The sequence below is a fragment of the Daphnia pulicaria genome, chromosome 4 (genome assembly GCF_021234035.1).
Source record: "Daphnia pulicaria isolate SC F1-1A chromosome 4, SC_F0-13Bv2, whole genome shotgun sequence".
In the NCBI taxonomy this organism is placed as follows: domain Eukaryota; kingdom Metazoa; phylum Arthropoda; class Branchiopoda; order Diplostraca; family Daphniidae; genus Daphnia; species Daphnia pulicaria.
The window spans coordinates 3,334,941-3,468,614 of NC_060916.1; the positions used below are offsets into that span (position 1 = coordinate 3,334,941).

The following is a 133,674-nucleotide window of genomic DNA, read 5'->3' on the forward strand; positions in this document are numbered from 1 at the left end:
TCTACTGATGCCTTCCAATTCGTTAAAAAGGTATTACGGGCAGCAATTATTTCGGGGCTTGATAGGAGTGTAGTTTGTGAAGGTGAAGGGTTGGCGGTCTCTAATCTTGGGTGTGTGGAAGGTGAGTTGTCGTCGGATAGAACAGGATAGAGGGTGGTAAAGAAGGAGTTGAGAGTAGTCTCAGTAGTACTCAGAGTATCAGGCATCCGCTTACCTCCAATAGGGTGGTGCGTTTCGACTTTTCCAAATATACTTTCTATTATCGTAACACCGGTATACGTCAGTACCGAGAAGAACACAGATAGCAAGAAGTCTCCACTTTTTAAAGTCTACCAACAATGACTGACTTAATCTAATTTCTTAACTAAAGCGTTCAGTCTCGTTGGGACCTCCAATTGTAGAGTCCTTCAATTGCTAGTATTGTATTCAACTTAGGTACAATGCATATGGTTTACAAATAAGAAGAGTCTAAGAGGTTGGTCTTACGGTTCCGGAGCTGGAGCTGGAGCTTGAAGGAGAGCTGAGAGAACTCTGACTTCAAGTACCAAAACCACGAGTATTTATACTCGAATAGGGGAAGGGAAACATACGTGAACATCCCAATTAAATCTGGGCGTGGATGGTTCCGGTCTCTCGTTTAAAGGAGGGCAGACAAGAAGGAGTTAGAACCTGTTCTTGTCTTTCCATTTTATTCGTCAATTTACATGTATGAGCTGTGTATGCTCATTACACCATGAAGACTATCGATAATTAATTGGATGTTGGGTATAGGATATCTGTCCTTCACGGTTACATTGTTCAATGGTCGGTAATCGTCACAAAATCTCATTTGTCCTTTCTCCTTCTTCGCTACTAATAAAATAGGCGAAGCATAAGGGATAGTACTGGGTCTGCTGGTTGGTCTTTTGCTTGGTATGCTGGTTCGTCGCGACGTTTTCTTTTTCCGAATCTTCGTCGGCTTCTGGAAAGTCATCCAATTTTAGGACGGGCTCGTCGTCTTCCATCTCCTCTCCCAGTTCTTCTTCACTGTCAGTGGGCTCTTTCTTTATTGGTTCAATCACAAACCCTACTGAATCTTCGATGCCCAGTAGATAACGGGGGACTGTTGTGATTTCTACTTGTGCTTCGTTGTCGGAAATTATTCTTGCTGGAATTCGTCTGATTTTCGCTTGAACGTCTAGAACTAAAATTGTACCTTTTCGGCGTTGAGCCGTAAGGGCAAAAGTCAATGGAAGTAGCAAATTTGTTGTACATGTAAATAGGATTAAGTCAGTAACAGAAAATCCAAATGAAGTAGTGATTTCAGATACCACCCCCATAGTAGCTAAACGCAGGGGCAGACCTCCGAAAAAAGATATACCTAGTACAGGTGTAATCCCAAAGCGTAGAGGCCGCCCTTCTAAAAACCCAAAACCTTCTCCAAATAGCAACCCTCAACCAGAACCTTCTGTTAACACTAGACAAGACCAAAATGTAATCCATCATGGATATAACTTAAGAAATAGATATTAAAACCATTAAATATGTAATAAACACATGTTTCCCATATTGGATTTTCCAGATGGAAACATCAACTTTTGTAATTCTTTGCTACTTGTCGATTCTCTTCGCAACGTCGAATCCAATTAAGATATCGATATGTGACTGTACAAAACCGGTCACAAGAGGTCTCCTCGACCTAACTGACCCTGAGTATTGTTTTAAATTACACCGCAATAAAGATGACGTGCAAAAGGCCATGAGCAAGCCTATTAGCTACAAAGTTATTACTACTATGAATGCCGTTTTGAAAATGGAAGGATTAGTTTGCTCACAGTGGATAGAGACCAAAAAGGTCACAGGCTCCTTTTGGATAGGATCCTATGACACCGAACATTTTCGTACCACAAAAGAGGTAAGCGCTAAAGAGTGCTGGGATATGAAAATTCAGCTGGCTTGTGCAGGAAACCGTAACGTGATTAACGGAAAGACGTATAGTTATACGCACAAACCAGTGGGAAGTGGAAAGTGGATGTCGATTACCGAATACACTGTAGTGAACTGTTTAGCTCAAGAAATTGAATTGCGACAAGAAGAAAGTGACGGACCGATACTTTTACCGTTTGGAACACACAATGTGTCAATAACCAGTGAAAAGATTATAAACAGGTACAAATTCATACAAGACATCTTTAAATAAGGTGTTCATTCCCCTCTGGAAAGTACTCGGAGCATTGCACAAACCAAAAGGCATGCAGTTGAACTCGTAAAGTCCATACTCGCAAAACTTAATTCTTTTTTTTGTATATGGTTTTTCTTCTTTTTGTGATGAATTAATTCTTGGGTTACTTAATAAAAAATAGTTATGTCTATATTTTACTACGATTTGTTATTATTATTATTTGTTCTCTTTTTTTCTGCTGTTTTTTTCTGATTTTACTTCTTCGACGCGAGGTTTAAGGCTGCGGGTAACGTAAAACATAACGTAACGCTATTATTCTGTAATTCCGTAATTGTGACAATTTCTTCTCCGATCTTTTGTGATCTGTCTGCCGTTTGGGCTGCGTAGGCTGTTAGCATACAGTTTAAGCAAGATTTCTGAGTGGGTTCGGTACATACATTAGTAGTAGTCTTGGCTGCTGCTTTCTTTGGGAAATTTACGGTGAAGGATGGTTGATTTTTGGCTGTCCTAGGGGTTTCGAGGGGGTCAACGCTATCTTTAGCTAGGGCATGTTGTCATCTCTCTCGGTTTCATCGATTATGACGGCTCTGCTTCCATACTCGTCTGGTGAACCAATTTCTTCCGGGTCTATTTGAACAAAGAATTCTTCTGTCGTAGCACTACTTGTTTCCGATAAATCGGGATTTGAATTTGGTGGAGTTGTTACTGGGTCCATCGTGCACTTTTGAGATATGTGTCTGATGAATTGTAATACTGGACTGGTTGTTTGTAGTAATTTGTGTTGGCTTTTATTGCCAAGGGAAAGTTGTTACTCGATCATGCTACGTCGTTTTGTTGAGTTGATTTTTGACATTTGCTGTCTACTTGACGTAGATTTTTTTTAATTCATTATTATTATATATATTTTATAGCTTCGAGAAATATGATGAATTGGTAGATAAAATGAAATTGGGTTTTTCTTTAAGTGCGTTTTTATTTTAAGTGGGGTTTTTTGTTTTTAAGTTGTTTTTTTAAGTGTTTTTTTAAGTGGGTTATTCTTTTTAAGTGGGTTTATTTATTTTAAGTGGGTTTATTTTTAGGTGGGTTTTTCTTTTTAAGTGTTTTTTTTTAAGTGGGTTTTTTTCTAAGTGGGTATTTCTTTTCAAGTGGGTCGTTTTTTTTAAATTAGTTTTAGAAAGTTAGTAAAATTATTTCTTTCCGCTAGTATACATGTGTTTTTTTTTGTTTGATTTTTCGTTAATTGTTTTCCCAAATGTAATGTTTTTTTTAAAATTATTATTATTATTTGTTGTGTTATTTTAATACTTTGCGGCCATTGTTCCGTGTTCTTCTTTTAATTTACATTTACATAAATCCTCCCATACCATGATATAGCCAGCTACGTAGCTACATGTGGTGTGGGATCCAGTGTTTCTGTCTTGTCATCGCTTTTTATTTCGTGATGAGAACTTTGATTAAATTTCAGATGAGGGATGAAATTGCTAACTTGGTGGCTAGTGAGGGATAGATTTTCTCGCTATGACTTTTGTTGTTGTTGGGTAATTGCTTTCTGTCGGTAGTTCGTGATGATGTATAACGGGTGCGCTTGGTTGGATATTCGGTATTGCCCTTGTTTCCAATGGCAGTGGGGCGTATTCCCGTACCGCCGTGGGCACCAATATTGGCTTTGGGTTTTAAATGGGCTCTTGGGTGTTAGGTGTGTGATGTTTATCACAACAGTTTAAATGATAACAAATAAGGACTTTCAATGTGGTGTATTTACCAGAGCCGATGTGGAGGGCTACAGAAGCCGGTGACGATCTCCTGGGACTAGGCAGACGTCGGGCTTTTATAGTAGGTGAAGACAAAGAGAAACTTGGGGAAACATATTGCACCATAACCAGTGGTTATGGTCCAATAGAGAAATACAATGGAAGGGAAAGGAGGTGACTTGGTCCAATGATCAGTCACGGTCAATAAAGAGAAAGGACAACAGGTGTTGATATATAATGTCTAATAATAGAGCGTCAAGCAGGTGCGAGTTGCTTGGCCTCTATCAGAAGTGTGAAGTGGGTGGGGGAAGTTGCTACAGGTGGAGGTATTATTGGAGCTAATATTTTCTCCATTTCTTCTTCTATCTGGGAATCCCGTTTTTATTTTTCGCCTTGCACATTCTACGTCACATTCGATTTTTAATGCGCGGTGCTATTTGGCATGCCATGAGTAATCGTAAAGCAATAAGAAAAATGATAATTCCTGCAGTGCAAAATCCCATTATTTTTTAAAAAGTATCGATGTATCGTCTCTTGATTTTTGGCTAATCTTTTTGGCTATACCTAAATGTCCTGCTAACATGTGATCGTAGTTTCCTTTAAAACTTCCTTCACTTTAACAAGTGGTACTATTAATCTGTTATTTATGTCAATTATTTCTCCGTTTTCGTTATAACTGTATCGCTTAATATTCGTGTGATCCCCTCTGATCGTGTCGGCCTCCTTTTTCAAATTTTCTCTGTTATCATTTTCGTTTTCAACGCCATTGCGGGTCCTGGCTCTATTGTCGGTTAATATTTACTGGTTATCAGCCCTTTGGCTTGCTTCTTTTTCTTTTACGTCCCTATTTTCTGTTGAAATAGAAATTAACACGTGAGCCTGTTTGCAGCAAAGAACGCTTTTTATTGCTACTAGCTTAGTCACAATCGTCGACAGCAATGAGTCTCTCTCCCATTCCTTTTGTCTGGGTAGGTCCTTCCCCCCCCTTCCTTCGTTACTGGCTATCCTGCGTTGCCGCACTGTCCAGTTTGTTCATCTTTTACACTCAACACCTCCCCTCAAACTGGACCCCCAAAAATAAACATGATCACAGGATACACAACATATTTGAATCAGACATCAATACTAGGTTCTGTGTCACAAGACAAACAATAAAAATAAGAAAAAACTAATAGCCTCCTTTAACTCTTCAGTTATACCTCCCCTATATCCCGAACGCCAATATTGTCACGGGGATACTTGAAGTGAGTGGCAGCCTAGTGGTTGTAGCGGTCGATTCCCACAAGAGCAGTACTAGGTTCAAGTCTGTGCAGGTCATCATCTCTTGTGTTATGTCGATCGTAACGCTTCCTTTTTCTGTCCGCTTCTTCTTCTTCTCTCTCACGCCGGCGTTTGTATTGACGGCATTTAGCTCTAACATGCGTAGTGGAGTTGCACTCCCAGCATGTTCTCGGTATACCAGCGTTGTTGACTGGAAGGGTGGCTTCTTCCTTTCTTCTGACCATACTGGGCAGGAAGTGCTTGCTCTTTGTGCTCTTCATGCTGTGATTCATCTCTGTTCGGCTTACTGAGAAAGGCAGTATCAGATGTCGATTTTGCTTCTTCATCGTTGCGCAGGCTCTTGTCCAATGCTATAAGGCGAGTAGTCAGTTTCTTGAGAGTTTTCTCTGCAACAGGCGTGCTGTCCCATGCAAAGGCAAAAACACGGAACTCTGGAGGAAGTGACATGAGTATCTTTGCCATTATTTGATTATCATCAATAGCTATGTTGAGGCTCTTCAGACGGAATGCTATCTGTTCCAACTCAGTCAGGAAGCTTGATACACTTTGGCTTGGCCGAAAGGTGCATCCATAGAACTTTGTCCACAATAGGGTTGCATTGTCTGCGGCAGCTTCTTCATATTCAGTCTCCAATTTCATCCACATCTCTTGGGCTGTGCTACAAGACATCAGGATCCTTGATTGTTCTTCTTTGATGGCACCAAAAATGTTCTGCATTGCCCTGGTATTTCTCTTGTTCCAGTTGGTTATATCAGCTGCATTTTCAATCACCTGGTCAGCATTGCGTCTCTGATTGTGGTAATAAAACGAGAAGATGGTTAGGTTTGTGATATCCATGGCAGCCGCACATTATCTCAATGTGGAATCTCCCTCACATCATCTCGATGTGGAATAACTCTCACATTATCTCAATGTGGAACCTCTCTCACATCATCTCGATGTGGAATACCTCTCACATTATCACAATGTGGAATCTCCCTCACATCATCTCGATGTGGAATACCTCTCACATTATCTCAATGTGGAACCTCTCACATCATCTCGATGTGGAAAAGCACTCAGATGCTTGCCACTCTAGCACACACTTGTCCACAATCCTATGATGGAATTTAGCCAGAGTGACCAAACAGATTGAGAAAGAAACACAAAAAAGAGAAATGTCCAGCAAACACAAACACACCAAAAACAAAATCAAGTGGCAGAGATTAAGCACTCACGCCGGGATCTAAGGTTGTCAATTTAATAGTTGGTACCACGCCACAGATAGGCATCTCATATCGCGTTGTTGTCAGGCACGGATCACACACATAAAGAAAATAATAAATCATCAATAAACTCACTTCAGCAGGTTGCCGTTGAGTCCCGTTCACGACCTCCCAAAGCTCAACACTTTGTAATGCCAGCTTCATTCCAAATTTCCAAGACGCGTAGTTTTTCCCATCCAGACACCATACAACATGGCGGCCGCCATCTTTCTCCATCACTCCAGAAAAGAATTTCTAATTTCTTGGGAACAGTTAGCCGGGGACACACACACAAAAAAATAATTGATCAAACAGAGTAGCTGTTAGCTGTGCGTACAGCTGGGCCCATAACCTGTTGAAATAGAAATTAACACGTGAGCCTGTTTGCAGCAAAGAACGCTTTTTATTGCTACTAGCTTAGTCACAATCGTCGACAGCAATGAGTCTCTCTCCCATTCCTTTTGTCTGGGTAGGTCCTTCCCCCCCCCTTCCTTCGTTACTGGCTATCCTGCGTTGCCGCACTGTCCAGTTTGTTCATCTTTTACACTCAACATTTTCGGGTCTTTCTTTAACTTTTTGTTCTGTTTCAACTTCGTCCTCAGCCCTTTGGCTGGTTTCTATACGTATTCTTTCTATTAATGTCTTGCAATATTTATCTGTTCGTTGGACACTCTCTTTCAGTTGTCGATCGTTCTGCTTCTTTTTTCTCGAGGTATACGCTATTACGACTTCCTCTTGCCTATCTCGTGGGTACTTGCTTCGTCGGTCCCATTTGTATGTTCTGAGGGAGGAAAAGGTTGCATTTGTTCCAACACCGCCCCTATGCCATATCCTGATGCATCAGTATACATGATAAATTCGCGCGTGAAATCTGGATAGCTCAGGACAGGCTTAGACACTAAGCGTTGTTCAATACAAACAAAGGGGCCCCTTTTCTCTTCCTCCCATTTCCATTTTGCTGTCTTTTTCTGGAGTGCCGTTAGGGGTGTGCTATTTCTGCAAATGTACGGACGAATTTTCGGTAGTAGCCTGCAAAGCCTAAAATGATCGTAATTCTTTTGGGTTAGTCGGTTCCGGATAATTTTTACGCAGTCGATTTTCTTATTATTTCGGGTTATGCCCCCTCTTGAGCAATTGTATCCTAAATACTCGATTTATTTTTTTTTTGTTTACTGGGGGTTTTCATTGTTAAGGAAATTTTTTTTTAAATGTTTTTATCTCGGAATCGAAATAAGACTTCCGAAGAAAATAGACTGGCGGCAGCACCGGTGTCTATCAATCCTTTTGCTTGAATATCAAAGATTAAAATGGGGATTTTAAGGAGTGGGGTTATAATGGCTGGGACAGGCGGGGTCAGATTATGGAGGGCTAGGAGAGAGTTTATTGCTACATTTTCCATATCTAATTGCGACGTGACGGGTCGTTGATACGAGCCATGTCTGTCCAACATTCTCTAGCGATGTGTCCTCTCTTATTGCAATTGAGCATACAATATCTCTCGGGGCTAATTGCTGGTTGGTGGGTGCTGATCTTTTACTATATGCGTTATTGTTTTGTACTGTGGGCCACGCTTGTGGTGCGCCGTTGTACCCGTTGCGTTGGTTGCCGTAATTATGGTTTGTGTTATTATTATTAAATCTCGGATTATAATTATTAGGTCTGCGGGGGTCTCTGTAGCTGTTATTTTGGTATCTCTGTTCGTTTCTTCCCGAGTATGAACGTCTGTTTTCGCTTGGGTAGTTATCCCTATAGCCGGCTGGACTTTGTTCCCTCCTACGGGAGTAGCTGTTATCTCTCTCACGGTTATATCCTTGATTTCAATTTTCCTGGTTTCGGGTGTGTGTTTGTCCCTGTGGGGGTCTGTTGAAGTGTACTCGAGAGTCGTCCTGTCTCGGTCGTTGGTCTGCGGATTCTGCTCGTCTAGAACCGTAGTGGTCCACTGCGCCAATAGTGGCAATATTTTCTTGTGGGGATTGTTGTCTTTTAGTTACGTTTCCTAACTCTGTTAATTCTTTTTTAATTATTTTAATTTCTGATTTTTGTTGAGTTATTTCTTCATCCTGTTGTTTGTCGTGATGTGGAATACCAGCGATGACTGCCGTTATTTCTTTATCCTCGTTAGTTTCTTTATTTTGTAAAATTTGTTCCGAAATAAATAGTTGTTTACATAACTGATCGAAATCGTTAAAATCTTCTGGCATTCACAAATATATTTCGGCTTTTACTTTAGGTAATATTCCTTGGAGTAAGGTTTTGATTTTAATATCGTCTCGCATTTTCTTAACTGTACTGAGGAGTGCATCTTCTGCGTCGAATTTGTTTTTCTCGTCCAATTTTTCTAATTTCCATTCTAGGCTATCGTAAAGGCTAGTTAGCCTGGAATGTTCTACAATTTTCCTCTGGTTTTTGTTTTAGTTTGACAAATTTCTTTCTAAGGGCTGCTAAGTCGTATGAATCCTGAAATCTTTCAATTATTTCGTATTTCCAGTCTGTATAATTAATAAAGTCGCCTTGTTCTTCCGCATAATTATCGTGCCATTCTAAAGCTTCTCCTTTAAGACGATCTGAAAAGAAACCTATCTTTTGGTCATCGTCCCAGTCATTATTTCTTGCTACGTGTTCTGCTGTTTTTAACCATTCGGTGATTAATTTGTCGGCACTTTTCTCCTTTAAAAGTTGGAATTGATTTTTTGTCTTCCCGTGAAAAGAGTTCGCCTAATACTTTTACTATAGGTTTTGAGACATTATCTAATATAGTGGTATCCTGTGGGGGTGTCAACGTGGTTGTAAGTCGTGTTGTTGTTGCATCATCGTCTCCATTTTGACTTGCTCCGGCACCTGCTCCCATGTTTAAAATACTGTCTCTGCGGTTCTTTTTAAGTGTCGTATTACGTTTTTGTAGTTTAAAGATTGTTGTCGCCTGGCTATTATTTTGTGCTGTTAGGTTATCTATGATTTCTTGTAGGTTTTTAATAATATTTGCCTTTTCTGTATCGAGTTCGGTGAATAAAGATTTATCTACTGAGTCTCGTCCTGTCAAATTTTGGAGTTCGTCTATAAATTGTGGTCTCGAAAGTTTTTTCTGCGATCTCCTGAAAATTCCTTTCGTACTGATCTTCGGTCTCGTGATAAGCTTTTTCCCTGTCTTTTAAATCCTGTATGCGAACTTCGAGATTGGATATCCTACTTTCTAGGTGTTCCTTATCGTTTTTTAGGTCTATTATTTCTGTTTCGTATTTTTTAATTTGTAATGTGGCGGTAACGTAATTATTTTGGGTTTTGTCTTTTGTTTGGCTAATCTGAGTAATTAATTGTTTTCCTAATTCGTTTTCAAGTTTAAGTGCAGTGATTTGACTGTTGAGGGTTTCAATGTGTTTTTGACCTGCGGTTAAATGGGTTATTTCTAATTGTTTTTTTTCGGACTCGAGGGTATTATTGGCTTCTAAGATATTTGCTTCTACTACGAAAATGTGTATCTCTTTTATATCTAATGCTTTCTTAAGTTGATATTCGTTACCTTTTGCAGTTATGTGTTCAGATTCAAGGATTTTAATCTTTTCTTCAAGGTCTTTTACTGTTTGGATGCCGTTGGCGTTATAGTTTTCTGCTTCTCTAAGTTGCTCTTGTAATGTTTCTACGTGATTTTGGGAATCGTCTAAAAGTTTTAAATTAGTGGCGTTATCTTTCTTAAGTTGGTCTAATTTATCGATATCCTCTCGTTGCTCTTTAAGTTTTTCCTCAGCGGCTTTCCACTTTTTGTCTACTTTCTCTTTTTCTTTAATTAATTCAGTATGGGTTTTTCGGAGTCCTGCGTGTTGTAAAAGGGTTTCTCGTGTTAGTAAAGTAATTAATTCGTTGTTGAATTCGCGCTGTTTACCGTGAACGATCTGTAACTGTTGTACCAGGGGGTATACACTGTTTCCGTCTCCTTTAAGCAATATAATGTAACTTTTTAGGGTTGTAGTTGTTTCCCTTATGGTTTCTGGAGTTACTGAGGACTCGAGTTTGTCCTTGACGATAAGATAGACGTATTGATTTAAATTGTTATTAGTAGCTTTATGTGTTTTCTTTTTTTCGTCTTCCAACTGTAAAATTAGTTTGCGTACGGATGAGGTTTGGTGGGGTCTACTTATTTCAGTTAAGTAGGAAGATTCGATTTCTACTGATGCTTTCCAATTTGATAGGAAATTATTTCGGGCTGTATTAACTGCGGGGTCTGATATTGGAGTAAGTGGGGAATGTTCGAAAGTTTCTAATGGGGAATATGTGGAAGCTAGGTTTTCGTCTGATAGGTTAGGGTAAAGGGTGGTAAGAAAAGAGTTGAGAGAAGTCTCTGGATTGCTCAAAGAATCAGGCATCCGCTTACCTCCAAAAGATGTTAGAGAGTTCCACTTTTGTTGAATACAATTTCTATGTTCACGAGCACAAGTAAACGCATGCACTGTAAAAATACTGGCAGAAAGAAAGTCTCCACTGTTAGTCTACCATTGCTGGACTGACTTAAATCTAAAAGCGCTCAATCTTTTCAGAATGACTTAAATCTAAAAGCGTTCAGTCTTTTTGTTGGGACCTCCAATTGTAGAGTACTTAATTGCTTACCATGTATTTTAGTCTACAGTACATAACATGCATACAAGTATACAATCGAAAAGTATATGAAAGGGTGATCTTACTCTGGAGCTGGAGCTTGAAGGAGAGCTGAGAGAACTCTACCTTATTGCTACAGATATGGGAGTATTTATACGGATTAGACACGGGTATGATGAGTGACAAGCGCGGGTGTGTAAACATCATTAGCGTGAATAACGGTAAAGAGATGAGAAATGGCTTGGCTCTCGCTGTCACTCTTCCCGCTGTCATTTTTGCATATCGCGTTCCGTCTCCGGGCTGTTTTGGCTCATTACAATAGTGAAAAATACGACATTAAAAGGTTATTTAAATTTCCTCATTGTTCCTCTGGTACTCCTAATGTTCCGAATTGTGGTGGAGTTGTTATACTAATCGAACATATAGGCAAAGGCGGTATGATGAAGTTCCTTAATTCGTTGTCATGCTTGTAACTTATACTGCGTTCACTGCATTAATGATAATTCCATTTGTTGCTAGAAAATCGTAACCTTAGATGCAACCTTCATCTAAATTTGATAGTAGCCTACGTAAAATGGATGATTAAATGTATGTCTTCGAGCCAATTTAATACATAATTCATAACGGCCAATTGATTTTACGAGTTCTCCTGAAACTGTCCGAAACAGTTGTGTGTTAGGGTCGGAAACTTGTACTTCTTTAACATAATTATATGAAATACATACTAAAAAACGGTGTGCTAAGAAACTTGCAGCTGCACCGGTATCTACTAATGGTTGTGTCTTGAGGTTATTAAATGTTACTGGTATTCTCATTAATTGAGCTACACTAGCTATAATGGGTAATGTTTGTACATTGGGAGTGGTTAGTAAGCCTATTGTTGCTGTTGGGGTGCTTCTGGTGGATATGTGCGACATTCTCTGGCGTAATGTCCTCGTTTACCACATGCATAGCATTCTATATTACGTCTAGTCCTAACGTAACGTTGCGTATTATAATATCCTTCGTTAGATCTTGGTCTAGTACCGGTATAGGGAGCGGGGCGATATTGAGATTGGTTGTTTTGATTTCCTTGAAAATTCCTATTTCGTTGGAAATTGTTATTATCAGAAGGGCGCCTACGAAATGAATCTTTATTTGGGCGTTGAAACTGATCTCTATTGGTTTTATGATTAGAGTAATGTGGACGCGGTGGTGTTTGTTCTCTACGTTGGCGATTATCAAAAGACGTATTGTATCTATTTCCGCTTTGGCTACGTGAGCTGTAATATGGGTTTGCCCTACCTCTATTGTCGGAATAACGTGTCTCCGTACTACGTTGACGATTTGAGGGTTGCTGAAAGCGTATACGACTTTCTTATCTTGATCGCCCTCTATCGTCTGAAGGGGACCGGTGTCTATTATAGGCGTCACTAACGGCTACGGTAGGAAGTTCAATTGCGGTTGTTTCCTGCTGGACGGTTGGATTAATATTTAGTTCCTCTAGTTGTTTTTCAATATTAGAAAGCTTTTTCTTCTGTCTCTGAAGCTTGAAGTCTTGCTCATCTTCGTGAGCCGAAATACCTGCAATTGCTGCTTTTAAACTTTTGTCCTCATTCTGTTCCATTCTGTTTACTATAGTTTCTGCTGCATAAACTATTTCGCAAACATCTTCATATGAGCTATTTACGTCGATTCTGGTCCACACAACCTGTACTATTTTTGGTAACAAACCTTTAAGAAGTATCTTTGGTTTCGCTTCTCCTCTCATTTTCCCTAGGGACCTAGCCCGGACTACGGCTTCAGGGGGTGCAATTGTCTCATCAAGAACGATTTATTTTCCATGAATAATTTCATATAAATATAAATGATTAAGTCTTGAAAAATATGTCTGGGTACTTTGATCAGGCGTGGGTCATTCCATGACAAGTCGAATTTTTCCGTCACAAAAAAAATAGATTTACACAATTTTTTTACTGTGGGTTCTTATTGTTATTAAGATTACTTTTGCCAAAGGAAAAAAATTTCCGGTCAGCAGGAGCTGAGGAATAAATCCCCGAAATTTTCCCTTTTTTAATTTTTTAGATGCGTGTTTTTACGATTTATTTAACATTTGGCCTATTCATTTTTTTTAATAAAAAAGAAAAAATAGCGAAAAGAAAAAAAAAATTCTCTTTCTTTTGGTCTGTGCCTGGTAAAAAAAAATGTCTCCCGTCTATCCCAAAAATTGATCCCAAGATTAAAATTTTGATTGAATTTTGACAAAATCTGGCCGCTCGAACGGCCTTCATTTTTTTTTAAATAGAAATGTTTGTAATGAACGACGATAAAAAAAAATTCACGCTTAACCCGCTATCAGTTTAAAAGTAACAAATTTTTGAAAACCGTATTTTATTGTGTGTTTTCACCGCGGGCGGAGTGCGCGTGGGGGGCGCGCGCACCCTTTCAACCGGCGGATAAGGCGCAACCATGGGAGCTACTATGTGGAGAGCTACTGTTCTTAAAAAAAACAAACAAATATTATTCTAAATTTGCCAATTGGCAAGTATATCTGGCGGAAATATTGTCATGTTCATTTTTTGGAAGCTTAAAAATTCGATTTCTTAATGTGGTGGGTTTCAGAGTTTGAAGAAAAAAGAGAATTTAATGTCATTGTTTTGACCCCCGGCGGAGAATTGTGTTTTATTCGAGGATGTAAACCAACCAAAAATCAAAAAATTATTCCCTTATCACATGTTATCATAAAAATCCAATCTCTGAAGCCTCCCGCGCGCACCCCTTCAACTCCGCGCGCGGTGAAAACACGCAAAAAAATACGGTTTAAAAAAATTGTTAACTTTTAACAAGCGATCCACGATTCAAGTAGACCGAAATCATGGAGGGGCTTTCCTGACTAAATCCGGAAAAGGCCTCAAAAGTAAAAAAAAAAAATAGGCATGTTTGTCTTCGCACTCCGGATTTACCTGCGTTTGCAGAATTACAAAATTCTCACCCGTTTAGGAGTTATTTAGCTCTAAAGTTTGGGTTTTTTGAATTTTGTCAGAAAGTGGTGGGGCTTTGACATCCATTTTCGGAAAAGCGGGGGAGCTAGGGAAAAAACTAATTTTTTAAAAAGGTTTATTGCATACTCAACCACCGAAATCCAAAAGGAATTTCCTTTCCGGATTTTATTGGTTGAGATATGACTGATTTAGTGAAAGGATAATTTAGCTGGTTTCCCTCCCTGGCTTGCAGCCATTTTTTCGTACGGTCCGCTGCGCTCCTGGTGGAAGCCAGCTGAAGGTCTTATACATCGGCCAATAAGAAATCTGGGTTCACTATATATGAAGGCCTGTATAAATGCTATGGGTCTAATGTGAAGGCCGATATATAAGACCTTCTGCTGGCTTCCGCCAGGAGCGTCACCAGTTATATATTGAGATCCCCCTAATTCTTTTTTATAAAATTCGTAAGTAAATTGTTTTAACGAATTGTAGACTTGACTTTTTATGTCTTTCTGTTTCGTGAGAAAATCGCTTATCGTTATTCGTCAGGTAGATGTCCTATCTGCGACGTCTTTTGTAAGTTTAATTAACTCGTTCCACTGTGATAAAAAAATTTCTCTAATGGGCAAAATATTTTGTGGAAGGGATCTAATGTAACTTTCCTCTTCTAAGTCTATCTCCCCTATCAGGGACTCGTTCAAAGCAGCATAAGATGTATCTTTAGAAGGCAAAGTGGGAGTCGCCATTCACTTACCACTTTGGTGTCTCTCCTCTCGGTGCTTGAAGAATTAAAGGAGCAGGTGTTCGAAGACCAACTGGCGCGTTCACCAATTTGTGATGATCACAATATCACTAACACTTAAGTTACACTTATACTGAACTAACACTAACACATAAACACTGAGTAGATTATAAGGAAACTTGTATGTAATTTCAAAAAATTGTGGATTTCAATCATAAAATAAACATATAAAAAATTGCCTTAACGGTATATATATACGGTCTGAAAATTTTCTAAGTCCGATTGCACATTGCTTGCGTACTTATAAAGCTATAAAATCGAAAAAAAAGAGTTAATCACAGTTATTAAGTATTATTTTTCCAGCTTTAATAATTTTAAAATTAATAGAAAAAAATATGAAAAAAAAATAAGTAATGAATATGCGAACCGAATACCAGGACTCTAACCACTGTGACAACTAGTTGATGTCATTTATCGTAAATTTTAAAAAAAATATACTATTTTTCAGACGAATTTACAAAAGAAATTAGTATCTTGGTTCATAGAGGGCACCAAAGAAGTGCGACCAGCCCTGCAATTGGCTGTTAAGAATTGTGACTTTTGCACTAAGCTCCACCTCCTGTCCGGGAACTGGCTTCATTCGAGATAGCCGATTCCAACCATAAGTTCCCTCACCATACTAATACACCATGCTTAGTGACTCACCTTCCCCTTCCCCTCACCCTTCTCCGACTAAGCCTCCCCAGTTCTACCTCTCTTAGACTCTGAATCTAAGAACGTGATTTAACATTGAGATTGAGTCCAGTAACCATACTGATAGGTGGCCGCGGGTGCGTAGCACTATGACGGAATCGCAGTAGTAAAAAGGCGCTTAAGTATCGTACTATAGTAATTTGTATCACTAGTAAAATTGAAAATGGCTACAGTGTATCACTAGTAAAACCATGGTGTATTAGTATGGTGGGGGAACTTATGGTTGGAATCGGCTATCTCGGCTGAAGCCAGTGGTCGGCTATGATCAGCGCTGCCTGGTGGACAATTAGGTGAACTATGAGCTATGAACGGTTTGAAAATTTTCTAAGTCCGATTGCACTTTGCTTATTGTACTTATAAAGCTATAAAATCGTAAAAAATGAGTCAATAACAGTAATTAAGTATTATTTTTCCAGCTTTAATTATTTTAAAATTAATAGAAAAAAAATATGAAAAAAAATAAGTGATGAATATAGGAAACGAACCTTATCCCTCTAGTGTCGTAGCTTCGTAGCTCATTACTTTAACCACTGCTACAACCGGTTGATGTCTGTACTCAAAAAAGTTAAATTTCTATACTACGAGTAAACTGAGCCCCGGTCAAATCCGGGGAACTTTGGTCTAGCGTAAAGCCGTACTTTTTTGCTATTCGCTTTTCTGTAGCTTAATTATTTTGCAGACGAATTATTTTACAAAAGATATGTATTTTGGTTCATAGAGGGCACTGACAATAGCCGACCAGCCCTGCAATTGGCTGTTGAGAATTTTTACTTTTGCACTAAGCTCCGCCTCTTGTCCGGAAACTGGCTTCATTCGAGATAGCCGATTCCAACCAAAGTTCCCCCACCATACTAATACACCATGGTAAAACGTATCTCAAATAATACCGTTCGGTAGAAAATCAAAATTTTCTAAATAATTTATTTATTTCATACCAACAAATGGTCAAAAGTAAATTGTTTCATAATTCTTTTTCAAAATTTCGTGTGAAAAGGGAAAGTGATACAGTAGTATTTTGTAGTATAACGACAACGTCTCGTTAGTAACAGGCATCAACAGAAACACCCCCTATGATCCAGTATGATATTCACGGCTTCGCCGTGATGATCCCGAATGTAAATTTCACGGCTTCGCCATGGATGATACCGAATTTAATTTCACGGCTTCGCCGTGGATAATAATAAAATTATGTTCACGGCTTCGCCGTGATTGATAATAACTTGACGTTCACGGCTTCGCCGTGGATGATAATAATATGATGTTCACGGCTTCGCCGTGATTGTGATTCGGGAATTACCAATTTTATAACCTAACCTAACCTAAGCAAACCTAACCTAACCTAACCTAACCTAACCTAACCTAACCTAACCTAACCTGATGTTACTTGTGAACAGAAATACTAGTGAGACAATTTATCAATGCAACGAAGTTCTTATGATACAAGAACCACAAGAACTTCGTTCTTATGAGACATTTTACTTAAAGAACTAGTTATTAATGGGTACTGTTTCGAGTTACTAAACAATCAAATTATTAGCGATATATTTGACTTATGAAACACTTTACTTTCAACACTATATATTTATGAGCAAAAAAAAAAAGCTGTTATTTATGGCCACCTTTACTAGTGCGATTCCGTCACTGTGAGATGCACCCATACAAATTATATTAATATACTCTAAATTATTCGTAAAATTTAACTAATCTATCAAAACTAAAATGAAATGAATATTGGAAATTCGTTAAAAAAAACAGTTGAACTTTATTCAAAAAAGACAAATTTTTTCAACACAAAATTGCTTTTTTCACTCGACAGACAGAAAACCGGCTTTCGTAAAATAATTTACAATCATAGACTGCTCGTCAGCAGCCAGGCCGGGTAGGAGCGGAGTCTTGTCGGTCCCACTCTGAGAAAAAGATTTGTATTTTATTTCAAGTGAATAAATCAAGAGTGAATGATTCGACTTACCAATATGAGATTGGCCTTCAATGACGTATAGTACAATGGTCTCAAACGTAGATTTTGGCAAATCTGAGATTTAAAGGAAAACATTTATTGGATAAAACTTTAAAAATAATAATTAGAATAATCGTTTCACTGACTTGCTTTTCAGCAGGACTGAGCAGTTCTGAACCGGGACATAAAGTGAGATCGTCGCTCTTGGCGAGGAAATTAGCAACTGCCTCCTGCCATTCTGACTGTGAAAGTCGGGTATTAGCGGAGAGTACGGGCCCGAGTCGAGGCAGACTGCTTGAAACGCTGAGGACGCTGCTGTTGTTGTTGCTGCCGAAGGACGTGACTTTTGCGTCTCGAAAGCTTGAAAGTAGCACTTCTTCCCTTGCGTTGCTGCGAAAAAAAAAAAAAAAAAAAAAAAAGTTACATACATAAGCCACGAATTCACTTAACAATGCTAAGAACTAAGAAATATAGTTGAGATTTCGTAATATAATGCAAAGCTATCACAGGTAACTGATGAGTTAAACTGCACATAGTATGTAAAAAAGGGGAAATAATAAAGCTTACTCTGACTTGTGTAGTGTCCCAGGGTTTTGTACAATCGGCCCCGGTCCACTGCTTCCCTACGTTAAAGTCTATTGTTCAATTTCCAGTCTTTTATGGGTTCTAATTTAACTAGCTTGTAAGATACTTAAAATAAAGACACATAAGTAAAAAAATAAAATCGAATATTCAACCAATGGACACCACCAATAATGATTCATTTCAACGAAGTATTAACAGGTAAATAAACCAGTCGCACACTCTTACTATCGCTTGACGAAAACTATGCAAGCAATAGTACAGACTGGGAAAATTGCTTACGGATTTCCGGCGCTGGCGCTCCAACCGGGCTTCTTTCTTTCTTTCACGGAAGTATCGCAGTCGTTCATATTCAGTACATTCCTCGTGTCGAGTTAATCCATTCCTACGGTATTTGATTAGTTCTCGAATCCGCAATCGCAAAGCTCTCTCTTTAGTTAGATTGCGTAAGAATTGCTCATGCTCAGGTGCCGTGTGGAATTGGGAAAACGAACGAAATTTTTCTTGCGTTTCTCTGTACAAGGGAAAAAATGTAACTGTTTGTAATGAAAATAGTTAACTAATTGAAACATGAATTACTTTTCCTTTTGGGACTCCCTTTTTTTTGCGGCAGTCGTAGGTTTTTCCTTCTCTTTCTTGATAGCGTTAAAAAATTGGGATACCAGTTGAAAATCCCGAGCAACCCGCTTCCTTCGGGCTCTTTCCCTCAGGCGGCGAGTATACATATCGACTTGAGCCAGTTTTAGAGCCAAATCAATATCCTCGTCGTCATGATTAATGGCTAGATGAGAAACAATTGCCTCAGCTTCATTGTCATGTTCCTACAAAAAATAAAAATGATGTTGAAGTTTTTAAGACAAGTTTGTTTTATGACAAATTAAGACCCACCCTTTCAAAATCATCTCTTTGAGGCATGTATCCAAGTTCTAATGTTTCTTCAGGTTGAATAGCTAAAGGTGGTAGTCGTGATGTGATGGATGGAGATAGAGGTGCATTATCTGGACAAGTGTGATCAATTGCTGCCAAGCGAGACTCTCCACTTGCCAGAAGTCCATTTGGAAGCCCTTGCCATGTTAGTTTACCTATTGTTCCTGTGACAAATCTATCACAGTAGTGTTCTTTGCATTCTATAAAAACATAGTTAGTGAGTAACTGATGATAAAATTCTGATAAAAATCAACAATTACTTTCTGAATCCCGTGTTTCTACATGTTTCGCAACATCTTCCCAATTTCCATAACCAAACTGTTCTATTGCATCAAGTAACTGATAGTCTTCCCTTGCAATCCAGCCACCTTCATCCTCCCTTTGTTGGTCAGGAAAAATACTAAAAGTACCAGGATCCTAGAAATTAAAAATAAAGTATTTATTCTGAGTTTGATAGAAAAACTGAAATACTCACTATTAATCTATATCCATGACTACTTTTATGTGGTCCAATTTCACAGCCAAGAGAGAAACACTAGAAAGACACATTGCAAAACTGTGTTATTAAAATAATTCAAATTCGCCGCCGACCAACCGGCAATACTACTCCGGTGGGCGTCATAACAAACAACAAAGAAGGAAGGGGAGGGATTCATTCAACGAAGATTTTATACCACACCTGTAAACAAAGTTCGTAATCGACACAAACGTTACATCGGATTCGAATGCCAAGGATGTCGTCCTGACAGTAGCCACATCGATGCTTCATAAATAAATCTGAGGAATGGATACAGAAAGAAAGATTTTCAATTTTCGAAAATAAGGATTCAACGAGAGCATTTTTTTTTACCCGCCATCTTTAGCCTTCCCTTCCCATCAAGAACAACTAAGCTATGCCAACGCTAGCGAAAGCATTTGGTCGCGCCCTCTGGTGACTGAGAAGTGAGAAGTCTTTAAAAAATAATTAAAATGACGTGTAAAATTTATAAACAATGTACAACATACATTTTATTAAAGTTAATTTTTTAAAATGTATAACGAGACGTGTTTGGTAAATATAAATAATTCAACATATTATATATCACCAATTGGCAACTAGTTCGTGTCGGCTTTTTCAGCTCAATGCGGTAGTGGTCTGCAAAAAAAGTCACGCAAAATGGCTCTCAATCTGACTGTCAAGTTGCATCCTGTTGTATTATTTCAGATTATTGACTCTTATGAGCGTCGTAATCCTGATGCACAGAGAGTAATTGGAACGTTGCTTGGTAACATACAATTTAGATCATCTGTTTGCTTTCACGTTTTATTGTTTTTTCGACTGTTGACACGTGTATCGGTATCGAGTACCTGACAAAATCTTTGGATTATATACCTAAATTCCTATAATATGCGAAATCGAAGTTGTGATAACTCATTTTTCATATTGATTTTTTCCAGGCACATCAGATAAAAATGGTGTAGAAGTGACCAACTGCTTTTGTGTGCCTCACAATGAATCAGAAGAAGAAGTGGCTGTGGAATTGGACTTTGCCAAGGATATGTATGACCTGCATCGTAAAGTTAATCCCCAAGAAAGCATTGTAGGTTGGTGGGCAACTGGTACTGGAGTCACATCTCACTCTGCTCTTATTCATGAGTACTACTCCAGAGAGTCCTCCAATCCTGTTCACATTACAGTGGACACCACATTGCAAGATACCCGTATGGGAATCAAAGCTTATGTCAGGTACATGCTATTAATTCAGTATGATACAATTGCTTTGAAAAATAATTATCTTTAAATTATCATCTAGTGTCCCAATGGGTATCACAGGCAAAACTATGGGATGCATGTTTGCTCCTGTTTCTGTTGAGATAGCATGCTATGACCCAGAAACTATTGGATGTAATTATAATAGAAAATGTGTATGTATACTGGGAATTAATCTTTGATTGTTTTACAGTAAATGCCTGCCAGAAAACCAAAACCTCGGTTAAACGTCAAGCGGGCATCGCTTCGGATCTTACTCAGATTGTTGAAGCCTCGCAGCAGATGGAAAACATGCTGGACACTATCTTGGCTTATGTTGACGACGTAATGAGTGGCTCCAAAACGGCTGACAACACGTTTGGTCGTTCTCTATTAGATATGGTTCATTCGGTACCTAAAATGACACCCGACGAATTTGAAGAGATGCTTAATTCAAACCGAAAGGTAGAAAACATTACCCAATATTTACTTATTTAATCTAATTTTTGTAAAACTTTTTTAATTTAGGATTTATTGATGGTATTATATCTATCACAACTTACCAAGACTCAACTGTCGCTGAACGAAAAACTCACATTGTTGACAATTTAATTCAGAACGTTGATATAAAAAATAAAAATGAACATCTCCCAATTAAAAAACAATTTTCTCTGATGTAGTCCTCGTGAGCATATTTATTAGGAAACTATAGTATACAGTCACACGTACACAAGGGGGAAGAAAATTTCTTCGCTACCAAGGAAAAGAATCACACCCATCTTCTCTCAGAGAGCAAAAAAAATGATGATTAGGAAAAGCGAAAAACAGAATTTCAAGAAACGACCATCAGGAAGTTGGCCAGGTTTAGTAGCTATCGTTTACATGAGGAATGCTTAATTAAGCAGGCACATTGGTGGGTAAGATAGATTTATCCAGATCGGTAAACCAAGCATGATCTAAAGCATCCTGAGCCGTGATACGAAGGGCTGGATCGTAAATGAGAGTTTTTTGAAGCAGATCAAATCCAATCGAGTCAAGTTGCTTCACGGAATTTTGAAGGTGGTAAGTATTCCAATTAGGGAAAGTAGGTTTATAGTCGGGCATTTTTGAAACGCCTGGCCACATTTCCTCCGTGGGCGTCTTCATTACTCTGTGTTTCAAATAAAATAGGAACAAATGTAATTTTAAAAATTAAAAAAAAAGGACAAGTAACACTACCGGAAAATACGGTAAAGCTGATCAATTTCCGAATCTCCTTGGAACAATGGCTTTTTCGTTATCATTTCAGCCATAATACAGCCAACCGACCACACGTCTATGGGGCACGAATATCTTGAGGACCCAAGCAATACTTCAGGAGCACGGTACCATAGAGTAACAACCTTCGTGAGTTCAAAAGAATTTATAGTATACGTCCATGCATTGGGAACCTTCTTTCCTTTACCTCGTGAGTGTAGACACGAACAGGAACTCCAAATACGCGCCCAAGACCGAAATCAGCAATCTTAATAATTCCGTTTTTATCGATGAGTAAGTTCTGGGGCTTCAAATCTCTATGCAAAACTCGACGTCTATGACAATATAAAATGCCTTCCAAAATCTAGAGGGAAAATATAAATCAGGCCAATATATAAATGAGTCCTAAATCTTCTAAGCAAACCTGGTGGCAATAAGACTTAACAAGAGTTTTATCCATCAACTGCCCAGTTGGAATGCTGTCCATGTACTTTTTAAGGTCCATTGACAGGAACTCAAAAATTAAATACAGCTTTCCTTCTTGCATCAAAACATCCTCCAGACAGACGATATTGGGATGTAGCAGCTCTTTCAAAAGTGATATCTCCCTGATGGCTGTCGAAGGAACACCATCATCTTCATTTTCAAGCCTGATTTTCTTCATGGCAACAAATTGTTGAGTCTTACGGTTTTTAGCCTTGTAGACAACACCATAAGTACCTTTGCGAAACAAAAGTTTTAAAATCAGTTCAAGTTACACAGCTTAGTGTACCAGGGATCATTACCTTCACCGATCTTTTCTATTTTGGTAAAGTCTTCCATTGCAGAAGGCATCACTATTGTTTGTTAAGAAACAAGAACAAAAACCAAAAAGTGTGAAGAATTGAAATCTCGGGAAAGTAACGGAAATTTGAAGTCGAATGGCAGCAAACAAAAACTGGAGTGACGTATTCTTCGTATTCCACCTGCAAATCAGATTGTCATCAATTGATTCGTAAGACTCTTGCATAAAATATTTCGTTACACGATAAACAGAGAATAATCTAACAAAGTAAAGAAAGTTCGTACCCAACGTGTTTCCACAGACTCGACTTTAAAGGAAAATGTGAGCACACTTGGATGTCAAAGAGACGGTGGCGGCCGTTGGACTAAGGAATGTAACCGCCAAATTTTGAAACGACTTCATCACTTCACAGAATCACGGCCCTCTATGGGTGATAATCAGAAACCCATTGGACAAAATGGATGTATTTGACGAACCTACTATACGATTTCGAATTTGTTATAGTTCTTTTAAACTTTTTTAAGGTTTTGAATTAAAACTCAAATTAAAATAACAAATTCCCGCTGGTGATTTCAAGTTATAATTGTCTATTAGTTCGAATGACGCTAGTATTATGAATGAATAAAACCCATACAAGTTTGAAAAACTCATTAACATATTATCGATATTATTTTTAAATATCATTATATTTTAAATGAACTGTTTATTACCACTATAATCGAAACATTTTTACCGGTAGACTAGAAAATATTTCAGCTCAAAATTTCAGCACAAAATAATTTCTAAAAACATTGTTACCCGCAAGGCAAGCCGTAATGCAGGAATGGTCAAGTATTATTTTTAAGAAAGCCGTGCAAGCAGGTAAAAAAATCTATAATTTCCGACATGTAATTTTCGAAAATATCTTACTAAAATTTTGAAAACTCTTAAAAATTTAGAAAAGAACACTTAAAACAGATCAAACAATTTAATTTACTTTTCCTCCGAATTTCAGTGAGGTAGCAGAACATGTGACAAATATTTTTAGTTACAAACTTTAGAAATGATGGAATTGTTTTACAAACGAATCTGTAATGGCATTAAAAGACACAAAGAACAAAAGAGCCGGCTGCCTTGGTCTTTCTATTCTACTATAAACGGATGATCCTGGTGGAATTTTTCATGAATGAATAGTTCTTCGTACGGCACCCATACTTGTCCAAATATAGCCAGCTTCTTTTTCACTGGACACTCGAACATTTTCATCCAGTTTGTAATATTCATTCGGCGCATGCATTACGAAATCAAGATAATCCAGCTTACGTGGCAATTCTTCTTCAGGACCTAAACCAAGACTGTTTTAATGCTGAACAGAAAAAAATATATAAAATTCACATACCTAAAATATATGTCTGTGGATCAAATCCCACATCTGGAGGTGGTGAACTTTGAGTTGGGATGAGCCAAGTTAATACAGCACTTTTTTCACAAAATTGGTCTTGCAGAAGCCCACGAATTTGTGCATAATAAACTCCATCATCTTCATCTGTGACTGAAACTATGTCCCCCACTTGATAATAAATATCATGATGAAACAAATGCCCACTTGTAAAAGAGGTAGAAGCAACAGTGGGGGCTTTAGATGGTAGCTAAAATTAAAAAAGGAAGAATTTATAAAAAGTTTTTGGAAAAATCTATTTAATTTTTCTATCAAATTTATGGATTTGTTTAACCTGTTTCTTGAAAACAGCTCTTCTTCCACGTCCTTTGCCAACTGTTGCTTTATTGGCAGTTCCTAGTTTCTTGCTTCTTCCACGTGTCTTTTTTGTTCCTGTGCGTCCACCTCTACTGTTTAAAGTTGTGTTTCCTGACCTTGTCCCTGGGCCAAATTCATTACGTGGCTTTATATCATCCACAAGTTCATCCACAACAACATCATCCACTTCAATAGTTTCATTATAAGCATCTTCTTCTTGAAATTTTATTTCTGGTGAAGGCGCCTTTTCTATAACAATAGATTCTGTTTTCACGGTGGTTGTCAGTTTCCCTTGAAAGCATTCGCTGCAAACTGTATTTCCTTCGTTGTTTTTTTGCCATATCTCTGATATGTTGATATCGCATTTAAAACAAACAGGTTTTATTCCAAATGGCATGGTTAAGGTTAATAACAAAATCTATTACTTGAAATAGCACTAGCACCGAAAACGAGTCTCCAAAAATTGTTTCACTTTTTATTTACAAAGCAGAAGACTTTTACTTAGGTTGTGGACAACAATCTACAACATTGCAATTTCTAACTTGTATAATTTTATATAAAAATAGTTTAAACATTGAATGTAAAATTAAATTTTTAAATAAAAATTGGGTGTGATGAATCAAAGTCTTAGTAAAATTTAAATTTACCATCGATTGGATGGTAAATGACTACTAGAGAACTAGACGCTAGCTGGCGCTCAAAATGAATTTTCCGTTTGTAAACAAAACCATTCTTCTGCTAGATATTTGTATTTTGGACTCCCCGAATCATATTTTGTAATCCCCCAAATTTGATCTGTGATAGACATTTTGAACGATTCATGTTGGGTGAGAATGAAATGTGTTAACATTTTTTTTCCTACATTTAAATCAATTTTATATGATTTTATTAGGAAATAGTGAAGGCCTCATTTTCATAGAGCAGTATGCCAGCAAGGTGACATACTACACTTCACAGTATGGAAGTATAAATGGAGTGTCTTACACAGCCAACAATTTAATCGGTCCTCCTTCTCGATATCCGGCATATGGAGATTTTCCTGAAACCTACGTTCCGGTACTTTTTTATTAAAATTATTAGTGCAAGTGTGAAATAAAAAGCATACAAAGACTATATGTAGAGGAAGGTATATTTAAAAAAAAAAAAAAAAAACATTTGTTCTTCAGAGAACATATGGGCCATGGTGGAAAGAAACATTAGTAATTTCACCTTCTAAAGGAAAAACTGAAGTTCTCATAACAGGACAGGATTTTGTTGGTAATTCATTCATTTTACAATTAGGGACTTTTTTTTACATACTTTAAATGTAGATATCCTGTTTCAAAAACCTGTCTATCCATACTGTGTAAATGTATATGAAACATATAACTCTGGTTGTGTGAGGCGACTGTGGGCTGGTGATGGCCAAGGAAATTGGAAATTGTTTCATGAAAATCATATGAAAAAGTCTCTGAAGCATTCACAGATATTTTCTTCTGAACCTCATCATCTACAGTTTCTGACTAGGTAGAACTGAGTGTTTAGCCTCACTTTTTCAGCACAATTCCTATTAAATATTTCTTTAGCATTATTAGAGTTGAAATAGACAGCAGTTTGGCCGATTATTATCCAGAGATCGATGCTGTTCTTCTGGTTGGAACAGAAACCTATCCTCCGTTTGAAGAATCGCTTAAACTTTGTGTCACAGGATTATCTACGAAAATTATTGGATTGGGGCTCCATCGTTTAGTGCCAGGCTTCAATGCAATCGAAAGTATACAACGGCTCTGTTTTAAGTACCAAGTCCCAGCGCAATCCTCAACTATTTGCCATCTCAGTAAATTACCCGTGAGGACCGAATTTCATCAAGTTGATCTTGTTTCTTTTTACTGCTTTATTTAGTTTTTTTTTTTTTTTTTTTTTGTAACAGGAAGAAATTTTACGCATAATACTCTCATTTTTGGATCTTCACAGCTTGTGCTCTTTAGCATGCGTCTCGACCTCATTCAATAAAATATGCAAGGATTCGGTGCTCTTCACTTCAGTGAATTTAAAAGTATTAAACATCCACTTTCAGTTAGCCCAATTTTTCTTCTAATGGGTTGATTATTTTAGCCATATTGGTATTGTGTCAATCTTTCATCATTAGAATGGCTGACTGTTCGATGCCAGTGTCTGCAGTATTTGGACATGTCATGGTGTGGAAACTACGGAAAATTGAGTTCAACTGATTTTTCATGGTCTGGTTTTATCTACTTTAACTTTACATAAAAATGATTAAACTTTTCATTCTCCATAGGTTCATCAAGCAATTTGGAAAGCGTTTGCGAATTTTGCGCTTAGAGAATTGCACTTTTCTAAATAATGAAGTTCTTTACTGGATTTCAACCTGCTGCCCTTGTTTACAAGGTAAATTCGTAAAGGTAAAACAAATTGAATTATCGGACTTTCATGATAAAATCATTTTTATTTTCAGAGTTGAATTTACGGGGATGCCGTGATTTAGAGTCAAATGCGTTTTGGCATTTGGGAAAATTACACATGATGGAACGATTAATATTGGATAATACGCAGATTGAGTTGCCTACTCTTCTAGTCAGTTTGCAATCGATGACGTCGCTTTCTCACCTTTCACTTGGTACTTCTTTCGTCGTTCGTACCAATGTTTTTTACTTTTTCGTTTCAATGTCTTACCTTCTTTGTTGTTCTTGAATAGGCGCTTGTCAAAATCTTGCCCTTTCCGGATCACTAGATGAGATTGTTCGCTGGCTAAATCGACATAGGCCGGGTATTATTTCCCTTGATTTATGGAGAAATGGTCATCTGTCAAATCACGGAATGGAAGTTCTAGTTGGACTTGGAAATTTAAGGGAACTTGACATTGGCTGGTGGTAATTTGGATTTAGTGCATCACTCGTTTGAATATGTATGTATATTTTTTAAATATTTTTTGATCATGTGTTAATTATACAGTGGTCTACCACCGAATGGTAACTGGATATCCCTACTAGCCAATCGCTGTCGATCTTTGGAAAAATTGTTCCTGACCGCCGCTAGAACAGCCAAAGACACTGATTTGATAGCTATTGCGCAATTTTGCCCTAATTTAAGACAACTCGATTTGCTGGGCAACAGCTACATAACATCGGAAGGATGTTGCAGGCAAGTTTAACGTTTATAATTTATATAGTAGGAAATTACGTATATTACAATCGCATTTTTAATTTTTTTTTTAAATAGAATACTAGATCAATGCCGAAAGCTGCAGTTACTGGATGTTAGCTACTGTTGTCAGATCGACGCGGGGCATGTATCAAATTGGAGACGAACATATCCTCATGTTAGTATCAAGCGTATATTTATCAACGAAGAAGATTAATTATAAAATTTTTTTATTTGAAAAATCTCGAATGGTTTTACAATAATTGCCAATAGTTTTGTGTGTGCCCGAATAGCCATATCACCTAAAAGTGCCCAATTTAATAATTTACAGAATATTATTCTGCAACTCGCGTGTCTAAACAATGGAAGTAAAAGCAAACAATCTTGAATCATGAACTCAACTCCATACTTATTTGAAAATTCTTAATCAAACAAATCTTTTCATAAAGAATACGTGTCCCTCCTCAATTGTTTTATACTTGAAAGTTAACCTGCAGTTGTCAATTCGTTTATCATAAGGATAAAGCAAGAAAGTGCATCCGGTTCCTTGTCAGTCATGAATATTTTTGCTATCGGCTATCGGGGAAGAAACACGAGTAAAATGTTTTTGTGTTTTTCCACTTGACGTGCTTAGGGAAGAGTGGTGGTGAAGCAAGTTTCTTTGAATAGTTGTCCACATGTAAGTTTATTACGAATAGTGATTTACGTCAACCGCGATTGTTTTATAGCCAGGAAGGAGAAAAACCACACGAATTTTTCTTGATAACGACTATACCCAAATTTCTCGTCAGTATTTTCTCCGTAGTCGTTTCTCCGTAGTTCGACAGAAGTTGTCCTTCATTTTACAGTAGAAAAGACCTCATTCTTACTTCTATCATTCCCGTTTTTTTGTTAAAATGAGCATTATTAGCAATTTATTCTCTGAGAAGACGAGGCCCATTTGGACCGTGGGTCTTCCTGTATTCACATTCGTTTTCTTTCTGCCGTACTGGTTTATTTTGTGCCCTTTTCTCTGGCGAAAGTATCCAGCCGTCGGGATTAACAATCGTGCCTGGAACAGTCCTTGGCTTTATGGCTACTGGTTGACTGCAGCCGGAGTGTGGATCTCTGTCTATATAGCAGATAAGTATTGTTGCAAGAGGGAAAAAAATCTAGAGAACGATGAAGATTCTTTGAGGTCAACTGAAAAACTGTTATTGCCGAGTCAAAGCTTTAAAACTTCAACACCGTTCCGCGTCACCCCGTTGGCTGTGCAGCCCAAAAGAGAAGAAAGCGAAATTCCGGGATCTATTGAGCAACACATTAGAGGGATCGATATTACTTATGCTTACGTCCAACCGAAATCCTCTTTGAAAACTATGCCTCCGAGTCGACCCTCGGAAAACGAATTTACTTGGGATAACGAGGACATTCCGTGGTCGAGTGGTGAAGGTGAAAGTGTCGACAGTTTTTATTCTCTGGATGTTTCAACTTCAAACTTCGATTTTACAATTAACAATACCATCGAAGAAGAGAAAAGTGTTGAAACTGCTGCAGAAGATCTCTATCCTGCTGAACTTGAAAGTACCGATGATATTACTCTGTGCGCTGGAATTAGCTCAAACTCTGAGGAAGAAACGCTGATTGAAAGTACGCTGCTGGGCGCAGTCGCTTTGAAGGAGAAAGAAAACTTGGACGAACTGACTGCTGGGATGCCTGTTCAGATCAATAGCACGCCTATTACTCTCCCATCTGGTGCGGATGCAGTCGACCCGACATCAAACGAAGACCATTCGTCATTAGAAAATGACTCTTGTGTAAAGAGACGCTTCAAAGACCGGGAGGATAGACCTTGTTGGAACGCTGCCGATAACCGAAACTCTTTAATTAAAAGAAATTTAACTCCCAGCAGTGATGCAAGACGAAAATCCAAAAGATTGACCTTCAGTTAATGCGTCGAGAGTTTCACGTATCTTTTTACTTCTCAACCAGCTTCCTTGTTGACATTAAGCAACACTGATATATAAAACGGAAATGTTTTTTTCTTATTTCTTTCCTGTTTTCGTAATATCTGTTATCTTACATCAATTCATATTTAGTCTTTTGTTTAATAGAAAAAATTAAAAGCGCCCACCAGTGATGGCATTATTTTCACTTTATTTAGGTTTAATTTCAGAAGCATACAACAGTCTATACCAACATGACGGCAATAAATTACCCGTCTTTATCATTTTGATGCAGCGCAAATTTAGCTTGTCATGAGCATTTATCTTGTTGCGGCCAACCAAGCAAGTGAATAGAGAGCGTTTAGATGGAAAAAGTGTTCAAGCCTAATAATAATTCTTCTACTTATTGTTTATATATCCTCTTTTGCCACGGAAGGCTGGAACAGTGCGCACCTGCATGATACTACGAATGAGTTTCTTCCTGTTAACAAAGTGGAGAAAGAGACTTTCTCCAATCGACAAGAAAGTAACGTTTATTTTCTCCCAACATGGATGAACGCAGCCACTGTCCATGTGTACTGTAGATGTTCTCTCCCGAAAAGTTTAATCGGTTTTTAACGCCTCAGCAGCTCTGCCAATAGGTTTCTGTAATAATACAAAGTCGTAAAATGGAGGTTTCAACAGCAGGAAACAAAGCAGTGATTAAATGAAGAGAGAAAAAGTGTTGAAGAAAGTAGGCATTTTTTTCTGTGCGCGCATCAAATTAAAAAGCAATGCTTCTTTCTCTACATCACAACAATTAGAGAGCAGCAAATTCTAATGTAATGTGAAAACAATAGAGATGCACATATCTCCTAACTATTATACGATCTGAGACTGGGAACTGAACCCTGAACATAATTACAAGCCGATACACACGCGTCATCCACTGCATTAACAATTTCAACATTTTTGTTTTCCTTTTACAGTGAAAGTTACGTGTTGATATAGCCCGCACTCAATATTATCATCTTTCTTTACAGCCGCTTTTTTTTATTGAGAGCCTTGTTATCATATCATATGGTTCACTTTTATCACAGATGGTTATGTCTCTCTGATCATGTTTTTTTTTACGCACACGCTGCGTATAGTGTACCGGCTATCCTGTTCGAGATTCACGACTACTTTTCCCCTTAGCCCAGGGTGTCTTCAATCCATGGCCGCAGTGAAGTTCTGGTTTTCCCCCATGAAAATCTGTTACGCCGCATGATAGGGTTTATATCACCAAAACACCAAATTGCCAAAAGTTAATAACGAAAAGCATTATCAAACCCCTACACATGATAAAAGCTTTAGCCTAAATTTCCTCCAAAAATATTAAATTAGCCTACTTTGCAAAAAAAACAGACAATTTCGCGGATAACTAGGCCGCAACTGTAGCAAAATATAAGAACAACGCTTTGGTGGCGTTAAAAATGCAATCGGTTATACTTCAGCCGACTTCAGCGAGCTGTAAATTGTCTGTACCCTGCTGTGATCTAAAATGCTCCCTGCGGCTCGATGACAAAAAAGACCCCAATGTGGAGCGATTGAAATATAACAGAAAGTGCACAACAAGCTGTGACACAGCGCCGCGCAGAGAAAATACAAGGAAACTGAAATACCATTTTTTATTTTTAAATCCCAATTCCAATCTGTCTACTAACCCCAATTTCAACGCCTTTGATCTATATCATTCTCTCCCGTGGGATTATGGGCCATCACAAATCCTTCCTCCTCAGTTTGAGGAAAGGAAAAAACAAGATACATATTGCACGGTTGGTTGAACAGCAGTTATATTAGCGGAACTACCATACCGCGACTGGAATGAATTTATTGTCACTTTAAGTACAATACAGTTTTGCAAAATATATGGTTAGAAAGGATAATAGATGAGTATACAGGCAATTATTGGCGCGATCTGCGGATCTGCACATATCGCGTTATTGCTTTGGTAAATGACATAATTGAGGACCACTGGACATTTAGGTTAATTGAAAAATTCTAACGCGCGTGCAGTGTACTATAGAGGAGACGGCAGTTTTCTCCAGGAGCAAACATATAATACATGGTGTTTGATAAAGAGCCGAGACGAGCTGGACAGAAACAAAGTGAGAGAGTATATCAGCACACACGCGGCTGCGAAGTAAAACTATAACAGGAGAAATTTACAAACTTTTTGTTTGTTTTTTTCCTTACTGATTCTCCTATATGTAGTCGCGTGAAAGCGAAAAACTTCCTAAAAAAAAAAAAGAGCCAGAAAAAAAAAGAGAAAAATTCCGGAACAAATACTAGAACACAAGGATGATGTTTAGTTCTCTCTCCCACTGACCAGTTTTTAGCTTTACCCACCGGCGGCGGCTATTTGGAGAACATATAAGGCTCCGTGTTCTTCCTGTCTTTCGCAACATTTCTGTCTCGTTTGTCGATACAGTTACAGTGAAATTAAGGTGGTAGCGGATTCGAACCTACTACCCCAAAATCCAATAGAATAAAATGAAGGTATTTTTTAAAATTTGAATAGTGAATTCCTTATCATTGTTTCAAAGCAGAATACAATTAAAACGGCGCCGCATATTTCTCTACTATTGTAGTTATTACAGGTGTTTTGCATATTGGCGACCATCATAGTGTTGAGTGATGCTGCCGCTCAAAGAGAGAGCAAAAGAGAGCTCAAAAGAGTTGCACCCCGACAAGCGCCCTATGACCCAGAATACTATCCCGAATCAACGGGTTACGTGAGTACCAATACATTTTCGAAAAATTTGTATTTTTACTTTAAGATAAAATTTTGATTGAAAACACGCTGTGATTTGCAGGGAATGCCATATCAGTTCGGCTACTCAGTCTACCATCCGCAGTCGTACAATGACTACGGCCATCAAGAGAAAAGTGATGGAAAGCGCGTAGATGGCGAGTACCGTGTCGCACTTCCGGATGGTCGCACCCAAATTGTGACTTATTACGTCGAGGGCAACAGCGGTTTCCAAGCCAAAGTTCGCTACGAACCCACAGTCGCCAATCCGCCACCAATCACGCCATCCAGCAGACCATATGAGGGACCCGAGCCTCCATATGTACCCAAAAAGCCTGTCTACGCTCCTGAGCCAGTGTACGAGCCAAGGAAGCCTGTGTACGCTCCTGAACCTTCGTACGAATCAAGAAAGCCCGAGTACACTCGTGAACCCACATACGAGCCTAGAAAACCATTCTATCCTCCACCCCAAGAACCTGCTTATGTGCCCAAAGAACCAGTCTATGAGCCCAGACCAGTCTACCGTCCCAGAGAACCAGAGTATCCATCTGGGCATTTGATCAAGAAGCCTTTGTACGAACCGAATCCGTTTTACTCGAGCACCGACAAGCCATCAATCGAACAGCACCAAGAACCATTCATCTCGACAATTTCTCCTCCAGTTACAGACGAACCGAAATCGTCTCCGCCGCCGTCACCAGCGAGTGAAGTGCGCAAACCTCACGATGGCTACTCTCCCAACCCGTATACTAAACCTTATCCTCCCAACGACTATCCCACCACGCAGACACCATACCCTCAGACTTACGTTCCTTACGCGCCCCGTGAATACCCCAAACCTCACGACGGCTACTCCGACAGGCTTTACAAACAGTTCCAAGGTGACTATGGTAGAAAAGTCCAGCCTCATGATGGCTATACCCCAAAGCAGTACAACGAGCCTAAAGAGGAGCATGTTCCAGTTCCTCCAACGTCCTTACCTCACGATATTTATTCCCACAAGAAGTACAACGAGCGCAAAGAGGAATACACTCCCAACTTGCCTCATGATGGCTATTCTCCTAGGCTTTACAACCAGCCCAAGGAAGAGTATGCTCCTAAGCCTTACACCAGGCCTCACGAAGGATATGCTCCCAAGCAGTACCCACAAGAAGAGAATCCGGCTCAGGAAGTCTACACTCCGAGACCGTATCAGCCTGAAGAACATTCTTCCGGCCGTCCGGTGCCTCACAGCGGCTACGGAGAATCGAATTATCGCGCCAGTGAACCTCGTTACTTGGAAAAATACCGACCCAGGCCCAACTACCCACGCCCCCACGACGGCTACAGCACCGAGTCATATCCCCGTCGTGAATTGAATAAGCAAGGTGTTGAATCCGGAGAGAGGAAACCACACAGCGGGTATTCCGACAACGAAGTGGTCGAACTCCGCCGTCCCGCCAGCGAGAAGCGAAGACGTAGCCCACCGAAACGGGTGGTGAGACAACGTTACGTGCCCATCACTAGGCGCAACTCACGCAAGATTACGAAGGAAGTGAAAGGGAGTCAAGCGAGTCCGTCTCAGGTGTCTGTTACCACTGTCCAGCCGAGTCAGTTGACAACCAATAGGCAATAGATAAAATGTTGTATTTCCTTTTTCAATTGTTTAATATTTGAAAACTTGAAAATTCCGGGCGATGGTGCAGGTCATCAACTCCGGTCCCTATCTCGTATAGTTTTTTAAATGTTTCACATCTATTCGAGTCCTCTATTTTTCTATGTTGCAATTCATTTTCTGTTGAGGCGAGCGTTATCAATGTTGAATGAATTAATCGTTGATTCGCTTATTTTTCTTGGTTATCGTTTGATGAATTTCCCACGCACGTGTATCACTCAATCAATATACATTTTCTCACACTAAAAATTTTAATTGTTATCGGCACCATAAACCATTCGTCGAATAATCTAGACTAAAAATTTCAAAATTTCAAAACGACAAAACCTTGACCGAAAAGCAGATTGAACGCAACCGACAAGGATGACGGTTAGCGTTAATTAGTGTTGCAAAAAAAAGACTCCTTTGTTTAAATTATTTTTACATTATTGTAAACAATGGCGTGCGGCCGTATTGTGTGTGTTGGCCATTATTTGTCCAGTACAAGGAGAAAGCCACACGCGTTTACGTGGGATTGTTCTTTTTCTCCCTGCTGCTTTGATAACAGCCCACGTATCATTCATGGGAGAGACAATATGTTTGCAGGTTAGGTTTAATGGCCGGAAAACGCTCCAGTGATCTTAATGGATGGGATGTGGGAAAGAATATAGATAACTAGCTTTCTATATAACGCCGGACATTTCCCCAAAACAAGTTGCATGCAATGTTACAGCTGTGCTTGCGCCAGAAGCAGATGCTGTTTTGCGATTATTAGAGAAAATCACTTTAGCATTATTTCTTTTAGACCTTTTTTTCCCCCAGTAAGACGAGGGCTACTTTAGCCCCCGCTGGTTTATGAACCATCAAACTTCAGAAAATGGAACATTGAAAAACGCAAAAAAAAAATAAAATCTTGTTGATACGGAAACAATCTGGTCTAAGAGAAAGCTAAATTGTTTTGCGTCATCGTGTCTTGTTCTCACATGTATACAGGAACAGTCCAAAGACCATCAATAACAGATTAACAAGCAATCCGCCGTAAAGATAGAACTGTGGAAATCGAAAAGTCCTTTTTATTCTGTATCCTTTTTGTAATAAATAACCTTTCTATTAATACAAATTGACAAGGCGTTATGGTTGGATATAACTTTTTTTTTTTTTTTTTTAAATTCACAAACCGAAGAATGGACCGGAAAATATAGAGGGAAAGGCGAAAAGCCGACATAGTCACCAGGCCCACATTTCTTAACGTTGCGTGTTTACTTTTCTTGTCGCTTATTGACTGGCAGCCAAGAATAGTGGAGCATTTGCATTCATCTTCACATCAATTTTTTTAGTAGCGGAGACGACGTGGAATGCGACTTTCACTCTATTCATCACGAACAACAAATTTTGCATATTTCATTGAAATTGTAAGTGCTACTTTTTTCGTGAAAACTTGGACACAAGGAGCCAAATCAATATGTCCCGCGTAAAGAAAAGAGCGGAAAGAGATTTGAGAAAACTGCCGAATTCAACATAAGAAATGTTGAATATTAGAAATCGAATCACGATATCGAACGATAGAGACGATATGTACGGCATCCTGTAGCTAGTTGCATAAGATTTATCGGTCTGTTCATTGATCGCACACATTTACGTGCCATCACCTTATTTCCGGTTTCGAGCAATATGGCCTCAAGGAAAGTACAAACTTGTATATAAACGAAACAGGCAATGGAATCAAATCAGTTGACAAGGTTCTCCAAGCCATTCGATAACCCGCAAACATGAAAGTAAACAATTTTTTTTTTAATGGATTTACAACTCAAATAGCTAATTGTATATACATATTTATTTACAGGTATTCATCTTAATTGTGTTGTGCTTGACGGCAACAGCAGTGACTGGTCAAGACGAAGTCCCATCGCCGCAAGAATCTGTTCCATCTGTTCCTGAACGCAGTGAGGATGCAGATGGCTACGGTCCTGAACGCGTCAAGAATCCTCCTTCCGCTCCTGTCACCATTCCGACTGCTGCTGCCGCTGCTAACGCTTACTCGGCTGCTTATGCTCAACCGGCAGCACCAGCAGTAGCACCAGCAGTAGCACCAGCGGCAGCACCAGCGGCAGCACCGGCCCGCGTACCAGGACAATCAGCAGCAGCTCAGCCTGTGAGTTGATCTTCATTCTTTATAAAGTGTTATAGATATGGATATGGACGAAATAATCTAATTGAATTTTGGTTTGAACATCCAAGCCGATGATGTTGATGCCTTACAGCTTCCAGTACGGAGTGAACGACGATGCCATTGGTCTGGATTTCGGCCATAAAGAGAGCAGCGACGGCCTAGTCGTCACGGGAACTTATTACGTTCTACTCCCCGACGGTCGCATGGAGACGGTCAATTACAAAGCTGACGACAATGGATATGTGGCTGAAGTTATTTATGATGGAGAGGCCAAATATGACAATGTCAAACCTCAGAAAGGAGCCGGTAGTTCACCAGCAGGCACCTCCGCGCAGTTGCAAGCTCCATCAAAACCAGCATCCGCACCTGCCCCACCTACAAGAGCTCCACAATCGTTGCCCGTCTCTAATGCTACACCAAAAGCGCCAGCAACGCTGCCAACTGCTACACTAAAAGCGCCAACAAAAGCGCCAACAAAAGCGCCACCAACTGCTTCAGCCCCCGTCTGGCCAGCTGTCAAAGTACCAGTAGTACCTGTCGCTCCTGCTGTAGACCGAACTCCTTCGGTCATTCCTGCTACTTCTGCCCCTGTCGCCGCTCCGGCTCCTGCTCCGAGCGCTGTTCCAGCTCCGACTGCAGTTTGGACTCAAGCTGTTGCGCCTCCGCCACCACAGTTATCTCAAGTCACAACAGCACAGGCTAACACACCTCCAGCGGGATTGGTTCGTCCGGTTGTCCAACCAGGAGTACAGGCCATATCTTATGGCCAACCTTCTCCTCCTGTTCCAGCTCCTGCCCCAGCTTATCCGGTTGCTCCAATTCCGCTTAACCAGAGAAACACACCCAAGCCACTTGTCAATCCGTATTAAATTTGAGCGGGATCGCATAATGATTAACGAAAAATTGCTTCCTCGACAAATCCTTATATAAAATGGTGATATAGCTAGAATATATACAATTATACATAGAACATAATCGAATTAAATATAAGTGCATTGGCGAAGTATGATATAAATTTATAACTCTAATCTTAAAAGTCAATGTATATCGATTCTCTAAATGATGACAGACTATCATACTGTATGGCTGCTTTTATTTAAAAAATGTACCATTTATGAGAAATGTAAAATACACCATTGAATCATATTTAACAGTGCAATTTAAAAATTAAAACAAATAGCGCAATAATCCGACTGTTAGTTGGGGATACGTTCGTGGTAAGGTAAATTCAAATATATAAGGCCATGAAATAAAGTTAAAATTTCGCCATTGACTCGACGAAATATACTGGACCTATTGAATGGATGTAGTTCGATGGAGTTATTACAAACGTACAATAAATATACTGATAAACTGAAAGGTAAACCAACTGAGTGTAAATTGGCGTGTATTCATAAGTGAATATCAGTGCTTTTCGTTTCTATTAGCCTTTACCTATTCATCAATGAAACTGGAGAGTTATTATTCATATTTATAATGCGGAAACCAAAAAATGGAAACAAACGCGCTGGCGCGCTATAAAATATTTTTTTTTTTTTTTGCCGGCGGTGCATGTCGTATCGTATCGTTGATTGATCGACAATCAAATGGATAGAACATTCCATATACACCCATTCATGGTGCATCTTCGAGGCTGGTTGGAAAGACGACTTTCTATTTCACGTTCCAATCCAACGACATTGAATCTACTATATGGAATTGGACACAGCAAAAGGAGGGCATCGCATTTTGTATGGCCGGGAAAATAATTTTGTTTAGAAAAACTGCCAACTGGAAACAGTATGAGAAGGTCACTGCGAATAATACCTCGAGTATGTTTTTTTAACGTAGCTATCCTTCACAGACACAGAGCCTGAAGGAAACTGTGTCATCATTCATCGATTTTGCGCTTTTCTCATATCCGGCCAAATACCCAGTCGCAATTGCAGCATATATATAAACCTATGGGACACATGAAGAGCAAACCATTTCAGGAGCGATTTCTAACTAGCAAACATGAATGTAAGAATTTGTTCATATTTTTTCCCGGTTAATCTTTAAAGTTAAAAAAAAAAATTATACGGTTAACAGTTGATTACCATTCCATTTATAGGTGGGCGTCCTCGTACTCGTAGTGTGTTGCTTGTTAGCTACATCTGTGACTGGTAATGAAGACGAACGAGAAGAATTTGATTTTGATCTTGAAATGTCCTTTGAGGCTGACGAAATAATCGGCCCCGTCGACACTCTTGCCGCTGTTACCACCACCACTGTTACTACTAAACCTGGTGCTCTCAAGTCTCCCAAAGCAGAATCCGAACCAGTTCCAGAGCCAGTTCCAGAGCCGTCCCCAAAGCTGACTAATAAAGCAAACCAATCCGTAAGTCTATATTTCTTTAAATAACTTGAAACAATTGTGACGAGAAATTATATTTTCGTGCAGACCAACGCTAAGTTGGATATCAAGCGCAAAACACCTTACAGCTTTGAGTATGCCGTGGAAGACAGTAAAAGCGGTTTAGATTACGGGCATAAAGAGAGCAGTGACGGCGAAGTCGTTACTGGAACGTATTACGTTCTACTACCTGATGGACGAAAAGAAACAGTCAAATACAAAGCTGATGGCAATGGTTATGTTGCTGACGTTTCCTATGAAGGTGAGGCCAAGAATAACGACAATTCCCAGTCTCAGACTGCGTCCGGAACTTTCGCATCTTCAGGTACATCCGCGCAACTGCAAGCTTATTCCAACAGCTCAAGCCCTGTTTCAATGATTTCCACATTGAACACATCCACTCGACCTCCGCAAATATCATCTTCGATGTCTAGCGTTACAACCAAAGGCCCATCCCTTGTCCCTTCATCTCCTGCTGCAGGGGACCCATCAGCTGGTAAAGCATCCGTAGTCTCCACTGCGTCTGCTGTTAGTTCCACTTCCTCGATCGTTTCTGCCACAGCCACTATCACCACCCCAAATGCATTTTCTTCTTCCACTCTCACTCTCATTCCTTCCTCCATTCTTAACTCTACAACTCCAACTACTACTGTAGCTGCCACAACTACTACACCGAGTACCGCAACTATTGCACCAACCAACACAACTGCTACCCGAACTACTACTTCAGCTAACGCAACTTATGCTACTCCAATTAATAATGGAACTACTACCCCAACTATTAACATTCCGACTAACGGAACTACTACTTCAACTACCGCAACTACTACTCCAGTTAACGGAACTACCGCCCCATCTACTACTGTAACTTCCGCAACTACTACTACAACTTCCGCAGCTAACTCTACTTCAATTAACGGAGCTACTAACCCAACTAACGTAACTAATAATACAACTACTACTCCAACTACCCTAACTAACGTAACTAAAAATGCAACTACCACTCCAACTAGCCCTAATAAAACCACTTCATCTACTTCTAACCCTGCCGTTATTGCCACCAGCACCGCTAGATCCCTTTCTTCTACCACTACTTCTTCATCTGTACCTAAATCTACGCTCAACTCAACTTTCTCCCCAGCAGTTTCTGTTACAGTTTCAGCTTCACTCTCACTCTCAAATCAGAATTCAACTTCTGTGTCTTTGCCTCAACTTTCCAAAACTAATAAAACCCAAGTCACTTCAACACCAGCCTCACCATCTAGTACTCGCTCTCCAGATATCTCTCTAACCCTCAATATGGTATCTCAAGCTCCTGGAACCCCACCTTCTGAAAATCAGTCGTTTTTTCAAGCTTTAGCAGGATTTATTCGTTCTGCTGGTCCAACTTTTATATATTGCCGTAAATTACTGCCAAGCTGTTCTGATTCAACTGGATTCCCACAAGCGTCTTTTTGTAGCAACTGCAATAGCCTTCAGAAAATCTGCTCCAAATCAGAATCCATCGGAGAAACTCCTCCCGTTTATAATGATACATTGAAGGCTTTTCAGACCCTTGTTCCTGCAGCTCCCGTTTGGCCAGCTAATAAATCACCAGTAGCAGAGTTAGTGCAAAAAACCGTTGATTCAAGTTCTTCTGAAAAACCATCGAATTCAAACAGTACGCTTCCCCCCACAACTCCTTTTCCATCCACTGAAGTTCCTCAATCACCCTCCTTACCTAAAAAAATTGTTTCCCTTGAAGTCCCTGAAGGTCTAGCCGATATTGTCCAATCTGCCGATACGTATTTCAGTTATTGCCAGAAAATTCGGTCGTTTTGTCCTCGATTAGAGTCCACTCGACCTTACTGGGAGAGTTCCTCTGAAACTCCTTCTAAGCAAAAAGAGTTTTTGCTTTCAACCATCCAAGCTTGCAGTTATTGTCGTAGTCTATGGCCAATCTGCTCTGAAATTGTCGAATCATCTGAATTTCTTCTAGATCCCTCCCAATTGTTCACTCTTCACGGCTTAAAAGAAGATGTCCGCAATGCTATGTTTACTATAAGTTACTGCCGTAACTCTACCCAAGATTGCAACCAATTATTAAAGTCTAATCAATCAATAACAGCGTCTCCGATTCACAGTATAGCGCCTGAAACTTCTAACGGTACTTCTCCAGCCCTTTTTTCTAGTAAAACTTCAAAGGTTAAAGTTGATGAAAAACCAATTCCTGGATCTTCAGTTCCCTCTCAGATACCAGAACCCCAAAGTGAGGATCTCGGTAATTTAAAATTTTTAAATTATTGTAGTCGTATGGCGCCAGTTTGCTCACAACTGCTGTCCGTCTGAATGTTAAGCCTCTCGAATTATTCTGAAAACTGTATTCCCCAATTAAGAAAAAGAAACGCACTAATATATAGCTTGTTTATTCTCCATTAGAATAAAGCGGATTTTGAAAAATGTGTTTAATTAATTTTCTGGTAGCTACCGTTAAAGTAACAATTAATTAATTAAATAAATGAGTATATTGCTGACAAAGCGCAAAATGATGTTGTATGAATCATTCGTAACTTTATATCATTCATCAGATATTACCCTACATATATGGTTTCAGAAATTTATTGTTTAAAATGATAAAACATAGTCCTACTCAGTTCGTTCGCACTCCCCCTTCTCCTACCCTTAGGATGATCTCACTTTCAAAAACTAGAAAAGAAGTTGTGACAAGGCCTTGAGGCCGAATCCAACAGAGTGGCTGTACCTTCTTGACCATGATAAAAGTAAGCATGGAAACGTAATAAAAGCAGTAATATACGTCGAATATCCGTCTCAGCGTTAAAGTCTTCCATAAGCTTTTGTCATTGTCTCTCCCAATAAATCCTGCCACCTGGTGGGTTTGTAGCAGCAGTAGGGGAGACCGGGGCTATGTGGGACACGGGGCTAAAATGTACAGGGCAGTTTTTTTATGTGCACAATTTGTTTAAAAATTCTGAAATAAATTCAGCGTATTTTAAATGATGTTTTATTTATCCTATAAACTTTTTTTTCTGAATTTCTGATTAATTTGACCAGTTTTATAAGAAAAACAAAAAAATGAAAATAATAATAAAAAAATTTTACGTTTAGTTTTCAATTTGTATTACTTCTATAAATATTTTTATAAAACCCAGATCACTATTTGATAGGTTTTCTTTGTAGTTTAAGATTTTATAATATTTTTATTTTATAAAAAATGTGTTTCTAAGTATTTTATAATTTTGTTTATTTGATGTTGTTTGGGTCCGGAATCCAGATTAAATGGTGCAGTGCAACCATCTGTTGCCAGGTAAACGACCAAATATGATCGAAAAAAAACATCTTTACTTTTTTTATTGTATCTCTACTTATAGGGCTCTTTCGGATCTGTTTTCTTTAACCGTTTTATCTGGCAACGCAGCATGGCGCCGTTTTTTCGTAGCGCGAGAACGGGGAGAAGAGGGAGAATGGGAGGGAGGAGGGCGTACGAAAAAAGGGGACCCACGTTTCCTCTTCTCTCCCATTCTTCCCATTCTCCCTCTTCTCCCCGTTCTCGCGCTACCAAGAAACGGCGCCATGCTGTGTTCCAGAGAAAAAGAAGGCTTAATTTAAATGTATATTTTAATTCATGTCCCCATCTTATTTTTATTCTGAAGTATCGATTAATTTAAGTAAGCCGCCAGGTGGGCCACTTGTCGTGCAGTAGAAAACAGCTGATGTCTCAATTAAGTGTCTTGGCCGAAACAGAAAGTCGCCATTGTTCATTTTCATGGCGTGTATAGCCACTGATAACTCGTTTCTTACTGTGCTTTATTGATGGGAATTCTCATCTTGTGACTCCCTATTTCTTATCTGATTCTCTGAGGTAAATTTGTGTATACATTTTTATGTGTTCCATTAGCTAACATTATTCTCGTGTACATAGATTAGGCTGGATTAGGCCCTAGATTTGATTTCGTGTCATTTGTGTCTACGATTGCCTTATTAACCGGCTCCTAATTGTGGATGCTAGGTGAGAGCTAGGTTTTATTTCAATTGTAGTCTGTGTTTGCTAATTCTGTCTTAATTTAGGCAATTTGTGCTCTGTCCAATTTATTGACGAATAAACCCGTGATTATCTGAGAAGCAATCGATAGGCCTACGCCTCCCTCTTCGACCGTCTCACTCTCTCGCTGAAACATTGGTGATCGTAGCAGGACTTTCTTGGCCTGCAAGTTTGGAGAATTGAAATGGCAAGAGGCAGGAAGTCAAAGGCAGCCACGGCTTCTCAAAACGACAACACGGTTGCGTCCAGACTTCGTTCTCGAACAGTACCAGTAAATGGTGAAGATGAATCGACACCCCCTGCTGATCCCACTCAACAAGTCAAGAACATTTCACGAGTTCCTCAACCTGAGGCGTTTGAACGTGATGCCACACGTATGCAGATCCAGATGACATGTAGCTATATTGACAAGCTCATCAAGGAAAGAGGATCAAGAAGAGCCTGTCTAGGCCTACTCAACAAACTCGACGACATGTTGGCCACTGTCGAAAGACTCAATTTATTGGTGGTAGACCCGTCCGACGCCGATGAATTCGCGAAGCAAGCTCAAATTCAAATCGATCTGTTCACACTTATCGAGTCGAAGAAAGAAGACGTTGACGCTTATGTCACTCTAAGAGCTGATGACGAATCTTCTGTCGGGTCCTGCATGCAGTCAATCAAAGGCGTACCACTGGTGACTCACCCCTCTGCCTCGACAGTTGGAGAGTGGATGTGCAAGAGAGCTGCAGCATATCAAAATGCTTATAGCCTGGCAGCGGAGAAAATTTTGCCGTCTGGTGAGAACAAGTTTCCTCGTGGCCCCTCTGCACCCGACAAAAATGAAGTGACTCAGTCGGAGAAATTGCTTGCTGAAGCGCAGAAAAGAGCAGCGGAGGCCCAACAGGAAGCTGCCCAGCTGAAAAAAACGACTCGAAGAAGTAAATAAGAAAGCTGATTTGGCAAATAAGGAAGCAAGCAAACTATCCGATGCTGCCATGCGACGCGGTTCAGCACCAACCATCATCAGCAACCCATTCCACGGTTGGGGAGACGGAGCGTTCGACGATTGGCACCGCCGTTCTACTCACGAACCGACCAAAGAGGATGGAGACGAAGAAGCACCAGACGACTGGATCGACCGGTACTACAACGGCCTAGAAGAAGCCAATTGGTCATATTCTAGCAAATCGGCAGCACGCGGGGAGCTTCCCATCTACTCTGGAAGGGCAACCGATTGGTTTTGGTGGTCGGATTTGCTACGTTCGATGGTTCATGATCAACGAATCGCACCTGGAGAAAAGCTTGCTGTCTTGAAGAGCCGACTACGGGGAGATCAATTCGAAATCGTGCAGGGCCTTGGCGGAGGAGAATCTGCTTATAAGGCCGCTTTATTCCGACTGAAGCAGTCGGCTGGACGTCGCGACGTAATGCGTATAGCACTACTCGGTGAACTCGACCGTATGGAGCTGGGCAGAGAAAACTCATCATTCCGTCGCTTTGCCGAAAGAGCTCGAACCATCTTCTTTGATTTAACCCGAATTGGGGAGAAATTTAATGCCGACCTCATTGAACGACTGAGCCGTAAATTGCATCCGGCGGATCGACTCGAATGGAATTCCGGACGACGTACTGGATTAGAACGGCGCCCTCTGAAGGAATTTGGAGAGTGGATGTGCGAGAGAGCTGCAGCATACCAAAATGCTTACAGTCTGGCAGCGGAGCAAATTTTGCCGTCTGGTGAAAACAAGTTTCCTCGTCGCCAACAATTGCCAACATCAGGACGCGCCAATCACGTTAGCTTGGAGCCCGGCACTACCGACAAACCGAAGAGTCGCTGCTTTTGTTGTGAGGGGGAGCACCGGTTGATGGCTTGCCCAACATTCAAAGAAATGCCTACGAAAGAGAAGGTACGATTTTGCGTCAAGCGCCGCTTATGCATGAAATGTTTCGGGACGAGACACTCTGCAGCCGATTGCAAATTCGGAAAAGGTTGTGGATTCAGCGGATGCCCTTTTATTCATCACCCATTGCTTCATGATGCCGAAGAGAAGCACGACAAAGGTAGCAGCCATCACACATCACTCTCAGCCCAGGTGGATCGCGTCAAGGTGGCGCTAGGCGTTATCCGGATGGAAGCTTACACAGCCGAAGGCCAGCTCATCCCAGTATCGGTGCTGATAGACGAGGGCAGCGACACGACGTTGTTTCGAGAGGATTTTCTTCAACGGCTTAAGATCATCGGGAAAGGTACTACTCTAGATCTTGTAGGAGTTACCGGCGCCGAATGCTACAAATCGCAGAAGGCCCCAGTTCGATTTCTTTTACCGGACGGGAAGGAAGCCGTCATAAAAGGAACTACGATCCCGCAGATATCTAGGCCGGACAAAGAAAAAATCATCCAGAGCGATCTTCTAACCTTTGGAGATGCATCTGAAGAGGCCTAGTAGCAGCCGTATATCTACGCAGTGTCTACCAAGATGGCACATCAATATGCAGATTGGTGATGGCCAAAACCAAATTGGCCCCTCGGCAGACACAGTCGATTCCAAAATTGGAGCTGAACGCAGCAGTGCTAGGCGCTCGACTGGCCACATACGTTGCAGACGCGCTACAAATCTCTGGACTCAACAGGATTTTCTTCACTGATTCCAGTACTACCAGGAACTGGATACGAGCCGTCGCTTCACATTACATGCCGTTCGTCAGCCACAGAATCGGAGAGATTCAATCTCTCACCAACGCTAACGAGTGGCGCTTCATTCCCGGGAAAATGAACATAGCAGATGCTGCGACGCGGTCCCTATTGACAGACGGAGAGCCAATCCCACCGAGATGGCTGGAAGGACCATCTTTCATCGCCTTACCAATGGAGCAATGGCCGAAGGATTTGCCTTGGGTGGCAGTAGCAGCAGAGAAAAGAACTGCCCACATCCACCACGCAATTTCTGAGCCCCCTCTTCAAGATTGGACAAAGGTGATCATCGATTCGAAGAACATCTCAACATTCCTGAAGGTGGAAGGAGATGCCAAGGAGATTATTTTAAAGTGCCAAAAGGAAGGATTCCGTGAAGAAATCAGTTTATTGTCAAAGGGCAAGCAAATCTCAAAGAAGTCAAGCCTCATTCAATTAACTCCTTTCTTAGACAAAAATGGAATTCTCCGACTGGGTGGACGGATCCACCGCGCAAAGCTACCATATGAGATTCTACACCCTCCAATTCTGCCCGGAAAGCACCCACTTGCAGAAAAGATAGTGACAGCAGTGCATCAAGAGTCGCATCACGCAGGCACTGACTTTCTCCATGCCAAAATTCGGCAACATTTTTGGATCCTGCAAGGACGAGAGCTGGCAAAGAAGATCCGCTTCAACTGTGCCGTCTGTGTGAAATCGCGTGCCAAACTCGCCACGCAAAAGATGGGTGATTTGCCATCTGCTCGTCTCGATTCTTACACGGCACCATTCACGCACATAGCTCTGGATTATTTCGGACCGATCGAAACGTCAGCTTACAGGAACCGAGTAATCAAACGGTATGGCCTGTTAATCACCTGTCTCGTCACCCGCAATGTTTATGTAGAAATGGTGCAGTCAATGTCAACACCAGATTTTCTCTACGGTCTACGGCGTTTCATCGGAGAATTCACGAAGCCAACTGAAATCTTCTGTGATAACGGGACAAACTTTGTGGGAGCTGAGAAGGAGCTGGCCACAGCATTTCGTGAGTTGCAAAAGGAAAAGTTAAGGAAAAGTCATTTATAATATTTTTATTTTATAAAAAATGTGTTTCTAAGTATTTTATAATTTTGTTTATTTGATGTTGTTTGGGTCCGGAATCCAGATTAAATGGTGCAGTGCAACCATCTGTTGCCAGGTAAACGACCAAATATGATCGAAAAAAAACATCTTTACTTTTTTTATTGTATCTCTACTTATAGGGCTCTTTCGGATCTGTTTTCTTTAACCGTTTTATCTGGCAACGCAGCATGGCGCCGTTTTTTCGTAGCGCGAGAACGGGGAGAAGAGGGAGAATGGGAGGGAGGAGGGCGTACGAAAAAAGGGGACCCACGTTTCCTCTTCTCTCCCATTCTTCCCATTCTCCCTCTTCTCCCCGTTCTCGCGCTACCAAGAAACGGCGCCATGCTGTGTTCCAGAGAAAAAGAAGGCTTAATTTAAATGTATATTTTAATTCATGTCCCCATCTTATTTTTATTCTGAAGTATCGATTAATTTAAGTAAGCCGCCAGGTGGGCCACTTGTCGTGCAGTAGAAAACAGCTGATGTCTCAATTAAGTGTCTTGGCCGAAACAGAAAGTCGCCATTGTTCATTTTCATGGCGTGTATAGCCACTGATAACTCGTTTCTTACTGTGCTTTATTGATGGGAATTCTCATCTTGTGACTCCCTATTTCTTATCTGATTCTCTGAGGTAAATTTGTGTATACATTTTTATGTGTTCCATTAGCTAACATTATTCTCGTGTACATAGATTAGGCTGGATTAGGCCCTAGATTTGATTTCGTGTCATTTGTGTCTACGATTGCCTTATTAACCGGCTCCTAATTGTGGATGCTAGGTGAGAGCTAGGTTTTATTTCAATTGTAGTCTGTGTTTGCTAATTCTGTCTTAATTTAGGCAATTTGTGCTCTGTCCAATTTATTGACGAATAAACCCGTGATTATCTGAGAAGCAATCGATAGGCCTACGCCTCCCTCTTCGACCGTCTCACTCTCTCGCTGAAACATTGGTGATCGTAGCAGGACTTTCTTGGCCTGCAAGTTTGGAGAATTGAAATGGCAAGAGGCAGGAAGTCAAAGGCAGCCACGGCTTCTCAAAACGACAACACGGTTGCGTCCAGACTTCGTTCTCGAACAGTACCAGTAAATGGTGAAGATGAATCGACACCCCCTGCTGATCCCACTCAACAAGTCAAGAACATTTCACGAGTTCCTCAACCTGAGGCGTTTGAACGTGATGCCACACGTATGCAGATCCAGATGACATGTAGCTATATTGACAAGCTCATCAAGGAAAGAGGATCAAGAAGAGCCTGTCTAGGCCTACTCAACAAACTCGACGACATGTTGGCCACTGTCGAAAGACTCAATTTATTGGTGGTAGACCCGTCCGACGCCGATGAATTCGCGAAGCAAGCTCAAATTCAAATCGATCTGTTCACACTTATCGAGTCGAAGAAAGAAGACGTTGACGCTTATGTCACTCTAAGAGCTGATGACGAATCTTCTGTCGGGTCCTGCATGCAGTCAATCAAAGGCGTACCACTGGTGACTCACCCCTCTGCCTCGACAGTTGGAGAGTGGATGTGCAAGAGAGCTGCAGCATATCAAAATGCTTATAGCCTGGCAGCGGAGAAAATTTTGCCGTCTGGTGAGAACAAGTTTCCTCGTGGCCTCTCTGCACCCGACAAAAATGAAGTGACTCAGTCGGAGAAATTGCTTGCTGAAGCGCAGAAAAGAGCAGCGGAGGCCCAACAGGAAGCTGCCCAGCTGAAAAAAACGACTCGAAGAAGTAAATAAGAAAGCTGATTTGGCAAATAAGGAAGCAAGCAAACTATCCGATGCTGCCATGCGACGCGGTTCAGCACCAACCATCATCAGCAACCCATTCCACGGTTGGGGAGACGGAGCGTTCGACGATTGGCACCGCCGTTCTACTCACGAACCGACCAAAGAGGATGGAGACGAAGAAGCACCAGACGACTGGATCGACCGGTACTGCAACGGCCTAGAAGAAGCCAATTGGTCATATTCTAGCAAATCGGCAGCACGCGGGGAGCTTCCCATCTACTCTGGAAGGGCAACCGATTGGTTTTGGTGGTCGGATTTGCTACGTTCGATGGTTCATGATCAACGAATCGCACCTGGAGAAAAGCTTGCTGTCTTGAAGAGCCGACTACGGGGAGATCAATTCGAAATCGTGCAGGGCCTTGGCGGAGGAGAATCTGCTTATAAGGCCGCTTTATTCCGACTGAAGCAGTCGGCTGGACGTCGCGACGTAATGCGTATAGCACTACTCGGTGAACTCGACCGTATGGAGCTGGGCAGAGAAAACTCATCATTCCGTCGCTTTGCCGAAAGAGCTCGAACCATCTTCTTTGATTTAACCCGAATTGGGGAGAAATTTAATGCCGACCTCATTGAACGACTGAGCCGTAAATTGCATCCGGCGGATCGACTCGAATGGAATTCCGGACGACGTACTGGATTAGAACGGCGCCCTCTGAAGGAATTTGGAGAGTGGATGTGCGAGAGAGCTGCAGCATACCAAAATGCTTACAGTCTGGCAGCGGAGCAAATTTTGCCGTCTGGTGAAAACAAGTTTCCTCGTCGCCAACAATTGCCAACATCAGGACGCGCCAATCACGTTAGCTTGGAGCCCGGCACTACCGACAAACCGAAGAGTCGCTGCTTTTGTTGTGAGGGGGAGCACCGGTTGATGGCTTGCCCAACATTCAAAGAAATGCCTACGAAAGAGAAGGTACGATTTTGCGTCAAGCGCCGCTTATGCATGAAATGTTTCGGGACGAGACACTCTGCAGCCGATTGCAAATTCGGAAAAGGTTGTGGATTCAGCGGATGCCCTTTTATTCATCACCCATTGCTTCATGATGCCGAAGAGAAGCACGACAAAGGTAGCAGCCATCACACATCACTCTCAGCCCAGGTGGATCGCGTCAAGGTGGCGCTAGGCGTTATCCGGATGGAAGCTTACACAGCCGAAGGCCAGCTCATCCCAGTATCGGTGCTGATAGACGAGGGCAGCGACACGACGTTGTTTCGAGAGGATTTTCTTCAACGGCTTAAGATCATCGGGAAAGGTACTACTCTAGATCTTGTAGGAGTTACCGGCGCCGAATGCTACAAATCGCAGAAGGCCCCAGTTCGATTTCTTTTACCGGACGGGAAGGAAGCCGTCATAAAAGGAACTACGATCCCGCAGATATCTAGGCCGGACAAAGAAAAAATCATCCAGAGCGATCTTCTAACCTTTGGAGATGCATCTGAAGAGGCCTATGCAGCAGCCGTATATCTACGCAGTGTCTACCAAGATGGCACATCAATATGCAGATTGGTGATGGCCAAAACCAAATTGGCCCCTCGGCAGACACAGTCGATTCCAAAATTGGAGCTGAACGCAGCAGTGCTAGGCGCTCGACTGGCCACATACGTTGCAGACGCGCTACAAATCTCTGGACTCAACAGGATTTTCTTCACTGATTCCAGTACTACCAGGAACTGGATACGAGCCGTCGCTTCACATTACATGCCGTTCGTCAGCCACAGAATCGGAGAGATTCAATCTCTCACCAACGCTAACGAGTGGCGCTTCATTCCCGGGAAAATGAACATAGCAGATGCTGCGACGCGGTCCCTATTGACAGACGGAGAGCCAATCCCACCGAGATGGCTGGAAGGACCATCTTTCATCGCCTTACCAATGGAGCAATGGCCGAAGGATTTGCCTTGGGTGGCAGTAGCAGCAGAGAAAAGAACTGCCCACATCCACCACGCAATTTCTGAGCCCCCTCTTCAAGATTGGACAAAGGTGATCATCGATTCGAAGAACATCTCAACATTCCTGAAGGTGGAAGGAGATGCCAAGGAGATTATTTTAAAGTGCCAAAAGGAAGGATTCCGTGAAGAAATCAGTTTATTGTCAAAGGGCAAGCAAATCTCAAAGAAGTCAAGCCTCATTCAATTAACTCCTTTCTTAGACAAAAATGGAATTCTCCGACTGGGTGGACGGATCCACCGCGCAAAGCTACCATATGAGATTCTACACCCTCCAATTCTGCCCGGAAAGCACCCACTTGCAGAAAAGATAGTGACAGCAGTGCATCAAGAGTCGCATCACGCAGGCACTGACTTTCTCCATGCCAAAATTCGGCAACATTTTTGGATCCTGCAAGGACGAGAGCTGGCAAAGAAGATCCGCTTCAACTGTGCCGTCTGTGTGAAATCGCGTGCCAAACTCGCCACGCAAAAGATGGGTGATTTGCCATCTGCTCGTCTCGATTCTTACACGGCACCATTCACGCACATAGCTCTGGATTATTTCGGACCGATCGAAACGTCAGCTTACAGGAACCGAGTAATCAAACGGTATGGCCTGTTAATCACCTGTCTCGTCACCCGCAATGTTTATGTAGAAATGGTGCAGTCAATGTCAACACCAGATTTTCTCTACGGTCTACGGCGTTTCATCGGAGAATTCACGAAGCCAACTGAAATCTTCTGTGATAACGGGACAAACTTTGTGGGAGCTGAGAAGGAGCTGGCCACAGCATTTCGTGAGTTGCAAAAGGACGAAAAGTTGAAGGAGTTTGCGCGAGAGCGCTCAATCATCTGGAAATTCCAGCCACCTAGTGCTCCGCATTTCGGCGGATCACACGAATCAATGGTCAAATCAACAAAGAGGGCGCTCTACCGGGCGCTGGATACGGAAAAAGCCGGATTGCGCTACCCGACGGACGAAATGCTCAGAACGCTACTGAAGGAAGTGGCGGGCATGCTGAACGGGAGACCTCTGACGCTGGCCAGCAACGACCCAGAAGACTTCAGACCGATCACACCAAAGGATTTCTTGAATCTGCCACCAACGTCGGATCTTCCGGCCGGAGACATCCGTCGCGCTCTGCCCCGCGACCATATTCGTTACGTGAAGAAGATGGCCAATTTATTTTGGGACCTGTGGACCAAGATTTTCCTCCCGACGCTGGTTCCAAGAAGGAAGTGGGTCGCGGAAGAAAGAAATTTTGAAGTTGGAGATTCGATCATGCTATCGGACAACAATTTGCTGCCAAATCAGTGGAAGACGGGCCGAATCATCGAAGTTTATCCCGGTTCCGACGGCTTTGTTCGAGTCGTAAAAGTGAAAACGGACTGCGGAGAATATTTGAGACCAATCCATCGTCTAGTTCTACTGGAACCTTACTCGGCCGTCCTTCCGTCGGCCTCGGGGGAGAATGTTCCAGAGAAAAAGAAGGCTTAATTTAAATGTATATTTTAATTCATGTCCCCATCTTATTTTTATTCTGAAGTATCGATTAATTTAAGTAAGCCGCCAGGTGGGCCACTTGTCGTGCAGTAGAAAACAGCTGATGTCTCAATTAAGTGTCTTGGCCGAAACAGAAAGTCGCCATTGTTCATTTTCATGGCGTGTATAGCCACTGATAACTCGTTTCTTACTGTGCTTTATTGATGGGAATTCTCATCTTGTGACTCCCTATTTCTTATCTGATTCTCTGAGGTAAATTTGTGTATACATTTTTATGTGTTCCATTAGCTAACATTATTCTCGTGTACATAGATTAGGCTGGATTAGGCCCTAGATTTGATTTCGTGTCATTTGTGTCTACGATTGCCTTATTAACCGACTCCTAATTGTGGATGCTAGGTGAGAGCTAGGTTTTATTTCAATTGTAGTCTGTGTTTGCTAATTCTGTCTTAATTTAGGCAATTTGTGCTCTGTCCAATTTATTGACGAATAAACCCGTGATTATCTGAGAAGCAATCGATAGGCCTACGCCTCCCTCTTTGACCGTCTCACTCTCTCGCTGAAACATGCTGCGTTGCCAAATAAAACGGCTAAAGAAAACAGATTCGAAAGAGCCCTAAACTGCCCTATAGGGCTCTTTGGGATCTCCTTTATTTAGCCGATTTATCTGGCAACGCAGCATGGCTCTAGACTTATTTGAGGGAAGAACGGGGAGAAGAGGGAGAATGGGACGAGTGGGAGGAGGGAGGGCGTACGAAAAAAACGGGGACCCACGTTTCCTCTTCTCCCCCATTCGTCCCATTCTCCCTCTTCTCCCCGTTCTTCCCTCAAATAAGTCTAGAGCCATGCTGCGTTGCCTTACCCGACTGGTGCACTACAGCAATGTTTTCTAGCAGCGGGATAAAGTTATTAAGATAGGAAGGAACTTGAAAGTGAGGAAAATACAATCGGATATCCTGCTTAATATTTTCCCTCCTATTTAAAATTTTGCAAACTATCTGAGGAGTCTACAAGAAAAAACTTCTGCCTCATGAGCGGAAGCTCAAGCTTGCGGTGCCACCCATCGGTCAAGATATACAGTTTTTTAAAATGATCAAACATTCTCCTTTGGAGACTTTTTTGTGTATTTTTTTATTAACCATTGTTATGAAGTCTTAAGTTCAGATTTGTCTAACATTAATTCCATGTTTAACTCTGGTCCCTGAGAGATTTTCAACTTGATTGAAAATATTGAAGGCTTTTAGCGGCATAAATGGGCGGGGAGGAACACAGGGCCAAAAACTATTATTTAAACCCAAGGGAATCAATGGCTCTCTGTGATTGGCTGAATACCAGTTTACAGATTGTGGAACAGGTGTGGCTCACATGTATTGACGTGAGCCCTTGGGGTTAACTTTATTCGATTCCTTAGACGTTTGTCCAACTAACGCGCAAAAGTTTATAACGATAAGACAAGTTGTTAATTAGTTACGAATTGTTGTACGTGCAAAAGGGGCGGGAAAAAACGTTTTTTATAACTGCGACTCATATTCCAAGTTTGTTTGTTGTTGCGTGAATTCCTTCCGATTCCCCATCAAATTCTTCAAATAATGTGCTAGATTTTATCTCAACATCTGATTTGGTTTATTTTACAAGAATATTTATATGTGTGAAATGGGAGGAGTTTCATTGACAGAGTGTGATACGGACTATTTCGTGATCTGGCAATGCAGGATATTACATCACAAAAAAGGAACAGGACAATTACGCCTGCTAGTTTCGCAGTACCTACGAATCATTTAGTCGATGTATAGATAATATTTCCTCGTGCCTATTGACCCCCGGATTTCGGGGGCCAATAGCCAAAATAGCTATTAGCCCCAGCCGCCAGGATCCAGGTAAAAGGCCGCGCCTCGCAGCAGTCTTTTGTTTCTGATGTCGCTGGCTGTCCAGCTATTTTAAATTAAGCAAAACTTCGCCTTTTTTTTATTTATGACGTTTTCGTTGTTCGATGGAAGACGTAACAGGTCGGTATATTCAGCGCCATTCCAAGAAAACGTTGCAGCCAAAGTGGACACCATTTTACAGTGCAGAGACATGGCGTGTGAATTCCGTTATTGCTAATTCGATTTAAAAGACATGCATCCACTTGGTCTGTGGTTGTGAACAAATAATGTGCGGAGATGAATATAAGTTTATAGCTGATTAGCTGTTGAGTATAACTTCGATATCGAATTAACAACAATTCAATGGATATCACACGCAATGTCTGTGCACTGTAAAATGGTGTCGCTTTAGTTGCAACGTTTTCTGTGGATGAGCCTGCATACCGAACTTACATCGAACAAGGTAAATGTCATTAAATTTCTCATTATTATTATTAAATTATAAATCAAAACAAGATTTGACTTTAATTTTAAAAAGCTTGACAGTCAGCGACAACAGAAACAAAAGACTGCTTTGATGCTGAATCCTTTCCCCGAGTCCCCCCGGCGGCAGCAATAGCTATTTTGGTTATTGGCCCCCCGGACCAATAGATTTTTCCTATTTCTTATCGCTATTATGGAAAAATCAATAGACGAGGAGTTTTCCCCAATTGCTAAGAAAACCAAAACAACAAGCGCCAAGATCTCAACATTTTTAATACGAATTACTCTCACAAGAATAAAATCTCGAAGGCCGACACGCAGTGGCATTTTTTAATTAAGTGTTGGAAAAAAAAACCACCGTTGTCAGTTGCATTCTACTAATTGAAAAAAAAACCTAAACCGCTAACGTGCAAAGCCATGAGCGGAGAGCTTATAAGCCTAGCGCCATTGGAATACACGAAAAACGAGGGTGTGTTCTTAATTCGTTGGTGGTTGCTATAGGAATAAAATGTCAACAAAAAACTTGTGTTGAAGTCTTCGAATTTTCAATTAATTTAAATTGCTGATTAGTTTTGCTGTGTCAGCTAACTACCTGTGTCGTTATGTACAAAATAAATCCAAAGAATTTTAGTATTGCTGATCTATATTTTTAGTACTCATTAATCAATAATATAATGTGATATTGAATGCTGTAGTTTTTATTAAAGATTGAATTGGTCGTTTCCGTTCAGCCTTCAATGTTGGTATATTCGGATGATTTCATCTAAAAGATTACTACATTGAGGCAGAGGTGGAAGAAATCCAGCTAAGGTATTGGGTGACTCGGGTGTAAACACCAGCAAAATTCGGCAGAGCACAACCCCTTCCGAATGAGGTGATGCCAACTTGAACACCTCCAACCATCATTGGACCACCACTGTCACCCTATTTCAGATAACAAGGCGGAAATTATTAATTTTTGAAATTCAAAAAGATTTTAAATCCCTTACCTGACATGTATCCTTACCCGGGGCGGCAGCACAGATCATGTTATCGGTAAGTGTACTGTATTGCAACTTACATGCAGCATTATCTAAAACTGTGACAGTTGCCTTGAGCAGCGTCTGAGAGATGCTACCCCCTTAAAACCCACGTTTTGAGCAACATAAAAAAAATTATTTCAAACTTTAAATATTAAATATAAGACACATACCTGATGATGTAGTGCCCCATCCGGAAATGAGAGCCGATTGCCTTGCGTAAGTGCTGGCTGGGGAGCATGATGTTGCAACAGCTGGTAGAGTAGCAAGCTTGACGTTTGTAATAGGGGAGTTTAACTTCATAAGGGCGATATCGTTATCCTTTTAGTAAAGAAATTCACATGTCTTTTTATCTTTTTGTTAAATTTTTTTTTATTATACTATATTAATTTATTAATTAGATCCTTGTTGAAAAACGCTTACGTTAGTTCTGGGGACGTAAGAAGGGTGAATGACGAATTTCGTTACTCCTCTACTAACAGAACCAGTGGTAGCGCCGTTCAATGCAAGTGTGTTAACTCTTACAGTAAATGTACTCACAGACGTTTGAGTTTTTCTGCATTCATATGAAAAAATGTAAAACATTTTGCATTTTTAACTCCCATTCACTTCTAACGCGACCAACGTTATTTTATTAATTATTTAAAACCAATAATAGGTATACATTGAAAGTTTAAATTTGGAGAAATTCGACTTCAATTACACAAAGCAAAGAACAACGTTTCGTTGTTTACCCACTCAGTTTTATGATCTAAATATTAATTTTAGTGGATGCAATCAACTCAAAAAAATATTTACCCGGATAAGCAATGAGCTGCTGTCAAAATAATGGAGGGGGCAATCAAGGTTCCACCGCATAAGCTATTTCCGAGAATCAAAGCAGCCTAATAGTAATATTGTTACAATTAATTAATTTTGATATCAACGAACAATATCCCAAAAAGTAATCTGGTTAAAGGTTATATAGATAGGGTATTGTTACCTGGTAAGGAATTTCTCCTGCGGCAGCTGCGGTTCCGCCAACAATCTGATCATTATCACCTTCATCTCCTTCTCTCAAACTTTGCCAGTCAATTCCAACTGTTGGCAAGAGGTCGGAAATAGTAAATTTAATATAATTTAAAAAATTGGGTTTATGTATTCGTACCATTATTGGAATTTTCAATTTCAGGAAGAGCATGTGAAAACACGCATTCGACCAGAAAAAATAGCCCAAGAGTCTAATTTAAAAGATATACATAATTTATGTTATGCAAAATTTGAACACGAGAAAAGAATAAATGGTAGAACATCCATTATCTACTATCTTTCTTTTTCATTTGTTAGAAAGCAAGAATAATAATTTAGAATTAAATTTCAACTATTGGAATCACGTGTAAAACAAAATGTTGAAGTAAAATATAAATACCAAATAAGCGATTCGCATCATGGAGTTAGAGTGCATGGTAACGCTAAAATGAACAATAATGACCAAATGAAGATTTCTTGGGCTTTTAAACCTGTTCGTCAACAGGACCTTTTTTCATTTCCCCATGGTTAGGTGGGAATGAACCAGTCGGTTGTCTCCACCCATATAGCAACAGCTGGTTCAGATAAAACATTTGAACAGTAATTATTTTAGAACATCCAATGCTGACTCCATCATTTTGGCCAATCAGTGTAAAAGGCGTTAGCAAGCCCAGCATATTTTGTTACCAGCTAAAAACATATTGTAACAAGTGTAATCGCATCCCGTGTCAACAGTTCCCACTTGTATTGGTTTCACAATAATAATTAATCCTGTGTAAATGTTCTGTGCAAATATTGCAACCAGAACAGTGCTTTATTCAGGTAGGAGATGTGTGGTAAAGAGAAATGCAGAAACATAGAAGTAATAACGATAACGCGATGCGCCATGTAAACAAAAAGAAACATGAACCCGATTTGAACAATATTAGGAACTAGGGTGTGTATATATGCCATACATCTGGTGACAAGCTGTTGGGAGTGTTCTCTCCTGTTTCTATGTCTCAATGTATTTGTCTTGTCACAGAAATAATCACCACAATTTCCAAGTATATGAAGTGTATAAAGTAGACAATCTATGTGTGCCAATATGATGAAAAAAGTGTGAAAACTGCGAAAACCAATTATAATGGAATAGTTTAAAAATAAAGTTACGTCATTTTTCAGCAGCAAAGCAGTTGCTCTAATATTATTGATTTGTATTTGCCTTGAGTATATTTCGCGTGAAAATATGTTTCGACCGTTGTTGGGTTGAAGAAGAAAAATGGGGTAGAAAAATACCTTTCGCGTAGCGTATACTCAAGGCAACGCTAAATTTTACCAGTGTTGGGTAAGGGACCTACTGCGCATGTCCATGGACTTGACTTTACAGTATACATTTTCTTATCATAAAATATAAAAATTCCGCATGTCACTTTTGGGGTAATGGGATGGGAAATATGGGAGGGGAGGAGCTCTCCAAGATAGGTCTGATCTCCCTTCCAGCTACTTTGATCCCCGAGGGTCGTATTCATTCTTAGGGATATACAGAAGGTTCTAAATTCCTGTAGGGCCTTCAGCCTCTTTTACTTAGTTTGAGTTTACTCTTGAAATAATTAATCCCGTTGGGTTTTGTTTATTGGCTGGCTCGTCAATCTTATAGAGTGGTTCGTGGTTGCCATCTTGGCACGGTACTTGCCCGTTTTAGTGCAGCCACATATGGAAAGCAATGACATCATCCATAAGAAAAGATTACAAAGGACCGCGAACCACTCTAAAGGGCTCTTCGGGATCTGTTTTATTTATCCAATTCATCTGGCAACGCAACAAGTTTTTTGCAACGCCACAACACCAAAGCATTCGTTTGGATTTTTACTCAAGCAAGGGAAAGAAGAAGTAAGAATGGAAAGACAAGGGAGAGTGAAAAAAAAGGGACCGACCCCTTTCTTTCCCACTCTATTCTTCCCTTCCTTGACTGCTCAATGGAAAGAACCCCAAAATTGTCAATGCTTTGGGATTGTGGTTGCACCAAAGGTTGGATATTGACCATCCAAAATGGCAACCTCGAACCACTCTATATTGACGAAAGGAGATGAAAGGAATAAAAATCACCGAGCTGAAGAAAATTTTAAACAGGTTTAACGATTATAGGCTACGTTCTGTAGTTTGAAATCGGTAGTGTGATTTATTCAACCAACGATACTTCAGTTGCATTGCGTAATTCACATCTTTCTCGGTGAAACAAATGATAGTAGACATGCAATACATGCGAAGTGTTTCGATTTCAATACTTTCCAAGTATGCCACGGTCAAAAAATTCAATGTGAAAATGAAAACTCAGCGTTTAGGGAACGTTCATAAAATACAAAACGGACTTTGGGGACGAGGAATTTCAACAAACGTTACTCTGCATTACGTTAGGGAGAAAAGGGTTTCAAGCTCGTAATGTACAATTTGCCCATCTTTTACGCCATCTATTGTTTTACGAATACAAAACATTTCTTTCTTACAGGATATGTTAATCGATGTCTAAAACACCATTTCAAGTCCATTGAATCAATGAATTCATAATACAAATGATGAAGGAATAGTTTTAGAAAAGAGGGTTCTTGGAAACTCTTCCAGGAACTGTGAAACACTACTTCAATGAGTTTGAAGATGCTATATTGATTGTTTCATGAATACAAAACATATCCTATTCTTATAGGATGTGTTAATCGATGTCTAATACACCATTTCAAGTAAATTGATTCAATGAATTCATAATACAAATGATGAAGGAATAGTTTTATAAAAAAAGGTTTCATGGAAACTCTTCCAGGAACTGTGAAACACTACTTCGATGATTTTGAAGATGCTATATTGTTTTTTTTCACGAATACAAAACATTTCTTTCTTACAGTATTTTTTAATAAATGTCTAATACACCATTTCAAGTCAATTGAATCGGCAGTGGCCTAGAGTGGCAGGGAATCTCCAATCTAATCAAAACGCCATTCGATAGAGCTCGTTAAGCCGATTCAAATGGTATATGGGAAAGTTTGTGCAAATGAACGCATCCCAGAGTAAATCAACTTTAAAGTTTTTGGTTTACCGGGCTTCCGTAGCGTCCTTGGCCGCCCCTTTGCGCACCCCTGAGCGCACCCCTCGTCCCTTGAGGGATAACCCCTATTTTATTTCGCGGTACCTGAGAGCCTTTTTTTCAAAAAAATTTTGCCCGCCACCGGACTCGAACTCGGAACATGCTTGTGGAGCAAGCATGATTAGATTGGAGATTCCGTGCCCAGGATGTGTTAATCGATGTCCAATACATCATTTTTTTTTTTAAATGAGGTGTGTATTCGCCGAAGGCGAATGTTACCAATTTATTGTCATAGGCATGGTAAAATACAAGAGTCAAATTATTATGAAGTAGAGATATAATAAGGATAAGAGAGGAGGATGGGAGAAGAGAGAGGGAACCGAGAAGAAAAATTAGGCAGAATATCGAAAGTAGAACTGGAATTCTGGAAAGAGTGGAGCGGAGCGGCACGCGATATTATTAGGCAAGGGAGAGCATTCCAGCTGAAAAACTGAGTAAAAAAGACTAAAAAGATTTAAAAGACGCCGCTGCCGACTCCCCAGATGGTCCGGAGCGACGAGATGCTGATTTGGATGTCACCAGCACCGCGAAGCAACGGACGACTCTTACGACCATGGTCCGGTTAAGGCGCCCGCTAGAGCCTGAGGGAGATAGCAGGGTTGAAAGCGCCAGAAATTAGGGCACGAGGGACTCATGCGAAGCAAAAAGAGCGGCCAAAATGCAACTAAGAGAACAGAATAAAATAAAAATTGATGTGAAGGACTGAGTAAAAAGACTGCCGCTGTCGACCCTACAGATGGTCCGGAGCGACGAGATGCAGATTTGGATGTCACCAGCACCGCGAAGCAACGGACGACTCTTACGGCCATGGTCCTGTTAAGGCGCCGGCTAGAGCCAGAGGGTGACATCAGGGTCGAATACGCCAGAAATTAGAAACAAAAGGAGCGGCCAAAAACGCAACTAAGAGAACAGAATAAAATATAAAAGATGGGAAAGGTTATGGCGGTTATAGTCTTTTGATGGAACATACGAATTTGACAAACGCAGACCATAGAGTTTTCGATTGGGAGAAGGCGTCTAATGGGACTGGCCAAGAAAGCTTTAGCTCAGCCGCAGAATCAATAAGGCGTACACGGTGTGCGACGTGACTTACACAGACAAATAAAATGTGCGCTGCGTCTACCACTTCCCCTGACAGGCAGGGGCAGAGCGGTGACGGGGACCTTTTGATTTTAAAAAGAAAATAGTTTAGACCGCAGTGGCCCGAGAGAAAGCTGCAGAGAAAGAAAGGTAATTTAGAAAGAAGACAAAATCGAGGCGTATTCCACTGAGGGAAAGAACAAGCGGGTCTGTATTTGCATTTTGCCAGGCTGCATTCCAAAGGGAAAGCATTTCTGACCGCAACACTCTTTTCCTGTGCAGACCAAGGGGTATGCCTGCTGGAGCATCAGGCGCCAGAATTTTGGCAGAGATACTGCCAGAAACTTGTAACGACGAGGGTGGCAGAAGAGCAGCTAGGGTAGAGATGGATCTCTTTAGAACCGTTTCGATGATTTGAGGTGCAGAGGGAGGATGTTGGCGAGAATGAGGGCCGCGTCAGTAGACGTGGATTTGAACAGTCGGCCAATGGTCAACGCAAAAGGGCGTTGGGCGGATTTCAGGACTGCAATTACACGTTTCCTGCGGATGGCCGAAGCCCAAACAGAGCAGTTGTATAGTATAGTATAGTATAGTCACGGTTGTTTTATATAGAAGAGAAATTGAATTGCGCGAGAGGCCCAACAGCTGACAGCATTTTAGAATGAGGAACAAAAGTTTTTTTACCGCAGCGCATTTGTTAGATATGTGGGTGTTCCAGCTGAGTTTGTCATCGATGGTTAGACCAAGGTACAGGCATGAGTGGGAACGAGCAACACATACGTTGTCAACCTTCAAGGGCAAAGACGGCAGGGTTCGTTTTGAGGAGAAGACCATGAAGAAGGATTTTAAGCCGTTGAAAGTTAGTTTGACCGAACGACCCCATGCTACAGCGGAATCGCACATTGCTTGAAGGTTGGCAAGAGCAGTATCAAAGTTTTTGTCCATAGCACAGAGAACAATGTCATCTGCATACGCCAAAATAAAGAAGGGAAAGAGGAAACTAAGGCTTAGCAGATCCTCTATAAGAATATTCCAAAGAAATGGCGAGAGGACACTGCCTTGTGGACAACCAAGCTCAGTGTTGGCATTAAGGAGGTCGAAACATTTTTCAAAATGCTTGAGCGAGAGCTGAGGAAGTCTCCCAGAATTGTTACTAGGAACTGGGGGCAGCCTCTTTTAATTAGGCTGTTCAGAATGGCTGGGTGCCAGGTCGCGTCAAAAGCTGACTGAATGTTTAAAAAAGCACAACAAGTGACCATCTTCTTTTTTTTATTGCCTTCGATTAACTTAATGAGAGAGCGGGAGGCCGTTTCTGTGGATAGACCTGCCCTGAAACCATGCTGACTGGGGCTGAACCAAGAGTGCGTAGCAGCAAAAGCCTTGAGTTTAGCAAGAATGATTTTCTCAAACAGTTTAGAGAGGCTGTTGATTATACTGATTGGTCTGAAACAGTTAGGGTGAAGGTAATTCGGTTTATTGTTTTTTTTTTTAAGGATGACGATAGAGGCGGTTTTCCAGCAATTAGGAAAGTATCCGAGGTTAAAGCAAACCGAGAAGAGGGCCACTAAATGGGATTTGATTAAATCGAAGGAATGGCTTAGCCAGATGGACGAGATTCCATCCGAGCCGGCGGACTTAGAGAGACGCACACTATCGAAGGCCTGCTTAACTTCGGAAGGGAGGACAAGATATTCCGTAGAGGAGAGAGGTGCTTCGCAAAAGGTAGTTGAGGAGAGCAGAGCGGATTTGTGAAATGAGTCATCTGGAGGGTTAGTCGGGAAGAAGTGTGAGCTGAAGGCAGAAAGGATGTCCTTTGGGTCGGAATAATGGAAACTCCGTCAATTAGTAGTTCTGAAGGATGATTGTTTACTGGGGTGGATAACGTCAACTTTTTTAACTCTCCAAAAATATCTCCGTTTAGGTTATTGGAGCAGAAGGATTTCCAGCTTTATTTTTTCCCTGCTCTGAGGGTCCTTTGGTATTCGGCTTTGAGGTGACTGTACGCGTCTCTATTCCCTTGAGAGGGAGACTCACGACTGAGTTTGTAGGCGACTTTCAGCTTTTTACGCAGGGACCACATATTATCGGACCACCAAGGCATCCTAGCAGGGGCTCGGGAGGAATGGAATGGGAGTTTACTTTTCAGAGCAGCCGACTTGATAAGAGTCGGTCAAATTTGCAATGAATGCTTCGATATCCTGAGGAGAAGTAAACGTCTGTATAGTACTGGGGCTGACCATGGTACCGAGGGAGGCTTCAAGGTTTGAGAAAAAAAGAGGCATGTTGCAGTTGGGAGGAGACGGAAGTCGGACCTCAGTGCGTGCAGGCGGGGCAAGACGACAACCAAAGGGCACACGGAAAGAGATAAAAGGGTGGTCCGAAAGAGACGAATAGGCCGGGTATTGCCAACAATTGAGGGAGACGGAGTCCCCAGCCAGAGTGACGTCAACAAAGGACGTGTTAGACGGCTTGTGTGAGAGTAGTTTAAGATTCTCATCTGAAACAGAGAGAGCGTTATTTAGGAAGCAGAGCTCTAGGTCAGCGCCGATGTGGTCAGAGCGAACGCTGTTCCAGGCCTGACTTTTGGCGTTGCAATCAATGCCGAAAAGGCGTGTTTTTTTACGGTCGGCGGAATAGAATTAAAAATTGACTCGAGGTGTAAAGGAATCGATACCAGAGACGGTCTGCAGTAAATAGAAAAACAGAAAAGATCGTTGGACAGCTTGATGCCACAACAATTATTTGATAGACCAAAATTGCAGAGCGAAGCGTTAAGAGAACTTTTGGCAATAATCAGGGCGCCGAAAGCATGCTCGGAAGATATATTGTGGAAAGAAGAGTAGCCAAGAGGAACGAATTTAGGCTCAAACGAAGAAGACAGGGGGGACATAGCTGCATACGGCTCCTGAATTAAAATCACATCAATGTCAAGATCCAGTATCAATTGCGAGAGATTAAGCGCAGCGCAGCGCGAGTGCCTTAGATTGATCTGAAAGCACTTGAGTGGGGCAGACGCTTTACTGATGTTTTGATGGGCGACTGGCATGTTCACTCGGTGGAAATGTAGGCGAGGTATTGAGCTAGGCTTTGGCTAGAGCAGGACAAGCGATAGAGCCAACTTGGTGGTTTTGCTGACAATTAGCACATTTGAAGTCTTTAGAGGATGATGTACAGGAATGAGTCGCATGGTTCTGTGAGCATTGACATTAAAGTCTTTTCAGATTTGACACAGACTGCTTCTTCTTCCAATTTGGCAAAAAAGGATTTGAATTTGAGCGTTTGCTCTGCTGAGGTTAGATCAAGGAATGAATCAACATCCATTCCGAAAGCTTTGTCGAATTCGAAGGGGAAGTTGTCATCATTATCATCTTTCTGCTGTTTGGGCAAATTAGTATCTTGGAGGGAAAACAGGGCTGCAGAGCTATCTCTCTTAGTCGCGGACATTTTCATTTTGGACAACATTGAGGCTCTACAATCCACGCAATATTTGTATCTAGAGTCTATCGGTAGTTTAAGCTTTGCAGGAGGTAGATTGACTATGAGACGGGGTGGTGTTATTGAATGCTAGGGAAGTAGGACCCCAGGCGGAGGCATCTCCGCCTGGATCATCATCAATCTTCTCCCATCAATCTTAGGGAAGTGGTGAAAGTTAGTGGCTAGCAATTAAGATCAGGGCCCCTATAAAAAGGGAATCAAAAAGCGAGAAAGAAGAGAAAGAAAGAGATGTATGATCCTCTTCGACACTGGGAGGGACAGGCAAGACGAGTACGGCGTCGAAGAGATTACAACTATCCCCAGTTCCCTCACCCCTCAAACCAAGCGTGAGCAGAGTGACCAGTACTCAATCCCCCCAAGGTCTCCACCAGAAGGTTTCCGGCGCTTCCTCAGAAGCCCACGACACGAGAACGGATTGAGAAGCTGGCCTTGCCACTCGCTCAGGGAGGAGGAGCAAGATCACCGGAGATCCTAGCTCTTTAGAACAATAAACTAGGGGACCAAGCCTTCTCCAGTTATGCTTAGAACCAGACCGGACGGGGTGGAATTTCACCACACACTTCCTGTTTAAAAAAATTTGAAAGTAAGACTTCGCAACTTACGATTGAAACAGGGTTATAACACTGTTTTCCTTTATAACTGATGAACGAGCACAAGAGAGTCTACTAATTAGGAGAGAAACAAAATAACGATTAAGCCAACTGATATAAGTAGAAGGAATAAGAAGAAATAGAAGAAATAAGAAGGCAGCAGAAAGGTGTGATACAAAGAGAGAAGAAAAGAAAAGAAAAACTGAATCCGTCAGGCCACTGACAGATCAGCTGGGAGGGGGGGGGGATTTTATACACAGACAGTAGATCGAAGGAACAAACGAGAAAAAGGTAGGAAAAGAAGTTGAGAACTATAGAAAAAAGATAATCTGCAGAGTCCAGATTCGCTCGCAAACGAGATAAATCCAAGACTACTGTTGAAAACAAACCAGAAAAAGCACAAATATCCAAAAAAATCGAGAGCAAAGAATCACAACACGCCGAGGCTGTAGCAGACGACGCCGTGTCAAGTGTATTGATTCAATAAATTCATAAAGCAATTCATGAAGAAGTAGTTTTAGAAAAATGGTTCATAGAAAATCTTCCAGGATAAACTACGAAAAAACACTTTTATGAGATTGAAGTTGCTATAATATTTATTTGACTTCTTAAAACCATTTCTTTATTACAGGATGTGTTAATCGATGTCCAATACACCATTTCAAGTGTATTGAATCAATAAATTCATAAAGCAATTCATTAAGAAATAATTTTAGAAAAATGGTTTATAGAAAATCTCCTAGGAACTGCGACACTTTTATGAGATTTAAGTTGCTATAATAAATTTTTCAGTTACTGGAACTATTTCTTTATTACTGGATGTGTTAATCAATGTCCAATACACCATTTCAAGTGTATTGAATCAATAAATTCATAAAGCAATTCATGAAGAAATAGTTTTAGAAAAATGGTTCATTGCAAATCTTCCAGGAACTGCGAAAAAAACTTTTATGAGATTAAAGTTGCTATAATATTTATTTCACCTGTTAAAACCATTTCTTTATTACAGGATGTGTTAATCGATGTCCAATACACCATTTCAAGTGTATTCGATTAATATATCCTGTAAGAAAGAAATGTTTTGTATTCGTGAAACAATTAATACAGCATCTTCATTTTCATTCATGTGTTACACAATTCCTGGAAAAGTTTCCATGAATGGTTTTTTTCTAAAAATATTCCTTTTTCATTTGTATTATTAATTCATTGATTTAACGGACTTGAAATGGTGTATTAGACATCGATTAACATATCCTGTAAGAAAAAAATGTTTTGTATTCGTAAAACAATCAATATAGTATGTTTCACAGTTCCTTGAAGAGTTTATATGCGCCCTTTTGTCTAAAACTATTCCTTCATCATTTGTATTATGAATTCATTGATTCAATGGACTTGAAATGGTGTATTAGACATCGATTTACATATCTTGTAACAAATAAATGTCTTGTATTCGTAAAATAATCAATATAGCATCTTCAAACTCATTGAAGTAGTGTTTCACAGTTTCCAAAATAGTTTCAATGAACTCTTTTTTCTTAAACTATTCCTTCATCATTTGTATTATGAATTCATTGATTCAATGGACTTGAAATGGTATATTAGACATCAATTAACATATCCTGTAAGAAAGAAATGTCTTGCATTCATGAAATAATCAAAATAGTATCTTCAAACTCATTGAAGAAGTGTTTCACAGTTCCTGAAAAAGTTTTCATGAACTTTTTTTTCTAAAACTATTCCTTCATCATTTGTATTATGAATTCATTGATTCAAAATTGATACAAAACATTTCTTTCTTACAGGATGTCTTAATCAATCTCTTATACACTCTTTCAAGTTCATCGAATCAATGAATTCATAATACAAATCATGAGGGAAAACCTTTAGAAAAAAGGGGTCATAGCAGAAGAAAAAAGGGTTCATACAAACTCTTCCAGGAACTGTTAAACACCACTTCAATGAGTTTGAAGTTCCTATATTGAATTTTTCACTAATACAAAAGTTTTTTTCTTACAGGATGTATTAATCGATGTCAAATTTACCATTTCAAGTCCATTGAATAAATGAATTCATCATACATATCATGAAGGAATTTTGCTAGAAAAAAGGGTTCATAGAAACTCTTCCAGGAACTGTTAAACACCACTTCCATTATTTTGAGGTTGCTATATTGAATGTTAAACTAATACAAAACGTTTTTTCTTACAGGATGTGTTAATCGACGTCTAATACATTCTTCCAAGTCCATTAAATCAGTTAATTCATAATACAAATCATAGGGGGAAAAGTTTAAGAAAAAAGGTGCATAGAAATTCTTCCAGGAACTGTAAATTACCTTTTTGAATATTTTAAATAATTTTTAAAAATTTCTTTGTATGCGACAGTAGAACCCCAATTCTCGAAAATAGAACTCCAATAAATTTATTACTTTCATGTCCGAAAATAGAAATCCAATCAGTTTTTTAAATTATTTGCATGTCAAACAGTAGAACTCCATTGAATTTTAAATATTTCAAAAGTCCGACAATGAATTTGGTTCGGCTTCGGTTCGGCTGCAGGCTGTCCGAGCTAGCAATAAGGCAATCCGATTTCGATCCAAGATCAATCTTGCTCAACCCCAAGGCTAAGGCCAGGGATAGGGGACCCAAAATTGGTTTGAGAAAGGGTGAAAAACCGAAAATCGGTTCGTCTTTCAACAATTATTGTGAATTAATTATTATATATACTTTTTTTTAAATAATAACAATTTAAGATGAAAGATACTTAGTTGGTTAAAACAATCGGCAATAAAATGCAAGAATAGAGTCCTTTTATGCTATTTGCATTTCAAAATGCCCAAGATTTAAATGTTAAAATGTACACAGCCGTTTAGTTTTAATTTACAAAGATTTGATCGAGAAAAAAATTCTCTGTAAATTGGTTGTGCTCTCCTTCTAAAAAAACAAGGACGCGAAAAATGAAAATAAATTTTATTTTATTGAGCGGCGCCTTACGGCAAAATGAAAAAAAAAACACAATTTTGAAACGAATATAACTAAAGAACCGTTCAAGGTAATTTTTTTTACTCGATATATCTGAAGATCTACTTTCATCATTTTTTTGCATTTTCTGATTATTCCATGATACTTAACAACACACATGAACTTAATTTAAATGATTTGACTCAACGATAGCTTGTAGAGATAGAAACAAATCTCATTTGGATTTCTATGTTCTTCTCTTCTCATTGGCCAAATTTCTAGAAATATTCTATAAAGAAACCAAATTCTAACAGGATAAAAATCTATATGGTCAACAAGACTTGTAAGTTTTTTTATTTTAATACTTTCCGAGTATGCCATGATGGTTCAAAGCACGATATTATAGGAAAGGTTCACTCTCGGCTATCCCCAAGCAGAGCAAGGGTGTTTAGTAAAGGGTCCCAAGATTCCCCGGCAGGTTCGCTAGGTAAGCAGACTGATCGCCTCTCGGGGTTATAGTAAAGATAGTGGTTTTTCGTTCGTAATCTATAAAATTACTAATCAATGTGTCCAGTAATTGATTTAGTGTAAAGCTTAATTTGATTCCCTATCCTTAAATACCTAATTCATCTAGATTAGGCAATTTTTGATATGTTAAATTCGTGATTGAAATTCACAGTTTTTTTTTAATTTGCGCCTTTCACAACATTGATTTTTTTCATTATATTAAACACGTTCGACTTATTTTCGATTTTTCTATTTTAAAATAATTAAAAATGAATTTGAAGATGTCAATCTTAAATCATCTGTAGTTTAGCCGATAAGCGGAGAAATCTAGATCTAGATCTATAACACAAGATATTCAAATAAATGAAATAGGCAATTGCAAAAGACGCAAATTTAAAAAAAATTATGGTGATAAATGGCTCAGGTAAACACCCCTTCACGCGGTAATCCCCCCTCTTGAACTCCCTATCTGACCGGCTTGGGCTGCGAGTTAGCCACTTAAAATTTGAAACTTCGAACGCGGTTTAGGGGCACTACTGCTCATTTGCTCAACCTAAACCATTCAAAATGATCAGAGTTAAAAGATCTACAACCCTTTACTATTCGATTTTGATTAGAAAAAACTTGTCTAGCTAGGGAAGAGCCGCAAACAAGCAGCAAAAGGCTTTTTCATTCGGAGAAAAATGGAATGTTTGAAGATTTCTATCGAAGATTCACTTTAGCAGATTAGCCTAGTCCATTCATAAATATTCAGTTATAAATATCGGAAAATGTAGGACATTTCGGTCGCTGCACGCATTCTATTATTTTCATACAAGAACTTATGTAATAAATACATCGGAAATAGTAGTCGTACACAGCTTCTTTTCCTAACATTTGAGAAACAACGATGCAACGATGCAATATATAATATTTAATCAATATGCAAAGGCACCTTGCTTCTTCAGAAAAAAACATCGTAGCGACCTGATTTTATGAAAATTGGTTTTTATTTCTTTTTCTTTTTCTTTTTTTTTTTTTTGCCTTGCAGGGTTGACGGTCGCATCCTGGCACCGAAGCAAAAAGTTACAAAACCGGTAACGGATTGTGGTCTGCGGTCATATGCAACACAAGTATACCACTAGGGCTCTTTCTATACCCCAACAGGGGCACACGACCTTGATAAAGCACGGGACACTATATATGATGAGAACTCTCGTGTGGAAATCCGGGGGCTCATCATAGTCGTCATTAGACTTCTACTAAATTGGCCGCGCAGAAAGAAGGACGCGTAAACAGCGAAGTGCTGTTTACGCTTTTTCATTAGACAATCGTTTACCAATTCTTAAACAAATTCATCCGCAACAGTCTTATATAGGGGGGAGAGTGGGGCTAGTTGGCAGATGGGGTAAGTTGGCATTTTGCTAGTTAGACCCCTTAAAGACCAAAACAAATCAAGCCTTTTACACCAAATATGAAAGACAACACCCAGATTGCTCATACAAAATTTCAAAAGTATACGACTTCCCCAACAGGAGTTATAGCAAAAAGAAAAAAAACGGCAAAAAGTTTTTTTTTAGCCTCTCAGCACTTTTCATTTTTCTCATAGTATAAAACTCTAAGAGTGTCAGAAAACCCAAGCAAAAAACAATTAATGTTTGTCTTATTTTTAAAAGAAACCCGACATTTCTACATTAAAAAGTTATTTAGTTATCAATCTATTTGTTCGAAAAGCACCCTGTGGGGTTAGTTGGCAGAAATTTTGAGGGGCATGTTGGCATACAGATTTCTCACGAGATGCTGAGTTGCAAGTTTTCAAAGTTCGACCTAGAAATTTTGGAGCAATGGAGAATCGTCAGCTACCAACTTACCCTAGGGTGGGGCAAGTTGGCAGACTTTTTTTTGCAGTTTTTCTCAATTTCACAATTTCGTGTAAATGAACATTGTAAAAAATACGATCAATTCATAGAGAATTGAAATCTGAATCTGATTCATTCATTCAATTTGCAAAACGTGTGGTCAAAAAATTCAAATAAATTCACAAAAAGTGACCCTGCCAACTAGCCCCCCCTCTCCCCTACCTAATGCGCTCACGACGAACGGAGGTGAAGGGGATATTTCTTCGCGTCGTCCGAACACGAGAAAATTTTTCAACTGGCTTTAACGAGTATAGGTTATCCTGGAGTTTGAAATCGGTAGTGTTATTTATTGACACTTCAGTTGCATTGCGTTATTTGTTTGTAATTCAAAGTGTTCTCGATAATAACAGTCACGATCCAAAACAAATCATTTTGACTTGACAATAAAATTAATTGAAAGAATATGTGGGTTGGGAAAGTGACGCTAACTAAATCGCGACTTTCCCCTGCACTCACCGTCCGCTCCATACACACAATCAAGCGCCGTGCCTGATTCTGTCAGTAGTTATGACCAATATTTGATAAGTTGATCAAAATCAGCGGTACAGGTATGCTCTGCAATAAACAACAGCAGTTGTCGCAAATTATACGCCAGTTGAATTGGTATTACATAATTTCTAATCTTGATTCAGAAATTTATTTAACGACGAAAAATAAATTTTTTGATTTTTACATGTATGTGAAAGTCCAATTATTCGACAGTACGTTCAATACTCCAGTTTTCAGTCGTTCATCATCATAACCATTAGTTTATAAATCTTCGTTAGACCGGCGAAAATACGACATGTGGTAACAATGTTTTTACATGTGTGCTTTGTTTTAAAATTATCGCAAAACGGTATCTTGCGTCACACGACAGATAAAACGCTAGCGATATTTAAAAACTGTTTTCAATAAGAGGACAGCAAGAGACGAACCTTGGAAAATTTTTGGTCATAAATTATGACACAAATAATTTCTTCGAGACCTTCGCATCAGTTTTCCCTTTTTTGCTCCCGTATTGTTCTCTTCGGGTTTTAATTCACAGAACGGTACATGCAGTTACAGTTACAGTTACATTTTACTAACCCCAACAAATCATGACTAAAAATTAAGTAGCAATAATCGACTCATAAGTTTTCATTTCTCAATACGGCACTAATACAAATGGTACAAACGAAAAGTGTTGATCTGCGGCGATTTTGTAGGAGAGCGTCGAATCGTTTTCCTTTTTTCTTTCTTTTTTTTCCCGTGTATTTTGTGGGGACGTATTTAATTAGAAGCGCCGACTGACTGTGAAATGAATCAAATTTGGATGGCCGGTACCGGACGGAGCTTCGTGCCGCGTCGCGCGTGACACAGTAGACGAGCTCACAAAAGAAAGTGAAAAAAGGAACAAACCTGTTGGGTTTTTTTCTTCTATTTTGGGGGTCGCTGTGCAATAGCGGCAAAGTGAGTCTAGACTATGATTGCCACCTGTGTTGCAGCACACCGCATGCGGCGATAATGGGTCGCCGTCACTTTTGAAACGTCAAAGAATCAAAGAAAAAAGCGTGCGGTGTGTAAAGTCAATTGAACAAGGGCGAAAGGGCCCTTTCTCCCCCGCAAAAGTGCGGGGGATCAATCTTATCCATTTAGCGCATCACGCGTGGTGCTATGCTCGTACTATGCACAAACGAAATCGTTGGAGTTACTATAAAAACGAGAGTGAATGTTGGGTTAGAGCATCAGTCCTCTTCAATTGATCGAAAGGAACAAAACCAACTTATTCTGCTAAAAATGAAGGTATATACACTATAATACATTATAAAATAATTCGGAATTTATTATTTTAATATATATGTGTTTTAGTTTATGCTCGTCATAGTTGCAGCTGTCGTGGCCGTCTCGGCCGAAAAACATGGAAATCACCGCACTGTGCCTAGTTATAGGTCGGGAAGCGGGTCTTATGAAAAAAAATACGAAGCGACCACCTATGCCACACCGACTTACAACACCGCAGCATCCTACCAATACCAGGGGACTGAAACAACTTATGAAGACGAGCCCGTCTACACCAAATCCTACTCTCGGCCGTCGTACAAGACAACTCCAGCACCTTACGTTACCGAAAGCGCTTCTTACTACTCAAAATCCTCGTATGAACCGTCAACGTATTCGAGTCCATCCTCAACATACGTGACCAGCAAGCCGAAATCATACGAAGCCACCGAACCTGTGCGATCCTACTCTTCTAAGCCAACCTACTCAGAATCTCCTTATTCTTCCCCGGTATACACAACGACGACCAGCGCTCCTTATACTACAAACCAGCGATATTCCACTCCGGCTTATTACAGCAAGCAAGATTCCTATGATTACGTAAGACTTGTTCTTTCAAAATGGTTTAATTCCACCGATATAGTCTATAACATTGTTTAATATTATATTTGTAGAAGCCGATGCCTTACAAGTTTGCCTGGGGTGTTAAGGACGAAAAGAGCTACAACGACTACTCCCATCAAGAGGAGAGTGACGGCAAAGTTGTAAGCGGATCTTACCGCGTTCTTCTTCCCGACGGCCGCACCCAAATTGTTACCTACAAGGCTGATGAGTACGGATATCAAGCTGTAGTGAAATATGAGGGAGAAGCCAAATACGATGAGTACAAGCCCACCTATAAACCCGCCTACAAGCCGTCGGATGTCAAATACGAAGAAGAATCCAAGTACACTAACAACTACAAACCTGCAGATTACACGAAAGGTCCAGTTAACTACAGCACTGTTAAGAACGCTGAGTACACTAAGAAGACGGCGTACACAGTTCCCGTTTATTCAACTAAACCGTACGAATCTGCAACTGTTTACACCACTCCGTCCTACCCATCCTACCAGTCGACTGCGTACTGAATTCCAAGATGGAAATTGCATACAGCAATCAGCGAATTACTCCACATCATTCTTGCAAATATTAATAATAATTAAGAGAAATAACAATTCCCAAAGCTCCCTTATTTTTTACGATCCGAAAAAATAAACTTTTTGATGATACAGCATATGTAACTAAATTACTACAGTGAACTTTCTAGTCTATATCGCCCGTCTTGGTGGGGATTGCGCATACTTGTACGTATGCAAAGTACCGTACACGTGTGTTATAACTCCCCAATTAAAGGGTACAGAGTATGGCGAATCACTGTTAACACTCCAAGGTCTAGTCGTATAGACGACTAGACTATACTCCAACGACGTTTTTATACACTCCAAGTAGTGTTTCAAAGTAACCGATTATATTATGGATACATTATTGTATAACGATCGGTAGATTGCGTTTATGACATTTCTCAATTGAGAGAAAATAGCAGCATCAGCTATATCATACATAAAATTCTTATGGCTAAAGTAATATTTGAAGTTTAAAACACACGAAAGAGTCGTGAAACAAAAGGTACATTTGATAGGTTGGCAATTAATCTTATTACGACAAAAGATTTTTTCCTTGAAAACCGTGAGATATGCGGCGTTCGTGGAAACTCCGCTTAATCCGCAAATTTTCGTAATTCGTCCTTGTGTAAAACATAAAAAAGGCGAGAAAAAATCATTTTTATTTCTCCCTTCCTTTGATTCGTCCTTGACGATTTTTCGTGATAACCTATTCATTTGATTTGTTGAAATTTTACTTTTTATAAATTCTAACCACGTAGCCTAATTTATAGCCATCCATTTCGTTCCACTATTAAGCATCTGTATAGAAGTCCATCCCCATCCAGAAGTCTTTCACATATATAACATTGACGCAACTAGTTCATGGCGTATAGCGCTGGAACGGGCTTTATGTGTCGTTCAAATCCAGGAATGCCGACAATTTTACAGAGTCAATACCAGAATTGGTTTGAAATTTTGAAAATTTTGAATTCCTAGTAGAACACAGTCCAAGAAGAACGAAAATGCCCATCATGTGAATCATTAAACAGTGAAATCTACAGCCATATTATTTTCTATCAAACAAAACGTATAAACATTGTGATCGCTTGTTCTAGCATAAAAATTAGGAAACTATATTTAATTGGTAACGCAATAGAGCAGAAATATTTCCCAAGACAATATCCGCTGACGTTCGGCTGTTATTATAGGTTATTACTGTTGACTTTCCCCTCATGCTGTTCTACTTATTATTTTTCCTCTCCTTTTCACCTGCGTAAAATAATCATAATTGTTTCTCTAATCTCCATAAAATTGCGCAACCCATTCTCTATGACATTTCCTAGTTTTCTCAACACTTTTTCTCATCTTCGATTTTTTCCTCATTTTCCTGCGAGACCGCAAGCACACAGGAGAGGACGAACGAGAAAATTAACGGTCCATAAAATATGAGCATCAAATTAATTTTCATCACTTTTTGTCCTGAGTGCTCTACTTGAATTTAACAATTTTCTTATGCTATCTCATCCTTTCGTTTACTTTCTAATAACAATGAAGAAGACAAAAGGAAAGTAAATTAGAAACTTATTAAAAAGCCGCGTTGAAAACTAATAAATGCAAATAATGGAATGTGAAATCGAAACTGTGCTGGATGAGTGCGGATTGAACTAACGTAACCTTTATCATATACTGATTAAATACTACAGTCATTGTCTTTCATTGAATATAACGATAATTGTATTCATGAGGCAATTGGCATAATTGCAGAAAAAAACGGAAAACAGGATGGCTTTACATAAATTATGAATGTTCTTGCGAAGAATATTTATAGGGCTAATCGTCTGAGGAGTTAAACGGCATCGGTTGAAGTCTCTGGCTCGGCAATTGGTTCCGCAGCAACGGCAATCTCAGCCTCGGCAGCAACGGCTACTTCAGCAACAGGTTCAACAGCAACGACTTCCTCAATCTTTTCTGCGACTTTCTCTACAACTGGAGCGGGAGCATCAGTGGCGGCCTCGGTGGTAGTCGGGGCGGGATAACTTGGCTTAGGGTATGCCGGGCGAGGGTAGCTGGGATAAGAAGGCTTGGGGTATGAAGGATAAGCTGGAGTAGAATAAGAAGGATAGGCGGCCTTTGGAGCATAAGTTGGCTTGGGGTAGGATGGCTCAGGGTAGGAAGCCTTTGGGTAAGCTGGAGCGGGGTATGCGGGTTTGGGGTAGGCTGGGTATGCGGGCTTGTATTCGTCGTATTTGGCCTGGCCTTCGTATTTGACGTCGGCGACGTAACCATAGTCGTCCGCTTTGTAGGTGACGATCTGTCGTCGGCCGTCGGGGAGATTGACGTAATAGGTTCCAGTCACGACTTTGCCATCGCTGGTTTCCTTGTGTCCAAAGTCGTTGTAGCTTGGTCCATCCAAAACGGCCCAGTCAAATGAGTATGGCATGGGGGCCTAGAAAAGAGAAATTATTGCAGCATTTCAAAAATATTAATTATAAGATCGACTAAAGCTTTTTACATAATCGTAAGATTTTTCGTATGATGGATAAGCTGGTGCCGGATAGGCTGGTTTGGGGTAGTACGGCTTTTCAGCGGCAAGTGCAGCAACTGCCAAAGCGACGATAATGACGAACTATAGATTTAAATTAGAAAATTGAAACCCAATTTTTCGTTAATTTGTTGATCTTCTCTCTATAATTCTTAATGTTGAAAATATGAGATGGCATTAAAATGTACGAACTCACTTTCATGTTGGCTCAAGAATATTACTAGTGTCTGAGATTGTTCAGAGGATTGGATACACTGATGAATCTCAAGCTCGTCACTGCCTTTATTTATACTGGTTCTGTTGGCCATTCACAAAAAAAGGCGTGGTATTAGCAACACCTTACCATTCAAGTCCGAGAAATTCGACTAAAAGGGAGGAACTGGCAACTCATAAAAGAAAACAAAAAAAGGAAACTGCTGTACTATACCAACGCGCTGTATACAGCGCGCACCTGATTCAGCTAATGATAACAATCATCTAGTGTTAAAAAGAAAAAAAATCATTAAATTCTTTACTACCATACAGCTTATCCGCGTTTATTTTTACTCTGCTCTTGCCAATTCCGATTTAATTCCGACTTATTATTCTGTTCAATTCAAAATTCCCAATAAACAAAATCTTATGTAGCTACATAGCTAGTCCTTCATAAGATAGGTGATGTAGAACCAGAGCTCCGAATAATCGTAAAGTGAAAGATTGTATACGAATCCTTTGAGCAACTTTGAAAGTGAAACATCGTCTACAGCACAATGCATTTGATATACCGCTTTGATGAACAATAATGCGAAGGCCGAGATATCTGAAGAGATGCATTTTTTGATGCTGTTGCTGCTTCACAGCGCGCAGCCAAGGATGTAAAAAGCCTAGGTATAGCCTACATATCTCACAATATCGTAACAAATCAAACAACCCCAAAATATGACCAATCGCTATCTTATTTTCTCACTGAATCAGCAAAATTCCGACTTTTTAGTTGTTAGGATCGCACAGACATATGTTTTTGATATACTCTGGTACGCTCTGGTATGAAGTGTGAAATGGGCAATTCCTATGCGCCAATGCATTGCACAAGTGAGAGCGGACCAAATCATCGGAGTATATACCTAGACGAGAGTGAAGTCCGTTCGAGTAGACAAGGCCACAGCAATGACGCAAATCTACGTCTTGTCCAACAGAGTTATAGGACTTGATGGGATCTCTAAAGAAATCAACTAGGCCACCCAGCAGTGGAAGTTGTGAGTGCCTTTCATAATGTATCAGCGGTTACCCTACATAATTTTACGGTCTCTTTAACTTGATAAACATTTCTACCGAAGTAACAGCAAGAGTAACAGACGTTGACATCGTCACTCGCATGACCTAAAAGCTCCCGAAAGCACGTTTGGTTTTTCCCCAATGGTGTATAGTGTTTTACGTTGCCATTGATTTCAGCCTCACGACTCGACCTAAAAGCAAACGAACTCGACTGTGCTCCAGCAATAACTATTGACAATCATCACTTCCAGCCTGCTTCCAGCAATAATAAAAAATAATAATTGAAAGTGCGGTATTCGCTAATTGAAAACCTTGAGATTGTCAAAGATACAAATGCCTGCATCTGAACTGATCAGGTGAGCAGCATGGCCGTGAGATTATTTCGCACCAGCTTGAATTTAAAGAGAATCCGAAAATCTCTACCGCTTCCAGCGATAGACGATTTGTGATTATCAATGGACAATAGTCATGTGCTGGACAACCCTGAAACGCCACACCAGCCAGCAATGTATTGGCTCGAAAATTCGCACGCATCTTGGCACAAATACCGAAGGTGTTCCAAGTACAAACGTTGTTAATGTTGTTGTTACCGGGTCCAATAGAATATATAGCAAGGCTTTCCCAAAAGTGAAAATTCGGCCATCCGATGAATAATAGTCGTCCGCGCTCCTATTCTTTTTTTAAAAGCTTTCGGGTCTGTGGACAAAAGGGAGGATAGATAGGATATAGCCCCTCTTCTCGGCCGTCTAAAACCTGTGCCATCTACCGCTTGTTGCGACCAGCTTCGGGTGCCTTGCACAGCAGTACCTTATCAAAAGTAATTAAGCCGCAAACGCACAGCGAGTACTGCGCTAATGCGCAACAGGTGACGGCCCTACATAACAAAAAGGGCGTTCAGAAAATCAAATTGGTCTTTTTATTTTTTTTTTACTTTAAAGAGTCTCGGACACAGCCTTGAGACCGCGCGTATTCAAGACCCAGTTTTTCTCCCAAATTTTATTTTAAAGGAATTTTGACGATGCCACAAAAAAAAACTAGATTAAAAAACAAAACAGAAATGTGATATACGCAATTAGTTGGCTGTCTGTTGCGTCTGGCATATTAAAACACGATAATACATTTGGAAATAAAAAAGAACGGATAACGGATTTAGCTTCCTACCATTCACGGGTATAACGGCGCTGTAAAGAAAGTCGTGACGCAACAACATCCCCGCGCTTCTATATATTCTCTTAGAAATCGAGAGCGGTATACATCTTTTCGCTGCTGTATACTTTGTTGTATATAGACGACGTATATACAAGGAACAAAGAGTTCATCAGATACAACCAAATCAGTTGCGCTTGCGGTACAAACGGGTCCAAAGCACAGAGGCGGAATATTTGGAGTCTGTGTGGGAAGCGGGGAAAAGGGGATTTACAAATCCCTGCGATCCAGCAGCACGTCATCAGTTCAATCTATACAATCAAGAGAGAAAAGAGGGTGACGATCAAAGGAGACAGGTCGTTTGTTACGATTGCCCCGCAGAGAAGTTGTCGGTGCCCTCCGCCCAGGTCTGCCGTAATAATTTCACAGTCGGAGGTCGACCGAAAAATTTCGAAGCCTCAAATAACAACACGCGCAACGCATAAAATGTCAAATATACTGGTCATCACCGGACTTGACTGCTGCGTTTTCCGTCACTGTCACACCCCGTTGCGTGGAATTTCACATTCCAAATCTAATTGCCGAAAAGTGTTTTAATATTTCAAATTGAGAACCGCGCGAATTGTAACAGAAATCTAGAACACAAGGTGAAAATAAAGAGTAGGTTACGTACCTCGTTATACGACGCTAAGGTATCTACCCGTTTATGGAACTGGCGCTGTTGATTATCAACTCTTTTGCTCTCCTCCACCTTGCGGAATTACCATTTTGACTTTTTATTTTTTATTTCTTTCTACTTCTTCTCGACTTTATCTTCTCTCAGCAATGAGAAAAAGAGAAAACACTCTTTTGCTTTATTTATTTTGAGTGTGCGTGCTCTCCATTCGAAGGAATCAGCAACGGTCACGGCCAATTCAAGAAGTCAGATGATGAACTACTTTGTAGCGCTTTTCTCGCCAGAGATGGCCAGAACTGATTCGCAAGTTGAGCGTGTCAATAAAATAACGGGGAGATGAAAGGAGAGAGAATGCGGGATTCAATCTATAGAGATTTCGATCTCATTCAACAGGACGCGGGACTGACATCGATCGAGGCTTTCACTGGAGTACAGCACGAATGCCGCGTGGCCATCAAGCCAATAAATAGAAACCCCAACAGCCTCTCGCTCGCGTAGATCTGCAGGAATTATAGAGCGGATCATAATCGTTGCCGTCAAGTTTCACTCGTCCGCTTCTATAGTTCAGCATCGCCTATATACAAGCTAGGGCAATCAAGGCGAAGGCCATCGTCGTAAACAACCCACAAACCCGTTGGAGGGGGACAGTTAAGAGCGAATCGCCACGGATCACGAACCTCCGGCAGCGATCATTGCGAAGCGCGATCGGATCTATCGGCTGCAAAAAAAAAGATGGCGTTGAAATAGGACGGCATATATATCTATCTATAATATATGCGATGCGTTCCTTTTGTTTTGATAATAAAAAATAATATTCCGATTGTTTACGTTCTATAGAGGCTTGCAGCTAGAAGCCACTTGGCCAGATTGCTGCTGGCCGCCGGTTCTCTTTTTTTTTTTCACGACGTGTGGCCAGACACGCCCTAATGCCTCAGAGGAATTCTATACGGCCTTATGGCTGAGTTTCACGATGTCGTCCTTCTTTTCCCCACTAGCCCATAAACGGGCCATTAAACACCGAGGGAACAACAACAAAAGCGCAAAACGACTTTGAAGTCTCTTAGATTATTTTTTCTAGTGCTAAGGAGATTGAGTCCCTTTTGAAATTACACATGGCGAATATTCATGGGGTACTACATCGTAAAGCCCGGCTTGAATATATAAAGACAATAGATATTGGTCATACCGGGCAATCAAATCATATAAAAAAGCATGATTATACTATACAGTTTCAAATATGGAGAGTCTTTGCAATTGGGGATGTCACGGGGTGTGGTCGCAAGTGAAATTTTTTTCCCCTGAACAGCGCCGTCGCCATAAGCGGCGATGATGACGGCGAAAAGTCGCAATGACCAAACGCGAAACAATACGAAAACGGAAAACGCGCAAAAGAGAGAAAAGCGGAGTTCGTCTTTTTTTATCGAGCGTGTCATATCACGGCGCCGGAAGGCATCCCACCCGCGCACATATCCAGCGCTTTCCATGCGCGGCATTTGCAATAAGCCATGGCGGTTGCGTAATGCAACACAAACATCTTTCGACGGCAATATAATGTGTAGTAATGGGAAATAAAGAGCAGCGGAAATGAACAAGAAACACATTAAAGAAAAAAGGAAGAGCACGGAGAATTTTTTGTTTTTTGTTGTTTTGTTTTCCTCATCGGGGGAAAAGTCCGGGCGTGACGACGACCACAAAAGTGAACGCGTAACAGCACAATTGTTGTTTTGTTTTCCCCCTATGTTTCAATTTTTTCTTTTCAACATTGTTTTCCCACCGGGGTACACAATTAAAACACTAATTTGTTATCATCGACAATATTGTATCACCACACATCATATAGTCCCAGGGTGGAAACAAGTAGTAGGCCTATATAAGAGGGATAAGTCAACACGATAAAAGCACTAGTCTTTCTGATCAGCTCCTCCAACATCATCGTCATGCATCAGTCTAAGGTCTTTTATTGATACAAATTTTAACTAACGTAATTCATTTCTATAGCAAATAATTCGTTTCCATACAGGCCCAAAGAATTTCGTCCTTCATTTTATTGGTTGCCACTTTGATTGCGGCAGAAGAACAGCCTAACTACGCTCCCGAAGCATCCAAGCCGCCATACGAGGTTCAAATACAAACTTTTACCGTTTTTTAATCCGCCAATAAAAAAAACTTATAACCCGTGTGAATTTGAATTTTCAGGCAGCAACTCCAGCGATGCCCCACAGCTTTGCCTGGTCGGTGAAGGACGAAGCGACTAACAACGACTACTCGCATCAGCAAGAAAGCGATGGCAAGGTAACCAGCGGATCCTACCGTGTCGCCATGCCCGACGGCCGCACTCAGATAGTCACGTACCGAGCCGACGACAACGGATACGTTGCCCAAGTCAAGTACGAAGGCGAGGCCATCTCCAAATATCCGGAATACCGAACTTCATCTTCCTCGTACGATAATAACACGCCAAGTTACTCCGGCGTAGAAACAACCACGGCATCAATAATCCCGGCCCAAAAAGATTATAAAGACCTTGAACAAAATGCCCGTTACGAATGAATGAATAAGCGTCACCTTTTCCTAAACTTGCCCACTCATTGCTTGTAAAACTATTTGGCATATGTATTATAGACGAGGCTGGATTTCGAATAAATGTTTCGATGGCGTGACCGGCGCTTCGTTTGGCTTATTGAGATGTGTTTGCATATTATATACCGTTGTCCTTCAGACTTCAGCTTGAAGGCGTGCCACCCATCGTCTGTCGCTCCCGGCAGCCGCCAAATAATTCACGGCCAATTGTTGGCGGGGTTTCACTTTCTCTCTCTCTCTCGCCTCCTGCTACGGTTTTCTTTTGCATTAGCCACACACACACACCTAGAATGCGGCCTATTCATCGCTATCCAACAAGACAATTTTGTTCTCCGACGGATTTTTACATTAGTCAAGTAGTTTGACGAGCCTTGTTAACCATAATTGTCAAACGACGTGTTTTCTCATCCGCGGACACTGACAAAAAAGAAAGAAAGAAACAAATTATCTGCAAATTATTATTTCAGGAATTTCGAATGATTTCCACTCGTGCGCGTTGTGGTTATTCACCGGAAGAAAGTCAAAGTCAAAAAGGACTTTTCCCGAAGAGCGGTATCATGTAGCCCGTGGATATTATTTGCTTTCAGACACCGTCACATCGCTCGTTGTGTGCCTAGTTTTGCGTTACTTCACTTTCTGAGTCATGGTGACTTATAGCTCTCCGCCCAATAGCTATAGTACGTATGTCTATATTATACTAAAGGGAAAGGCTCTGTGTATTCTTTTGTGCGTGTGCATTATTTTCAATACGCGGGCTGACGAGCGCCGACTTGGAATGAATATGTCTCACTTTCAGCCGATCATTGAGTTCAGAAGCCAATACATGTATAAGAAAGCCTCTCGTCACGACTCACGCGCTGATTGAATCTCGAATGCTTTTTAGGGACATCATTTTTTAACGACTGCCAGTCAGTGGGACCGAATAAGGCGGTCGTCATCAGATAGATCCGAACCGATCGTATAAATAACCCATCATCATGCCTTTATTGGTTGATCTGGATTGTAATCTTTTATAGCCAACAAAACGAGCTCCTGGATGTATACTATAGGCTATATTTCGTCATCTCCGTTCTTTTCGATTCTTGCTTCATTTTTTGTTTCTGTTATTTTTACGGCGACCAGGGGAGTGTTGCCGTTTTTGGTCAACTCCTCCATAGCAGCAGTGCAGATGGCACAACAGCAGACAGACAGAGATAAACTCGATGCATAATGCACGAAACCGTTGCTGTGCAGATATATACTAGGCGTGGCCATCAATTTTTCGCCCAGATGGTATTTTCATGTTTTCTTTTCAAAAAAGCAACGGAGAACCCATAATATCAAATCTGGAACTGATTTTGTACATATAGCTAGCTACGTTATTGCAACAAATAAGCTTAGAAACGCAAGAATACAAACGAGTGGGTTTGTGCGCTGACGAGGAGAAGAATGCGTTCACGTTGTGACGTCACCTAATGTTCTTCTGAATTCTTTTTTTCTCCCTCTGTTTCTCTATATAGCGACGATCTATAATTCTTCTAGCGTTCGTATATACCATGTATATTAGCCTATATATTTTGGCTGACGGCCGGCCTTGGAAGACGCGCGTCCGTTCTGTTTTGTCCGACGCCCGTTATTAAATTGCTTTGGTTATTTTTTTTTTTGTTCTTTTTTGCCCTTGTTTGTTGTCTTTGACTGCCCTCCCCTCTGTGCCTTGGTGTTTTCCCCGGCGAAATTGTTGCCGACTCGCTCGCAAAACGAAAAAGAAATCCCGCGTGCAACAAAATGTTGAAGAACAATATAATCAAAGGTGGAAGGGGAAAACGCGCTCTATTATATGTATAACGTATAGGTCGCCGTGCTGTGTGGTATATAGTGGCGCTCGTCAACGTAATGCGAAGAATCCGGCCGGCGGCGCCGATGAAAGTTTCTTTTTTGTCTTCTTGTATTCGCACATCCTTTCGAAACTGTAAAAAAAAAAAAAAAAAAAAAAAACCGTGTGCTATTTTCTTTCTGGGAAATATATATCGTCTGCGGAACAAAAACAAACAGAGCTTTGCGTTTTGCCGGTTTAATACTTTTTCGACAATCTAAACGTCACGATTCTCTTTTGTTTTTTTTTTCCTCGTCAGGGAAATTATATATACCAAAAACGTATACAATGTCTCCCGGTAATGCATAAGGAAGCGCAAATGAGACGTGCCATATCCATTGGGACTGATGGATGAAAACGTTTCAACCATCATGTGGCCATTTTTTTCACAAAAGGAAATCACGAAACACCGGTCTGAATTGATCCACAAGAAACCGCAAATAGATTTCATTTTTTGTTTTGACAAGTTGAAATCGACCCGCGTTATTCTCTGTCATATTTTCCAATTAAATTTTGTAAAAAATAAAAAAAAGAACAAAAAAATGTCCAATTGAAAGAAGAAAGAAAAGAACTTTCCTCTTTTCAATTCCAACGTCCATTCACGACAGTAATTATTTGCCAAAAATAAAATGCAGCCAAACTATTTAAAAACCGGTAAAACCCCTTACTGTGTGAAAGGGAAAATCGCGCACTCATGTCACTGCCGGCTAGCGTCATCACGCATCTGCTGGCAGTTTCGTCATGATTTCGTCGAAGAAAAACAAAAATACATTTTTTGTTTTTTACGTCCGTGTTTACGTTCCGTTAACTCTCCTTGGCCATACCACAGCGGAGTTCTGTTTCCAGGTAATATTACGGACAGCGTGGTAATAGTATATAGATAAGCTAAATGTCGATGATGATTGCCTGCGTGCGTCAGAGCGCACGGAATTTCTTTCGCACAAATTTTGACAAAGTCTCCCCTCGGCTAAAATGAGTTCATTTTATTATTTTTTTCGTAATTTCAAACAAACATTTTTGTTGTTTTTTTGTTTTTTTTTAACAAGCGGACAAAATGTATACGTGAACGACGCAGAAGCCCGGAATTCACGTGGCAGTGGGAATCGGGTCAGTTACGTGACCGCCAGATTTTCACGCGGTTCAAAACGTCGTTGGCACTCTCGTTGCTGGTGTGAATAACGAAAAAGAGTCGCCTGACCTTGTGGGGCATCACAAAATCTCGGCAGGTATATATTTACCTGACTCAGTTGAACATGTTTAAAATGTTAACAGCTCGAAGTCACGAAAGCAGCACATCCGGTCGATAATAATCATCCAACTTATTCGTCGTCATCTCGCTTTGTTCGAGTTGGACTTTGTTAAGAGGATGAGTGTAATTGCAAACCAGTATATACAAATGTAGTACTGCGGTCTGTGTAACGCGCCTCCCAATAGCAGCACCAAGTTGGCGTGACCATTGCCGTCGTTGCGGAGAAGTCAGCCAGCCGTAGATTGCGTAACAGCAAGATGAGGGGGGTATTATTGCTCATTTAAATCTTGGGAAGCCAAGGGAAATTCATAATGATGTAAGCAAAACAAACGGGATAGGTACAGCAACAATTTAGTGCGGTTTCGCCCAGCTGCTTTGGGATTTTGCTTAACTAAAAGGTTGAAAATCGGTACCCATGTATAATTTTCAAATCCTTACACGGAGATATTTCTCTTTTGAAAAGAACCAGCCAGCAGACGGGGGAAATGTCGACCAAAACGGACGCTTGGTTATGCATGAAAAAATGTCAGTGATGATAAACTATGGGTGGCACTACGCTGTACTTATTACTGATCTTTCGCAGGAGGGGCGATGGTGTATCTCCGGTCTGTCGCGCAGTAGGTGGGCGGATCTGCCGAAGGCCAAAGTTGGAGGACAGAGTCAGTCCTCTTCATTCCCAGACGAAATGAAACTAAAAGTGTATTACCATGGCAACAGCTGCAGAGTATAACACCGCAGTAGTTCCCCTGTGCGTCGCACTTACCTGAGACCCGTAAGTAGAGCAACGGTTGGATGGGATAGAAGCCGTTGGTCGAGTAAACACACACAAACGGCCTCGATCAAAAAGTCGTAGTAGCAGCGCCGTGTTCTTTTTTATTATTATTCTTTTCCTTTTGGATGAGAGTGAGAAGCCTCACTATTAGGTATAATATACAAAGCTCTTGCTGAGAGGAGAAAAAAAAAGTGTAACATGTATTTTACATCCCCGAACAAGAAAAAAAAAGGCTGAGCAGGTGACCTACATTTTCCGTCCGCGCCCAACCGCCAACCTGCTGCCGATTACGTCACACATTAAATACTTATGTATAGCGTTATTTTTTTTTTTTTTTAAAGAAGAGATGCCTTCCAGCCCCTCCCCGATTCCACTCTCGCAGAGAGTCGGGTGGGCTGGAAGGCGCCGATGGTCCCGATGGTCCACACCTTGCCCGAAGGCCACGCGCCAATTTGAAATTCGAATTTCGTTCACCTCATTTTATTCCGTTTGTACGTCTTTCGCGCGTTGGCAGACGCATGTAGCGCATTATTTCGAAATAAAGAAAAACAATCAAAAGCATTTGATTTTTTTGTTTTTTTCTTGTTTAACGCGCGACGATGTTTCGCTGGATACATATCCTTTTCGTTTGGGCGCTTTCTCGTCAGCAATATCCTTTGTTCTTTCGAAACACAAACTGTTATATAGACAGCACGCTTTATTATTTCTCTTACTGTGCTGCTGTCACTCGAAGATTGTTGGGTGACAATAAACGGAGTCTCAAAATAAAACACAGGGCGCGCCTTCCTTTTCGTCGTTGTGTTTCATTGTTCGGTACAAATCATTTCAATAGCTCAGCACGCTCGAGCGGAAGAAAAGAAAAGATAGAGCGACAAGAAGGTTAACAACAATCATACGCCGTCGGCAGCCGGCTGTGAAGCGTAAACGTCGTTGCAGAGATGAGAAGCGGATAGATCGCCCACGGGCTAACTTCCATTATTCGACCAATTTTTTCAAGGTAGGCTGTGTATGTATATGAATGACGTAACTACTTTAGATGTCAATCGTGCGGTTTTGCGCGGTGCCAGACACGTAATAGCCAGTCTGTGTGTGTACACAATGCAGCTCTTGCTACATCGTCTACTACATTACGCAGGCTTGTTTGAGTTTGATATGAAACCTTGAAAATTGGAAAGATACCATTGAACGTGTGTAATACCGTTTGACGTTTCTTATTATTTGCGTGGGGGAAACATTGGGGGAAAAAAGGGGAGCACTATTATTATACTGTTCCGGAATCAATAGCCGGAACAGCGCTTGACCAAAACGTAATTTTGTTTGTTTCTCTTGATTCCCTTGACACCCAAATATGATTTATTGAGATGAATTCTTTTTTTTTCCACGTAGTAGTTAGGTGAAAAACAATTGCGCGTGCTCCGTCAACCATTAAATCCATGTCCTCTTATCAATCGTAATAACCATTATTATATTTGTTTATGACTTTATGTATCCTTTTTGAATCAAATGAAATCATGTTCGCCAGTTGCTGTATTTCGCCGATGGAAAACAGCTTTGAACGGATGTGAGAAAAGAATGGAGCTGCTCAGGCGCCAAATGGAAAGTGAAAGGAGTAAAAAAAAAGCTATTAGCCCATTAGAACTGCAGAGTTTCGATCTCGTAAACATCAATTCAAAATAAATAAATGAGAGGAATAATAACAATAAAAAAAAGTAAATTGGAGGAATAGCCCAAAAGACCTTTGATTCCTTACTCGGAGAAGGGGGGCATGCAGACTGCTGGTGTATTACGTACAAATTCGGCAAGATGACGAAGACCGTAACGAGAAGGCGAAGTGGGAGGAGGTCAAGATACTTACAGTATTCAGCGGGACTATAGTTGTACAACGGCACATCAGAAACACTGTACTAGGGGGAGGAGAAACAGAAAGGGAGAGTAGCACCACCCGCGGTATACGTAGTCTGCTGAGTTTACGAATTGGGTGGGTGTATATAGGCTAGGTAGTCCGAGACGAATCGGCGGGAGCCAAATCGAATATAGGGACCATTTTCTTTATATGTCTTTTTTTTAAGACCTTGTTTCTTTTTATGAGTTGCTATAGTTCCTCCCTAATCCGAATAATGCCACAGACTTGGGGGGAAAACGTTAACACCCCGCCCTTTTTTCTTTCTGGAACACGATGATCGAGTATAAATAAAGGACGATGGCGAACTTGAAATCCATCAGTGTGTTCGCATCTTTTGAACAATTGTAGACACAACAATCCTCTCTTTGCCACCATGAAAGTGAGATTATTTGAACCTACGATATTTTACTAACATTTTTTCTTAAGGTATTACGCCAATTTGGATTATAACTTTTTCTATTTTCGTTCCAGTTCCTCATCGTCGCCGCATTGGCAGTCGTCACTTTGGCTGCTGAAAGTCCCTATTACCCGAAACCGGCTTACAAGCCAGCATACCCCGCGCCTGCCTATCCGGCACCTTCCTATCCATCATCTTACGGAAAATCTTACGACTACGTAAGCATTCTCCAGTTTAAATTTTACAACATCACTCCATATTTTCTCTTAAATAACTGTATCGTCTTTTCGATAGGCCCCTATGCCATACTCGTTTGACTGGGCCGTTTTGGATGAACCAAGCTACAACGACTTTGGCCACAAGGAAACTAGCGATGGCAAAGTTGTGACTGGAACCTATTACGTCAATCTCCCCGACGGCCGACGACAGATCGTCACCTACAAAGCGGACGACTATGGTTACGTCGCCGACGTGAAATATGAAGGAGAAGCCAAATACCCCGAATACAAACCCGCCTACCCAGCCTACCCCAAGCCCGCATATCCCGCTCCAGCTTACCCAAAGGCTTCCTACCCTGAGCCATCCTACCCAAAGCCAGCTTACGCTCCAAAGCCCGCCTATCCTTCTTATTCTGCTCCAGCTTATCCTTCATACCCCAAGCCCTCTTATCCCAGCTACCCTCGCCCGGTGTACCCCAGCTACCCCAGGCCAAGCTACCCCGCACCAACCACCACCGAAGCTGCCACTGAAGCCCCCGCTCCAAAGGTTGAAGCTGCCGCTGAGCCCGTCGTCGCTGAGGCACCTGTTGTTGTTGCCGAACCTATTGCTAAGGCAGCCGCTGTTGCCGAACCAGAGGTTACAACTGATGTTGCAGTTTAAATCCTTCGTGGTTTAAAATCATTAGTGTTTGTCCAACATGTACGCATAATATTTATACGAAACCAATTTATATACTTAATCATGACAACTGCTCCATAAATAAAATTTACATTTTGTCATACGAAATCTAATCAGTGTCGATGTTATTTTCTAATCTGGTATGCGCAGTCGTTGTGGGTTTCTCTGGAATTCGCCAATTATAATATCTAGCGTAAAGATCAAGGGCAGTGGAGCCCATAAAATGATAACAGCTACCGACAGCCACACGAATTGATTCGAGAGAAAGTGAGAGTCTTGCCCTTTTCAGAAGTTGTTAGTTTTATAGATTTTTAGTCTACGATGTATACGTGGAGTTGAAACATAAATTAAACCTATACGTAAAAAAACATAATACCTTAAACCAACTGCACGATCGAATTATAATATCGCATGGCAACCAATCCCACCATAGACCGTACACTATATATACTACTATAGCTGTTGTGTAGATAGTTGTACCATGAATTTGTTCACAGCATTCTCAATGCCAAGCCGTTTTTTATGTGTCACTACTGTTTTTAATGAATCGATCGTCGTTTGGATAAGAAAACCATTACTGAACTCAACAGCTGGAACTAAAAACTGAAAACAAATCGGTGAACAAGAGGAGGTTCCCATAAAACAATTTATTGATAAAAAGATGCCGAATATTGCGCATGCATGACAACATTATTGACAAGTGATCTATAAACGCATTTCTTGTGGGCGAGCGTTGATGTTGATGGCGAAGGTTGAATTGGGCAGATGAAAGATGAATTGAGGTGAACTAATAAAATTCAAAAAGAAAGTGAACGGACGTAAAAGATAATGTGTCTAGTTTTACTACCCTCAGAAATAGAACTGGAAGTTTTGAAATTCAGATTCGTCCGGAGATATAGTATAGATTAATACACACGCTGCGCAGGATGCTGGATGATGGCAAGCGTAGTGCCCATCATCCTGCTGACAGCTCTGCATCTTGAAGGGGAAATAGAGGAGGTGAAGAAGAGGTGGAGAAGGTGGAGGTAGAAAAAAAGGTGAAGGACTGAAAGTAGATGAGAAACAGAAAGTGAGAGTTGCTAATAATTTGCTTAGCTTTACCGCGTATAGAAGCAAGAAGACCAAGTAAGGACGATACTACTTTGCTAGCACACGACATGCAGCAAATCTTTGCGCACTGGCCACTCCGCCCATTTTTCGAGCGCACCGAGCGAGTCGGAGTATAAATAGAGAACAAAACCGGTTAGGAATTCATCAGTGCGTTCACATCTGGACGATCGCGAGCACTAGCAATCCTCTTTTAGCCAACATGAAAGTGAGTTGCATTTCAAATTACGCCGTGGTTTTTCTTTGTAACATTTAAATAATAAGATAAACAGCAGGATTGGATTCAATAAATTCTTTCATTTCGTTCCAGTTCCTCATCTTCGCCGCTTTGGCAGTTGTCGCCCTGGCTTCTGACAAGCCTTACTACCCGAAAGCACCGTACTATCCAAAACCAGCTTACCCGTCTCCATCTTACTACCCGAAACCCGCTTATCCATCTTATTCCCCACCGGAGTACCCAAAGCCCGCTTACCCATCATACTCCGCACCGGAGTACCCGAAGCCCGCTTACCCATCATACTCCGCACCGGAATACCCGAAGCCAGCGTACCCAGCACCATATGCTAAATCTTATGACTACGTAAGTGAAATCGAAAGAATGCCTATTCTATTATTCTCAAATAAAATTCGATAAAATTGATGAAAAATATTTGAAAATTTCGATTGGTGGTTTTACAGCCTCCCATGCCCTACACTTTCGACTGGGCCGTTTTGGATGAACCAAGCTACAACGACTTTGGACACAAGGAAAGCAGCGATGGCAAAGTCGTTGATGGAATCTACTACGTCGTCTTGCCCGACAGCCGCAAACAAGTGGTCACCTACAAGGCTGACGATTACGGTTACGTTGCCGATGTAAAATACGAAGGAGAGGCCAAATACGACGAATACAAGCCCGCCTACAAGCCCGCCTACAAGCCCGCATACGCTCCTCCAGCCTACCCTAAAGCTGCTTACTCTCCTCCAGCTTACTCTAAAGCCTACCCTGAGCCATCTTACCCATCTTACCCCAAGCCCACTTATCCATCTTACCCTGCCCCAGCCTATCCTTCATACCCCAAACCATCTTACCCCAGCTATCCTCGTCCAGCATACCCCAGCTACCCTCGTCCAGCATATCCCAGCTATCCTAAGCCAAGCTATCCCGCTCCAACCACCACCGAAGCCGCCACTGTAGCTCCCGTTTCAGTAGCGAAGGTTGAAGAAGTTGTTGTTGCTGAGGTAGCACCTGTTGCTGCCGAACCGGATGTTGAAGTTGCTGCTGCCGAACCGGTTGTTGCTGCTGAGCCAGTCGTCGAGGAGGTTGAAATCGCTACCGAGGCCGCTGCTGCTGCTGTTGAAACAACCGCCGAACCAGAAGCTGCTACCACAGTTGCTTAATAAATCATCACATCAGAGCTTTATATCAACACAATATGATTCAGTCTTCGCCAACCGCATACCTTTATAACTTATATAAAGACAGTTAGTTTTACTAATTGTCGTTGATTATGCCAACCACCTCGTCTTGAATACAATCAAATTATCTAAATGAAATAGAAATACAGATATTAGACACATTTTAAAATAAAAAGACGTCCGAGTTTCTATTATAAATGATTGCAAATTGTATTAAACAAAAAACCTTTAGTTAAGTATAGTTCTAGATTAGATAAAGAAATTAAAAAGATTTAATCATATAAGGAATGTAGTCTAAGTTTCTCCGAAAAGAAGAAGAACATTTGAATGGCATTTTTCGCCAGCGGAAATAGTATAGCCCAAGACAAAGGCGCACGAGCCGTTCAAAACAATGCAAGTGGTCAGCTAAATTTCACTATAGTCTTTTTCTGACTAAAGCTTTTCAAAAGTTTGACAGAGAAAGAGAAAAACAGGAAATTTATGTGTCATGTAATATCAGTGTTTGCCGACCAAGTCCTGAATTGATAGAAAATTGTTTCTCTTGCACTGAAGCTTTCCCCATTACAGTTTCCTCTTAACATTTTAGTCAATGTGCTGATATGTGAATTGGAAAGGAGCACTTGCCAAAAATTTCAAACAAGAGAAAAAAAAATAGGTAGTATAATGTAGCGCAACGCACTTTGATGTAAACTCTGGACCACCTGACGGAAGGAGAAATTTTTGTGAAATTAACTGGAGCTGTTTGTGAATCTTTTTCCTGGATGACAAAAATTTTTTTATTTAATTAGCGGTGTATTCTCCGTTTTCTATAAACAAAATTACTGTTTTTTTTTAAACGAGAATTTGGATCACAAAGAACAAATCTAAAAATAAAACCCCCCAAAACTCCAAAATCTCTAAAATTTCGGCGGATTTATGAATTCCTAAGAAACACAATACAAAAATTTTATAACAGTAAATTGGACAGATTTTAAATATTTTATTATGTCCTTTTACTCATTTCAGCAATAAGGGGACAATGATGCAGATAATACTTCAAGGACAGTTGGTCGTTAAATGTGATACCTGTCTTTCAAAACACTGACAATAGAAAGTGAGTGTGACTATATTATTTCTTTTCCCGTTCTACATATCTTGTATTTTTTTATTCTACATTTTATTTTGTAACTGCATTTCACAAGTTTGGGATTTTGAACGATCCCATAATAAACCCAAAACAAATTGTACCTATGCAAGCGTCAAGCGGCAAACAAAATGCAGTAAAACTATTGAAACGGACTGGAAACGGAATTCACTTACCCTTTTACTATATACTCCGGTCTTACGATCTGAATCCGTTACAAACATCGCAATTCGCAACAATATTCTGTTTCGGATAGAAATAGCGCAGAGCTATTTCCAATTTGCCCCAGTAAAATATTGGTTGCGAAATTCAATCAGAACCTAAACACAATTTTTCGTTTCTCAGCGCATTTAAAAATTTCCTGCGAAAAATTTATCATAATAAAAACGTATTTAAATACCATCAAATCCCATTAACAAAAAATGTTTTAAGTAGGCTAGATTTTATAAATTCAAGGACTGTCTTAGTAGATGTATAACATCACCAATTATTAATATTTCGTTGAGGTAAAACTAGAACGATAACTGATATAAAATACACCTGCGCAGTGCGCTTGAGATTCCTATGGCAATCAGATATTGAACTATCGAAGTAAAAATGAGATGTCGAGAATTCGAGATGGGACAGCAGGCGGAGTTGCTAACCGAAAGGCCGAAGTAGGTGATATCATTGGAGTGTATTATGAGAAAAAAAAGGCGAGGTGGATGCGAACACAAAGTGAGAGTTGCAAATAATTTTGCTGCTTTCTCATGGGAGCCAGTAGGCTAGCCAGGGTTTCGGGTGTAATTTAAATGCCCGCGATGCGCTGCTGTTGCTATGTACTTGCTGGGACTAGAAGAAATCTGCGCCCATTGCCACTCCTCCTATGGTTCTTGAGCCCACGAACCAAGTATAAATAGAGGACTAACTCGAACAAGATATCCATCAGTGCGTTCACATCTGGACAATCGTATAGACACAGAGAATTCCTTCTAGTATCAACATGAAAGTGAGTTGCATTTAAAAAAATCTTGAAATTTGTGCATAACACTCTCATTTAAAACTATTATACGGTAATAACGAAAGTGGACTAATATTTTTTAATTGTCATCTTTTCAGTTCCTCATCATCGCCGCTTTGGCCGTCGTCGCCTTGGCTGATAATCCTTACTATCCCAAACCAGCATATTACCCGAAGCCAGCCTACCCAGCGCCTGCCTACCCAGCGGCTTATGAAAAATCTTATGATTATGTAAGTCTGCTACAGCAGAAATTGTTACAACAGATTGAAATTTTTAATTTTAAAAATTATATCATACAGCCTCCCATGCCCTACACTTTCGACTGGGCCGTTTTGGATGAACCAAGCTACAACGACTTTGGCCACAAGGAAAACAGCGATGGCAAAGTTGTTGATGGAACCTACTACGTCGTCTTGCCCGACAGCCGCAAACAAGTTGTCACCTACAAGGCCGACGATTACGGTTACGTCGCCGATGTGAAATACGAAGGCGAGGCCAAATACGACGAATACAAGCCCGCCTACAAGCCCGCCTACAAGCCCGCATACGCTCCTCCAGCCTACCCTAAAGCTGCTTACTCTCCTCCAGCTTACCCTAAAGCCTACCCTGAGCCATCTTACCCATCTTATCCCAAGCCCACTTATCCATCTTACCCTGCTCCAGCCTATCCTTCATACCCCAAACCATCTTACCCCAGCTATCCTCGTCCAGCATACCCCAGCTACCCTCGCCCAGCATATCCCAGCTACCCTAAGCCAAGCTATCCCGCTCCAACCACCACCGAAGCTCTCGTACCATCAGTTGCTGCTGTCGAAGAAGTTGTTGCAGCTGAGCCAATAACCAAAGACGAAACTGTTGCTGAAGTTGCCGTTGAGGCTGTTGCCGAAGTGGCCGCAGAGCCCGTCGCCGAAGTTGCCGCAGAGCCCGCCGTCGTAGAGGCCGCTGCTCCGGCTGCTGAGCCAGAGACTGCTACTGACGCAACTGCTTAAATCGAAAAAAGGAAAATATATAGGCGTGGAATTATCTTATATCATTCAGTTAATATAAATTATTTGCCAAATTAGAAGGAATACATACTCACAAATTTCGGAAATAATATGTTTGATTCAATTTAATTTTGATGGAAGTCTATGATATAATGTTGGATACCGGCTTTGCTGCTAGTGAATGAAAAGACAAAGAAAAAAAATCCAATTCTCTATCTAACAACTTCGAAAATGAAAATGAAGAAATTAGTGGGAATGTAATTGTGATACACAACGCAGCTCTTTTGAACGAACCTGCGAAAGTATTGTAGAAAGTGGGCGGCAATTGCGTGCCGTTTTACTCTTTGAAGTTTTCGATTTCTTCTGTCTACTGTCTACTTGTTCCAATGACCATAAATTAAACAGACCAACTAAATGAGCAAACAACAATGAAACTCTTGATGCAAAAAGAAGTCTTACATTCCAACACACCTCACCCTTTTTGCGGTTTTTCTCGTTTCTCCTGTGAAATGTCCTTTTTGTAGGTCAGTTTAAAAAAAAAAGCGCTAGTTAAATAGTTCACAATTTTTCCCTCGCGTAACTGGCGGCAAGGTTAGATTTCTCCTTGCTGCCTAGCCCGAGCAAACAGCAAGCCTATTACGCTGGCCTTGCATTATGCGCACATAAGGATATTTACGAGCACCAAGTTCAGTATAGACGCGCATACTATGTTGGAAGTTGCATAGATTAAAGCGTTACGCGACAACATGCCACGAGGTCATAGCATAAAAGTGCGAATTGTTTGAAACTTTATAGTCTAGAAATTTCGAGTTTGTGTTAGTTTGAAGCCTTTTACGAAATTATGTACGTATAAATTTGCTCTACAATTAAAGGTGAAGCACACGTCAGTCTACAAGTGAAAAAGGAACTTGTGTTAAAAATTTGATTAAAAGAATTTGACACCAGCACCAGTTTTTTTTCTTACAGAAATTTTTTTTTAAAGAGCCTAATAATGATAATAAAAGATTTACGGTACCATAGGGGGATGCTTTGATCACGCCTTTTTTGCAGTGCAGGTACACGAACACGAAAGATATAATATGCTTGATTGTATACTTACGGTATGTTTATGATAGAAACAAATACTAAAACAGAGAATTGAATTGAATTGTTCACCGATTCGAATAGTGTCACAACTCGCAATCAAATCCACGAGCCTTTTATTAAGAGTACAAAGCCAAAAAAATTTTTTTTTTAAATAAAATAAATCAGTTACACTTACTTCTTGCATTTTATGGGCGCAACGAGATTACGTACGGCTATGTTAAAAGTTGGGAATAGAAATTTTTTCCATTTCATTAAATCAAACTGCACTGCACGCAACTTGTAATTGCCACCGTGCAATCTTGTTCTTGTTTGCTAGTGCTACGGCGTATTCGGCTGGCAGAAGCACTTCCAATTTCACAAATGATGGGAATGACCTTTTTTTGAGAGAATCACAAAGTAAGAAAAATTAAATTGCCTTTCTTTTTTAAATGGCACTTTGTCCCTCTTCTCTCAGTGCTTGGCTCTTTTCAGAAAAGCAAAAACGACTACGTAGCTGACGTCACTTTCAGTTTTCTAAACTATATCACCACAGAGCACACAGGATGCCCAAGAATGCCATGAAACAATAGTAATTATAATTCAAAAATATCATCTTCAAAAATCATATTTTTTGTAGAGACATTTGTTTAAAATTAAGGAGAAAATAAACTGATTATTATTAAGTTATTCTGGAGTATAAAACAAATGATGAGATATTTGTTCGAGAAAGCGAGTGAAGATGCTAAATATTCTCATGGCTTATCTTCTCCCCCTAATTTGGTTATGTAAAGGCATCCAATTACGGTACAAAACCATACAGACAAACATCCGCACCCGTCACACGCGGAAAATAATCAATATATCTACATGCGGTTAAAAATATAGAAACTCGCAACAGTTGGTTAAAGACAAAGCGATTTGCTTTGTGCCAAAGTTGGGCGTACGAGAATCTAACCACGAAAATTTTTCTTAACCACAATGGTTTTGTTTCTTCCTTCCTTTGCATACCTTAATAAGCGCCGTTCCGTAAAACCGTTATGGGAATTCGAGGGCCGTGCAACAGCAGACGCCTCGGAAGACTCGGACAGTCAGACTGAGTGATGATTCAAATTCATCGCTTGACTTAACGTAGAGCAGCAACACGTCTAGCCGTTTTAAAGGGTTAACACATTATGACTTCCGATTTCTCAGCACCATTCTAAATAAAGAAATGAACTCTACATCGAGTGGGTTGTGTCTTGTGTTAAAACTTGTTGATTGTGTGGCCTAGTTATAAAGCTATATATAACGCCTCAATTAGATCTCACTCAGCATTGTTCAATTAGAGTGGAGAAACTAGACCTCTAATAGCTGATCGGTTGATTTTCTCTCGCACCCATTGTTAGATACTAATTGTAATTGGTTCAAAACAGTAAAGAAATAAAATTACAAAAATCTGAGATTTCTAAATGTGAAAATAAAAATAATTGGAAGTTGTGACAAATTTTACGTTCTATCTCCAGGAATCAATTGTAAATAAAACGATAAAAAAATAATTCAAGTAAGTTTCGATTTCAAACACGCAACAGGCCAGGGACAAGGCCGAATTCGAATGGTAAGAAACTACTACAAGCTTTCATTTCCCTTACAAAGATTGCAGCACTTTCGATTTCTTCAAGACGATGGCGCCAATACCAAGTGTATACGAAGTATAAGGGCGGTATTACAAAATTTTGATTTAAATGCTGATTAATTGAATCCATGGAAATTTCAGCTTCTATACGTTTTTGGGATCACTCTAGCCAGCCTGGCTATAACCAAATCATTACGCGTAAACCCGACGTCAAATTACTGCTATTATTAAACTAGCTAGAATAATTAATTCTTTTATGTATATCGAATGATTTTTTATTCGTTGAATATGGTAATAGTATAGTTATAATACTAACCGCGTCTATATAACTAGCATTACTCACCATTATGAATATTTCTAGGCTGTCTATTAATGTTCATGTCCGGCTAATATCCTATTTATATCACGTATTATTTAATTTACGTAATTCCGCGAAAACACAATGTAGAATAGCTACAATTAAAAAAGAAAATGGATATTTATGATGTCTGGTAACCTTGTATTGGGCCAGGGTTGATTTTCAAGGAAAAACTGACTTTTTATCTTCCTAAAATCCAAGCTACTTCGACACTTTCATGCACGTGATAAAATAATGCGTAGGAATTTTGATGGATAACATCATTTAACTATATTCGTGAGTTGGATTATCTGAATGCCTATATAATCAAGAACACTACTACCCTATCATGATACTGACCATAATAAGATCGATATAAACCAAAGGAGCGTGACTATCAAAGACCACAGCCTCGTGCAGAGGCTCCCGAAACTTTCGTCTGTGGTTGCTGTGATGAATAATTTATCCACAAATTATTTAGATTTAGATTTTTTTTACGAGAAAAACAGAACGAAGTCATTCAGCGTGCAGTAAGCTATTTTTCAGTGGTGTTAAATAACTATAGAGTCGCAAGATAATTACCGATTGCAACTTGCAAGTAGCAAGTTGCAACTCGCCCTTGACGCGCTCAGGATGATGTCTCATAGCCTCCGTACGTTGTTACGAAATTCAGACAACAATATAAAAATGGTAACCTTGAATCCTTGATAATACGGCGTAAAAAAATTTCGATTGTTGTAGGGTTCTCTTCCGATCCGTTTTCAAATTGCCCCATATTATTAAACCACAGCGTGACGACGCCATATTTTTTTTTCTCTTATATTTGATTTTTTTATGAAATGATTACCTGTTCGTCCTTGCTTATCGTCTATAGATGAAAAACTAGGGTAACGGTAGAAAAACATGTCTGTGTCAAATTTCTCGTAATAACCTATCTTAAAAAATAAAACACGAGCAGTTCTTCGTTTAGAATATAATTGACGAATTATGTGTAAATCTCTGTCCAACATCTTTACCTATATTTGTAACCTCGGAAATCGGTCGGAATAACATTACTCTGCGAAAAAATTTATTTGTGCACGAGTCATAAAATATTAAAAATTAAAAATATCATGATAGCTACAGCGTTGTGCACGGAATAATTCAATAAAAAATTCACAGTAATCGCCTTAATTAATTTGAGATATGTCCTTGAATTACATTGATCGAATAGAAAACGATCGATCGATTTGTCTTGCAAATGTGAAGATTGCAAGAAAATTATTGTACGAAAATTATTGAGTCACGACTTGCACTTGTAAGCGAATGTAAACGTAAATGAAGGCTTCCTCGACATCATTGAATAGATGTAGACCATGGCATGATTGAAACGCTAACTGCAAATCCCATTAACCCGCGTAAAACATGAATTACTATCGGACCATCAAGGCCAGTTATGCGGTGCGGCCTATAATAAACGCCGTGATGGCAAAACAAAATTAATGGTTTTCCCAAATAACACCATGCATTGAACTAGGCCCCATTCTTTTGGGTGGCGAGTTTGGAATATCAGGTGATTGGGTATTTGGGTAAATGCATTTCGGAATTCCTCAATACAATGAGTTTACTCTAGATACGTGAGACGTAGTCACGTAGGACACCCACGTAATAACATCATTCAAAACACTTTGGTCGAAATCGGTAAACACGCAGTATGGTACTCGGGGGAAAAAGTGAAAGGATCTCACATTTAGGGGTAGTGAGTAGCATTGCTAAATATCGCTGTAGGCGCTCCCTGCACTGTACAGCAAGCAAGCTCGGCACGATTTAGAAGCCGGCAGAGAAATCACACCGGCCGTGCCCCAAAGTGATAGTGACCATTTCACGACTTCGTCGAGTTACACATATCGGACGGGAAATGGGGAAGGGTGAAGCCCGTAAGAATTATGTTGTTGCACAGCCTTGAATGAACACTGAACAGTATATAAAGACTGGATGTCGACCGATTTAGTCATCAGTTCCATTCGATTCCAAGAACAGAACAACACTCCTCTCCTCAACATGAACAAGGTACAATACAGTTGATAACGGAAATTAAAATTTGAAGACTAAATTAAATTTACTTCGACCAAACAGTTCATCATTCTCGCTGCTTTGGTTGCCATCGCTGCTGCCGCTGAATACACGACTCCGGCGTATCCAGCTCCAGCCTATCCTGCACCAGCTTATCCTGCTCCAGCATACTCCAAGCCCGCCTATGAATACGTGAGCTACATTTCATTCCTGAACAAAACCTTTTTTTGGATTTAAACAGCCAGATTAATATGAATAATTTTATATTCCATTATTTGATATAGGAACCAATGCCGTACAGCTTTGACTGGGCCGTCAAGGATGAACCAAGCTACAACGATTACTCTCACCAACAGTCAAGCGACGGCAAAGTTGTCACCGGATCTTACCGTGTCGTTCTCCCCGATGGCCGCACTCAAATCGTCACCTACAAAGCTGATGAGAACGGATACGTCGCCGATGTGAAATACGAGGGAGAAGCCAAATACGACGAATACAAACCTGCCGCTTACTCCAAGCCGGCCGAGCCCGCCTATTCTAAACCAGTTGAACCAGCCTACCCCGCACCAGCCTACCCCGAGCCGGCCTACCCCAGCAAGCCCGCTTACCCCGAGCCATCTTACCCCAGCAAGCCCGCTTACCCTGAGCCATCTTACCCCAGCAAGCCTGCTTACCCCGAGCCGGCCTACCCCAGCAAGCCTGCTTACCCCGAGCCGGCCTACGCCAGCAAGCCCGCTTACCCCGAACCAGCCTACCCCAGCAAGCCAGCCTACCCTGAGCCCGCCTACCCCAGCAAGCCTGCATATTAATTTAGGACTGTGACCTGAATTTTGTGTTTGAACCGATCAAGAAAAAGGACAAATTTATGTTGATCAATTGCGTGTAAATGCTGTCAGGTGAGAGTAATCTGCTCTTCTATGTGTCATTTCACGATGTGCTCGACTTGTAATTTATTATACGTAACTATGTGAAGTTAAAATACAAACTCTTTTTCAAACAAATTTTTTTAAAAGCCCTTTTTTAAAAAACGCCATGTTCGATAAATCTTGAACAATGGTGGCGGATGATGGTTAGCCCATTTTTTTTTTTTTTTTTTTTTTTTGTGAAACAAAAGAAGAGAAATGAAAAATTGTTAACCGAACGACTATACCAGCCGTTATATCACTTTAAACTGCCCTTGGGTCCTGCTGGAGTTTTCTTTTTAGACAGGTGCTGTTGTAATAACACTGATGTCTGCTGTCCGAATAAAGAAATTGAAATTTGCCAGAACAATTCGCGTTAAAGTTGGTGGAAAATGGTTTCCTAAACCGGAGAGAATGGATGCGGTTCCCACATATCCGCCCTTTCCTTTTTTATTTGCGTGAAAGGACAGACAGCCCCCTTCAAAAGACTTGGCAAACACAATGACACAAAGCCTAGGAACTGTGAAGCTGGTAACTAACTCAAATTTGTCATTGTATCATAGCTTAATTAAATCAAGTAAATTTCCAAAAAAATAAGGGGAAAAAACGAAAAACTAATTAACCTAAACAAAAGTAGTGTACGAATGACTATGTTGCTTTCATTGCTACTACGCCAGCATTCACTTTTATTTAAAATTCATGGCAATGACTCTCTCTATTACATTTGGTGACTTCAAGTTTTCTCAAAAATTGCGTTATTTCAAATATCCAGAAAATGACAATCAAATTTTTCATATGACTAACCCCGAAAAATATATGTGTCAAGTTTGCCAACCTTGTGTGCTGTCTGCTAGGTATTGCGTTGAACGGTTAAAGACGGTTAAAGCGAACGCAGTGAAAATCTGGAAATCCCATACTGTTCTGAAATGTTAGGTACTTTCAAGGTCAATATTGCATCATGCACTATCAACAAAAAAGAGAGTAAAGAAAAGAAGTACCGGTAATAATGTCCATTGTGATTAAACCCTACGAATCCCACGCCTTATACAAATAATGTGGTATGTCTGATTGCTGCACATAAAGGCTTGAAATCTCAAACTCGCTCCTTCTTGCACACTGCAATTAGGAAACATTTTATGGCGCTTTTTCATTAAGCAAGTTTCCACTGAAAACTCAACGCACAGTCTACAGCGGCCTACAGTGTTCCTACACGTTTAAAATGTTCCTTGGGGGACTTGGGATATTAGCGGTCAGGCGCACCTCTTGTCACACTAAATTTTCTCTCGCCCAAGCGACAGCAAATGCCACCGTACAACAAAATCGGTATTAGCCATAGCCTCACTGCCCTACTTTTCAGTTTTTTGGGGTTTTTTTAAATGTCGAAATGCATCTATTTTATTAGTATATGAGAGTACCGGAGAATACTTGACGAGTTTTATTTTCCTGTTTTGGTTTTTTTTTTCAAGGGTTTTTTCCTTTCAGTTGACGCTAGCTATGAGCAAATGACAAAGACTGCACGCGTTAATGATGAACACATGAGGACGGAATGTGAGTCAAGTATGAAAAGAAGGGCGTTGCGCGTCCTTTATTTGTGGGTTAATTTAGAAATGTATTTCGGTGCGTATGCTTTCCCTTTCTCCGTATCCGGATGACTTGGCTGTATGGCGAAAGACTCCCTCTCTCTCTCCCCCCGTCCCCGGACATGTGTAGCATATTATCGGTGATTTTCTGGCTGTGAATCGTGCGCCAGCGCGTGATTCAAGGTAGGCTATAGGAAGACGGGCGAAGGCAGACCCCCCCTCTCTTTCACCTCACGTTCGCGACGGTTCTAATATGCCGCAAAATGATTCGTGCTCTGCTCTCGTTACGAGGGAGTGAGAAATACGCAATTGGTAACGGCCTTGGGCTCTAACGGGGTGGTATATAAAAGACTGTCCGATTTGATTTTCATTCATCAGTTCTTTTGCAGAACGAACCAAGCTCACTCTTTCCACTCAACATGAACAAGGTACGAAGAGAAAAAAAAGAACATTTTTGAAAATGAATTTTTTTTTAGCCTTTGGTATTTAAATCAATTACTATAAACTATCAACGTTGTCTGTAGTTCGTTGTTTTGGCCACGTTGTTCGCTGCGGCTATCGCTGCCGAGCTTCCAGCTTACTCCAAGTCGTCGTATCCGGCGCCAGCTCCAGCCTATCCGGCTCCGGTTCCAGTTCCAACTTACCCTGCTCCAGCTTACACGACTGCAGCGCCAGCTTACCCGACTGAGGCTCCAGCTTACCCTGCTCCAGCTCCAGCTTACCCAGCTCCAGCTCCAGCTTACCCAGCAGTTCCAGCTTATCCAGTCCCGGCCCCAGCTTATTCCAAGCCCGCTTACGAACAGCCAGCTTACAGCAAGCCTGTTGAAGAATATCATGTACGCATTTTATTTCCACCTTTATTCAACTGCCTTTCAACTCTTTTATTCGTGATGCTTTTGCATTGTTTTTACAGGCTCCTATGCCATTCGACTTCGCGTACGAAGTTAAGGACGATGCTACTTACCAGGACTTCGCACACAAGGAGACCAGCGACGGCAAAGTCGTCACTGGATCTTACCGCGTCGCTCTCCCCGATGGCCGCACCCAAATCGTCACCTACAAGGCTGATGAAAATGGTTATGTCGCCGACGTGAAATACGAGGGAGAAGCCAAATACGACGAATACAAACCCGCCGCTGCCCCAGCTTACCCCAAGCCGGTCGAGCCCGCCTATCCTAAAGCAGTTGAACCAGCTTACCCCGCAGCACCGGCCTACCCTGCAGCACCTGCCTACCCCGCAGCACCTGCTTACCCCGCTGCACCAGCCTACCCAGCAGAGCCAACATACGCCAAGTCTGCTTATCCTGAGCCAGCGTACTCCAAACCCGCACCAGCCTACTCCGCACCAGCCTACCCCAAGCCCGCTTATTAGATCAAAATTTCCTTTAGAAGTTAGAATTTCTCAGTGACCCATGGGCAATAGCTGTGTAAAAGATCTATCTTTGCCCATCGAATTCCTTAAACCATATAGGACCAAACGGATAATGTGTAATATAATCGAATAATTCGAAGCGAAATAAACTAGGTCTTAAATAAAAGAAAAATCAAACGTGTTGAGAATTACTATAAGAAGCATCGAATTTCAAAATTTTACGTAGCTTCACAAAATAATATGATAAAGTATACTTTCCTTGGCTACTGCAGTCAAAAACAACTACTAGTTCATTAGGCTACCAGAAATTACACGTTTATAAAATACCTTCAAGTCAGTTCGAGAAGCGGACGAGTTATGAAAGCCTAGATACAAAATTACTTGCAAAATTAGGAAACAAAGATGACACCAAGGATGACACGGTGAATCTAACACAAGGCGCACATTATTTAAAAAAAGCGCATTGCGTCCTTTCACGTATTTTTATTTTTAGAAATCAAGATCGAAATATTTTGTCCGCATACGAAAACACTCTTGTGATATCGCTATCGTTCGTTTGCGTTCGTTTAGAAATCAAGTCACGAAGCCAAACCCGACCAAACCTTCCCAGATATTATCAAGGCACTGTCACTTGACATTCAACTTGCATTAATCAGAAATTGTTGATATATTCACCAATCAGAATCAATTCGACGATCATAAAGATTATCGGACTGACGATGCATTTTAAGGAGAGGACACATTCGAAAGTAAACAACCTCACTCACCTCAGCATCACAACAGATTTTTTTTCCTTCAAAATTTCAAATGAACTTTATTTATATTTTACTCAATGTTTTGTGATAAAAACTACATTTATTGATTTCATTCAGTTACATTTAATAAAACTTATGCAAGCCTAATCTATCGTTTTTTTTTTTTTTTTTTTTTTTTTATTACGTTGATCATCTAAAACTCTCGCTTTTAGAATTGGAATTTTAAGTTATGTTATGCAGACAGAATCAGCAATTGCAGCTGGCGCCATACGATTTGAAATGATTCGTGTATATTGATTCGATTGAAATGATTCCTGTCTAAGCAATAGATGGCGTAGTATGATAAAAAAGCGGTTTATTTGAATAGAATCGAGATAATATAAAAAACAAATACATTTGTTTTTCGAAGTGCAGAATATTTTCGACAAAGACGCAATGTCGGGGGATATCCTGATATCAGTTTAAAAAATGTATTTATGGGTGTTTTATTAAACAAGTGATCATTCATATTTTGGTGAATAATTTTAACAAAAAAAAAATCATCCTTAGATAGTTAGATTGCTGATGTCAATTTCAAAAGTGTTTTCCACCAATACTTGGAATTAGTACACTTTCTGCAGCTTTTTTTCCTTTTTTGCACCAGAAAAACAAAATAATTTTAATACGGCGACTGGGGAATAAAAGCATACAAAACTTAATACCTTGTGGAAATGGAGACCGATTAGAAACACACCCACGACCGTCAAAATCAAACCGATGGCGAATAGAGTCCACATTACAGCTGTGAGGATGATGAACACGTTAAACTGTGCGGCTGTCACTTCATCTATTTGAGCGTTCTATTAAGTCCAAATGTAATTTAAAAAATCATCATCTGTTGAAAATGTGAATGATTAGTATTTTTTTTTACTTACTTCCTCGTACCAAAGCATAGGTAAGAAGACTCTCGTGGTGAGATTTTGTGTATCTGAAAGGCGAGTTTTTCGAACATCGATACTGAGTTGCACTCGTTTTGCTGCGTAGAGTAAAGTGTTGGTTCTCTATGTAAAGAAAATGTGTTTACCTGATGAGTTATGTTATACATAAAATTTATCGCGCAATATAATGTTAAAGAAATATTTGATACCTCTTCTAGAATCAAATAGGTTTCATGTTTCGACTTGTTTGGATTCAATCCTTGGATACCGTTGACGTATCTAGGATCTCCGTTGTAAAAATGGGGATTCGAACCTATCAGTGGAGCCTCTAAATATTAAAAATAAAAACGTTACAAATAATTTCTAAACATTAAGTGTGTCTGTCTCGCTTTACCTCCATAGCAAGCTCCAACGAAAAGTGCACCTGTGTTAGGACATACACCTTCGTCCTCTTCATCCAGACAAAAACATTCGTTTTCTGGTGCGTTTGTTCGGTTTTCAAGTACAGATTTCGGAAGAATGAATCGTCGTCCAGGTAAATCTGTGTAAGTTTCATGTTGTTCGTAAACAACGTAGACTGAACTGTACAAAATGAACGGTTATCTATTACTGAATAGTTTAATTTAAATTGAAAGGTTTGGCATTGATCCAAATTATCATGTACACCATACCGACATAAGTCCGTTTGATAAATCCAAATTTTGTCATTAACATCAATTCCATAAGGGAAAACGGTCCCTTGAATTAGATAAAATAAAATGTGTTAAAAGTAAATGTTTAAACTATAGAAATACTCGAGAAAAAATAAGATGTAATATCTCAAACCATCTGTTCCCTGTATTTCGTTACAGTAGGATTTTTCACCCGGCCAAAAAGTTAAGTATGCAGACAATGTTTCTTGACTTTTTCCCCAAGCTTCAATATCAGCGAAAACCCGATAGTCGAAGGTACCTCGGTTTACTCGAAAAATACCATCGTCCGAATCATTTTTCTGTAAGCATCGCAGAAGATTTTGATGTTTTTAAAATCATAGAAAATACTGCAGTTATTTTGATAACGGGGGAAAAAAAGGGAAATTAAACTGACCGCTTTGAAAAGTCCGAGGGTTATGTTATCTCTTACGGACGGTGGAATTTCAGGTAAAGTTGGAAGACCGGGGGGTAATGGGGGGTAAAATGGAGGCCATGGGTTGAAGATATCCTGAATTCTTTCATAACTTTACAGAAATGTTTCAAAATCATTAGCGTGATACATGGAATTGCTGAAATGTCCTGTAGCCTGTGCTTACAGCTCGACATATGTGTCCATTGGCCATCCTTTGAATACGAGCTCATCAGCAGTTACTGTCATAAAAACGGATTCGTTTCTTTCTTTTAAGAAGTTGTCAATGAGATCAACAACTATATCAATTGCAGGGTCGTTGACTGGCAAGAGATCCAAAAATTTTGAAATGGTCTGCAATTTTCCGATTATATATAAGACATTAAGTGCATAATCTGATAATTTGTGACTACTGTACATAAAGAAGATATGTAGTCGTTACTTTGCTTATTAGGCAATCCATTAAATATTTTACCAATTCTGAATTTTTTACATAAACTAATAATACTTGCCATGTAAACAGGGTTGACGGTTGTAATAACATCGCCGAGACTCAGCCCCTGACCACTGGTAGCTGTTGAGAGTGTTGACCAAAACAAATTATTAGAATCATAAACTTTTATTTTTTTCCTCTGCGGCAATTATTAGTGGCAGTTGTTTTTACCTTGACTAAAGTAGTATAAGCGGTGTTCTCTATAATGAACGATTTCATCGCTATTCTCAAGAACGCTTGTGTTCTTTTTTCGATACTCCCTATAAAGGAAGAATTTGTAAACAAAGTGTCCACAAATCTAAAAATCTACCAATAATTATGTCACCTGTAAGAATATGGTCCAAGTTCGACAACAATTGGCTTAGTACCATTTCGAACGACGTCATTGTAATTAGTGCAGTTGAAAATGTAAAAATCCGTGTATATCGGATAGGGTGGATCGTACCACAGATTCCAAACAAAATTATTCTCTTCCAGGACTAGAGTCTGTCACAGAAAATAGTTGACAACATTTACGAATTGAAAAGTAAATGAGCGCTTCGTTTTTAAAATAAGATATTTATATAAATAGGTATATTGTATAAATACCTTTTTGGAAACGTTGGCGATGATGTTTGGCATAGCCACCCATCCTAAAATTGCAATGGCAACAGTAAACACGGCTCCAAATATACCCACTATCAACCCGTTTTTAAACAGCGATTGGATGCACATTGCAGTATCTGCCGAGTCTGCTCACTGCATTCAACTGATCGATTCTAGCCTGTAGATACGCAAGTCAACCGCTAAGTTGTTTCAGTTCAAATGTCAGTCCATATAAATTAAAGGAGTTATTATTGATTGTGGGTGTGTCTCATAATTCTTATTGATAAAAAAATTAAGATACTCTCCATAAACACCGTTGATAAACACAAGAGCAACAAAACAACATGCCGTAAAATTTGGAGGTTCGATATGCGTGTCTTGGTTTCAAAAATCGACAAACGCAATATCTATTTACGCCAGACTTTTTTATCTGACTTAGATCGTCGATAATATTGCGCACGAGTCCTAAAAAAGTGCATGACACTAGATAATTTAAAAACCTTTTTGTTCCCACGTGCCGAAGTTGGTTTTACCCAATGGGACGGACGGCGGTTCAGCGAGCACACAACTTTTTGTAAATAAACAAATACAGTACTGAGTGAAATGAAAAGGGAAGGATTAGTTGAGAGATAAGATAAAATTTCCAAAATAATGCAAACAACAAAAGAAAGAGACAAGTAAATTATACCTTCACGGATGACAGCAATTTATCACATTTGCGATAAAAGAATATGCCAGACATAGACGGATTGAGGTGGGTCTGTTAGTAAAGTCGCAGAAAACTTAACACAATGGCTGAAAATTTCGTCTGCCATACCAACATAGATAAAACCCATTTTCAAAAGACACACTACCTTCAGCTCAGGCTGTGACCTGTTGCCATTCTCATAAATTAAGTGTACAGCAGTAAAAATAAATGTTATGTAGAGTAGACGACAAATGAAAATCATTATAAAATACCGTACTAAACCAGTTAAAAGACCGGAAGAACAAGTAGTATTTATTCAGGTAATCAAAAGAATACAATACGTGATTTCCCTGGAGAACTGAAGAAGACGCAGAAGACGACTGCGAAATGTGATGTTTGTAAAACAAAAAATAACTCAACATTGGACTGCTTTGCAGATGATTTTGCAAAGCGCAAATTCTACTGAGAACAAAAACATGACGAGAACTTTAGAACTTTGTTAACTAGGTTGAAAATTATTTTTATCAAACGGTGCAATATAACTTGTAATCTTCAATTTGGATGCCCGCTTTGTCCTTCGCACAAAACTTTGCTGTATCCCTGCTGGGGGGTCCTTAATGCATAATGCAATTAAAATTTTGAATAATATTTTGTAAGACAGGTTATTAGTTGAGACTCGCAATTGTCTGGGATGACAATGCCGACAATGTTGCTATTTCCCACAAGTACGTGGGCAATCTTAAAGCAGCGTACATGAGAAAATTGTTTTCATTAGATAAAATATACACAAATTTTCATGATTATAACTATTTTGTGTACCTGCATTTTCCACTGTGGATTGTTTTTCTTTAAAATGGATTCGATTTCTTTCCAAACGAGAAATATCGATCCAGCCAAAAGCTTGTACGTTGCACATGATCGCAAACCTTCTTGGCATCCTTCGGGGCCCTTATTTCGGGCCTTATTTTTTTTGTGCTTCCAGGTGTTTTTTTTAATCCTGTTAAGACCGCAATGATGAATATTTAGCATATAAATAAAACACGACAAAATTTACATACCAGTAGTCGTGAATACAAACATTTTTTGAAGCGTTGTAATGAAAATCCCACAACCACTTTGGTTCAATCTTCGCCAGTTTCGGCAAACTGATTTGAGGGATGTATTTTTTGGTAATTTCAGCCAAAGATTGTGGTAGTAATTGCACTCCTGTACTAGGTCGTATCACGGTATATTTTAAATCTCCCTTGTCTCCATCACCAACAATTTTAAGTCTTCTGACAAGCATAATGTCCCTTTTATCATAGGCTTTCTGTATAAATGCAATGTCCATAAAAATTAATTATTTTAGTGGAATTTATGCTTACTTAAAAACCTATGACTACCTCTTTAGATAAGTAAATCCCTTCATCTGCTTGTCCAGACTTCGGAAGCCATTTTTCCTCTGCTGTTCTCCAATCCATGCCACTATCAACTTCAATTTCATGTAGATCAATCTTAGCCGGAGCGATAGGATTTTTTGAGGTTTGGTAGGTTAATTTCAGAACTTTTCTATGATGGACACATTTGTTAAATCCCAAATGAAGAATCTTCACGCCATTGTCTCCGTCCATTTTTTCCTGGTTGCTGATCATTGATCGAACGCAATTGCAGTACTCCAATAGATTGGCTTGAAGATCAACAGGGATACCCAAAATCCGATTAAGCATCTCTGGAACACCATCATTAATCTGAGGCAGTATGTTGGATGATCCGAGGCCAACTTTAGTTAGTGCTGCTCTGATATCTAACATTTGAAATAAATTAAGTCCTAAGAGCATCGTATAGTTGTTCATCTAAATATTTCTCTTCCGAAAAAAAAATACCTTTGTAATCAACAGGGAGTGGAATAACGGGTGATTTTTGGCCCATAATAACGTTAATGGCATCGAGTACCGCAGAGTCATAATCACTAGTTTCTTCGAATTCAGTGGAGCCTTCATCTAATCTTTGATTTCTATAGGCGCCCAGGAATTGAAGACGATTAGCTACGATCAATGCGGATCGTCTCTCCCCAGCCAATTCAGGAACAAGAAAAATGAATTCCGGAGCTTTCGCCTAAAACAAAAACGAAAATTAATGTACAGCATTCTTGAAATTTATGAAATAATAAAAGACTATAGTTCTCGCAGCGATCTGGGAATATTAACTTGATTACTGCGATGAGTACAACCGAATTGCTGCAGAGCGAGCTCAGCGCTATTCGGCAATTCTAGCGAAATGTAAATTCGACGGCTCTGATTTTTCGCTCGTCTGTCAGCCTTAAAGAGACAACTGTTTAGTTTAAAAGTAGAAAGAATAAGTGAAAGTAGTTAAGTAGGAATTACATGAAGAGAAATTCCACAGCTGGCAGCTGCAGAAACGATGGCAATTTTCTTTTCCCCGTTCATAAAACGCTCCCTTTCACGAATGTTGATTAAATCTAATGGGATATCTTTTTCGGAGCGCGGCTCGTATTGGACCTACGAAAGGAATTTTCTTTCAGTTCAAAAAATAAATTAGTGATGAAACATCATGCATACCATGCCATTGTTTTTCTGGACCAGATGGCCCTTCCGACTAGAAATTTCGGCCACATTCTTTGGGCCTCCGAATTCATCGACGAGTTGATCAATCCAATTTGGTGGAAGTACAGTTCCCAGCTCTTCGATTTTTTCTAGAAGTCGTTGTCTGATTAACGATGTCTTTTCAAGTTTAATCCTCCTGTATTCAACTGCCGCTTCGTCTTTTAGGTTAAGATCGGCTTCGGAGTCTGAATGGTAGTCAAATACCGGAGCAGATGCATCACTGCTGTCAATTATTTCGCAATACGATGGATCGTCAGTTGATTCTTGTTTTATCCTTTTGGGGGTTCCAACGGGATTGCTCACAGATTTTCTTTTACCTCCAACGGTTCCTGGCGTAAAAAATTCACCATATAATCAATTATACAAGATCGTACACTATTTTGAGAAATATTTACCTTTGCTGTTTGGAGCTGCTAGCAATTGGAAACTATCGGAAGCTGGAAAGTATTTTTCAACCAATGACAGCATAACAATTTTAGCAGGTGAAACGAAATTTGGCATTGCAGATCCGTCGTCCGGAATTTTCTGAAGGGTGTAAGCTTCTCCTGTTGATTGAAGCCCAATGACAACGCTTTCGCCGCTTTTGACAGCTTCACTAGCCAACTTGACGGCATGTGTTACTTTGGCGGACATACACAGACATTTAAAAAATTTGTGATGCGCTGACCAAAAATGAGTCCACATAATCTTTTGTGCCATCGGGCCTAAATCCATAAGTTCAGCTGCTTCTGTAAAAGACTGTTGCAGATGAAGCCAAAGTTTAGCAGAACTGTCGTAGGTTGTGATGAATTTCGGCAATTGGCAGACTTCCACCACTTGGTACGTGACATCCTTGAAAGAAAGTTGACGGTTTACGTACGATCCCCGTTGCCTCATTTCCATGGCTATCATATCCCCGGCAATCTCACCAAAATTCTTCACATTTTCGAGAAATTCTCCGAAGTCTAAAATTGATAACAAAAATATTTTGTGGCGTTCAACGTTCAATATAGTATAAAATATTTACCTTTGAATGGGGTATCCTGACCCCAAAGACCAAGACGAACCATGCTTGCCATGCTGCGGGGTTCCCAAATTGCGGTTGTAGAAATGTAGACAATCCTTGCGTTTGGCAACTTATTTTGCAATTGTAAGACAGCCAATTCTGTTTTTCTCTTATTGGTCGGTCCGCTGAAATTGATGTCATTCGTAAGGTGACACTCGTCAAAAACAATGACTCCGTCGAAATTTGGCCCACACCATTTGAGCAGTTGTTCAAGGCACAATAATCTTTTTGTTGAGGAACTCAACTCGTTAATTAAATCAGAGTAAGTACAGAAAATGACGCCTTCTTTTGTTGACGCAGTGACATCCGTACGGGCTTTGGAATTCTTCAATTTGTTTACAGCATGAACTGCAATCTTGTCGGCACATCCGATGTCCCGCAAATCACGTTCAGCGTCGTACTTGAGGTCAGTTGAAATTGAGAACCAAATTGATTTCTTACGTCCACGAATGAAATTTTCAAAGATGATGCCAGCTGCCATCCGACCTTTACCAACACCGGCTCCGTCTCCGATCAGGAATCCAGCTCTAGAACCGTCAGATAATTTTTGTTCGTGTCTCTGACAGGAGTAGATGATGGTTTCTAACTGGATGGCAGATAGGCCTCCGCTATTAATTGTTTCTGATGGCAGATCGAGGATGTAGGAAGTGTCAGGTAGGTCAACATAGTTGAATATTGACGGGGTTTCGATGACCGTACTGGGATGATCACGTACGATAAATTCATCCTTTGACTTTTCCTTCTTAATCTCAAACGGCATTAACAACAAATTCGCCATGTTTCAACTTTGTTGAAGATGGGTATACAGTTCTCAGATGATACTTGAAGTTGGTATTCTAAAAAAAATATGAATTAGTATTAGGCTAAAAAAGAATAATCATGCTGCCAGCATGGGTTTTCATAAATAGCATTTCAACTCTACAACACACCTCCAACACAAAGAACTGATATAATCTAAATTTATGGATCAATACTTTACTGATGAGTGCTTAATCATTGAATAACAAATTTTAACGTACTAGAAAAGCCGAGAACACTAGCAAGTAGCAACGTCCGACCACTGTTAATTGAAAGTCGGAACGTCCATTTTCCCTATTAGTCTTATTACTCTTCCACTTTTTACAGCATCCCTATTTGGATGGAATTCTATTTTGAAACAACAAAAATAAATAAATGTAAAGAAAATTAAAAAGGCAGTGAGCAAACACCAATAGACCTTGAAAAAACCTTAATGCTTGTTCAAAGCATGCACCTGTTAATCTGCTATTGATCACTTATTCAATCAAAGAAAAACGAAGACCAATAAAACGAATTGTGAAATTTTTCGCCGAACTATCTCGTGCACGTGTGGGTGGTGACTGTGACAGTGACAGGTGGCGGACTGGTACTTGCCTAACTAATGCCTACCAAACGTCGTCCGTCGGCTAGATTTGCTGTTATTGTGCGAAGCGGTTCTTGGTAATATGCTCTTTTACGGAACTTGACTTGACCTATAGCCTCGGAATAGAGCCAACGGCTAAAAGAATTTTCCCTCCCTTTCTCCCGCTAAAATTTTCAAATGACATAAGCCCAAGCAGAAGTCAGCACTTTTGGTTTTTCGTGAGAAACTGCTACAGAATAGTAGAATTCTAAAATTTTCCATTTTAGAATCTTATAGAATCGGATATTAATTTATGGTATTTAAGTTTAATCTGTTTTACAGTTTAGACCCAGTGTTATGTTGGTATTCTAAATTTGTTCAGTTTATGAGGCTAGATTATGACAAATTTGGATTATTATAAAATAAATACACACAAGTTTTAAACAAGTTGATAGAGAAATTTTTACTTATGTAATCAAACAAATAAATACATGATCGATATCTCTCAGGCGAACTGAAGAAGACAGTTGCGAAACAAAAAATTATTCAATATGTTTAACTAATGAAAACATTTTCAATAGGAAAAAAAAAATGAAAAACCGCATCTAATTTTCATAGCGCGATTTCTATTTGTAAAGAAATTAATAATTCCCGTAGTTACGGTTAATAAGTAAATTTCGTTTAGTGATGAAGAGCCAAGTTCATTATCTTACACACTACTTTGTAAGAAAGGCTATCAGCTGAGACTCGCAATTATCGGGAATAACTATGCCGACAATTTTGCTGCTGTCCACAAGTACACGGGCGATCTTAAACCGAAGGAGGTACTCATGAAAAATTTTAATAATTAGATAATAAATACATAAACCGTTGATAAAAACACATAAGCAGCAAAATATAAACAACATGAAGTAAATTTGGAGGTTCGATATGTGTCGTGGATTTGAAAATCAACAAACGGAATCTACATTGATGCAAGGCTTTTTTATTTGACGTACGTAGATCGTCGATAATATTGCGCACGAGTCCTAAAAAAGTGCATTAAATAGATAATTTGAAAACGCTGTTTGTTCCCACATGCCGAAGTCAGTTTTACCCGGTTTTACTCAATGGGGCGGAGTGCGGACGGACGGTTTCACCAAGCACAGAACTTTTGGTAAATAAACAAATGCAGTACCGAGTCAAATGAAAGGGGGAGGAATTATAGTAAGGAGATAAGATAAATTTCCAAAATAATGTAAATTACAAAAGAAAGAGACAAGTAAATTTGACCTTCACGGATGACAGCAATTTAAGAATTTATCACAATTGCGATAAAGGAATATTCCAGACATAGACGGATTGAAGTCGCAGAAAACTCAACACTATATGTCTGAAAACTTCGTCTGCCATGTAGCCATATCAAAAGACGAACGGTAACAACTTCAGCAGGTCAGACTGTTACCTGTTTGCCATTCTCATAAATTTACAGCAGTAAAATACGTTATGTAGAATGTAGAGTAGACGACAAATGAAAATCAATGCAAAATACCGAACTGTAAATTGCAAACCAGTTGTAACATTAGAAGAAAAAGTAGTATTTATTCAGGTTATCAAAAGAATACAATACGTGATTTCCCTCACCCCTACTGAAGAAGACGCAGAAGACGGCTGCGAAATGTGGTGATTTAAAAAAACAAAAAATTATTCAACAGTGGACTTCTGAGCAGATGATTTTACAAAGCGCAAACTCTAAGTGAGGACAAAAACATAATGAGAACTTTAGAACTTGGTTAACTAGGTAGAAGATTATTTTTAACAAACGGCGGAACATAATTTGTAATCTTCAAATTGGATGCCAGCTTTACCCCTCGTCCAAATTACAAAAAACTTTGCCTTATCCCTGCTGGAGGGTCCTTTAATCCATAATGCAATTAACACTAAGATAATATTTTGTAAGAAAAGCTGTTAGTTGAGACTCGCAATTGTCAGGGATGACTATGCCGACAATGTTGCTATTTCCCACAAGTATGCGGGCAATCTTAGAGGTTAGAGCATGGTAAGAGAACGATGCATGAGAAAATTGTTTTCATTAGATAATGTCTACAAATTTTCATGATTGTAATTGTGTACCTGCATTTTCCACTGTGGATTGTTTTTTCTTAAAATGGATTCGATTTCTTTCCAAACGAGAAATATTGACCCAGCCAAAAGCTTATAAGTTGGACATGACCGTACACCTTCTTGACATCCTTCTTGGCATTCTTTCGTGGGCTTCAAGTTTGGCTTTTCGCTGTGTCTTTTAAGCCTGTTAAAGGCCGTGTAACGGACTAACGGTTAATAATGATAAATTTGGCATACAATATAAAACAGCGAGAAAATCTACTTACCAGTAATCGTGAATGCAACAATTTTTTGAGTGGTCGTAATGAAAATTCCATAGCGCTTTGGGATTAGGCTTTACCTGTTTCGGCATTGATCTGATTTGAGGGGCGTAATTTTTTGTAATTTCAGCCAAAGATGGAACTATTTCCACTCCCGTACTGGGTCGTATCAGGTTGTGTTTTAAATTTCCCTCGTCTCGGCATTCACCAACAGTATTTATTTTTTGAATAAGTAGAACGTCTTGTTTCCCATTGGATACCTATATAAATGTCGCGCCCCAAAAAATGAATTTAAAAATGTTATTTTAACGAAATAACCTATCATTACCTCTTTTGAAAAATAAAACCCTTCAACTCCTTTTCTATATTTCGTAACCCATTTTTCCTTTAAAGTCCTCCAATTCAAGCCACTATCAACTTCAATTTCATGTAGATCAATCTTAGCCGGAGCGATAAAGTTTTTTGAAGTTTTAGAGGTAAATTTCAGAACTTTTCTATGATAGGCATATTTGTTTAAGGCCAAATCAAGAATCTTCGAGTCGTTTCGTCCGTCCATTTTTCGCTGATTGCTGATCGTTGATCGAACACCATTGAAGTATTGCAATAGAGTGGCTTGAAGTTCAACAGGGATGCCCAAAATCCGATTTAGGATGTTTGGAACACCATCTTTGGTCAGAGGCAGTATGCTGGATGATCCGAGGCCAACTTTAGTTAGTGCTGCTCTGATATCTAACATTTGAAATAAATTAAGTCCTAAGAGCACCGTATAGTTGGTAATCTAAATATTTCTCCTCCGAAAAAAATACCTTTGTAATCAACAGGGAGTGGAATAACGGGTGATTTTTGGCCCATAATAACGTTAATGGCATCGAGTACCGCAGAGTCATAATCACTAGTTTCTTCGAATTCAGTGGAGCCTTCATCTAATCTTTGATTTCTATAAGCGCCCAGGAATTGAAGACGATTAGCTACGATCAATGCGGATCGTCTCTCACCAGCCAATTCAGGAACAAGAAAAATGAATTCCGGAACTTTCGCCTAAAACAAAAATGAAAATTAATGAACAACCTAAAAAATTTATGCAATTATAAAAGATTTTAGTTCTGAGATGGATCTGAGATGCAGGAATATTTACTTGGTTACTGCGATGAGTGCATCCGAACTGCTGCAGAGCAAGCTCAGCGCTATTCGGCAATTCTAGCGAAATGTAAATTCGACGGCTCTGATTTTTTGCTCGTCTGTCAGCCTTAAAGAGACAACTGTTTAGTTTAAAAGAAGAAAGAATAAGTGAAAGTAGTTAAGTAGAAATTACGTGAAGAGAAATTCCACAGCTGGCAGCTGCAGAAACGATGGCAATTTTCTTTTCCCCGTTCATAAAACGCTCTCTTTCACGAATGTTGATTAACTCTAAAGGAACATCTTTTTCGTAGCGTGGCTCGTATTGGACCTGCGAAAGAAATAAACTTGTAACTTAAAAAAAAAAAAAATTAATGATATTATATCATGCATACCAGGCCATTGTTTTTTTGGACCAGACGGCCCTTACGACTAGAAATTTCGGCCACATTTTCTGTCCCTCCGAATTCATCGATGAGTTGATCCATCCAATTTAGTGGAAGTATAGTTCCAAGTTCCCCAATTTTCTCTAGAAGTCTTTGTTTGATTAACCACGCATTTTCAAGTTTGATCCTTTTGTCTTCTGCTGCCTCTTCGTCTTTAAGCTTGGAATCGGCGTCGGTGTCTGAATGGTAGTCAAATACTGGAGCAGATGCATCACTGCTGTCAATTATTTCGCAATACGATGCATCTTCAGTTAATTCTTGTTTAATCTTTTTGAGGGTTCCTACGAGGTTACTCACAGATTTTCTTTTACCTCCAACGATTACTGTCGTTAAAAATTCACAATATAATTAATTAAACAAGATCGTACACTATTTTGAGAAATATTTACCTTTGCTGTTTGGAGCTTCGGCTAGCAATTGGAAACTATCGGAAGCTGGAAAGTATTTTTCAACCAATGACAGCAAAATCATTTTTGCAGTTGAAACGAAATTTGGCATTGCAGATCCATCGTCCAGAATTTTCTGAAGTGAATATGCTTATCCAGTTGATTGAAGCCCAATAACAACGCATTCGCCGCGTCTGACGGCTTCACTTGCCAATTTAACGGCATGTGTTACTTTGACGGATATACACAAACATCTAAAAAATCTGTGATGCGCTGACCAAAAATTAGTCCACATAATCTTTTGTGCCTTTGGGCCTAAATCTACAAGTTCCGTTGTTTCAGTAAAAGACTGATGTAGTTGAAACCAAAGTTTAACAGCACTTTCGTAAGTTCTGATGAATTTCGGCAATTGGCAGACTTCGACGATTTGGTACGTGACATCCTTGAACGAAAGTTGACGGTTTACGTAAGATCCACGTCGCCTCATTTCCATGGCTATCATATCCCCGGCAATCTCACCAAAATTCTTCACATTTTCGAGAAATTGTTCGAAGTCTAAAATTGATACGAAAAAAAATATTTTGTGGCGTTCAACGTTCAATATTCTATAAAATATTTACCTTTGAATGGCGTATCCTGACCCCAAAGACCTAGACGAACCATGCTTGCCATGCTGTGGGGTTCCGAAACGGCGGTTGTAGAAATGTAGACGATCCTTGCGTTTGGCAACTTATTTTGCAATTGTAAGACAGCCAATTCAATTTTCTTCTTATTAGTCGAACCGCTGAAATTGAGGTCATTCGTAAGGTGACAGTCGTCAAAAACAATGACGCCGTCGAAATTTGGCCCACACCATTTGAGCAGTTGTTCAAGGCACAATAATCTTTTTTTTGAGGAACTCAACTCGTTAATTAAATCAGAGTAAGTACAGAAAATGACGCCTTCTTTTGTCGACGCAGTGACATCGGCAAGGGCTTTGGAATTCTTCAATTTGTTTACAGCATGAACTGCAATCCTGTCGCCACATCCGATGTCCCGCAAATCACGTTCAGCGTCGTACTTGAGGTCAGTTGAAATTGAGAACCAAATTGATTTCTTACGTCCACGAATGAAATTTTCAAAGATGATGCCAGCTACGATCCGACCTTTACCAACACCGGCTCCGTCTCCGATGAGGTATCCAGCTCGAGAACCGTCAGACAATTTTTGTTCGTGTCTCTGACACGAGTAGATGATGGTTTCTAACTGGATGGCAGATAGGCCTCCGCTATTAATTGTTTCTGATGGCAGATCGAGGATGTAGGAAGTGTCAGGTAGGTCAACATAGTTAGATATTGACGGGGTTTCGATGACCGTACTGGGATGATCACGTACGATAAATTCATCCTTTGACTTTTCCTTCTTAATCTCAAACGGCATTAACAACAAATTCGCCATGTTTCAACTTTGTTGAAGATGGGTACAGTTTTCAGACGATACTTGAAGTTGGTATTCTATATTTAAAAAATATGAATTAGTATTAGGCTAAAATAGAATAACCATGCTGTCATGCTGATTTTCATAAATAGTATTTCAGCTCTACAAGTACAACACACCTCCAACACAAAGAACCAATATCATCTTAATGTGTGGATCGATACTTGACTGATGAGTGCTTAATCATTGAATAACAAATTTTAACTTACTGCCGAGAACACTTGCAAGTAGCAACGTCCGACCACTATTAATTGAAGGTCGGAACGTCCATTTTCCCTAGTCTTTTCAACCCTTCCACTTTTTACAGCATCCTGATTTGGATGAAATTCTATTGTGAAACAACAAAAATAAATAAATGTAAAGAAAATTAAAAAGGCAGTGAGCAAACACCAAGACCTTGAAAAAAACCTTAATGCTTGAAGCATGCACCTGTTAATCTGCTATTGATCACTTATTCAATCAAAGAAAAACAGAAGGCAAATGAAACGAATTGTGAAATTTTTCGCCGAACTACACGTGTGGTGACTGTAACAGTGACAGGTAAGGTAGCGACCTGTACTTGCCTACCAAACGTCGTCCGTCCTCCGTCGGCTAGATCAGCTGTCAATATTGGGCGAAAGCGGTTCTTGGTAATATTCGCTTTTACTGAACTTGACTTGACCTATAGCCTCGGAATAGAGCCATCGGCTAAAAGAATTTTCCCTCCCTTTCTCCCGCTAAAATTTTCAAATGACATAAGCCCAAGCAGAAGTCAGCACTTTTGGTTTTTCGTGAGAAACTACTACAGAATAGTAGAATTCTAAATTTTCCAGTTTAGAATCTTATAGAATCGGATATTAATTTATATTTAGGTTTAATCTGTTTTACAGTTTAGACCCAGTGTTATGTTGGTATTGTAAAATTATATGTGTTCAGTTTATGAGACTAGATGGCAAATTTAGATTATTATAAAATAAATACACCCAAGTTATTATAAAAAAGTTGATAGAGAAATTTTTACTTAGGTTATCAAACAAATAAAATACACGATCGATATCCCTCAAGCGAACTGAAGAAGACAGTTGCGAAAAAAAAATTATTCAATATGGTTATTTAACTATTGAAAACATTATCATTAGGAAAACAAAATGAAAAATCGCATCTAATTTTCATAGCGCGAATTCTAGTGAAAACAAATAAATCACTATGAGAACAATGTAAACTTTAGAGTTCGTCCACTACGTAGCAAATTATTTTTGTCTAACGGGGCAACATAATTTGTAATCTTCTATTTGTAAAGAAATTAATAATTCCCGCAGTTACGGTTAATAAGTTAAATTTCGGTTCGTGATGAAGAGCCAACATTATCTTACACACTACTTTGTAAGAAAGGCTATCAGCTGAGATTCGCAATTATCGGGAATAACTATGCCGACAATTTTGCTGCTGTCCACAAGTACGCGGGCGATCTTAAACCGACGAAGGAGATAGGCACATGGAAAAATTTAACAATTAGAAAGTAAATATATAAATGTTTATAATTATAAAATGTCTTGTGTTACCTGCATTTTCAACTGTGGATTGCTTTCCTTAATAATGGATTCGATTTCTTTCCAAAGAAGAAATATTGATCCAGTCAAAAGCTTGTACGTTACACATGATGATCGCAAACCTTCTTGGCATCGTCCGGGACCTTTATTTTTGTGGCTTTTGCTTGTGTTTTTAAGCCTGTTAAGACCAACAGTTAACAACAGTAATGATATGAGTGGCTTACAAAATAAAACAGTGAGAAAATCTTACCAGTAGTCGTGAACACAAACATTTTCTGAAGCCTCGTAATGAAAATCCCATAACGCTTTATGATCAATATTGGCCTGTTTTGACAAACTAATTTTAGGGATGTATTTTGTGGTAATTTCAGCCAAAGTTTGTGATAGCAATTGCACTCCCGTACTGGGTCGTATCACGGTATATTTTACATCTCCCTTGTCACCATCACCGAATCTTCGGACAATTATAATGTCTCTTTTCTTAAATAATACCTGCATAAATGTCATGAGCCAAAAAATATATTTAGTAGAATTTATGTACAAAAAAAAAACAACAAAAAAAAGCTACCTCTTTTGAAACATAAATCCCTTCGTCTGCTTGTCCAGCCTTCGGAAGCCATTTTTCCTCTGCTGTTCTCCAATCCATGCCACCGTCAACTTCAATTTCATGTAGATACATCGTAGCCGGACCGATAGTATTTTTGGAGGTAACCTTCAGAGTGTTTCTACGATGAGCACATTTGTTGTGCAAGGGTAAATCAAAAATCTTCGTGTCATAGTGTCCGTCCATTTTTCCCCGATTACTGATCGTTGCTGATCGAACACCATCGAAGTATATCAATAGAGTGGCTTGAAGATTAACAGGAATACCCGAAATCCGATTTAGGATATCTGGAACACCTTTTCCAGCTTTAAACAGTGTAACCAAGTTGGATGATATGACGCCGACTTCAGCTAGTGCTGCTCTGATATCTAACATTAATTTTAGGAGTAAAATAAATCCTTAATCCTTGTAGTGGTGAATCCAAGTATTTTACCTCGGAAAAAGTTGCCTTCGTAATCAACAGGGACTGGACTTACGGGTAATTTATGGCCCATAATAACCTTCATGGCATCGAGTACCGCAGAGTCATATTCACTAGTTTCTTCTAATTCAGTAGAGCCTTCATCTAATCTTTGATTTCTGAAGGAAGCACCAAGTAATTGAAGACGATTAGCAACGATCAATGCGGATCGTCTCTCCCCAGCCAATTCCGGAACAAGTAAAATAAATTTCGGAGCTTTCACCTAAAAAAAAACCGAAAATTAATTAAAAACAATTAAACATTCTTTAAATTGAGAAAATAATAAAAGACTATAGTTCTCGTAGCGATGCGGGAATATTTACTTGGTTACTGCGATGAATGCATCCGAACTGCTGCAGAGCAAGCTCAGCGCAATTCGGCAATTCTAGAGAAATGTAAATTCTACGGCTCTGATTTTTCGCTCGTCTATCAGCCTTAAAAAGACAACTGTTTAGTTTAAAAGTAGAAAGAATAAGTGAAAGTAGTTAAGTAGAAAATACGTGAAGAGAAATTCCACAGCTGGCAGCTGCAGAAACGATGGCAATTTTCTTTTCCCCGTTCATAAAACGCTCCCTTTCACGAATGTTGATTAACTCTAAAGGAACATCTTTTTCGGAGCGCGGCTCGTATTGGACCTGCGAACATAATTTTCTTCTTACTTCAAAAAATTAATTAATGATGTTATATCATACATACCAGGCCATTGTTTTTTTGGACCAGACGGCCCTTCCGACTAGAAATTTCGGCCACATTTTCTGAGCCTCCGAGTTCATCGATGAGTTGATCAATCCAATTTGGTGGAAGTAAAGTTCCCAGCTCTTCGATTTTTTCTAGAAGTCCTTGTTTGATTACCGACGCCTTCTCAAGCTTAATCCTCCTGTCTTCGTCTGCCTCTTCGTCTTTTAGCTTGGAATCGGCTGAGTCTGAATGATAGTCAAATACCGGAGCAGATACATAACTGCTGTCAATTATTTCATCACAAGAGAAATCGTCAGTTAATTCGTTTTTCTTCTTTTTGGAGGTTCCTGCGGTTTTTCTCACAGATTTTCTTTTACCTCTAACGGTTCCTTGTGTAAAAAATTCAGCATTTAATTAATTACAATAGATCGTATACTATTTTGAAAAATATTTACGTTTGTTGTTTCGAGCATCGGCAAGCAGTTGGAGACTATCGGAAGCTGGAAAGTGTTTTTCAACCAAAGACTGCATAATCATTTTTGCAGTTGAAACGAAATTTGGTATTGCAGATCCGTCGTCCGGAACTTTTTTAAGGGTGTAAACTTCTCCGGTTGATTGAAGACCAATGATAACGCTTTTGCCGCGTTTGACAGCTTCACTAGCAAACTTGACGGCATGTGATACTTTGGCGGAAATACGCAGACATCTAAAAAATCTGTTATACGCTGACCAAAAATTAGTCCACATAATCTTTTGTGTCTTTTGGCCTAAATCCATAAGTTCAGCTGCTTCTGTAAAAGACTGTTGCAGATGAAGCCAAAGTTTAGCAGAATTGTCGTAGGATCTGATAAATTTCGGCAATTGGCAAATTTCGACAACTTGGTACATGACATCCTTGAAAGAAAGTTGACGGTTTACGTACGATCCCCGCTGCCTCATTTCCATGGCTATCATATCCCCGGCAATCTCACCAAAGTTCTTCACATTTCCCAGAAATTGTTCGAAGTCTGTAATGGATCACGAATTAACGATAATATTTTATCGGGTTCAACTTTCAACAGAAAATAAAATATTTACCTTTGATTGATGTATTCTGACCCCAAAGACCTAGACGAACCATGCTTGCCATGCTGCGGGGTTCCGAGACGGCAGTTGTAGAAATGTAGATGATCCTTGCATCTGGCAACATATTTTGCAATTGTAAGACAGCTAATTCAATTTTTCTCTTATTAGTCGGTCTGCTGAAATTGATGTCATTCGTAAGGTGACACTCATCAAAAACAATGACGCCGTCAAAATTTGGCCCGCACCATTTGAGCAATTGTTGAAGGCACAATAATCTTTTTGTCGCGGAAGTCATAATTAAATCAGAGTAAGTACAGAAAATGACGCCTTCTTTTGTCGACGCAGTGACAACCGTACGGGCTGTGGAATTCTTCAATTTGTTCACAGCATGAACTGCAATCCTGTCGCCACATCCGATGTCCCGCAAATCACCTTCAGCGTCGTACTTGAGGTCAGTTGAAATTGAGAACTAAATTGATTTCTTACGTCCACGAATGAAATTTTCAAAGATGATGCCAGCTACGATCCGACCTTTACCAACACCGGCTCCGTCTCCGATGAGGTATCCAGCTCGAGAACCGTCAGACAATTTTTGTTCGTGTCTCTGACACGAGTAGATGATGGTTTCTAACTGGATGGCAGATAGGCCTCCGCTATTAATTGTTTCTGATGGCAGATCGAGGATGTAGGAAGTGTCAGGTAGGTCAACATAGTTAGATATTGACGGGGTTTCGATGACCGTACTGGGATGATCACGTACGATAAATTCATCCTTTAACTTTTCCTTCTTAATCTCAAACGGCAATAACAACAAATTCGTCGCCATGTTTCAACTTTGTTGAAGATGGGTATACAGTTCTCAGATTATACTTGAAGTTGGTATTCTAAAAAAATATGAATTAGTATTAGGCTAAAATAGAATAACCATGCTGCCATGCTGGTTTTCATAGCATTTCGTCTCTACAACACACCTCCAACACAAAGAACCAATATCATCTAAATTTGTGGATCAATACTTTACTGATAAGTGCTTAATCATTGAATAACAAATTTTAACTTACTAGAAAAGCCGAGAACACTAGCAAGTAGCAACGTCCAACCACTGTTAATTGAAGGTAGGAACGTCCATTTTCCCTAGTCTTTTCAACCCTTCCACTTTTTACAGCATCCTGATTTGGATGAAATTCTATTGTGAAACAACAAAAATAAATAAATGAAAAGAAAATTATAAGGGTAGTGAGTAAACACCAGATACTACTACCTGAATGCTTGAAGCATGCACAGTGTTTCACACCTGTTATTGATCACTTATTCAATCGAAGAAAAACGGGCAAATGAAACGAATGGCGCAATTTATTTCACTTCGTCGAACTATCTCGTGCTCGTGCACGTGTGGTAACTGGTAGTCTGGTAGTACTGCCTGTCTAGTGTCTAATAAGTAATAAGTAATAACGTAGACCATCGGCTAGATGCCTAGATCAGCTGTCAATATTGTGCGAAGCGGTTCTTGGTAATATGCACTTTTACTGAACTTGACTTGACCTATAGCCTCGGAATAGAACCAACGGCTAAAAGAATTTTTCTCTTCTTTTCTCCCGCTTAAATTTTCAAATGACATAAGCCCAAGTAGAAGGCAGCACTTTTGGTTTTTAGTGAGAAACTACTACAGAAAAGTAGAATTCTAAAATTTTCCATTTTAGAATCTTTTATAGAATCGGATATTAATTTCTATTTATGTTTAATTTGTTTTACAGTTTAGACCCAGTGTTATGTTGGTATTGTAAATGTGTTCAGTTTTTATTTTATTAGACTCTAGATGACAAATTTAGATTATTATAAAATAAATACACACAAGTTATTATAAACAAGTTGATAGAGAAATTTTTACTTAGGTAATCAAACAAATAAAATACACGATCGATATCCCTCAAGCGAACTGAAGAAGACAGTTGCGAAACAAAAAATTATTCAATATGGTTAACTATTGAAAACATTTTCAATAGGAAAACAAAATGAAAAATCGCATCTAATTTTCATAGCGCGAATTCTAGTGAAAACAAATAAATCACTATGAGAACAATGTAAACTTTAGAGTTCGTCCACTACGTAGCAAATTATTTTTGTCTAACGGGGCAACATAATTTGTAATCTTCTATTTGTAAAGACATTAATAATTCCCGCAGTTACGGTTAATAAGTAAATTTCGGTTAGTGATGAAGAGCCAACATTATCTTACACACTACTTTGTAAGAAAGGCTATCAGCTGAGACTCGCAATTATCGGGAATAACTATGCCGACAATTTTGCTGCTGTCCACAAGTACGCGGGCGATCTTAAACCGAAGGAGGTACACATGAAAAAATTTAATAATTAAATAATAAATACATAAACTTTTTATTTTTATGACTAACTTGTATTACCTGCATTTTCCACTGTGGATTGCTTTCCCTAATAATAGATTCGATTTCTTTCCAAAGAAGAAATACTGATCCAGCCAAAATCTTGTACGTTGCACATGATCGCAAACCTTCTTGGCATTCTTCGGGACCCTTGTTGTGGTTTTTTGTTTTAGTGTTAAGCCTTCAAAGACCGATCGATAGTAATGATGAATATCTAGCTTTTATAAAATAAACTATGACAAAATCTACATACCAGTAGTCGTGAATACAAACATTTTTTGAAGCGTTGTAATGAAAATCCCACAACCACTTTGGTTCAATCTTCGCCAGTTTCGGCAAACTTATTTGAGGGGTGTATTTTTTGGTAATTTCAGCCAAAGATTGTGGTAGTAATTGCACTCCCGTACTAGGTCGTATCACGGTATATTTTAAATCTCCTTTGGCTCCACCACTAACAATTTCAGTACTTCGGACAATAATGATGTCTCTTTTCCCATAGAACCCCTGAATAAAAGTCATGACCCGAAAAATTAGTAGAATTAATGTTTACAAAAAAACCTATGACTACCTCTTTTGAAAAATAAATCCCTTCCTTTGCTTGTCTAGACTTTGGAAGCCATTTTTCCTCTGCTGTTTTCCAATCCATGCCACTGTCAACTTCAATTTCATGTAGATATATCTTAGCCGAATCAAAAGTATTTTTGGATGTAACTTTCAGAATAACGTTTCTACGATGGGTACATTTGTTGTGCAAGTGCAAATCAAGAATCGTCATGCAATTGTGTCTTTCCGTTTTTCCCGGATTGCAGATCTTTGATCGAACACCGTTGAAGTATTGCAATAGAGTGGCTTGATGATCAACAGGAATACCCAAAATCCGATTTAGAATATCTGGAACAAATTTCCCAACTTTAACCAGTGGAACCACGTTGGGTATGATGCCGACTTCAGCTAGTGCTGCTCTGATATCTAACATAATTTTTGAATTAAAAAAAATCCTTAATCCTTGTAGTGGTCAATCCAAGTATTTACCTCCGAAAAAGTTGCCGTTGTAATCAGCAGGGACCGGAACAACGGGTGATTTTTGGCCCATAATAACGTTCATGGCATCGACTACCGCAGAGTCATATTCACTAGTTTCTTCTAATTTAGTAGAGCCTTCATCTAATCTTTGATTTTTGAAGGAAGCACCAAGTAATTGAAGACGATTAGCAACGATCAATGCGGATCGTCTCTCCCCAGCCAATTCCGGAACAAGAAAAATAAATTCCGGAGCTTTCGCCTAAAAGAAAAACGAAAATTAATGTACCACATTCTTGAAATTTAGGAAATAATAAAAGGCTATAGTTCTCGCAGCGATGCGGGAATATTTACTTGATTACTGCGATGAGTACAACCGAATTGCTGCAGAGCGAGCTCAGCGCTATTCGGCAATTCTAGCGAAATGTAAATTCGACGGCTCTGATTTTTCGCTCGTCTGTCAGCCTTAAAGAGACCACTGTTTAGTTTAAAAGTATAAAGAATAAGTGAAAGTAGTTAAGTAGGAATTACGTGAAGAGAAATTCCACAGCTGGCAGCTGCAGAAACGATGGCAATTTTCTTTTCCCCGTTCATAAAACGCTCTCTTTCACGAATGTTGATAAACTCTAAAGGAACATCTTTTTCGGAGCGCGGCTCGTATTGGACCTGCGAAAGAAATAAACTTGTAACCTAAAAAAAAAAAAAAAATTCATGATATTATATCATGCATACCAGGCCATTGTTTTTTTGGACCAGACGGCCCTTCCGACTAGAAATTTCGGCCACATTTTCTGTCCCTCCGAGTTCATCGATGAGTTGATCCATCCAATTTGGTGGAAGTAAAGTTCCCAGCTCTTCGATTTTCTCTAGAAGTCCTTGTCTGATTACCGACGCCTTCTCAAGCTTAATCCTCCTGTCGTCGTCTGCCTCTTCGTCTTTTAGCTTGGAATCGACTGAGTCTGAATGATAGTCAAATACCGGAGCAGATACATAACTGCTGTCAATTATTTCATCACAAGAGAAATCGTCAGTTAATTCGTTTTTCTTCTTTTTGGAGGTTCCTGCGGTTTTTCTCACAGATTTTCTTTTACCTCCAACGGTTCCTTGTGTAAAAAATTCAGCATTTAATTAATTACAACAGATGGTATACTATTTTGAAAAATATTTACGTTTGTTGTTTCGAGCATCGGCAAGCAATTGGAGATTATCGGAAGCTGGAAAGTGTTTTTCAACCAAAGACAGCATAAGCATTTTTGTTGTTGAAACGAAATTTGGCATTGCAGATCCGTCGTCCGGAATTTTCTGAAGGGTGTAAGCTTCTCCTGTTGATTGAAGGCCAATGACAACGCTTTCGCCGCGTTTCACAGCTTCACTAGCCAACTTGACGGCATGTGTTACTTTGGCGGAAATACACAGACATTTGAAAAATCTGTGATGCGCTGACCAAAAAAAAGTCCACATAATCTTTTGTGTCTTTTGGCCTAAATCCATAAGTTCAGCTGCTTCTGTAAAAGACTGTTGCAGATGAAGCCAAACTTTAGTAGAATTGTTGTAGGATCTCATGAATTTCGGCAATTGGCAAATGTCGACAACTTGGTACGTGACATCCTTGAACGAAAGTTGACGGTTTACGTACGATCCCCGTTGCCTCATTTCCATGGCTATCATATCCCCGGCAATCGCACCGAAGTTCTTTACATTTTCAAGAAATTGCCCAAAGTCTGCAACGGATAGCGAAAATATTTTTAGCCGTTCTACTTTCAACAGATAAAAAAATATTTACCTTTGAATGGCGTATCCTGACCCCAAAGACCTAGACGAACCATGCTTGCCATGCTGTGGGGTTCCGAAACGGCGGCTGTAGAAATGTAGACGATCCTTGCATTTGGCAACTTATTTTGCAATTGTAAGACAGCCAATTCTATTTTTCCCTTATTAGTCGATCCGCTGAAATTGATGTCATCCGTGAAGTGACACTCGTCAAAAACAATAACGCCATCGAAATTTGGCCCACACCACTTGAGCAATTGTTCAAGGCACAATAACCTTTTAGTTGAGGAAGTGGTAATTAAATCGGAGTAAGTCGAAAAAATAACACCTTCTTTAGTCGACTCAGTGACAACCGTACGGGCTGTGGAATTCTTCAATTTGTTTACAGCATGAACTGCAATCTTGTCGGCACATCCGATGTCCCGCAAATCACGTTCAGCGTCGTACTTGAGGTCAGTTGAAATTGAGAACCAAATTGATTTCTTACGTCCACGAATGAAATTTTCAAAGATGATGCCAGCTGCCATCCGACCTTTACCAACACCGGCTCCGTCTCCGATCAGGAATCCAGCTCGAGAACCGTCAGACAATTTTTGTTCGTGTCTCTGACACGAGTAGATGATGGTTTCTAACTGGATGGCAGATAGGCCTCCGCTATTAATTGTTTCTGATGGCAGATCGAGGATGTAGGAAGTGTCAGGTAGGTCAACATAGTTAGATATTGACGGGGTTTCGATGACCGTACTGGGATGATCACGTACGATAAATCCATCCTTTGACTTTTCTTTCTTAATCTCAAACGGTAATAACAACGGATTCGCCATGGTAAATTCAATTTTGTTGTAGATGTGTAGGGCCTACAATAAACAGACACTAACTTGAAGTTGATATTTTATCTAAAAAATTTATACGGTATGGAGTTAGGCGTAGGTTAGACTAATAATTGAATAACCACATGCTGATTTTCATAGCAACACAAAGAATCGATATCGCCTCCAGCCATAAATGGATCGATATAACCGACAAAAAAAAATCCCTAAGCCTAAATCCTTGAAAAACAAAATGTCCTTAATTAACTTACCTCCGGTTCTAGAAAAGCCGAGAGCAAGGAATCCTTGACTTGTGCCTGTCTACTGCATCACCTGATTTGGATGGAAATCTATGATGAAACAACGAAAATAGAAATGATAAAAAAAAGTTTTTAAAAGCTATGAGTAAATACTGAGACTACCACCACAACACTTGATCCATGCACATTATTTCTACTCTCTTACCTGTTATTGATCACTTATTCAATCAAAGCAAAGAGGACAGTTAATGAAAAAAATGGCGTAATAAATTTCATTTCGCAGAACTATTCTCGTGCACGTGTGGTAACTGGTATCGCCTATTGTCTGAGCCTAGCCGGAAAACTATCGGAGTATTGGCTGTCAATTGCGTGTGAAGCATAGTTCTCGGTAATATGCACTTTTACTGAACTTTACCTATAGCCTCGGAATAGAGCCAACGGCTAAAAGAATTTTCTCTCCCTTTCTCCCGCTAAAATTCTCAATGACAGAAGCCCAAATTTTACCGCGTAATTCAAACACTGTCACCAACGAAACTAAAACAACTTGCGCTTTCAAGCTTTTACGTCGGAGTCTATCCCGTTTTCACTTGTCACACTATTCGTTGCAGAACAGATAACAAAGACTTGTCACTCAATATTTATTGGGTAGTAATAAAAAGGAAATAATGTGAAGTTTTCTTACTATATTTCGTCGGGAATGGTTCGAATGACTTCGATGTATCGGTAAGCTCCCCCGCTCTCTCCCTCGGCTTTGTAATCCGTTGCCGTTTGCTAAATTTCTAATCATGAATCGGGCGTCAGCGTGTAATTTGCACGGCGGCCGCTCCCTTTGATCGGCATTGCGAGTCCGCAAGGTATACCGCACAATGGTAACCTCGGGTGTGCTTTCATCCGTGCGGTTGAGCGAGCAATCCATTGGGGTTGGATATCCTTGGTGCTGGGTCCGGAATTTGGGTATATAAGACTGTCCGAGTTCGATTTCAATCATCAGTTCTATCCAAGAACAATCAGCACAATATTCTTACTAGCTCAACATGAACAAGGTATTATTTGAAAAGCATTATTTTGATATATTTATATTATAACCCAAGTTGGAATATAGTCCCGGCACTAATTCTTTATAGCCAACACAATTAACTTTCCCTCTCTCCCGTTTGGTAAAATTTTCTTTTATCCAGTTCGTTGTTTTGGCCACTTTGTTCGCTGCGGCTATTGCTGCCGAGCTTCCAGCTTACTCCAAGCCGTCGTATCCAACACCAACAGCTCCAGCATATTCGAAGCCAGCTCCAGCTTATCCAGCTCCAGCTTATCCGGCACCTGCTCCAAGTGCTCCAGCTTATTCTAAGCCCACCGAACAGCCAGCTTACAGCAAGCCTGCCGAAGCAGATCATGTAAGCAATTTTTATTCAACTGTCTTTCAACATATTTTATTCAATACGCTTTTGCATTGTTATTCCAGCCTCCGATGCCATTCGACTTCGCTTACGAAGTTAAGGACGATCCCACTTACCAGGATTACTCACACAAGGAAACCAGTGACGGCAAAGTCGTCTCAGGATCTTACCGCGTTGCCCTCCCCGATGGCCGTACCCAAATCGTCTCCTACAAGGCCGATGAAAATGGTTACGTCGCCGATGTACAATACGAGGGAGAGGCCAAATACGACGAAATCAAACCCACTGCTGCTCCAGCTTACCCCAGCAAACCAGCTCAGCCTGCCTACCCCGAGACCAAGCCGGAGCCCAAGCCCCAGCCGTCCTACCCAGCTGCAGCTGAGCCCACTTATCCCAAACCATCTTACCCTGCGCCAGCTGTGCCAGCTGCCTCCAAACCATCCTACCCTGCGCCCGCTGCTCCCAAACCATCTTACCCTGCGCCCGCTGCCCCCAAACCATCGTACTCTCAGCCAGCTCAGCCCGCTTATCCCAAGCCCACCTACTAGATCGGATTACATGACGTGACTTTCACAGGACTTTCACCATATGAATGATGTAATTTAATCGGATTCTTTGAGATAAAATAAACATAGGTCTAAATTTTAAAGAACAATTACCATATCTTATGATAAATGATTACATCTGCGAGGGTTTCACATTTTGGAAAATTTGCCAAAGATAGATGAGTCTGGCTATCACACGAAATAAACTTTTAACGCAATTAAACGCTTCATTAAAAATTCTTAATTTTAGGTAGTTTCACTTTTAAATTTTGACTCGGAGATAAACGCAGACAAATGAAATTGATAGTCTACTTTCAGTCTACTTTACTTTAAAACGAATTATTTCGTAAATTATAAAATCGTTAAAAATTTGCGAGACTATTTCAACTTTCCCTAGATTTTATCCGCTGTTAGCAGTCGTCTGCAAGCTGTTTGAAGGCAGATTACACTGACCTTTTCATACATAATCTTTCAACAACAAAAAAAATTGTGAATGATAAAAGGTGTTAACAAAGTAATAACAGTGATTACGAACAGAACTCGGTAAATAAATCGACTTTTGCTAGTGCTTACGGTCATCACGACATTTCAGTTCAAAAATCTGATGTGAATATATCAAGATCACGGTGTGTTTTTGTTTTGGTCTGTGTGTGTACATCTCATCGTTCATGGAAATATGGGTCACGATCCATCTAGCTATATAGTTGCTGGCATCCAAAAGTCGGGAGCGTCATGATATTGCGAATGGCAGATAAATAAGATGGAGACTTAAAATTATTATTCGTTCAACACTCCCATCTAGAAACTTTCAGCCTGCATCTATTATAAATATTTCTCAACAGTGTGCGGTTAGTTGCAATTCGCCAATTATATGGGATGCCATACGAGAAGCGCTTATCGAGCGAGAGACGCGACGGTGATGGGGCGTTAATAGCGCGCGATGAGGAATGTGGGGGCGAGTGGCGCTTGTACATCAAATAACATTACGGACCGTATAGTATGACGCAATCAACATTGGATGCTTTTCTCTGTCGTGCACCCGAACTAATCTCCCAACAGGGATGATGGTGCTGGCCTATTTCGGTCGACCGCGAACTGCGTGTGCACACACATAGTTTAATATACAACAGTAGATGGCCGCTTCGTGTCGGCATGTGTCGTGTTCTGACGTAATGGCACATATCCAGTAAATAAGGAATACGATAATAAATACGAAAATTTGCATTCGATGCATAAGAAATAAAAAAATAAAAAGCTGGTTTGGACGAGTTGTATTCCTCGAAACTCGTGAAAACGCTCCTCTTTAATATATGAAATCGATCTAAGTGCTTCCAAGTGTTATTTGCCAACAGTTGCTTGTGAAAGGCTGCGCTGAACAACACAGTAGAAATAATAATACGGCAGGAGAAAGTTATATTGAAATGTTGCCATCACCTTTTATATATATTATCGATATCATTCTTCTCATGTTTTTTCTTATTTAATAAAACCACATGTGTTTTCACGCGAAACCACCTTGTTTCTTTTCATATTATCTGCGCCACAACATAAACAAAACGATATAAAAAAAGTTATGCTTATAGTCAGTAAATTCAAGTCTATACAAATAAAAATGAAATATTTGATATGGGTTGTAGTTATAGGGTCCAAGGAAAAAAAGATATGAGAGAGTATAACAGCGTGAATAAGAAGTGACAGCCAACAATATCACCAACAGTGAAATCAAATCGGTTTAACCTTTTATACGAAAGAGTCGAGGCTCTCGCGCGGCGTGTCGAGCATGATGCAAAACAAACACTGTGTCTGATGAGAGACGAGCAGACAATAGCTCCCCGATCGAGCTCTATACAACAGGGCGTGATATATACGAGCGATTAGACAAACAATGGCCAATTATAGCCGTTGGCTCACGAATTTCCAATACGCGCTGGTGTGATCGGCCTTCGGGCGGCAGTTTCTACAGCATTTACCTACTGTATAATAACTGCCTTGCGTGCTGCCGTATCGGGCCATATCGCCGTGTCTATTTCCTATATCTCTGAACAACTCTGGAACAACTCTAATACAAAAAGACCGGCGCCAAGGCCCATCTCCCGCCGGCTGCCGGTTACAGCATGTTATGCCTTGCGTAACCTGCGAAAATCATCTTCACGGACAACGGAGCTGAACGAATAGACTTGAAATTTCGCGAAAAGAATGCGTTTTTTTCTCACGAGGAAGAGAAAATATCATCCCTGTAGTCTGTTGAAGGTTTCCAGCGGGACTGAAAAGATGAGGGGGGCCAGAGTCACAGCTGGATGAGCGCCGACGCTGCCCGCAAGAGGGCCTCCGTGTTGTGAATTTCTCGGCGTCGTTATTATTATACTTTCTGTCTCGTATAGATAGAATAGAACAGAGGTGTATACCGTAGAAAAGTGAAAGGACTCATTTCGGAGTTGCCGCGTGATGCCACACTGACTGTCGCTGCGGGAGCTGCTAAAGGGCATCTCGCGTATAATACGCGTATAATGCGTATAATATAGTTCTAGGATGGTGAGTAAACATACCTGATGTGAACTGGGCCAAAAGTGTTTAGCGATGTATTCTGGTGCAGCAATTTCCTTTCTGCTAGGGTGGCCGTTGTGATGCCAACTATTTTGCTTTGGATATAGAAAGGAAAAGCACATCAGATGACAGGCAATAATAACAAGAGCGCCAGCAGCAACCTTGGGTGGTAACCAATTTTCTTCGTCTGCAGTCAACGGTTATCAGAAAAGGTCCTATATAAAGGCAAACGGAATCGGTTTCAAAACATCAGTTCCACTTTAGAACAGAACAACTTCAAGTCTACCCAAAAAACAACCATGAATAAGGTATACAATCTTATAGGTGTATTAGAATTGAGAATCTCAATTTAATCAATTTAAAATCGTTCCTTTTTAAAACAATATAGTTCATCGTTTTGGCCACTTTGATCGCCGCGGCTGTTGCTGCTGACATTTACCCCAAGCCCTCTTACCCGGCCCCAGCTGCAGCTGCCGGTTACGCCAAACCCGCTGAAGAATACGTAAGTTGATTAACATAACGGAATTATATCCACAACTTTTTTAATGAATTCAATTATTTCTACACAGCCACCGATGCCGTACAGCTTCGACTGGGCTGTCAAGGATGACGAGAGCAAGAACGACTACGCTCACCAGGAGGCCAGCGACGGCAAAGTCGTCACCGGATCTTACCGCGTTGTCCTTCCCGATGGCCGCACCCAAATCGTCACCTACAAAGCCGACGAGAACGGATACGTCGCCGACGTCAAGTACGAGGGAGAAGCCAAATACCCCGCACCCGAATCATACAACAACAAGCCAGCCCCGAAATATTAAGTTAAACCCATCAAATTTTCAGCAGAATTCTGCTCATTCAACTCAACAAATTGGCGTTTGAACAAAATCCCCTTATCCTCTCACTTTCGAAATTCGAATTATGAATTTGAACCGCATTTCTTCCATTTCTGTTTGAGCTTTGTAATTTATTTTTTTTCCCCCAACATATATGTATGACACTTTGTTGCGAATACATAATCGTAGATTATATCATAATTATGAGCTGACATTGATCTTTGCACTTTTACTT

General features: G+C 40.0%; 27 protein-coding genes and 2 long non-coding RNA genes across 34 annotated transcripts; 17 read left to right on the forward strand and 12 right to left on the reverse strand.

Annotated features, from left to right (window-relative positions):
* Nucleotides 1-4,806: 4,806 nt before the first annotated feature.
* On the reverse strand, nt 4,807-6,863 carry LOC124335887. The gene is made up of 2 exons (XM_046789380.1): nt 6,534-6,863; nt 4,807-5,982 (listed from the first exon to the last, which is right to left on the reverse strand). Exons 1-2 carry the CDS (start codon nt 6,672-6,674, stop codon nt 5,326-5,328), a joined length of 798 nt encoding a protein of 265 aa, XP_046645336.1. The 5' UTR covers nt 6,675-6,863; the 3' UTR covers nt 4,807-5,325.
* A 2,588-nt stretch (nt 6,864-9,451) lies between these two features.
* Nucleotides 9,452-10,795, reverse strand: LOC124336720 (filamin A-interacting protein 1-like). Its single transcript, XM_046790501.1, has one exon. It carries the CDS (start codon nt 10,793-10,795, stop codon nt 9,452-9,454), a length of 1,344 nt encoding a protein of 447 aa, XP_046646457.1.
* A 6,425-nt stretch (nt 10,796-17,220) lies between these two features.
* LOC124338522 (transcriptional adapter 2-beta-like) lies at nt 17,221-19,898 on the reverse strand. Its single transcript, XM_046792608.1, has 11 exons — nt 19,799-19,898; nt 19,628-19,725; nt 19,424-19,483; nt 19,209-19,365; nt 18,910-19,148; nt 18,601-18,842; nt 18,304-18,535; nt 18,007-18,062; nt 17,586-17,829; nt 17,452-17,514; nt 17,221-17,389 (listed from the first exon to the last, which is right to left on the reverse strand). Exons 1-11 carry the CDS (start codon nt 19,803-19,805, stop codon nt 17,288-17,290), a joined length of 1,500 nt encoding a protein of 499 aa, XP_046648564.1. The 5' UTR covers nt 19,806-19,898; the 3' UTR covers nt 17,221-17,287.
* A 157-nt stretch (nt 19,899-20,055) lies between these two features.
* LOC124338524 (eukaryotic translation initiation factor 3 subunit F-like) lies at nt 20,056-21,339 on the forward strand. Its single transcript, XM_046792610.1, has 5 exons — nt 20,056-20,213; nt 20,386-20,674; nt 20,742-20,833; nt 20,892-21,142; nt 21,206-21,339. The coding sequence occupies exons 1-5, from the start codon at nt 20,105-20,107 to the stop codon at nt 21,287-21,289; spliced, it is 825 nt and encodes a 274-aa protein (XP_046648566.1). The 5' UTR covers nt 20,056-20,104; the 3' UTR covers nt 21,290-21,339.
* A 15-nt stretch (nt 21,340-21,354) lies between these two features.
* On the reverse strand, nt 21,355-23,117 carry LOC124338523 (cyclin-dependent kinase 1-like). Its single transcript, XM_046792609.1, has 6 exons — nt 22,982-23,117; nt 22,699-22,878; nt 22,338-22,633; nt 22,122-22,277; nt 21,896-22,059; nt 21,355-21,827 (listed from the first exon to the last, which is right to left on the reverse strand). Exons 2-6 carry the CDS (start codon nt 22,745-22,747, stop codon nt 21,575-21,577), a joined length of 918 nt encoding a protein of 305 aa, XP_046648565.1. The 5' UTR covers nt 22,748-22,878; nt 22,982-23,117; the 3' UTR covers nt 21,355-21,574.
* Nucleotides 23,118-23,645: 528 nt separating this feature from the next.
* LOC124338099 (GATA zinc finger domain-containing protein 1-like) lies at nt 23,646-24,931 on the reverse strand. Its single transcript, XM_046792166.1, has 3 exons — nt 24,410-24,931; nt 24,076-24,325; nt 23,646-24,020 (listed from the first exon to the last, which is right to left on the reverse strand). The coding sequence occupies exons 1-3, from the start codon at nt 24,827-24,829 to the stop codon at nt 23,857-23,859; spliced, it is 834 nt and encodes a 277-aa protein (XP_046648122.1). The 5' UTR covers nt 24,830-24,931; the 3' UTR covers nt 23,646-23,856.
* Nucleotides 24,932-25,151: 220 nt separating this feature from the next.
* On the forward strand, nt 25,152-27,962 carry LOC124335926 (F-box/LRR-repeat protein 4-like). Its single transcript, XM_046789436.1, has 12 exons — nt 25,152-25,259; nt 25,325-25,488; nt 25,599-25,689; nt 25,743-25,938; nt 25,998-26,259; nt 26,342-26,467; nt 26,527-26,651; nt 26,711-26,820; nt 26,888-27,049; nt 27,128-27,302; nt 27,385-27,573; nt 27,652-27,962. The coding sequence occupies exons 1-12, from the start codon at nt 25,253-25,255 to the stop codon at nt 27,788-27,790; spliced, it is 1,746 nt and encodes a 581-aa protein (XP_046645392.1). The 5' UTR covers nt 25,152-25,252; the 3' UTR covers nt 27,791-27,962.
* A 3,950-nt stretch (nt 27,963-31,912) lies between these two features.
* Nucleotides 31,913-34,174, forward strand: LOC124335988 (adhesive plaque matrix protein-like). 2 transcript variants are annotated; one of them, XM_046789489.1, is made up of 3 exons: nt 31,913-32,018; nt 32,111-32,254; nt 32,336-34,174. In XM_046789489.1, exons 1-3 carry the CDS (start codon nt 32,013-32,015, stop codon nt 33,884-33,886), a joined length of 1,701 nt encoding a protein of 566 aa, XP_046645445.1. In that variant the 5' UTR covers nt 31,913-32,012; the 3' UTR covers nt 33,887-34,174. The 2 variants fall into 2 exon arrangements, with proteins under 2 accessions (XP_046645445.1, XP_046645447.1); XM_046789491.1 differs by having other exon boundaries at nt 31,916-32,018; nt 32,120-32,254.
* Nucleotides 34,175-35,632: 1,458 nt separating this feature from the next.
* Nucleotides 35,633-37,096, forward strand: LOC124338481 (cuticle protein-like). Its single transcript, XM_046792563.1, has 3 exons — nt 35,633-35,679; nt 35,748-36,056; nt 36,143-37,096. Exons 1-3 carry the CDS (start codon nt 35,674-35,676, stop codon nt 36,941-36,943), a joined length of 1,116 nt encoding a protein of 371 aa, XP_046648519.1. The 5' UTR covers nt 35,633-35,673; the 3' UTR covers nt 36,944-37,096.
* A 950-nt stretch (nt 37,097-38,046) lies between these two features.
* Nucleotides 38,047-40,931, forward strand: LOC124338470 (putative GPI-anchored protein pfl2). The gene is made up of 3 exons (XM_046792554.1): nt 38,047-38,075; nt 38,167-38,433; nt 38,497-40,931. Exons 1-3 carry the CDS (start codon nt 38,070-38,072, stop codon nt 40,774-40,776), a joined length of 2,553 nt encoding a protein of 850 aa, XP_046648510.1. The 5' UTR covers nt 38,047-38,069; the 3' UTR covers nt 40,777-40,931.
* Nucleotides 40,932-44,972: 4,041 nt separating this feature from the next.
* On the forward strand, nt 44,973-46,229 carry LOC124336721. Its single transcript, XM_046790502.1, has one exon. It carries the CDS (start codon nt 44,973-44,975, stop codon nt 46,227-46,229), a length of 1,257 nt encoding a protein of 418 aa, XP_046646458.1.
* Nucleotides 46,230-49,890: 3,661 nt separating this feature from the next.
* On the forward strand, nt 49,891-51,857 carry LOC124335908. 2 transcript variants are annotated; one of them, XM_046789399.1, is made up of 2 exons: nt 49,891-51,737; nt 51,798-51,857. In XM_046789399.1, the coding sequence occupies exon 1, from the start codon at nt 49,926-49,928 to the stop codon at nt 51,477-51,479; it is 1,554 nt and encodes a 517-aa protein (XP_046645355.1). In that variant the 5' UTR covers nt 49,891-49,925; the 3' UTR covers nt 51,480-51,737; nt 51,798-51,857. The 2 variants fall into 2 exon arrangements, with proteins under 2 accessions (XP_046645355.1, XP_046645356.1); XM_046789400.1 differs by having other exon boundaries at nt 51,803-51,855.
* Nucleotides 51,858-54,458: 2,601 nt separating this feature from the next.
* On the reverse strand, nt 54,459-56,371 carry LOC124335910 (trypsin-like). Its single transcript, XM_046789401.1, has 8 exons — nt 56,261-56,371; nt 56,000-56,072; nt 55,835-55,932; nt 55,651-55,736; nt 55,276-55,408; nt 55,026-55,173; nt 54,823-54,953; nt 54,459-54,757 (listed from the first exon to the last, which is right to left on the reverse strand). The coding sequence occupies exons 1-8, from the start codon at nt 56,294-56,296 to the stop codon at nt 54,608-54,610; spliced, it is 855 nt and encodes a 284-aa protein (XP_046645357.1). The 5' UTR covers nt 56,297-56,371; the 3' UTR covers nt 54,459-54,607.
* A 14,852-nt stretch (nt 56,372-71,223) lies between these two features.
* Nucleotides 71,224-72,516, forward strand: LOC124338501 (adhesive plaque matrix protein-like). The gene is made up of 3 exons (XM_046792579.1): nt 71,224-71,272; nt 71,339-71,848; nt 71,923-72,516. Exons 1-3 carry the CDS (start codon nt 71,267-71,269, stop codon nt 72,376-72,378), a joined length of 972 nt encoding a protein of 323 aa, XP_046648535.1. The 5' UTR covers nt 71,224-71,266; the 3' UTR covers nt 72,379-72,516.
* A 1,593-nt stretch (nt 72,517-74,109) lies between these two features.
* LOC124338140 (adhesive plaque matrix protein-like) lies at nt 74,110-75,232 on the reverse strand. The gene is made up of 3 exons (XM_046792214.1): nt 75,132-75,232; nt 74,906-75,019; nt 74,110-74,839 (listed from the first exon to the last, which is right to left on the reverse strand). Exons 1-3 carry the CDS (start codon nt 75,135-75,137, stop codon nt 74,240-74,242), a joined length of 720 nt encoding a protein of 239 aa, XP_046648170.1. The 5' UTR covers nt 75,138-75,232; the 3' UTR covers nt 74,110-74,239.
* Nucleotides 75,233-79,900: 4,668 nt separating this feature from the next.
* LOC124335981 (cuticle protein 8-like) lies at nt 79,901-80,671 on the forward strand. The gene is made up of 3 exons (XM_046789483.1): nt 79,901-79,963; nt 80,032-80,130; nt 80,208-80,671. Exons 1-3 carry the CDS (start codon nt 79,949-79,951, stop codon nt 80,559-80,561), a joined length of 468 nt encoding a protein of 155 aa, XP_046645439.1. The 5' UTR covers nt 79,901-79,948; the 3' UTR covers nt 80,562-80,671.
* Nucleotides 80,672-86,659: 5,988 nt separating this feature from the next.
* Nucleotides 86,660-87,769, forward strand: LOC124335980 (adhesive plaque matrix protein-like). Its single transcript, XM_046789482.1, has 3 exons — nt 86,660-86,746; nt 86,839-86,982; nt 87,059-87,769. Exons 1-3 carry the CDS (start codon nt 86,741-86,743, stop codon nt 87,641-87,643), a joined length of 735 nt encoding a protein of 244 aa, XP_046645438.1. The 5' UTR covers nt 86,660-86,740; the 3' UTR covers nt 87,644-87,769.
* Nucleotides 87,770-88,898: 1,129 nt separating this feature from the next.
* LOC124338587 (adhesive plaque matrix protein-like) lies at nt 88,899-90,341 on the forward strand. Its single transcript, XM_046792676.1, has 3 exons — nt 88,899-88,976; nt 89,079-89,348; nt 89,447-90,341. Exons 1-3 carry the CDS (start codon nt 88,971-88,973, stop codon nt 90,146-90,148), a joined length of 978 nt encoding a protein of 325 aa, XP_046648632.1. The 5' UTR covers nt 88,899-88,970; the 3' UTR covers nt 90,149-90,341.
* Nucleotides 90,342-92,141: 1,800 nt separating this feature from the next.
* On the forward strand, nt 92,142-93,385 carry LOC124338588 (adhesive plaque matrix protein-like). The gene is made up of 3 exons (XM_046792677.1): nt 92,142-92,277; nt 92,388-92,519; nt 92,589-93,385. The coding sequence occupies exons 1-3, from the start codon at nt 92,272-92,274 to the stop codon at nt 93,276-93,278; spliced, it is 828 nt and encodes a 275-aa protein (XP_046648633.1). The 5' UTR covers nt 92,142-92,271; the 3' UTR covers nt 93,279-93,385.
* On the reverse strand, nt 93,158-95,541 carry LOC124338589. Of its 3 annotated transcripts, XR_006917894.1 has the most exons (5): nt 95,349-95,539; nt 94,537-94,735; nt 93,747-94,471; nt 93,570-93,685; nt 93,158-93,498 (listed from the first exon to the last, which is right to left on the reverse strand). It is a non-coding gene; the product is annotated as an uncharacterized LOC124338589 (long non-coding RNA). The 3 variants fall into 3 exon arrangements; XR_006917895.1 differs by having other exon boundaries at nt 93,752-94,735; nt 95,349-95,541; XR_006917893.1 differs by having other exon boundaries at nt 93,747-94,735.
* A 2,705-nt stretch (nt 95,542-98,246) lies between these two features.
* Nucleotides 98,247-99,342, forward strand: LOC124336692 (adhesive plaque matrix protein-like). The gene is made up of 3 exons (XM_046790476.1): nt 98,247-98,338; nt 98,405-98,533; nt 98,626-99,342. Exons 1-3 carry the CDS (start codon nt 98,264-98,266, stop codon nt 99,148-99,150), a joined length of 729 nt encoding a protein of 242 aa, XP_046646432.1. The 5' UTR covers nt 98,247-98,263; the 3' UTR covers nt 99,151-99,342.
* A 1,807-nt stretch (nt 99,343-101,149) lies between these two features.
* Nucleotides 101,150-102,367, forward strand: LOC124336691 (cuticle protein 7-like). 2 transcript variants are annotated; one of them, XM_046790475.1, is made up of 4 exons: nt 101,150-101,251; nt 101,348-101,446; nt 101,567-101,659; nt 101,737-102,367. In XM_046790475.1, exons 1-4 carry the CDS (start codon nt 101,243-101,245, stop codon nt 102,193-102,195), a joined length of 660 nt encoding a protein of 219 aa, XP_046646431.1. In that variant the 5' UTR covers nt 101,150-101,242; the 3' UTR covers nt 102,196-102,367. The 2 variants fall into 2 exon arrangements, with proteins under 2 accessions (XP_046646431.1, XP_046646430.1); XM_046790474.1 differs by having other exon boundaries at nt 101,348-101,659.
* A 1,039-nt stretch (nt 102,368-103,406) lies between these two features.
* On the reverse strand, nt 103,407-106,271 carry LOC124336690 (lysosome membrane protein 2-like). Its single transcript, XM_046790473.1, has 13 exons — nt 106,050-106,271; nt 105,787-105,947; nt 105,633-105,721; nt 105,481-105,542; nt 105,156-105,322; nt 104,954-105,083; nt 104,693-104,858; nt 104,539-104,605; nt 104,262-104,449; nt 104,077-104,195; nt 103,865-103,990; nt 103,652-103,789; nt 103,407-103,579 (listed from the first exon to the last, which is right to left on the reverse strand). The coding sequence occupies exons 1-13, from the start codon at nt 106,173-106,175 to the stop codon at nt 103,553-103,555; spliced, it is 1,566 nt and encodes a 521-aa protein (XP_046646429.1). The 5' UTR covers nt 106,176-106,271; the 3' UTR covers nt 103,407-103,552.
* A 740-nt stretch (nt 106,272-107,011) lies between these two features.
* Nucleotides 107,012-123,050, reverse strand: LOC124336688 (protein strawberry notch homolog 1-like). The gene is made up of 11 exons (XM_046790471.1): nt 122,927-123,050; nt 116,674-117,546; nt 109,733-110,281; nt 109,293-109,666; nt 109,098-109,232; nt 108,921-109,031; nt 108,597-108,828; nt 108,117-108,517; nt 107,793-108,043; nt 107,554-107,731; nt 107,012-107,472 (listed from the first exon to the last, which is right to left on the reverse strand). The coding sequence occupies exons 2-11, from the start codon at nt 117,488-117,490 to the stop codon at nt 107,365-107,367; spliced, it is 3,156 nt and encodes a 1,051-aa protein (XP_046646427.1). The 5' UTR covers nt 117,491-117,546; nt 122,927-123,050; the 3' UTR covers nt 107,012-107,364.
* On the forward strand, nt 108,175-114,739 carry LOC124336695. Its single transcript, XR_006917157.1, has 2 exons — nt 108,175-108,255; nt 114,582-114,739. It is a non-coding gene; the product is annotated as an uncharacterized LOC124336695 (long non-coding RNA).
* Nucleotides 118,511-122,691, reverse strand: LOC124336724 (protein strawberry notch-like). The gene is made up of 11 exons (XM_046790504.1): nt 122,352-122,691; nt 121,878-121,979; nt 121,256-121,807; nt 120,819-121,189; nt 120,623-120,757; nt 120,446-120,556; nt 120,096-120,345; nt 119,627-120,030; nt 119,309-119,550; nt 119,071-119,236; nt 118,511-118,977 (listed from the first exon to the last, which is right to left on the reverse strand). The coding sequence occupies exons 1-11, from the start codon at nt 122,689-122,691 to the stop codon at nt 118,885-118,887; spliced, it is 2,766 nt and encodes a 921-aa protein (XP_046646460.1). The 3' UTR covers nt 118,511-118,884.
* Nucleotides 123,051-123,734: 684 nt separating the features above from the next.
* LOC124336689 (protein strawberry notch-like) lies at nt 123,735-128,489 on the reverse strand. The gene is made up of 12 exons (XM_046790472.1): nt 128,329-128,489; nt 128,144-128,213; nt 127,068-127,953; nt 126,453-127,005; nt 126,017-126,389; nt 125,816-125,950; nt 125,639-125,749; nt 125,297-125,546; nt 124,833-125,233; nt 124,518-124,768; nt 124,286-124,445; nt 123,735-124,197 (listed from the first exon to the last, which is right to left on the reverse strand). Exons 3-12 carry the CDS (start codon nt 127,876-127,878, stop codon nt 124,105-124,107), a joined length of 3,138 nt encoding a protein of 1,045 aa, XP_046646428.1. The 5' UTR covers nt 127,879-127,953; nt 128,144-128,213; nt 128,329-128,489; the 3' UTR covers nt 123,735-124,104.
* A 596-nt stretch (nt 128,490-129,085) lies between these two features.
* LOC124336693 (adhesive plaque matrix protein-like) lies at nt 129,086-130,166 on the forward strand. The gene is made up of 3 exons (XM_046790477.1): nt 129,086-129,166; nt 129,302-129,514; nt 129,583-130,166. Exons 1-3 carry the CDS (start codon nt 129,158-129,160, stop codon nt 130,063-130,065), a joined length of 705 nt encoding a protein of 234 aa, XP_046646433.1. The 5' UTR covers nt 129,086-129,157; the 3' UTR covers nt 130,066-130,166.
* Nucleotides 130,167-132,791: 2,625 nt separating this feature from the next.
* On the forward strand, nt 132,792-133,640 carry LOC124335823 (pro-resilin-like). The gene is made up of 3 exons (XM_046789301.1): nt 132,792-132,914; nt 132,995-133,108; nt 133,176-133,640. The coding sequence occupies exons 1-3, from the start codon at nt 132,906-132,908 to the stop codon at nt 133,422-133,424; spliced, it is 372 nt and encodes a 123-aa protein (XP_046645257.1). The 5' UTR covers nt 132,792-132,905; the 3' UTR covers nt 133,425-133,640.
* The last annotated feature ends 34 nt before the right edge of the window (nt 133,641-133,674 follow it).

Excerpts from the sequence above, each read along its gene's own strand:
- LOC124335887 (XM_046789380.1), bottom strand. The coding sequence starts at position 6,674 with ATGGAGAAAGATGGCGGCCGCCATGTTGTATGGTGTCTGGATGGGAAA. Across the intron at positions 5,983-6,533 it reads CTCAACGGCAACCTGCTGAA|AGACGCAATGCTGACCAGGT; the intron begins GTGAGTTTATTG and ends TACCACAATCAG.
- LOC124336720 (XM_046790501.1), bottom strand. The coding sequence starts at position 10,795 with ATGCCTGATTCTTTGAGCAATCCAGAGACTTCTCTCAACTCTTTTCTT.
- LOC124338522 (XM_046792608.1), bottom strand. Across the intron at positions 19,149-19,208 it reads AGAAACACGGGATTCAGAAA|AATGCAAAGAACACTACTGT; the intron begins GTAATTGTTGAT and ends ATGTTTTTATAG. Across the intron at positions 17,830-18,006 it reads GGGACACTACACAAGTCAGA|CAACGCAAGGGAAGAAGTGC; the intron begins GTAAGCTTTATT and ends TTTTTTTCGCAG.
- LOC124338524 (XM_046792610.1), top strand. The coding sequence starts at position 20,105 with ATGGCTCTCAATCTGACTGTCAAGTTGCATCCTGTTGTATTATTTCAG. Across the intron at positions 20,214-20,385 it reads AGTAATTGGAACGTTGCTTG|GCACATCAGATAAAAATGGT; the intron begins GTAACATACAAT and ends GATTTTTTCCAG. Across the intron at positions 20,834-20,891 it reads TGACCCAGAAACTATTGGAT|TAAATGCCTGCCAGAAAACC; the intron begins GTAATTATAATA and ends ATTGTTTTACAG.
- LOC124338523 (XM_046792609.1), bottom strand. The coding sequence starts at position 22,747 with ATGCCTTCTGCAATGGAAGACTTTACCAAAATAGAAAAGATCGGTGAA. Across the intron at positions 22,634-22,698 it reads AATAGAAAAGATCGGTGAAG|GTACTTATGGTGTTGTCTAC; the intron begins GTAATGATCCCT and ends TGTTTCGCAAAG. Across the intron at positions 22,278-22,337 it reads TTAAGTCTTATTGCCACCAG|ATTTTGGAAGGCATTTTATA; the intron begins GTTTGCTTAGAA and ends TTTTCCCTCTAG.
- LOC124338099 (XM_046792166.1), bottom strand. The coding sequence starts at position 24,829 with ATGCCATTTGGAATAAAACCTGTTTGTTTTAAATGCGATATCAACATA. Across the intron at positions 24,326-24,409 it reads GAGCTGTTTTCAAGAAACAG|CTACCATCTAAAGCCCCCAC; the intron begins GTTAAACAAATC and ends TTTTAATTTTAG. Across the intron at positions 24,021-24,075 it reads TCCACAGACATATATTTTAG|GTCCTGAAGAAGAATTGCCA; the intron begins GTATGTGAATTT and ends GTCTTGGTTTAG.
- LOC124335926 (XM_046789436.1), top strand. Across the intron at positions 25,690-25,742 it reads AACAGGACAGGATTTTGTTG|ATATCCTGTTTCAAAAACCT; the intron begins GTAATTCATTCA and ends CTTTAAATGTAG. Across the intron at positions 26,652-26,710 it reads AGTTCAACTGATTTTTCATG|GTTCATCAAGCAATTTGGAA; the intron begins GTCTGGTTTTAT and ends CATTCTCCATAG.
- LOC124335988 (XM_046789489.1), top strand. Across the intron at positions 32,255-32,335 it reads ATCCCGAATCAACGGGTTAC|GGAATGCCATATCAGTTCGG; the intron begins GTGAGTACCAAT and ends TGTGATTTGCAG.
- LOC124338481 (XM_046792563.1), top strand. Across the intron at positions 36,057-36,142 it reads AATCAGCAGCAGCTCAGCCT|CCGATGATGTTGATGCCTTA; the intron begins GTGAGTTGATCT and ends TGAACATCCAAG.
- LOC124338470 (XM_046792554.1), top strand. Across the intron at positions 38,434-38,496 it reads CTAATAAAGCAAACCAATCC|ACCAACGCTAAGTTGGATAT; the intron begins GTAAGTCTATAT and ends ATTTTCGTGCAG.
- LOC124336721 (XM_046790502.1), top strand. The coding sequence starts at position 44,973 with ATGGCCAAAACCAAATTGGCCCCTCGGCAGACACAGTCGATTCCAAAA.
- LOC124335908 (XM_046789399.1), top strand. The coding sequence starts at position 49,926 with ATGGAGCAATGGCCGAAGGATTTGCCTTGGGTGGCAGTAGCAGCAGAG.
- LOC124335910 (XM_046789401.1), bottom strand. The coding sequence starts at position 56,296 with ATGCACTCTAACTCCATGATGCGAATCGCTTATTTG. Across the intron at positions 55,737-55,834 it reads CAGGAGAAATTCCTTACCAG|GCTGCTTTGATTCTCGGAAA; the intron begins GTAACAATACCC and ends TATTACTATTAG. Across the intron at positions 54,758-54,822 it reads CGGGTAAGGATACATGTCAG|GGTGACAGTGGTGGTCCAAT; the intron begins GTAAGGGATTTA and ends TATCTGAAATAG.
- LOC124338501 (XM_046792579.1), top strand. Across the intron at positions 71,849-71,922 it reads AGCAAGATTCCTATGATTAC|AAGCCGATGCCTTACAAGTT; the intron begins GTAAGACTTGTT and ends TTATATTTGTAG.
- LOC124338140 (XM_046792214.1), bottom strand. Across the intron at positions 74,840-74,905 it reads ACGAAAAATCTTACGATTAT|GCCCCCATGCCATACTCATT; the intron begins GTAAAAAGCTTT and ends TCTCTTTTCTAG.
- LOC124335981 (XM_046789483.1), top strand. Across the intron at positions 80,131-80,207 it reads CATCCAAGCCGCCATACGAG|GCAGCAACTCCAGCGATGCC; the intron begins GTTCAAATACAA and ends TTGAATTTTCAG.
- LOC124335980 (XM_046789482.1), top strand. Across the intron at positions 86,983-87,058 it reads ACGGAAAATCTTACGACTAC|GCCCCTATGCCATACTCGTT; the intron begins GTAAGCATTCTC and ends TCTTTTCGATAG.
- LOC124338587 (XM_046792676.1), top strand. Across the intron at positions 89,349-89,446 it reads ATGCTAAATCTTATGACTAC|CCTCCCATGCCCTACACTTT; the intron begins GTAAGTGAAATC and ends GTGGTTTTACAG.
- LOC124338588 (XM_046792677.1), top strand. Across the intron at positions 92,520-92,588 it reads ATGAAAAATCTTATGATTAT|CCTCCCATGCCCTACACTTT; the intron begins GTAAGTCTGCTA and ends TATATCATACAG.
- LOC124336692 (XM_046790476.1), top strand. The coding sequence starts at position 98,264 with ATGTCGACCGATTTAGTCATCAGTTCCATTCGATTCCAAGAACAGAAC. Across the intron at positions 98,339-98,404 it reads CTCTCCTCAACATGAACAAG|TTCATCATTCTCGCTGCTTT; the intron begins GTACAATACAGT and ends TCGACCAAACAG. Across the intron at positions 98,534-98,625 it reads CCAAGCCCGCCTATGAATAC|GAACCAATGCCGTACAGCTT; the intron begins GTGAGCTACATT and ends TATTTGATATAG.
- LOC124336691 (XM_046790474.1), top strand. Across the intron at positions 101,660-101,736 it reads AGCCTGTTGAAGAATATCAT|GCTCCTATGCCATTCGACTT; the intron begins GTACGCATTTTA and ends TTGTTTTTACAG.
- LOC124336690 (XM_046790473.1), bottom strand. The coding sequence starts at position 106,175 with ATGTGCATCCAATCGCTGTTTAAAAACGGGTTGATAGTGGGTATATTT. Across the intron at positions 105,543-105,632 it reads CTTATACTACTTTAGTCAAG|CTACCAGTGGTCAGGGGCTG; the intron begins GTAAAAACAACT and ends CACTCTCAACAG. Across the intron at positions 103,790-103,864 it reads CTATGCTTTGGTACGAGGAA|AACGCTCAAATAGATGAAGT; the intron begins GTAAGTAAAAAA and ends TGGACTTAATAG.
- LOC124336688 (XM_046790471.1), bottom strand. The coding sequence starts at position 117,490 with ATGGCGAATTTGTTGTTAATGCCGTTTGAGATTAAGAAGGAAAAGTCA. Across the intron at positions 110,282-116,673 it reads TCAGGATACGCCATTCAAAG|ACTTCGGAGAATTTCTCGAA; the intron begins GTAAATATTTTA and ends TATCAATTTTAG. Across the intron at positions 109,032-109,097 it reads GCTGTGGAATTTCTCTTCAT|GCTGACAGACGAGCGAAAAA; the intron begins GTAATTCCTACT and ends TGTCTCTTTAAG.
- LOC124336724 (XM_046790504.1), bottom strand. The coding sequence starts at position 122,691 with ATGGCGACGAATTTGTTGTTATTGCCGTTTGAGATTAAGAAGGAAAAG. Across the intron at positions 121,980-122,351 it reads TGAAAATTTCATTCGTGGAC|ATGCAAGGATCATCTACATT; the intron begins GTAAGAAATCAA and ends ATATGTTGCCAG. Across the intron at positions 121,190-121,255 it reads CGATGCTCGAAACAACAAAC|GAACCGTTAGAGGTAAAAGA; the intron begins GTAAATATTTTT and ends TTTTTACACAAG.
- LOC124336689 (XM_046790472.1), bottom strand. The coding sequence starts at position 127,878 with ATGGCGAATCCGTTGTTATTACCGTTTGAGATTAAGAAAGAAAAGTCA. Across the intron at positions 125,750-125,815 it reads GCTGTGGAATTTCTCTTCAC|GCTGACAGACGAGCGAAAAA; the intron begins GTAATTCCTACT and ends GGTCTCTTTAAG. Across the intron at positions 124,198-124,285 it reads ATCCACAGTGGAAAATGCAG|ATCGCCCGCGTACTTGTGGA; the intron begins GTAATACAAGTT and ends CTTCGGTTTAAG.
- LOC124336693 (XM_046790477.1), top strand. Across the intron at positions 129,515-129,582 it reads AGCCTGCCGAAGCAGATCAT|CCTCCGATGCCATTCGACTT; the intron begins GTAAGCAATTTT and ends TTGTTATTCCAG.
- LOC124335823 (XM_046789301.1), top strand. Across the intron at positions 133,109-133,175 it reads CCAAACCCGCTGAAGAATAC|CCACCGATGCCGTACAGCTT; the intron begins GTAAGTTGATTA and ends ATTTCTACACAG.